The sequence below is a fragment of the Amblyomma mixtum genome, chromosome 4, assembly GCF_055824585.1.
Source record: "Amblyomma mixtum isolate Tamu chromosome 4, ASM5582458v1, whole genome shotgun sequence".
Classification (NCBI taxonomy): domain Eukaryota; kingdom Metazoa; phylum Arthropoda; class Arachnida; order Ixodida; family Ixodidae; genus Amblyomma; species Amblyomma mixtum.
Window position 1 is genome coordinate 57,647,623 of NC_143015.1, and position 144,179 is coordinate 57,791,801.

Genomic DNA, 144,179 nt, shown 5'->3' on the forward strand with positions numbered 1-144,179 from the left:
AAAAGGGGTCATTTACAACGCCTCCGCGGGAGACTCGCCCGAAGCGGTTCGCCAAGGCTTCGGAAATAGAAACGAAGGAATAGAAGTTGTGGATGCCCGAAGGATCGGGAAATCCAGAACAATACAAATCACCTTTTTTGGAAAGAAGCTACCCAGCCAAGTAATCTATCAGTGCGGCGTCTTTCGGGTCCACCCCTTCAGGGAGCAACATGAAGTATGCTACAACTGCAGGAGGGTAGGACACCGGGCCGATGTCTGCTACAAACCTACAAAGAACCTTTGCCGCCGCTGCGGAGAAAATCACTCGCCTCCACCTGAGGGAGAACAGCCAACCTGCCAACCCGTATGCATCGTCTGCAACGGGGGCCACAACACAGGCAGCCGGAACTGCAAATTCCGGCTGATCAACAAGAACAAACAAGGAACGCCCCATGGCAACCAGGCACCCAAGCAAGAGGACAACGACTCATCACTACACGGACACCAGTCTAGGCCCAGGAAGAAGGAACACGGTGCTACCGGAAAAGGAGGAAGCCACAGCCGGAACAACTCCAGCTCCTTCCCGCCCCTGGGGAACCCTGCAGGGAACGACAAGAGAAGCTCGAGCCGCGGACGCAGTGATAGCCGCTCCAATAAAAAGGTGAGCTGGCCAGCAGAGGCCTCCCAATCTATTGACGCTCGAGGGAAGGAGTGTCAGATCCAACTACAATCCCGAGACAGAGAAATTGCCAGCCTTAAAAAAGAGTTGGCTGACTTTAAACGCCTGTTACAAGCGCATCAGGTACAGAATGCCACTGCGGCTAGAATGCCACCCACCGCGTCCCAGGCTTCGACCAATAATGCGATGGAAACAGACGCTATTTGCCACACTCCCTCCACCGCGTTCCAGTCTTCGGCCCATAACGCGACGGACCCAGACGCCAGAATCGCAACTAAAAGACCGCTTCCTACAAAAGAAGGCGAGGAATCCAAAAGAAATGCCGAGGCTTCGGAAGCCGACACCCCGCAGCCGTCGAAAGCGCCTACCAAACTCAGGGCAGACATCAATACTCTGTCAGAGAGAGCTAGCGCTATATCAACAGAACAAGCGACCTTCCAAGGCCTCGTTACTACCAAATTTGCAGAGATAGATATTCGCTTTGCAACACTAGAGGGACAGGTATCCCAAATAGCCACCTGCATGCAGCAAATAATGGATAGGCTTACAACTATCGAGGCCCGCCTACCCCCCATCTTGGATCTGTCCACGGCGCCACAACCATCTATAACCCAACATGGCACCACGCCAAAAATTTGAAATTTGGCAATGGAACTGCAGAGGTTTCCGCCGCAAGCGGGCCCACTTGCAGCTCCACATCCAAAAAGCACCGTCTGTTCCAACCCCAGACGTGATTGCATTGCAAGAAGCTAGCGGCAGGGCTACACTGCCAGGCTATAAAGCATATCTGCCACCTCATTATGATACTAGTAACGCAGCCGGCTCCTTCACAGCCACTCTGGTGCATAGAAATATCACCGCAATTCAACATTTTATAAATGATTCGGAAGAAGATTACACCCTACTTGAAATAGTACCAAGGCAAAAAGGAGACTCAAATCTCTTCATCCCTAATGTATACAACCCGCCCAGAAACAAAGGCAATGGAATCCCACACTTGTTGATAAACACAGTAAAGCTGGCTGCTGGGGCTCAACTAATAATTGTGGGAGACTTGAACGCTCAACACCCAGCATGGGGATATACCAAAGCAACTCCAAAAGGGAACCTGCTCTGGCAAACCTTACAGTCACTAGGGCTCACAACGCTAAACAACCCGAGCGACCACACAGGCATGGGTAACAGTGTATGTGTGGACACATCTCCAGACTTATCCCTCTCTAAAAACGTCAAGGACGCAAAGTGGGTCAACACCGGGCAAAATCTTGGTAGTGATCACTTCATCCTTAGCATCACCTTCCCCACGACAAAACTTAAAAACAAAGCAAAAGAAATACGAACCACGGATTGGGACAAGTTCAGGCAACTTCGCGACAAAACAGCTCCAAAGGAGATCTCTAACCATAGCGACTGGGTTGTCTCCCTGATTGAGGATGTCAGCTCCACTAGCGTTGTGGTCCCAGTTGAGAAGGAGGAGCAGATTGCAGACTCAAAGCTGTTACACCTGTGGCAGGCACAAAATGGCCTCCAAAAACGCTGGAAGAAGCAAAAACACAACAAGCGACTACGCAAAAAGATCGCTGAAATCGAGAGGCGAATCGAGGAACATACACTTACTCTCCAAACACAACAATGGAACCAAATATATGAAAGCGTCAATGGACAGCTCGGAAATAAGAAGACATGGCATCTTCTAAGACACCTGCTCGACCCAGAACAAACACGTCCCGTGCAACAAAGTCAACTGTACAGACTCATAAATAAATATGAGGGTACAACTGAAGACCTAATCAAAGAGCTAGCAGAACGTTATCTAAACACGGATGATGGTACCACACAACCAGACTACCGGGGGACTCCTAATCCAAATTTAGACGCAGACATCACAGACGCAGAGCTCCGGTACGCAATTGGAAAACTGCGGACAACATCTGCGGCAGGACCAGACAAAGTAACAAATAAGACTCTCAGGAACTTAGACACAACGTCGATCGCGGCGGTTACAGACCTTATGAACAAATACTGGCATGCAGGCAACATACCACCAGAGTGGAAACACGCGAAAATCACTTTTATTCCTAAAGCGGGTAAGAAACTCAGCACTGAGAATCTACGCCCAATTTCATTAACATCATGCCTAGGCAAACTCATGGAGCATGTCATCCTCAATAGGCTCCAAAACTATGCGGAGGACATGAACCTCCTACCTGAAACAATGTTAGGATTCAGGGCCCAACTATCTACCCAGGACATACTCTTGCAGCTTAACAAGGACATAATTGAAGCTGACGAGAGAACAGGAACGAAAGCAATATTGGGTTTAGACCTTGTGAAAGCTTTCGACAACGTCACCCACAAAGCCATTTTGACAAACTTGTCAGAAATCAACCCCGGAGAAAGGACGTACAACTACATCCGATCCTTCCTCACTAACAGAACAGCAGTGATAACGGTCGGAACAATAGAGTCTGCCCCAATCACACTAGGAAGTAAAGGAACGCCACAGGGCTCCGTCCTGTCCCCTTTCCTTTTTAACCTCTCCCTCATCAAAATTCCCCCAAACTGGCACAAATACCAGACCTACATCACACGTTCTTTACAGATGACATCACACTTTGGGTAACCAAAGGATGCGAAGGCTACATAGAAGACACACTCCAAGCAGCAGTGGACATCATTGAGGCATGAGCATGGGAATCCGGCCTCACTTGTTCTGAGCAAAAATCTGAACTCTTCGTGATCCGTCGTAAACAAAGAGGTAGGCGTACCACGACATCCCCCCCCGCAAATAAACGTCTATGTTAATGGACGATCTGTCAAAGAGGTACAGACCATGAGAATACTGGGGTTGTATTTACAAACAAATGGAAAGAGAGAGAGAGAGAGAGAGGGAAAGGCAGGGATGTTAACCAGAAAGGATTCCGGTTGGCTACCCTGCACAGGGGAAGGGAATGAGGGGAATTAAAGAGGAAAGAGAGAAGTAACGGGAAATAATCACAGTCTGTCAATTAAGGCAGTCGCTCTCAAAAAGCGAAAGAGTGCCTTGTAAGCCTTGATGGCAGTTGACTGTTGTGGCCACGGACCGAGGATCTTGGCCTCTGTGAAAGGGCGAGGGTCCAAGCGGTCCAAAGCACATCGCAGCTTATGTCTTTCGGCTACAAAGGCAGGGCACTCACACAAGATATGGGTGATTGTCTCATCACAGGCGCAGTTCACACAAGAAGGGCTGTCGGCCATCGCGATCCGGAAAGCATACTTATTCGTGAAGGCAACACCGAGCCATAGACGACACAGTAGTGTTGCTTCACGACGCGCTACATTACACGGAAGACGGAGGCGCAGTCCAGGGTCCAAAGTCCTGAGGCGACGGTTGCACAACTCACCAGAGTTCCACGCTGAAAGTGTGAGCTCCAGCCTCAAAGAACGAAGCCCACACGCTGCGTCAGCTCTCGTTACGGGGATATTAACGGGAATTCCATCATTGTGGGCAGAACGGGCAGCTTCGTCAGCCTGGTGATTGCCATGAATGCCGCAGTGGCCCGGCAGCCACTGGAAAATTATGTTATGTCCTTTCAATGTGGCGTCATGGTAGAGCTTGCGGATTTCGGCAACGAGTTGTTCGTGTGACCCACGGCGTAGTGCAGTTTGCAGGCCTTGAAGGGCTGCTTTAGAGTCGGTGAAAACTGTCCAGTCATCTGCAGATTCCTGACTAATGAACTGAACTGCAGCCCGTAGGGCAGCTAGTTCTGCACCAGTTGAAGAGGTGAGATAGGTAGTCCTCACCTTCATTAAAATAGACCTGGCCGGTATCACCACAGACCCAGCAGAGCTTGTTGAAGTCACTGAGCCATCTGTGTAGACATGTATGCGGTGTTTATGGTTAAAATGCAAATGATGCAGTGTCAGTTGCTTGAGAGCAGGCAATGATAAATCAGATTTCTTATTAATTCCAGGAATAGATAGGTGCACCCGGGGTTCACGGAGACTCCATACGGGTGAGCATGATCTTGATGGGTGGGCGAACTGCGAAGGAAGATAGGCACGGTGAGCTTGAATTACATTTGCAAATGCAGTATGTGGTCTGAGTACGGGAAGAGCTGCAAGATGATGACTCGGAACTCGCGTGAGGTGCCGAATGTGTGTTCTCATGGTTTCAACAGCAATGTATGAAGTAACAGGATGCTCCCCAGCGACAAGAATAGTGGCTGCCGTTGAGGCACATTTAGGTAGCCCAAGGCCGATTCGTAGAGCTTGCGCTTGAACACTTTGAAGTGTCTGAAGGTTTGTCTTTCTGATATTGTTTAAAATCGGAAAGCTATACCGCATATATCCCAGGAACAGCGAACGGTACAGTTGAAGCATCGAGCGTACAGATGCACCCCAGGACTTTCCCCCGAGGAAGGAGAGAATATGAACAATCGCTGTCAGTTTCTTTCGCATGTCGTAAAGATGGGCACTCCACGAGAGGTTCCTATCGATAACAACGCCAAGGAAGCGATGGTTTTTCTCATAGGGAATGGCGTTGCCATTAATATATATGGGGTAACTTGTCATTTTTTTTCGCGTGAACGCCACGAGGGAACACTTCTCGGTTGAAATATTTAGGCCCTGCTGACGAAGGTATAACGTCAGTATCGTTGCCGCCTTTTGTAGTCTCGCACGAACTTGGGGACGGGTCACGCTTGATGCCCAAATACAGATATCATCGGCGTATATTGAGATCTGGACTGATTGTGGCAATGAGTCAACCAGGCCGACGAGAGCTATGTTGAAAAGTGTTGGGCTCAGCACTCCACCCTGCCGGACTCCGCGCGAATTTAGATGCGAAGAGGTTGGTCCGTCTTCAGTCTGGACAAAACACGACCTCCCTGACAAATAGCTGCGTATCCAGCTGAACATGCGGCCTCCAATCTGAGCAGCTTCTAATGCGTCCAAAATGGCCTGATGCGTTACGTTGTCGTAGGCGCCCTTGATGTCCAAGAATAGTGCCGCAGTCAATCTTTTCAAGTTTTTTTGGTGCTGGACGGACGATACAAGGTCAACCACATTGTCAATGGAAGAGCGGCCACGTCTAAACCCAGACATAAATGCAGGGTAAATTTGGTATCGCTCCAGGTACCATTCCACGCGTGTTAACAGCATTCTTTCCATGACTTTCCCGACACTGCTGGAGAGTGCAATTGGTCGGTATGCCAAGAGGCTCGACGGGTTCTTCTGGACACATACAACAAGTCATGGTGCGAGGGCATAGTTCCTAATGCATGGAAGACCAGTCGTCTCGTACCACTCCTTAAACCGGGAAAATCACCACTCAACAAATGGAAAGAATACTGACACACTCACTAAGCTAAAACGCACGGTAGAAGCGACGGCGCGATTAATCCGCCGCATAGCTAACCGCAGACAAGGAGTGAGGAAAAGAGATTTATGCCGCCTAGTGCAGGCCTTTGCGCTAAGCAGGATACTCTATGCCACCCCTTATCTCAAATTTTCGAAAGCAGAAAAGGACAAATTGGATAGCATCATACGGCAGGCCTATAAGGCTGCGTTAGGACTCCCACTAAATGCCTCAACCGAAAGGCTTATGAGGTTAGGAATACATAACACCTACAATGAACTGAAAGAAGCCCATTTAATTGCTCAAACAGCGCGATTAGGCAATTCCAGAACTGGCAGGAGTATTCTTACCAGGCTCGGAATTAACTTTCAACCTACGAATAACGATGCTAAAGTAGACTTACCCCGCGACTATAGGACGGCCCTACTAATCAAACCACTCCCCAAAAACATGCACCCCTTACACCATGAGGGTAGAAGACAAGCACGAGCCAAAGCCTTACATAAGAAATACAGACAGTGCGCTGCAACGCTTTATGTCGATGCGGCAGAATACAAAAATACCAATGACTTTGCAATTGTGGTTGTGTACAAGAATGGTGACCACATCGTCTCGGCGACAATCAAAACGAAATCCTCTGAAACGGCAGAAGAGGCGGCTATAGCCCTCGCCCTAGCACATACCCAAGGGAGCATCATCCTCAGCGATTCCAAAATGGGTATCAATAATTTCGCTAAAGGGCGAATTACAAACACCTCCCTTAGAATCCTTAACGCAACCAAATTCTCACCAAATTATTCCGAATTGTTATGGGTCCCAGCCCATTCGGGGAATCCGCGGAACGAGGCAGCCCACAATAAAGCCCGAGGTTTCGTCGACCGGGCAGTGGATGAGTCTGGCTCCCTGAATTTCACGAAGGACTCAATGATCACATATCATGATCTCACCAATCATTTTAAATTAGAGAGTAGAATTTTCCCCCTCCAGACAAAAGACTTACTAAAGAACAAGAGGTTACGTGGCGTCGTCTACAGACGAGATCGATACGCACCCCGTCACTCCTCGCGCACATTTATCCAGATCTTTACAACCCAAACTGCAAACACTGTGGCCAACGTGCTACCTACGATCACATCCTGTGGGACTGCAAAATAGAGCCACCTCCGGGTGATCTAGTTACAGCTCCTTCCCTCGAGCGGTGGGAGACCGTGCTGGCTAGCTCTGTCCCCAGAACGCAAGTTTTGGCGGTGAGTGGGCTGACAAAGTCGTCGAGGGCTATGTACTCTCGACCACTTAACGCGACCTCTTGCCAAGCTCTTCCCGGCGAATAAAATGTTTTACAATCAATCGCTCTCTCTGGTCGCAAATCTGGACGTCGCGAGACAAAAGTTAGGAGATGTAGTGGCCCGTACTATAAGCCATACTGTGGTCATCCTAAAACTGTGCAGCCTTGTCAAGGAATAGGGCAGACTTCTGGGGATCTTAGCTTCAAACACGCCTCAGCGCAACACTACTAGTTCAGCAAACTGAAATGCAGTTCAGCATTCTGAAACTCAATGATATGATGTGATGTATTGCGGCAAATTCCCATAAAGCTTCAGCAAAGTGCGTGGGCAAAGAAAAATTGGAAAAAAAAATGATGAGAAACCAAAGCCAGACTGGATATACCTGACTGCAAAGGATAGTCGCGAATTCTATAAAAAGAAGAAAAAACTGAAAGGCACCTCCACATACACTTCCCTTCCACCTCCCGCTGTAGGTGGGGCACTCACCGACGATCTCGAGCATTTTAAGAAAAAGTTGGATGCCTGCTTTTCTTGTTCATGACATGTGTACCCTTCGATTAGTAGTGCCACATGAACTCTGTGTTGCTGATTTGTAGTTTGCTTTTGTTGGTTTTTTTTTTCTCTTTTCTCGTTTTTTTTTCTTCTTCGTCTGGGTTTCTATGAATTGTTGAAATTTGGAATAACTCATTGCAGTGAACAATATGTGGTCCCGTAACCCGCGATTGCACTCATTTTTTGTTATCTTTGCTTGTTCCACTCCCGTGAATAATGTCCGCAGGGCCATGAGGGTATTTGAAATAACTAAATAAATAAATTTTGCTGCTCGAATTCAGCCAGAGATAACGACTCAACTGGGGCGGCGTGATGCCAGTTATTGAAGCAACAAAATAAAAGTTAATAGACAATGAAATGCGAATGCGACGGAATCGTTTTAATATACCGGCTTACAATGGGGAGCGCGATGGAACTCCCAAAAGCTTGGGAGATAACTTGGGGGAAAAACTGTATGAAAGAAACATCGTTTAGGAGTAACGAGAACAGCATTAGCCAGAAAAAAAAAGCAGGGCCAAAAACTCACATTAGGAACTTGCAATTGGTCGACCCGAGCTGAGAGACTTGGAAAACGAGGTCCCGTTGTTATATCATACCTAGCTGCAGTATCCAAACTCCAATCAGAGCGAATAAACGGTTCGTTCCTGGTACGCAATGCTGCTCGCTAAACTTGAGCGCTGAGTTTTTAACAAATCATTCCGCAGGAGTTGTCGTCATAAGAAATATTAACCCCATATTTATTGCTGAAGCAATGAAAAGTTGAGAAAAGATGCGGGGACACCAGTGTCCCAACCAATGATACGCAAAGCGCCAATCAGTAAACATGCCATTTCAAGGCGAGTATTGATAAACAGTGAACGAGGCACAGAAGCTTCTCAGAGCGGAATTAAATTTCAACAAGACAGCATGAACGTTATGCACAAGCATGAAGTACACATGAATGTGACGAAGTTTTAGCGCGCACAAACACATCAGATAGCAGGAGGCTAGAAACGGGGACATCCGTTGTCCACATTTCTCTCCCTCCAAACTTAACTTAATCTTGAAACAGGAAAACTACGAGGAAGGAATTTTCTGGTTTAGCGGGTTTATTTATTAAAAGATACTTTGAATGCGTTCAAATGCACGATGACATGGGCTGAAAAACTTTTAACGAAGTTCGGCGTGAGGTGAAAATTTAAAAAGAAAATGAGGTGTGAAGAGACAACGAATTGCGAGGATATGGCATGCCAAGCGTTGTATCCATTTGTTTCAGTTAGGACTAAATATAAATAACCATTTTTTGATCAGCTTACAGCTTTACGAAAATCTAGAACAGGGCGCAGAGAGGAAAATATGCGCAGCACCAATAAGCGGTAGAGGAAATGCAGCAAAATTTGTAATATTGTATTTGATACATATGGTCTTTGTTTTTAATTGCTGTACAGTAGTAATGCGCTGACGCGCTCTCGTTGCTATTTTGTAGAGACTAAACTGTCGGAGAAGCCTCTTCACTCAATTTCAATATTTGTCATTTCCAATTCGTGCAAGCCAATGATGTTTTCCGACTTTACTCTCTCACTGTCCCTTCTGGCATTTTCTGGAGCCTTTCAGGTTCTTTTTTCTATTCATTAGTGAACCACTGGCAATATATTTATTCTGGCTCTTCCATTGTCTTTAAGATCTTTTAGATGAACTTAAGTGAAGCTCGTAAGTCTAAAATATATAGTCTCTGAGCTATGGTAACTGCTAAAAGCCCTCTTTTTCGAATCGTTTCGCTCAAATCCTAGCTGCATACCATGCTAGCTGTTAGTTCACAGGTTGAAAGTGATTTTTTTAAATGAATTTCTAGGTTACTAGGAGTCCTACTAACTGAAAGCCGAATTGGGTCCTAAGCCCACTGACGACATGCTATCAAGATGATATTCCGCTTCCCGGTGAGACGATACTACAGTTCTCGAGAGAATATTGCGTTAGTAATAAAGTCCTATACAGTAAGTAGTATTCACCTAAAGATATTATAATAACTTCTAGAGATTATTTCAGCTACGATATATTGCGGCCATACCGTTGCCCGTCTCACACCGAAATAAGACGTCTCTCATACCGCCATTGATGGAAACGAACGACTTACGTCCACTGCAGAACAAAGACTTCTCCCATCTCTCTCTAATTAACGCTGACGTGTGGCCTTAGCTCACAAATGAGTCTAGCCTGCACCGCATTAGTTATCTAACTACTCTGAATTGCGCAGCAGGAATGGTGTTTACTGAGCACACGGCATCGTTGGGACTCGATGACGCGGAAATCTCGGAATAAGTAAACGGCACTGCTAACGAGTAAACCGCGCATCTGACCTCTCTTTTTCCACCGCAGATGACGTTATTTTCGCGACAACGACGCGACCCTAGGCGTTAGGCGCGCCTACGATCAGTGACCCTCATTAGACACGAGTCTGTGATGCCGAACAGGCGCTCGACGCGGCGTGTCCTAACACGTATCCGGCCCTCGTAGTCGGCCTCGGTGGACTGTGTACGAGTTAGTAATTGCGGAGCAGACTGGCGGAAAACACACTCTGGGAGCACTTGGACGCACGTGCGCGTTGCAGTAATTTGCAGCCGTAGAGCGTCTTGAGAACTGTTGTCAGCTTGTTTACCAGCTACAATTGCAAATCTCCAGCTTGTCAGCCATGGTATAGTACTTTGGTGTTGACGAAGTAATTTATCATAACAACTGAAAGTGCGCATTGGTTAATGAATTTGGAGTGGTTCAATAACATGATTCTGATGCGATTACAATAGATTTTTCTAACTCGAACTCTTTCTCATAGCGCCACCGCCATCGCTGGGCTTTCAGCCTACAGGACGTTTTAGCACAGCCCTTAACCATGTATTTATTTCATTTTATTTATTTAGAATGTACTGGACTCTCGGAAGGCAAAGCATGCGGGAAGACAGCAGTAGCACTTACATCGTGTTATTAGCGGTTTCGGAAACATACCTCAAACGGGCGCTTGTTTCAAAAGAAACAAACACTAACAAACAACATGGTACAAATTCTTACCAAACGCAGAAAAAGAACACATTCAACAAGACAACAATGCTGTAAAAATTATAGATCAGTAGACGAAATTTTACGGGGAAAAAAATAACGATAAAGAAAGCAAGTTCTCATTATGAGCCGGAGGGTTTCCACTCTAACTGAATACATGTACATGAAGCCCCTGCATGCTGCAGCAGGGAATCGACGCAATAAAACGAACCGATCAATGACACTTAAAATGCAGGTAACTTAAAAGAAACAAAAATAGAGATTTATTGACTCTCCTGAGCGTCAGTTAAAAGTTGGTAACTATAAAGAGAAGAAAATGAAAATACGGAACGCGTTCTTATAAATGGAGAAAAATATAAAATCAATATACGCACAGTACTCGCTCAGTAGAGGCCGCCATTTATATTGCAACAATTTTCGCAGTTGTGTTTTGGTGTGGCCCGTGGTATCTTTATGTGTATTTAGGATGCGGGCAAGTTGTAACCCAGCATTTCAAATTGACAATTAGTTATAAAACGTGGTATGCCCTATGTAACTATAATTATCGCGTTCATCTCAGTGCACTGCGCATCAAACAATTCCCCTGTGGGGGAAAAATGTATTGATGGAAGCCATAGAGTAATGCTTTGTTCATAGGAATGTATAAGTGTGCAAGTGATCGATGTAGACAACGTTCTATGCTGTCTTTTGAAGCAATCGCGTTATTAATATTGGCCTTGATTGGAGCAACTTTATACTATTGCAAAAAGCCTTGGCAAAATGTGCGAGTCACCGAAGGCCACGCTTGACTCCAGTAGTTAAAATGAAAAAAAAATTATTATGCTTGTATTTAGTGCGTAAAGGGCAGAAAACCACGGCATCAGGCAACAGTCCTGAAGGCAGAACTCAGTTATTTTGCAGAACTAGCCTGTGTGTGCAACCCAGTACAAATGACAAAGGAAATATGCTGCAGTAGTTTTGTTTGATTCTATAATATAAAGTGGAGGGAAGAGCATACAGATTAAGTCCTTGCACAACCGTTGCCTCAACACTGAAGACAGGGGACTCAGGGGAGAAACGACGAAGTAGGAAGCAAGCAGCCAAGTACACCTCGTGCGTTAATCCCCGCAATCACGGATGATCAGAAACATCAGAAGAACACAATGCGACTCGGTAAAGCATGAACCAGATGAACCCCTTGCAAGAATGCTGGCTATATGGGGTGGGTAGTGCCCCGGAAAATCATGAAGGGTTACACTATCTGCCCGACATACGGGTGGATTAAATTAAGGCCACCAGCGCTGAGTGGCGGGAAACGGTAACCGCGGTACATAGATTCAAAAGACGAATCCTATAAAAATTATGGCGAAAAGTCTGTTAAAACACTATATATAATGAAGATTTGTGCATTGTGAGATTATATGCGATCGCCGTGCCAAAAATGAGAGGAACCATGGTGGAAAAAATTCCGAGCATACCGCTGAAAAGTTAGCATCCGGTCTTTCCAGTAATATGTATTATGCTTATAGGTACTCAAAGGGACGTCAAGGTAGTTGGATAGCCTAGGTGCTCATTACATACCGGAACATTCAGCAGGTTTCGATCCCCAGACACCAATCCAGAGACCGCAACTATGAGAACGATTAATCCAAGCTCCTGACACCCAACCGGTCTTCCGTTAAACGCTTAATCTCATCGATGCTTGGCTTGTCACCACATAAAAACACGAGGTCCTCTGCATAAGATAATACCCTCCTTTCGTGACCCATAATACGAAATCAACTGCCGGCTCTACTGTTAACAACACTTATGCAAAGTGGCTCTAAGTATAGCTCTGCAGAGTTTTTACCAGAAAAAGGAGACGCATACACAGGACAAGGGCTGTTCTGTGGGGTTCTCTCTTGTGTATGCGTCTTCTTTGGCTGGTAAAAAAAATCTGCAATTTGCTATACCAACAGGCCCACCATTCAGCCTTGCAGGAAGTATAGTGCGAACAAGAGTACCGAAATTGGGCAATCCTGTTTCACAGAGGACTGAATGCGCGCAGGTTGTGAAAGGCAGCCATTCACAACAAGCGCGTGAAACAGTAATGTAAACATAGGAGTATGCCACTAGAAAAAACTGATCCAAGGTTGACGTGGTTTAGAAGACAGAAAGGAATGAATGGGACACTCGATTGAACGCCGTTGCTAGGTGTATTTGCTGCAGTGCCAATTGTTCATGGTATCTGGTAATCTGGTATTGCATCACCAGTATTTCACACAGAATGCAAAGATATCCCTTACAACCACTTCGAAAGGCCAGTGTTCTAAAAGAATTGCTTATTCAGCTTTGTTAAACAGGCTCTCGTTGCTTGTTGGCCTTTAATGAACATAAATCAAGCAAAACCGTACAGTTTAACAATCCATGTCCTTAGTTTCAATAACATATATCAATAGCACTTGCACTAAGAGGCAACATTTAACATCACCCAAGACGTCAAACAGGTAGTCGATCGATAACCTAATCCGGTTCCTTAATAAAATAGCACTACGGAATGCAGAGTGTTTCACCTAAGCGTTCTGCAATTAAAAAAAATCAGATTTTTGAGTTTGAAGAGCACTTTTTTTTTCAAAACATGCAGTGTGGCGCATCAGAATTCAGCTAAGACATGATAACTAGTAGGCTGGTAAACTAATATTGAATTGTAAACTTTTAACTACTAACATTAGTATTCTTATTTAATGAGACGCGTGCAGCTCGCCTTAAGTAACATCCATATAAAATTCTAGAATATTGAAAACGCAGTTACCCTTGGAACTGTGGCATAACAAAGCTCGCCAACATAGCGCCATAATTCATGCCCTTTCTAAAAGCTTGCAGGCAAAGGAACCCCTCCAGTGTACATAACTCGATTAAATAGACAAAATTTGTACGACCTCCGCACAGACGGTAACTGCATATTCAAAATTCTAAAATCTGATATGCATATTAGTTACTATAGCCTTCACGCCTCTCAAAAAAAAAAGAATAACAGCCATGTTTAAAAGTTGAACATTTATAATAATAAATTTGTAATAATAATAAAGTTAATAACAGCCTAAATCTTAGCACGTCATACCTTAATTCCTATGAGCTAAACCGTTAACAAAACTATGCTAAAATATGCTCTTCAACTTACAAAGCCAATTTTTTTTATTTTCACTTCGCAAGTGAAGCACCCAGTATATTGCTTCGATTTTGACATTAGGGCTGGTTCAGAGTTTTTGTTTATTTTTTTGAGAAGATATATGCCGTGCAATGATTTTCAGTATACGGATACTGATGAATATAACTAACTACTGAGCAAATTATATTGCTTTCAAACAAATCCCTTATACTACACCACGCCCAGCTTTCCTTGGTTACACCAACTTGGGTATCTTGTGGTAGCCTGTAGCGAAAACAACGTGATTCAAAGCGCACATATTTAACTGTTTATTTAACCTAGTTAGTGTGCTTAGACTCTACTAGGATGTGTTGATGATCATTGCGGACGTTTTCCTTTCGCTGCAAAATATGACCTGTGTAATGCTTCCTCTACTCATATCGACCAGTTATCATGCCCATTGAAAATCAATGCAATGTTCCGAGAAACGAATATTCTCGCATTTATTTTAAATGTTGAGCGCCGCGCAAACTAAACATATTTTTCAACGCAAACATCTAAACTAAACATCCGACGTTTTTCTGACCATTCTGTCACAGTTTTCACTATGCTGTGACGACTTCCGGTGGATTCGACGTCACACCGTTCCCGTGGCTATAACGACGTCCGCGCTATTTCGGCGGAATTTCGACATTTTTGCCTATAAATAATCAACTAATTAATCTACAGTCGTCGAACTTGGCTTCTAGGTTCATTTTTCCCCTTCTCTATCGGAAGCAATCATTATTGTTTTTTTATCTTTTTAGTTCCCGAGTTAAACGCGTGTGACACGCTTTGTTAACGGACGATAGTGTGAGCAATTAAAGGCTTTCGCCTTAATATTTTCTCAAAGCCTCCTTACTCCGTGGAAAAGTGCACCACAATGCAACTGGACGGCTAACATTTTCGAGCTCTTGTGAATGACGCGTCCTCGCATGACACAGCACTGGAGTCTTGCCTGCCAGCTACTGCAGTCCCTTGCAAATTTATCGCGGAACTCACGTTGATCTACGTACTGTACACGTAAATCTAACACGAGAGATACTCTTCGCTACACTACGTCTTTCTGTTTCAGAGCTGCTTGTATGAATTAGCAATTCTTTACGAGGATAATTGCAACGCGTCTTTTTATCCGGCATAAATCGTCGTCTCGAAACATTAGTCAGGAAGATATGGAAAATCAGTGGACGGTTTGCAGCGAACTCACTGAAGCGGAACTTGAAAAGTAATCCCGCGCTACGCTAAAGAAGAGCACAGAGAAACAGCTTGAGAAGACGGGAGAGCGGCATTCATGCGCTACATGCATGCAAACCGTGCATGACCAACTAGCCCCGCGAAGTGTTTTGCGAAGCGGAACTTCTCCTCCGGTCTACGCTCGAATGGTCTTGGCGTTCATTTGCCTCGCTGCTTTCATGAATCTCGCAGTCGTGGCTTATTCCTTGTTTTTCAAAACTTGGAAACATCGTTTGTAGCATTCGGCATGCTTCTAAGATGATTAGTCTTTGCTTCTACTCAGACGTGTAGCACGAAATAAAATGCCTGAACCAAAAAGGAAAAACAAGAAACTATTTGATGCGGCTTTGTAGGTTACTGAATATCAAATTTGTGCCGGGCTATCAAATTTTTCTTTCGGTTCTGACTGCAAATACACAGATTCTGTGGAAGCTGTAAAGATTTCCTTTGTATGGGTGGGGCTTCGGTGAATACTAACGAGTAAATGCTCTATTTATACAAGTTTACTCACCTTAGGGTATTCCCTTAAACATTTTGCCTAAACCGCTCTCACTTCTAGTTGTTGATCAGTTCAATCCAGGTCTGCCATATGCTAGCCGTTCTTATAGCGACTTTGTGGCGCCTTTATAGCGATTTTGTGGCGCTCGGAGAGATCCTATTGAATGATTTCTCTGGCATTTGTGTTCTAACTGAAAAGACGGTTAGAACTCTTCTGAGTACTTTGTTAAGAGATAAGTGTGCAGTGCAGTCGTCGGATGCTGGGGGCATATTTTTGGTTAATTATGGCCGAAAAAAAACTACAGAACTTTAAATAGCGCTCGCAAGCCACTTGAGTTCTGATCACCATTTTCTTGCTGTTTGGGCCCTCGGAAACCACCGCATTCATCATTCCTCCTCACAGCTTTTTACTTCCATAATTCGCGTGCAGTTAAAGAAGAAGAAAGATAAATTTTTCTGCTCAATATACACTGAAGGGGGTTGTTGGCCGTTTATAATACCGTCCTTAAAACTGAGACTCTTCTGTAATGTAACTTCAGTCAGGCACGTTGATACTGAAGTAGAGGAAGCCATGAGTTATCTCTGTGGCATGGCGTCTGCAATTGCCCACGTGATTTTGTAACTTTCTTTTTTTTTCTCGAAGCGTTGTTGTTTTTTTTTCTAGTAATGCCGGATACATTTACAATCACACTGCTCGACAGAATGTAGGGCCATTATGTGCCAGAAATTGGATGGCATTCTATGAGCAAGAAATAGTGGTTAACGTTGCTATGTCGTACGGTGTAGCTTGCAAGTGCTGTCCCTTGTTGTATCTATTTTCTTCTCCCATGCGGTGCAAGCTTTTGCTAAAAGACATTGTAGCTAACCTGTTATCCTTGAAACAGTTCCGAATAATAATGAAAGTATTTATTTGACCAGAAACTATAATTTTTAAGATTAGACCTGGAACTCTTTGAGAGTGTAAATGTGCGGCATGCGTGAAATATAATGTATTTTAGTCATTACTGGCATTTTCGTAAAACTATAGGACTTCCAAATGCACGCGCACAAATGTTAAAATTTTCTCAATACTGGATCTATTGAGTACCTTAGAGGATTATACATTACGACTGTTGCCACACTTCATGAATGACGAGGGACTGAGCTAGAATAAGCAGACATCGTTGTTCGTTTTCTTTTGAGCAGATTAAAGGGACGACGCCGTGCCGGCATATCATTCCATTTACATCAGGAAGCGAGGAAGTTATATTCGTTATGCACTGGGCGGAACGTTTGCTGTTTCTGTGGTGCATGGGCGTGCACAACTCCAGAGCAAGCCCACGATTCATCAGCTCTCCTCAAGCGCACAACTGCTGGAAAAAGAAGTATCCGGGAAAAAATCAGCTTCTTTCTTTCCCGTAACAATGTACTTCTTTTCGTCCATAAGCTTATTAGGCGGCGACGTGCAGGAGACACACGAAAGCAATTGCGATTGGTCTTTTTGCCCTCCATACAAACGTAGAAAAGGCAAGGAGCTCGTTGGTATGAGCGCCGAAATAGGACCTCTCCCTTATGAATGGGACCTGCACTAATGCCAATGGAATATGCTTGTGGGCAACTCTTATGTAAGCGCCGCTGACGGCGTTGCATAAAGGAAGCAATCGATAGGGCCTCGTGGTCATTAGGGGAAAGAGGGCATCCAATTTAGCGGACGGTGCAATGTAGGAGTAGGCACAGTGGGTTGTTATAGAAAGAAAAAAAACAGCCTTTTCACCTTTCATGAGGACGAAGACATGAAAAGGACGTCCGTGCCTTCTGACACTACTCTCCAGAGGTGCAGCATCTCCTAAGTCCACCAGCACTGCGTGATAAGCCATTAACAACACACTGCTTTAAAGCAGCATAACTTGCTTGTTGTTGAGAAGTACCATTTTTCAGTCGACAAATGAACGGCCTGCAGAATTGTTCGCTGCTGGAAACCACATATAGCCTACTTTTTTTTGCGTTTAGGCCGAGGTTTAGAAAAATGGGTTTTGGTTTTTGTTCGCTCTCATTTTTAAGCGGCCGGCTACATCTTCGCACCCATAATTGTTTTTGCGCTCAGGACGGCTTCACTGCAGTTTCTAGTTATTAGTGCCAATTACCACGCTATTTCAGACCCCCCCCACCCTCGTCCCGCTTTTTTGTTTTAGAATCATCGTCAAGTTGCAATTCTTTTCCACTACTGCAATGAGGCTAGCACCTAGAGAGGCGAGTGATGAATGTTGCCTACATTGATAACATGTCCCATCATTACTTATGCGGCACTAGGTGGAGCTCTCCCGTTCAATAAGTTCTTGTTTTTCTAGCAGCGTCGCCGAGAGTGGCTGCTAGTAATAATTGTTTAAGAAGCAGAAGCTACACCGGGGTGCATGCAGTTAAAGTTCAGCCTTTCGTTACCTTGGTCGTCCTGAATATTTTTTTTCAAGGCAGCTGATTGTCGTGCGACACACGATGCTCCAAGTGAGAAGTTAACTTCATTAAGAGAAAACATTACAACCGTCGTATAGTATTGGTATGTATAAAAAATGCCACACTTCATTTGCCGCCCAAACTCCGCGAGTGGGATTTCTGTAATTTCCTCTTCTCAGGAATAGCTTATACATAATGTGTTGAACGCTTATAATCACATCCGTGGCGTTGCTGCATGAAGGCGTTACGTAAAATTAGAGCCTGACGAGTTCTCAGCGTTGCTAACAAGCACATTTACAATCCAGTGTTCCTCCAAAATCATCCCTGTCCTGATAATCAAGGAAGTTTGTAAATATCGCGTCCTACAAGCTTGTGTTTTCCATTTTGTGTGCTTGATTTAGTCCTCCCATCATTGTGAGCCCCTTGCTGTAGTACAGCCGAGCTTTTTTCGGCACGCAAAGCAAAGTTCCGGTAGATTCACACCTGCGATGTGACACCTCGACAAATAGCGCACGCCGTAAAGAAATCTGTGATCGTGGACATCTGCGCGCTAATTCTATGTAACTGTGCGGATTTTTAGGAATAGCACTGCGAATTGTAATTGTTTGCGTCTAGGTTAGACCTAAGTAAGTAGTTCACCGCAGCCAAATTTTGGAAGAAATTGCTTCTACCATGCAACCGGACCTCGTTTAGACAAGTTTTGGCCTTTTTCATCCTTCTTCAAATTCTGGGCTCTCATTTCATCTGACTCGTAAGAAGGAAACCAAAAAAAAATTATTGTTCACAAACACTATACGCTTTAATTCTAATCACTTCACCTGCATGTTAGAATCGATTGCGAGACGCGTAGTTTCGAGACTACAGCAGGAGAAATAGAAATAAATACGATCAGCGAGGCAACTAAGTTCTAAGGCAACTAAGTTCCAGCGTCCTTTTATTACTAGGAAGGAATCAGCGCTACGAAACAAACGCCAGATGCGGAGTGCGTAAGGGCCCCACTGCTCACACTTCTCTGTATCGCGAAATTACAGTCTCGTAACTCAAGCTATTGCAACTGAAAGCTCTTGCTACACCATTTTTTATACATACCCTCGCAACAGCGAAGAGCGCGTGCAATTCCTGTAAAGTGGGGTGTACCTGCTGCAGCAAGTACAGGTAATAACGACTGCCCAAAACCAGAGCTGCAGACCTCTTTTGAGCGTATAAAGGTGTCGGCAACCGGCAACAAAGTAATGAAGCTGTTATTCACAGTCGGCTGGGCAATGCGTGCGCTGTCTGTTCCAAAACTCTTTTTCTTCCTCCAGAGACGACGGCGAGACGTTACTAGGTTGACAGGACATGTAAATTGGTTTCCTACTGGCGCATAAAAGGCCAGCTCAGAAAGGCCGGATCCTGTGCGTTGCAAAGGATAATGAGGTAGGCTTTTATTTTTTTGATATCTGCTCTATTTAGGCAGTTTTTTTTTTCAATGCCTGCAGGTGAGACGAGAGGAAGTCAGGCTTTTGCAGAAGTGAAACCAGCCGGATAAACGGATTTAAAGAACCTAACAGAAAAATAAAATCTAACACCCATAAAAGCCGCAGTTTTTTGCTACTCAGAAATAGGAGCCGGCAATTCTGCACTCTATACGGAAATATCGCGCGTTGCTGCAGCACATAAAAAGTTCTGGGATGTTCATTACGGCTCTTGGACATGTAGCGATGGAGAAGCTGTAATTTTTTTCCTCCTGCGCTTCCTTTACGTAATCGCAGACACACCGAGCAGCAAGATGAAGGATGCGAGATAAACGAAGGTTATACTCGCAACCCAGCCTAAAAAACTGTCAACTCCTATTACGTCTTTTTTCGAGTCATGAACAAACCAAAGCGCTTTGTCCGTTTTGCAGGCTCAAAGCGGGATGAAGCCTGACGAGCCCAGTTACTGCAGCTGCAGCTTTCACCGCAATATTTTCCCTCCAATCAAAATTTAAACAACTTAGCGCGAGGCAATGACTTGAGTGGAGATAATGCCGTTGACACCTGAGATTCAATTTGAATAAAAAATAGCATGCTTCAGTACGATGCATTCAGTTCGTGAAATGCTGTTTGGAAGAAGAGCCACAAGTCGAAGTAATTTTTTTTTCTCACAAATATCCACACAAGAAACCTTTTTTTCTTAATGTTTCATATACTCTCGTACGAAATTGATACCAGGTATTGTAGTCAGTTGCCTAAAACACGAGATTTCTCAGGCCATTCTTCTGCCTGATATAAATGGCTAATAGCTTTGCGTTTCGCGTAAGCATTATTCCTGTACTGATGTCGAGGGAACTGAAAAAATTTTCCCTGCGACACCTCTCTCTCTCTCTCTCTGTGATACTTTGTACCACTCAGATATAAGTTTACTCACCTTATACCTTCACATTTAATAAATGAGTTCTTTATTTCTTTTTGCATGGCTTGCACGACTCCTAATAGAACCTTACTGCCTGTGGTCACACTTGCAGGTAGCGAAAAAAAAAAGTTCCCCTCAACTCTGGACGAAACGAAAACAGCCCAGCTCATTATAATCTGCAGCGCGCAGGATCCGCTCTTTCAGGCTGAACCTGTTCTGCGTGAGTAGGAAGGCCATTTGCATGTTCTGTGAACCAGGTAACGGCTCGCAGACGTCTTTAGAAAAAGAAAAACATTTTGGAAACAGACTGCTTTAGAAGTGCTTAGTAGACAGTGAACAAAAATTCTGCTACCGGTTGCCGACATCACCTTTCAATGCTCGAAATAGTTCTGGGACTGAGTTTATGCAGTTATTATTAACTGCGCCTGCTGCGGCAGGAATGAACATTTTTAAAAGAACGGCATGCGTTCTTGGACGCTTCGAGGACTGCGTGCGTGGTACCTACGCGCTCAGCTGTTCGCTTTTCTTCTTATAGCGTTGGTGCCTTGCTCATAAAAAAACAAGACGGTTGACTGGAGAGTCTTTTTGTTACTACCCTGAGAAAAGTGAGACGAAAATAAATGCGAACAAAGAGCGTTGGCGCCCCGCTGTCGCGTTTCTTTGTGTTGCTCGTGTGCGTTTTTTCAAATAACGCTGCTCGTAGACTCCAAAACTGCAGTTAGCTTACTTATAAAGCTGAGAGTGTTTTTGAACCATGCTTTTTGTTTTTGCGCTAACGACTAGGAGGAAATTAGAAAGAATTTGAATCTAGATGAACAAGGCACAAACGTGCTTAAGTTAGGTACTTTGCATCTTTAGAGTGGTTTCGTCCAAATGTGCCCGAGATTAACTAGTCTTGGGGAAGACATCGGATGCGCACTACCAGTATTAGCAGTTTCCTGCCTGAGAAACTGCGCAGATATGAAAATGAGCGCGCAGATGTCTGCGATCATAAATATCTTGACGGCAGTCTGAGCATTTAGAGATGTTATTTAGAGATGTTATTAATCCAATGATTTCTGTTAATGCATTTTGACTACCACTTACAGCATTATTTTGCACTATAATGAACTGCTCTGTAAAACTGCTTGTTTGGTCGCTCCTTGCGGCGCAAGTTTTAACGTCAAGCGCATGCACCCCTGCGCACACTTCTGTTTTACGAAAAGAAAAGGAACTTTTTCAGAAAGACATTAAGGCCTAATACAAAGTAAGTAATAGAAGAGCATGGTATAAATTTAGCCTATTTCCTTGCCTGCCCTAACTTGACACCGGCCGTATTTCTGTGGCACAAATTTCGTGTTATTTAAGGACGACTCGCGAAAGAAGCATGGATAAAATAAGCCCGGAATTTTTAGCTGGTATGCTGAAAATACACGGCAGCTGTTCTACGTGCAGTAACCATTTCGGGGGTTAAATAGAGCTGGGTTCCTAAAAACAGTGCACCAGCAAACAGTTTTAAGCACTTTTGCAGCCCTCAGAGGAAACATGTTAAAAAAAAAAGGCGATTAGATATGGGGTTTCCGGGGAGGTGAAGTTCTGCAGCCCTTTCATTCATGAGCTTAGAAATCCAAACATGCAAGTGTCAAACGCCTTTTCTGCCTTCAATCCGCAAGTGGTTAGTGATTGATCATGCCGTGAGAGTGCCACTGAGCAAGGCTGCAGTGGCTTAGATGGGTGTTAAAGAACAGCTGCGCTCTTCATCTCTTCGCCACTGCGCAAGGTGGAAAGCCTGTATTTTTTTTTATCGCAGCAAACTATACCAAAGTTCCTTCTTAGAACGTCCACGAAATTGGACGCCATCGTTCTTCTTAAGGCCGGAAGGACGCTATCGATTTCTCTCTTGATGGAACGGTGTCAGCGGCGCTTATATAAGAGTTCCCCAGAAACGTATGTCATTGCTATCAATGCAAGTCCCATTCGTTACGAAGACGTCCTATTCCGGCACTCGCGCTGGCCAGCTGAAGGCCTTACCCCGAATCGTATGCATGGAAAAAAAGACTGATCAGATTTGCGTCCGGGTTTCTCCGGCACTTCGCTGGCTAACAAGTTTAGGCACGAAAAGAAGTTTGGTTAGAGCATTTTTCCCGAGGAATCTCTTCTTTCACCAGCGGTGCGCTTGTCGAGAGCTGGTAGATTGTGTGTTGAACTTTAGCATGCCTATGCGTGACAAAAAACAACCATATATTCGCCAAATGTAAAAGACAGCGATGTTTACTCCGATCTTTGCATTAATTCAATGCCGTCCTGATATGGCGTCGTTGTTTACACATCCTTAAAATAAGAAAAAAGAAATATTGAAGTCTGCTCATTCAAGCTCAAGAAATCGTCATTCAGGAAGTGCGACAGCCGTCATATTGTATGAAAGATCGCTTGCTTGCCTTCAGTTTCAACGTTACCTAATGAAATTATTAGGTGAGACTCGCAACGAAGGTATCCTGTATGGCAGAGTCTCGCCATATGTTTGGCACAGAAGTTTCGCTTTTTTTTTCTGTGGGCGGCAAGATATCTAACAAGAAAACAAACACACAGGAGAGAAATGTCGGGGTTTCCGAGCGCAAAAGCATCATAATAACGGAGCTTAGAACTAAAGCGGGGAGCCGAGCGTTGTCTCGGAATTTGTTTTTCCTTAATGCTATAATTAAAAAAATTGTGTCTCAACAACCGAAGAGCCTGCATTGCCTACTTAGTTTTCAAGAAGCACCTCACCACTATTGGAACGCACTTTTCACTTGGAACAGGAATAAGGGTGCAATCTACAGATACGCCGCCGCGTTGGCGCAGTGGTTATCGCCGTAAGACGCTGGTTCGATCTCAGCCGCGGCGGCCGAATTTTGATGGAGGTGAAATGGCAGATGCCAGTGTACGGTGCGATGTCAGTAAACACGCTAAAGAACCCGAGGTGGTCGAAATTATCCGAAGCCCTCCACCAGGGCGTCCCACATGGCCTGAGTGAGTTTGAGACGTTTAAGCTGCATAAACTAAACCAAATCACCAGATATGATCTACCCAAGCGCTGCTATTCAGCTAAAATGGAGGCCCGTACAGCTTGCATAGAAAATTCGTAGTGACAGAAAAATTATTTTTGGTCCGGGGATCCATCCGGGGCAACTGCCACACCGGGACAGCAACATACTAACTGAGCTAACCATGGCTGCTGAAATATTGTAGGGCGAGCGATAATTGGTCGACAGTTCGAAGTGGGAAATGCGTTGGTCCAATGTTTGAGGGAATCCGCTATTGTAGAGTTGATTTTTAATAAAGAAGTAATTAATGCTTAGCATCCACCCCAGCCTCTCTGTAAGGCTAGAATGAAAAGCTCGAGTGCTTCTCCAGGAACATTGTAGCAGGAACCGGTTTCAAACAACAGGAAAATAGTTAATCACCCTGGGAACCTGTGCCATACCGTAATCCAATAAAGTACATCGAATTATTTCTACTCTCAACTTCTTGTTTAAGGCAGATCAATTCCTGCCACGCATCTGATAGATTCCGAGACTCTCTTGAGAGTGTAAGGGAGAAATAAAACATCTTCAAAGCATCCCAAAGGAACATAAACGATGTTTCCAATGTTTTTTCTTAAGAAACAAAGAAAGAAATTGAACCACGACTGTCCTGCGCCCTTCACGAAAGCGGCGAGGCTAATAAACGCGAAGGCCCTTCATGCGTAATCGGAAGGAAAAGTTCCGCCTCAGTGAGTTCGGAACCGTCTATCGATTTTCGTGTTTCTTCAACACAAAAGTTTCGGAGCAAAGGCTTAGTCCGCATTAGAATAAGGGTCGCCGTTAGTCTCGTAAAGCATTTGTACTTGATACAAACAGCTTTGAGAGAGAAGGTCATTGCGTAGAGACAAACATCGTCTCGCGTTCGTGCTACGCGAACAGGCGGAAACGCTGAATTGCTGCGATAAATTGGCGAGGAACCGCGTTAGATGGCAGACAAGGCTGTAGTGCAGGGTCATGCGGGGATACGTGCTCCACAAAGCATTCTGAAATGCTCACCGCCCTGTCGATTTCTAAATAAAATGTGGCAAATGTGGGTTTAAAAAGTATTTAAGTGGGCCGAGGCAGTAGACCTGTGCACCACTTGTAAATAAACGCAGAACATCTCGTTGGGCGGATTGCATAGCCACGCACAAACTGAGTTGTGTGGCTATGCTATTCATACATGCATCTTTGTGTGTCTGTGTGTTCTCAGAAATTCTAGTTAAAGAGAAATAACGGAGCTTCGTGTTCACCATGTCCTTGCGGACGACGGGTATATACACGCCTTTCATGAAAATGCCGGCGCCAAAGAAGAATTGCACTTCGGTGTATGCAAACGGTACTTTGTAAGCACGGCAGATCATAAAATATTGGCTTGAAAACTTGTACAGCGCTCACCTTCGCTTGCTGTCTGTAACATAAACTGTTTTTTTATTGTAACAAATCGGAACCAGTAAACTTTGCACTCAAATATGTCTTACGAGTAAAGAGAGCACAAGAGCAAGTGCTGAGTTTAATACCATTGGCTTTAATGAATATATCTGCTATCATTTTTTCTCAAGGTGATACAACAGACCGCCGAAGAGATGATGCGTACTGATCCAATGGCAAAACACGAGCGGGAAACAAAGATCCTTTCCAGGAATGAATACAAGTATTTTAAACCTAATTTCCTCCGCGGGTCACAGCATTACAGGCAGGGCCGTCTTCGCCTTTCTGGCAGCGCTTTTTTGTCGAATGGGCAAATGCGATTAAAAATTCCACAGGCTCCGCTTTTGCGCACACCCAGTGAGCCACAAAAACGTGCGTGCTGCTTTAGAAATGGCGTTTGAGCAATTGCAGCCACCTGCCATTCTTTAACAAGCACTGACATCGCAGAGTACATCTTCGTCTTTTGTTTCGAATGCATCTAAACGCGGCAGCCGAGATTCCTAACCAAGTTGTCAACGCCGCACGATTTAGAAATGACTTCATTCGATTAAACCAAACGAGTTGCGCTCAATTTCGCGTACAAACTCAGCATGCGTGGTCCACAGCTGCGGGTGGGTGTGCGCCTGTTGCCGTTTGGGTTCCCTAAATATCCCTTCAACAGTGATCCTAGGTAAGTTCGTGTTGTAAGAAAGAATCACTATGCTCTAAATGCTCAGTGCATGAAAATGTGCATTGTTGGTGTTGTCCATTATTTCAAGTGTTGTATAACTTGTTTTATGTTATTTGTTATGACCCAAAGGGAACGGAATTTGCGACAACAAACAGGAAAGTTCCATGAGACAGTCATAAAAAACTTTTATCTTAGCTCACGCAACGCGGAATACTGCGTATCGATCGATGTTTATAGCTGTCCTCTCAAAAACAAGAAAATGTTTTTCCTTCCTTCCTTCCTTCCTTCCTTCCTTCCTTCGTTCCTTCCTTCGTTCCTTCCTTCCTTCCTTCCTTCCTTCCTTCCTTCCTTCCTTCCTTCCTTCCTTCCTTACTTCCTTCTACACTAGTTGCGTTTCTTCCTTTTTATTGTTTGTTGTTTCGAGCCATCCTGAAGAAAGGACAGCAATATTATTCGCAGGAATACAGAGAGCGATCAATAATTCACGAACTGTGTACGCATTCCCGTCGCGTTTCCCTAATCGATCATGCAACGCAATGTCAAGCGGACGATTATGTTTTGTTTGATTTTTTCATGCGCACTTTGCTAGGGGGCTTCCTATTCATTGTGTGGAGAAACCTTTCACTTGCTGCATATTGTGTACATATTTGGTACGCAAGCATGCTCGTCAACAACAAACATAGCCGGTTATTGCAACATACCGGAAACTGTCGCGTCAAAATATGCTACGTAAATTTCCTAGCTATCAGAAGGCTTTTCTATTTGACAGAGCAACAACAGGCAATGATTTGCTTTTTCTTTCGTACAGGACTATGCAAGTCTTTTTGTGCGCTGCTTTTTTTTTTTGTTCGTGCTAAGTGAGAATCTTGTTTTCTGCACAACCAATAGAATATACTGAATATAAATGCTTGCCGTGCTTGTAAATGAGGAGATAATATGAAAGAGAGGAAGGTTTTCTTGGTGAAATTAAAAGAGTTGTTGCCAACGTAAGACTCTCTTTTTTGCTCGTTACAAGCAACTCTGCAGCATAACTTCTTCGCGCGAATAACGTGCAGCACGCAATGAAATTTAATAATGAGGAAATTATAGTCGCTCTCAACCAGTTCTTTAAAAATTCAGTCGTAGTTTCTGAAAGCTGGTTTCATTGAAAGTCTCAGACATTCCTCGCTGCGGCGCCGAGTTGAGTTCTTTTTTTTGCAGTAATCGGCGATTAGATCCATAGTCTTCTAGACATTTAAGTGCCCTGACTTTTTCGTCGTTATCACCGACGCAAAAGTCAGGGCACTTAAATGTCGATCCCACAACAGTTCACCCCGGCAGCACTACCTCCCTCTCCTCTGTGGTGTACGCGGCTCCCATGTGTGCGCCTTGCTATTCCGGGGATAGCGAAGAAGTCAAATTTATCGACGCCAGCCATTAAGCAACTGACACTGTCCATGCTCCACTTCGAATACTGGGACCGTACTCACGTCTATACGGATGGATCAGTAACCTCTACTAGTTCTGCTTGCGCTGTGGTCGTTCCTGCGCGACAGACTCAAATTCACCAACAAATTTCGCATCGGACTACCTCTACTGGAGCAGAGTTGGCCGCACTTCTTGCGGCGGTACAGTATATCTCACAACAATCACCTCAAAAATGGGCTGTTTTCTGTGATTCAAAAGCTGCCCTACAATGTCTTCAATCTGCCTTGAGACATAGCGACCATGAGCAACTTATAGCGGAGATACGATATCTGCATCACCAGGCAATCGAACAAGACCATGAAATCATCTTCCAGTGGGTACCAGGCCATAGCGGCATTGTTGGTAACGCCTTAGCTGACGATGCTGCTCGATCGGCTCACGAGACAACCAACACTGTCCGCATACCACTGACAAGAGCTGACGCAGCAAGGCACCTTCAACTGCTCGCCCGAAACCTGACTGTAACATCGTGGTCTGCCCCTGGAGGTTGGACACCCCGCTCGCATCACTTCAACCTCTTGCTCCAACATCATATACCATTCGGCCTCCCCCGCAGTGATATTAGGCTGTTGTGCCGCCTGTGGCTGGGAGTGGCGTTCACAAACGCCTATTCCCATCTCATCTCAATGGCTGACTCTCCTGCGTGTGGCCAGTGTGGTTGTGACGAGACGATCAGCCACCTCCTCTGTGACTGCCCTCGTTTTGAGCGAGAGCGCGGTTGCCTAGTTACTTCTCTGCTCCGCTTGGACTCGCGTCCTTTAACAGAGTCTAACGTTCTGGGGCCTTGGACGCAACCTTCCAGACAACGGAAAGCGGTGAAAGCGCTCCTGAATTTCCTAAGGGACTCGGGGTTGCATTCCCGCCTATAATCTAAGTGTTCTGTGCGCGCCCTCTGTCCCTGTGACATAGTGGTCGATGGACACTTGACAGACTCATTTCTTTGCCGCTCTTTTTCCTTTTTTCCCCTTTGTTCCCCTCCCCAAGTGTAGGGTAGCCAACTGGGCATCGCCTGGTTAACCTCCCTGCCTTTCCGTCCTTTTCTCTCTCTCTCTCTCTAAGTGCCCTGAGCTAATAATCGAAGCGTTCACAACTTCACTCGACGTGGAAGAAGCAACTGTCTGGGATCAGCAGCGTCAGGAAGAAATTCAATAGAATACACTAGTGAGCAAAGTGGCCAGGCTGTGTTATGCAGACATTTCTACAAAGTATATGTAATATTATATCGGTCGCAGGTAGGCTACTCCTTGTTCCAAAATATTTAAATCGGTGGAAGGTTCACAGGGGCGCTGAAGGGGCTCCCAATAATGTTGCGGAATGCCTAGGATGTTAAAGGACGCGGCTTAACAAATATCTACCAGAAGAATTTTCTTAACGCGTTTTGTGGAAGCTGAGTTTTCTCCCGTCAAAATTAGAATGTACGCGTCTTCTCTCTCTCTCCTCTCGTCACTTTTTGCGCGCTGAAATGTCGGTGCTGCTCCGCCGGCCGCACCCACTCGGTCACTCCACCGGCTGCTGACGCGCGCGGGAGAAAAGGGGGAGGGGGCTGTGCTTGCGACCGCGACCATGGGAGCTGCGTGACATCAGAAAGAGGCGTCACGGCGAACCAATGTCAGCCCTTCGCTGGTGACGTAAAGAGCGCGTCAAGGCGCGTTGCGGGCGGATTTGGGCGAAAGGTTGCCACTGCAGGTCGCCGCGAGGCGTGGGATCGCGATTTTTTAAAATTATATTGTAGATGATCGGTTCGCTTTTGAGGTCCTGTACGCGGCATGAACACTCGGTGGTCTGTACTCTACATAATGCAGGCGTATTATAGGCAACCTCGAGCACCCTTTTCAGGGAGCGTATTTCTCCATGCGCCCTCATGGGACACGTCTTGGCTATTGGCTTGAGTTGTTAATAAAATAACTTATTGCCTTTTTATAATTTGGTTGTTATTATCCGGACCCCAAAAAAATCATAATGCTAGCCAAGCTGTCGTGACTTGAAGCGTTTTTCCGCGAACACATTGTTTACAAAACAAAGCTATTCCTTGTCTCTTTTCTTCGCGTAGCTAAATGACGACAATGGTAGATATTTTTTAAACCAAGTGACTGGACAACTCACTATAATTTCTGGCAAAGCGGCTTTCTTTCTTTTTGCAGTTTAATACTTATGCCTTAGTTATGCGGCTTTGTTTCCGTAGTAACATTATCTTTTAGTTAACCTGCTTTGCATGAAGGATGCACGGTTTGTGTAACTTTAGAATTATGTCAACTATGAATCTCTTCTTTATAGGCAAGAACAAACGTGTTATGCTTTACATAGATACCACTCCGCCCTGCATTTTCCGGATTTCGTGTGAGGCGCCTGAATGACCGCACGCAATGCATCCTTGACGAGAGTGTTGCGTATGCAGCTACGAGAGGGAAGAAACGACCTTTACAAAATTTTGTAGGCAGTCTATAGACTTCTGTCTATAAAGTCTATAGACTCTCTATAGACAAATCCTAGAGAACAGTCTATGCGCAATACAAATGCTATACATTGTCTTTACACAATCTATAGATTTGTGACAATACACTTTGATTAGACCTTTGTCTATAGACAGTGTATAGACTGCGAATTGAGAAAAATAAATATCTAATGGAAGGCAATATACTCTACAAGAAGTCCGTAGACTGCCTATAGACCATTTTTATACGGGGAGGATGGCCGTTCTCTCATAGCAGGTGACAGCCGTTGAATAATGCGCCCCCCTTCCCACCCTTTCACTCGATCTCCGCTTTGCCACCCTTTCCGCAACTGTATCTGTAAAAGCAAGCTTACTGGCCTCTGCACTGTACCGCTTTCACTCGCGTAAATGTCAATGGGTGTTTTTTTTCAAAACCCCTATTTGAAAGAGAGAAGTAACATGTTTAACATATTAACATTAATTTCAGTGCTATAATTTTCTAGACCTTCCTGATCATTGCAATTTAAAATATTCCACTGGGGTAGAAATACGACACTCGGTAGCGTGAGCCTAAGCATAAGCACAGGGGTGTTTTTTCTGGAAGCCTGGTAACAGTCTTTAAGTAACTCTTTGCACTGACTGCCTTCAGCGTATTAAGACAGCCACTTTTTACGTAAATGAGAGGATTGCTGAACAGCCTACATAAACCTCCCGGCAGTTAAGCGTGAAGGAGAGTGTATTTTAAAAAATTTCAAATTATAACATGATCTTTAATTTATTCTCTTTATTAGAGCAAACTGTTACTTAAAAAATTTGACGCTCATCGTCACCATCCATTTTAAAGGCCCGAACACGGAATTTTAAAATGCATTTAGCCGGACAGTAGAGCATTTATCAGAGACAAAACAGTATGTTAGAGCTAATAATGCATTCATAAATCTGGCATAACATTGAAATTCTCGTATCAAGTACGATTAGCACAATCTTATTTAAATGTTCATGCAGCGAAAACGTTCTGGAAATCTCAAGTTCTTTCCACAATCTTTCTAGAAGCTAGGGAACTGCATTCGTTCTGCAGACCGAAGCACCAGAAGTATTGGTGCAACGAAACCACAGCCTTTTGCTTCTCTTGACATTCATCCTGCCTTTTTCGTACTCTGCGAATGACAAATCTGCAAGCTGGTGAGTTGCGCGACATTTGCAAATGCGACAAGTTCCCAGCTAAACCCCCATATGTCAACTCTGGGAAGCTCTGAGCAGACCCGATTTCGCATGGAATGCATTACTCAGACAGCGTCCTCGCATGAATGTGGCTAAAAAAGCGCTAAGCCTAGCTGTGAATCTCTGAAGATGGGGTATGGAGCACTTTAGTCTAACAGGCCACGGCACTCTGCCGCCGCTCACTCGGCCACTGGGAAAGAAAAAAGGGACGAAAAGTACATGGCGCAGTGATGGAAAATTCTGATTCGGCCGCAAAGGGGAGGGCAGGGAATGTTGCGCTACGGTTCTCCATCACTTCACTTGAGTGCAGTCTCTCTGGGGCTTGCATTTGCGCCTGTTTTTTCGAACTGGAGGAAAATAAGAAAAATGATAAGGAAAGGTTAACGTACAGTCGTCTACAAAACGCTAGGGAACGCCGGTATGCAAAAAAAAAAATATTTTGACGCCCTAAAGACAGCCGGCTTAAAGTGCCTGCAAGTGTAAGGTACTTGAATGCTCAATTCGGTGGTACTAATCCCAGGGTACTGGGTGGCGATATAGTTGTGCAATAATTTTTTCGTCCAGCTCAAGCTTGCAATAAAAGTTTTCTGATTGCTGTACTTACAAAGAAAGCCTCGGAATCACTGAACTATGCAATTTTTGTCCAGCTTAAATTAAACGCGCATCGTTTGTGAATCGCCAATTAATTGGAGGATCAATGCTTAGGGTTTGTCACCCCACTTTCTTCGGACAAAAAACACTTACACCAAGGCGCCTTTTGTCAAGCATCCCTCATGACCACAAACGTCATCAATACCATCACAGTTGGCGAGTCTCCTACAGCCGAATGTCATGATATGATTGAAAATTCAGCGATGCTTTCTCTGCAGGGCGAGTGGAGACCGCGCTTATTTTGAACACTATTACTTGCATGAACCGTAGCGAGAGTAGGGAATAAATACATGACAAACGAAAAACGAAGCAAGGAAGGAACGAAGGAGCGAAGAAAGAGAGAAATGAAGGGAAAAAAAAGCACGCAAGAAGAGAGAAGAAAAAACGAGAAAGGACGGAAAAGAATAAAGAAAGAAAGAAAAAAGAAAGAAAGGAAGGAAGGAAGAAAGAAAGGAAGGAAGAAAGAAAGAAGGGAAGAGGGAAAGAAAGAAAGATGGAAAGAAAGGAAGGAAGGAAGAAAGAAGGAAAGAAAGTAGAAAAGGAAGAAGGAAAAGAGGAAAGAAAGAAGAAAATGAAGAAAGAAAGAGAGAAAGAAGAAAGGAAGAAAGAAGTAAAAAGAAAGAAATAAAAGAACAAAGGAAGAAGGGAAGAAAGAAATAAAAGAAGAAAGGAATAAAGGAAGAAAAAGAGCCAGAAATGAAGAGAATGAAAAATAGAAAGAACGAAAGCAAGAAAGAGAGAAATGAAGGCAGAAAAAAGAGAGAAACAAAAGAAATAGCCAAAGGAAGAAAGAGAGAAAGGAAGATATAAAGAAGAAAGACGTGGAAGGAAGCGAAGCAAAGAAAGAAAAAAAGAGAAAGAAGGAGGAAAGCAGGAAAAGGAAACGAACAAAGAAAAAAGGAATGAGGGAGAGGAAGAAATGGAGAGATAAACGAAATTCAGAGGCGAGGGATACAAGGAAGGAAAGAAGAAAGAAAAAAAACTGGCGCATGTGACACATAAGTAGCGATTGGCGGTTTCGCTAGAGCCCATGTCATCGCGCTAGACTGTAATTAGAAGCTTCTCTGTCGAGCTGGGATCCTGTGGTGCGGAAAGGAACGTGGCCCGGCGAGAGCGGCCTTTGTTTCTCGACGTCATTTATCACGCTGTCCGTTGGCCACAGATGCGGATATTGGGAGAAAAAAGAAAAATAGAGGTGCTACGGCCTCTGTTGCAAGCCTTCCTCTGTGGATCCTAAAACAGTGCACCTTTGTGGAAGGCTACGAAAGCAGAAGCCTATCAGCGTATTGGGCGGGCCGCTGCACAGCCTTTCTGAGCGGAGGTTTAATCCGTGATTTTGTCCTCTGCGTTTGAAACCGTGTTACCGTAGCATACATTAGTAGATAATGCTTATCAGGACTCTCATGATAGATTGGAAACTAAAAGAAGCTTAATGGATAACTGAAAGGCAAAAGCGTGTCGAGAATTTCACAAACATGTCGATATTCATGCGCACCGGATATATATGCAGTACACTTACTGCCAGAAATTTTATTCTCGCGCGCTCTGTTTAGCAGTCTTAAATGGCGCATCGTTCGCTTTGTCGTGAATTTGCGAAGGATTCAAATGTTTGTTTTCCAGGATATCATAAATATGCGAGCCACCTAACATGTCTTCGCCGGCTCAAGGTTAGGTTGACGCTTGCGCAATAAGTACACAATTTTCTATAAGGCTTGGCAAATTGGTTTTCGTTTAGGCGCTCAGCTGGCCTCCATGAGGTGTCCTGCACAGAGCAATTTTTCAGAAGAGTAGAACGGAGAAGGTTTCAGAAGTGTTCACGCTACGCATCGCGCTACATTTTTCTTATGATCCTCAGGTTGATAGGAACGGAAATTCCATCCTGCTGACCGGGAGGAAGGAGGGATTTAAATAGGTCTAATTACGTGGCCACTTTTTTCATTTTTGCAAAGTGGTCCTTTTAAAAATAAAAATGAGAGGGAGAAATAATAGCATCATTGATGTTAGATCCTAATACAAGAATAATATCAAGTAACAATTTTTGACGCAGTAAAAGAGCAAAAGATATAAAACCAAACGAAAAGAAACGGAAATGAAAAGGAAGGACGGAAGGAAGGAAGAAAGAAAGAAAGGAAGGAAGGAAGGAAGAAAGGAAGAAAGAAAGAAAGAAAGAAAGAAAGAAAGAAAGAAAGAAGGAAAGAAATAAAGAAAGAAAGACAGGAAGGAAGGAAGGAAGGAAGGAAGGAAGGAAGGAAGGAAGGAAGGAAGAATAAAAGAACGAAATGAAGAAACAAAGGGGGGAAGTATGGAAGAAATAAGAAGAACAAGGAGCCAGGAAGGAAAAAGAGAAAGAAGGTAGGAAAGATGAGAAGAATGAAAGACGATAGGCAAGAAAGAAAAAGAAGAGAAAATAAGGTACCAAGAGAGAGAGAATACCATTTCACGCAGCTCGAGTGCAGGCGTCAACAGTCCTGGAGCGGGCGAGCCTTCAAAGAACTCGACGCGTTGCACGCCGTCTTTGCTAGAATTTGTAACGTGATGGGAACAGCGTAGGAAAGGAATTAGGTTTCAAGGGCTTTCGTGTTGTCTGTGCGCGAACAGCGGTTCTGTAAACAGAGTTGTTTTTAAAGGAACACATATCTCCCATAGGTACACTCTGTCATTCACATGACCTTCTATTCGATTTAGGTGTTCACAGGGTTTCCATTTTCATTAAATTTCCTTCGGGAAATCTCAGTAATCATGGACGTACACCTTGCTTTCATCTGCTCGGGAAATAAGAACTGAAACAACGACACACGAGAAGTCGGTATTTCTTTTGCTTAGATATCTTTTAACTATCATTCATCTGCATTTTGCCTTCGTACTACATGTGTTTTCAGTGAAGAACAGCGTGTAGGGTATATATTTATTCCATTTCAGTGCTGACAGGAGATGTCCCTATTTTTCCTCCCAGGCGTTCTATAAATATATCCTTTGAATCGTTCTTGCGCAGCCGTTGTGGTTTCAATCTGGAGCCGCCTGCAGGCTCGTGTTGATTGTATGAATGTGTTAAAAGTTTCCAAAATATTCACAGTGAAGCAGAGGTTTGCTTTATGGGGTTTAACGTCCCAAAGCGACTCAGACTATGAGGGACGTCGTAGTGGAAGGCTATGGATAATCTGTTGGCCTCAGTTTTTTCACGTGCACTGACTTCGCAGAGTAGACGGGCCTCTAGGATTTCGCCTGCATCGAAATACGACAGCTGCTGCCGGAATGGAACCCGTGTCTTCCGGGTCAGCAGCTAAGCACCGTAACCACTAAGCCACCGCCGCAGCTAGAATGAAGTATATCTGAAAAAAGAAATAAAGAGAGGAATAGCTGATGAAAGGAGAAGTGCAGGAAAAAAAAGACAGAACAGCAAGACGGAAAGAGAAACTGAAGGAGGCCGAAAAATAAGAGAAAGAAAAAAAGAGAAGGAAGCAAAGCAAAAAAAAAAGAAAAATTTTTGAGAGTATTTGTACCGCGATGACAGAATGGTCCAATATTTTTGCCGCGCTCGAACAGAAAAGAGAAGTGGACTACGGTGGACTCCGAGCCATTTCGTCCTAGTTGCATTTGCTTGCTTGATTTTTTGTTTAGGGAAGAAAGAGATTGTCAGAGAAAGTTAAATGACTGCAATGAATGGTTCTTTTTTCATGCCTGCTCACTGACTGGGCTTTCTTCCTAATATTGTTCCTGGGCTTCAAGAGCAGTGCGTTGCCCACAATCAAAGTTCGCGAATATCCCTGGTCTACTAAACACCGTGCACTCTTGCTAAATACTTGAGCAAGATGTGAAATGCACTAACCGCAAAGTTTTGTAATTATGCAGTTAAAACTTGACTTACTGCGTCTAGTTTGTCCTGCTTGATATAAATTTTTTGCTTAAAAATGATATTTGCATCCCAACAACTACTCGTGAACTTGAGTGTCACATCAGGCAAAATACAACTCGTTAATTACCTTAAATTCGAACAGAACAGGACATCAGCCATCGAAAAAAACACAACTCATTGATATCACAAGTTCTTATACTCTGATACCAATTCAAATTCATTATTCAGGGTTTGGTTGCGCGAATCAACGCCACAGACAGCTGCCTTTCGTTCCCCGTCAACTTGCAGTGGTGTAGGAAATAACCAACTGACGAAGAGGCATCGCAGGCAAGGTGTCACTTCAGAAAGAGGGGGAAAAATGAAAACATTTAACAAAATGAACTGGAAATGAAGTGCAGTCTTTGCAAGTTAACATCTTAGGTGATCGTGAAAACGTGGCGAACAGCACACAAGATGTTTGAAAGCTAAACACGGCGAAAGAAAGGCTATTTCGGAATAACGAGAACATTAAGCTGCACGAAAGAGAGGAACGGCCGGAAATGCAAATAGCAACATGGCACTGGCAGAGCGAAGCAATGGAGAATGAAACTTGGCCACCTCCTCAGAAAATGACGTGATTTACTTTTGAATGCACTGTAGCAAGTCTTCGCCCTCCAACCCGAGCCACCAACCGCTACGTTCCCGTTACAAGTTATAGCTCGCTTATTTTTCTAGGACAAATACGGAGTTCTTACAGCGGTACGAAGCAGCAACCGTACCCGTTTACTAACGGGCTTACAATTCATATGTCGAAACATGCAGCCTGAAGGACTAAACGTACAGGAATTATTTACAGGCCACATTTTTTTTTTCGAAAGTGCTGCAAAAAATAGTTACTTAGTATTTTTGCTACCATCAGTCGGCAAAGCATAAAGAATCTTTTGGTCGAGTCGCATTCGCAGTTTACCGGACACGGAAGTGCACAAAACACAGGAAAAGCTGGACTCATCACGAGCCAGTAATGACAGTCGGCGAGTGACGAGCTTGACTTGTCTAAGTCCGCTGGTAAGTTAAGGGCTAAAAAAAGGACAGAGAAAAGGGGGAGACCGCAGTGACGTAGCCAGCGGCTGACAAATCACTAAGACTGGTCAAAGCCTACTATTCTTATTCTTTAGAATATGGTGGTACCCGTTACGCTATCCGGCAGTACATTAGTGGAAACCTGCAAAGCTTGAACGTAAATTGCGGGCAACGCAGACACCTGAGCAAAGAAAAATGGCAGAGCTAACGTTACATACGGAATGACCGAGGTAACGTTAATAGCGAATGACACCAAGATGGGTTACGAAGGAAACAGGACATAACGTCATCCTAGCTGAATCCAAAAAGAAAGGGACGTGGGTAGCATATACATCACGGACAAGAGGTAACCGATGGTCTATCAGAAAATGCGGTAGAAAGAAGAACTAAAGAACTTTGCAGCGTTAACATGGCCGCTGCTGTCGCAGCAGAGAATTATTAGCATAATTGGAGAGGTCTTTGTCTTGCAGCGGGTGTACTGAGCTTACAATGACGACAATGACTTACTGATCAAGAATTCGCCTTGTCTTCAGGTGGCGGCAGCAGTACGCTGTCTGCAATAACGGCGGCGATAAACGAATGAAAAGGTAATCCACACCGCCTACAACCATCGTCTCTATAGTCATTGAAATTCCAATTATTGAGATGGTGACTAAAAAGCTGGGAATCGCCGCATATAGAAATGCGGCGCTGTACCATAATGGTAGCTGTAGCGGCTATTACTCTGACTAACTATAGTGCACTGGAATAAAACGAAAAGCAAGTGGTCTCGCATGGGCAGCAACAGACAATTCAAGTCGAGCGCCGCCTAGAATTGACAAGTAGCAAGACGTCATGACTTCACTGCCGTCCATATTTTCTTATTAACATAGTGCAATTCATAAAGTCTTGGGTGTAGACAGATCTTACATATTTTATGTGGAGCCGTAGTCAAAATTTAATTTGAAGGTTTCTGCCTTTCACTGCTTTGGTTGATGTTCGGTTACAAGCTGCCATCTTTGGTTAATAAAACCCCCATATTACCCGATTCCATGTCGAAAATAAAGTGTTTGTTTATTTAATGTATCACTTAGGATAATATGATGCAGTGCATTTACATTATTCTCCCTTGGTTTCGCATTCATTTTCCTGGTTTCGCATTCATTTTCCATTCATTTTCCATCTTACTGTTTATCGGAGAATCGCTGCCGTACATTTTTTATTTATTTTCTTCTGTAAGAACCGTTTCGTAATCTCCATTGCAACTCGAGATTTAAAATCATCGGCAATCTGCGAGCAACGAAACTAATAAAATTACATTTATAAGCACGGTTCTTTAGCAGCCTCAGATATGCTTGCTTTGAATTCAGTCGCCACACCCGCATTTTTTCTAAAGTGAGTTTGTTTACCCCGCCTAAAGTGATGCCCCTCTACTGCCTCCGGCGCCAATGTTTTGATGACTAACGTCCAGCTTGCTGGAAGTGTGATGCCACTTGGGCTCGATCGAAGCCCGCGCCGTCAGCGTGCGCCGTTTGTTCCTTACCTCACCCTAGATGGCGCCACCATACAGCCTCCGGCGCCGAGGTTGTGCAACGAGAGTCGCTATTGGACAGGAGCGCGATGCCGGCCGGACCCCATTGGTTCAAAAAGTCACTCGCTCGCTAGGCGTCAGCGAGCTTTCTTCGGGAGCAAGCAGTGGCGCGCGCGCTTTGGCGCCAAAGTGCTTGTGCCGAGTGCTAGCCGACTCCGAGGCCAAGGGAGCAGCCCACCGCTTTGGTTTGGTCGATCCGTTGCGCCTACAGTCGTCGGTCGGGGGTGTCGGGGAAATCTTTCCGCGCTTCGATTTCAAATTGCGAGAGAAAAAAAAAATCTTCGCGTTTCTCATCGTTTTACTTCTCGTCCCTTCTTTCGGGTGTATTTTCCTGAGACACGTGGTAGCGTTTTTAGTACCACCTAACTTTTCAAGCGCACCGCCGTGGACTTCTGTTTTCGGGAGCTTCCGAAGCAACAAGTTGGTGCGCGGCGGACCTCTCGTCTTTTGGTTGTGGGACGGACGCAATGTGAGAAGTGCCCGTTCGTCTGACCTCCTGTTGTTTGTGAATTAGGTATTCTTCATCTGTGATTTGTGAGGCAGATCCTGTGGAATGCTTTCTTCACGCGCTTAGCGGTGGCCCATGTGTATTCTTTGTGTGATTCGTCAGCGAGGATGACTCCTGTGGTTAAAAGATCTTGAAAGGTGTTGAAGCTACCAAACAGCGGTTTCTAAAGTTCCTAACCTTCTTGGACTGCGCTCAGTGACAGAAATTGAAAACACGACTAGTGCTGGCAGTTGAACTTTTCAGTGACCGTAGTGGCAACTTCGTCATTTCAGTTTTCGCGACCAGGATCATAGCTATAATAAATCTATCGTGATCACCTTCACCTTCCTGCGAGACTCTTTAAATAGTGCGAGACGACTGCCTACACTATTTCCTGCATAACCTCGGAAGATACCTTTCCATAATTTACATTTCCCTTTTCGTGTGCTTCCAGAAGCCCTCAAAACTTTAGTGTGCTACTATATTGCAAAAAAAAAAATCCTCGCTCTTCTACAGTTACACCGCCTGCTGTAAAAACCTTCAGCCCCTTGTTCCCGAACAGCGTGTGAAGTTCTCCATTACGTCGAGACGTTAACGTTCTTGTCCGGAATTCCACCAATAGACAGGGAGAACTTTTTCCGTCAGTTCTATTTCCGTCGTCAGTGCTCAATTTCATCCCCGCCAAGCGTTCGAAACTTTTTTGTGCTCTGAGGCTTGAGCCACTCAGAGTTGTTTTTTTCTGATCGTTTCCGTACGGGATGCAAAGATGCCCGAGTCCGAGCGGCACCGCTTTGATCGCAACCCTATGCCGGAGTGTGAAAAAGTCTCGTGTGGCAGATGTTAGGTGCTAGTGAAATTACTTCTTTTTTTACATCTCGGTTAAACATTCGCCGAAACGTTTCTCTATTTCTGAAAAAGGCCAAATTTATTGCAAAGCGTCAGGAGCTAACTGACAACACAACGAGGCGACACGGGAAATTCCACAAGTGAACTTGGATTACCAGTTCTCCCGTGAGATAATTCCTTCATTAATCCCAGCAAGCCTTGGTGAAGTTGAGCTCTTTAATTTGGATTTAGAAGGTGTCACTGAAACCAAGAGGACTGGCATTAGTTCCAGTGATGTGAACGCTGACGGTTGCATTGAAGGAACGTTTTCAGCATTACAGAAAACGGTGAACTGAAGAGCTTTTCGGCGCCGTTTGCGAAGTTTTTCATGGGACTGTGACACTCTCTACACATCGGCCATCAAACCGTGGATTCAGTGGCTTAGGTTTCACGTGGCACGGAGTATCGATTTGTCCTGTTCCGCAAGCTTTCAAGTACCCAAGCCGTCCCAAAGAAAAGGATTACCACCTTTCCGAGGATGGATTCCTTCATATAGCGTTGACAGATAAAGGTGAGTGGCAATTCTTTGCACTTCTTTGAGTCTTCAAAAAATTGGCAAAGTTAAGGTGCTTATTTTAAGTGGAAAAATTTCTGCACCCCGCCTTCGAAAGCTAATGGAAAGCGATTCTGTGACAAAAATTAGAGTTCTTTCGATTTAAAGCATATTGCTTGAAATTCAACAGTGCACTATGCAAATTGCACAACCAGAATTAAGCTCGATATATAATTGCCAGAATGCGGAGAAAAGCGGCGACGAAACTAAATTTGTTTTGCTAATATTGTTAAGCTTACACCTTGTTGACTGCGGATCTAAAACACTGATACTAGCCAGGCTGTGCCTGTGTGTTTAATCTTGCTATTCTCAGAGTTCAAAATTGTCTCCAGGACACAGATACGAAAAATATGTACCACTCAATTGTTTTCATGATGTGATTTGACATTAAACCTTGGTGGGACAGCATATATTGTTGGCGAAATTAGTGAAAGATTTTCTGATTGCGCAAGCAGATGAGGTTGACAGAAACGGTTCTCAACAAACTTCACAATTTTAGTACATATAGTTAAATGTTAATAAGTAGGACTATTTGTACCGTTGGCGCTAAATAGAGGTAAAGAAATGACACGTATTTGTCCATTGACCTCCATAGGCTTCCTCCCTGATTTAGTTTCTACTAACCACTTCATCAACTTTTTCTCATTTCTTCGCTTGTTGTTGAACTTATTCGCACTACTTCTGCCTTAGTGGACCACCAACGCCATCTGCGTCTTTTATCTGAACTTTACCCGATACGCCAACTATTTTTTTCCTTTTTTTTCCTTGTTCATTCGGAAGGGTTTCTTGCCGCTGGTGGCTCTGAATGTTTGACTATTCATGATTTAGCGCCCAAGAACAAACTCCGCATGCGATGTTTGACAATTATCACTCAATATTCAGTCATCAAATGTCCAACTATCTTCAGCGTGGTAAAAAAATAGTGTTTTTCTTTTTTACTTTTCATGTGAAATCCTCGCAACAAGTGCACGTTGTGATCTTGGGGTTGTCCTCTCTGCGTAGAAAGAAACGAATCACTCATCGGGCATTGCAATTTTGTTTTTTCCGAGATCAAATATCGCCCAAAACTTGCAACGCACCCGAAAAAAAGAACGAAGGGTCATGGTCTCGCCCGGCTACCTTATCTAGTGGGCGCAGCTGAAACCATTTTTAAACAAATCATTGAAACTTTAAGACAGGTGGGAGCATTGCTCACATGGGACTGCTGCATCCCACTGCCTTTCACGAGACCTTTAGTATGGGGAACAAAGTTGGACGTATGCGTCCCATTGTCCCACAAAGTGTTAAGCTTGTGCTTCAGAATTTAGCACCTCATTCAGGGCATATATTCGTTTCTACGCTTTACTTGCTTATTTCTGAGGTGAAGTCCACAATTCCGCGTGCTAACTAAAAATTCCAAGTGCATTTACACTCTAGGAAGAAACGTCCATATTTAAAACCAAAATCTGCAACAGTGTTGCATTTTTGCCTACTACGCACCCTCCTATCTAGTATGATCTGTGGGGTCTATTCTTGTAGTTCTAAATCATTCGACCATCACTTTGGATCACAGCTCCAAATTTTATAACGGATATGTGATTCGAGGTTGGACATTTCAATTTAAACCGAAAAAAGCCGATGAAAGCTCGCCGAATTCAGTTTTCGAAATTCGATTGTAATCGAAAAAGTTCAGTATTCTTGGCATGCAAGACATAGATAAATAGCTGTTGAATGCGAGTTGCACTCTGTGAACACTAAAATTAAGCAGGAAGCCCGGGGCATAATGCGATGGTGGTGTTGCTGGATACGCAGCGCTGATGTGCGATTTAAGGTATTGTTCCGCTAGCTTACACACCTGTGCACACCCGGAAGTACCACCTCCTGGCCGCCTGCGACTTAAGCACTATTTTCACCTGCTTAGAGCCGTTAAATGGCTCACTAGGTTAATCAACTGCATGCAGAACGCTGACACGGAACTGTGCATGGGCATCACAAAATATTATTTTATGAATACTGCGACAATTGGGCAGTAGTTCCATCGCTCCCATCTACAGAGAGACCACGTGATGCCCTGCCCTCCCGCTCACCCCAGTGCGATAACCTAATATTAACATGTCAACCTACTCTTTACAAGTGAACTTCAACTTGCGCTTTTGCGTACCTGCTATTTTATTTAACTTGATCGAGTTACTCTTCTAAAAACGATAGCAATTTCTGTGACAAGCACAGCTCCAACTACTCACATTTGCACGCTAATTACTGATAAATAAATTGTTTGTGATGACAAAAACGCCGAGGCAGACTGCAGTTTTTCTTCTGACTACACGCAGGATTGCTGCACTAAATCACCGGAAAAAAGTGTGTCCTTCTTTTGTACAAAATAATGTTCGCCGAAAAACACCGAAACGTGATATCGGAAATAAGAGCCGAAAAAAGTCCGCCGAATTTTCAAGAAATAAAACCGGTAAGCCCAACCCCTATATATAATGTATAGACGTCGACGTCTTCATTCAGGCGCTTTATAAAAGAGGACTTCTATGTATGGCTTCTACTTGAAGAATCTTTGCATGATTTCTTTTAAAGGTGACGGGCTTAGCACTTTAGCTCAGTCATTTAATGGCTTATTGACCAATCATTCCCATACTGACTTACCAAAAGCGAGAACGAAATGGCAAGCCAGGACTGTGAACCATGAAGAAATACTATCGGCTCTCTTAGTCTCGTAGCCGCTCAATATTACTGTTTCTTTTTACGGGTATTAAATCTTTCAGCCAACAAAAATAAAATAGCAGCAAATATGCAACTTACTTTTAAGGAACTATTCGCCCGCATTCCACGACATTTAAACACTGTCTTAGTTGTAGTGGAACTGGAAACAAAAGGAAAGCAGTTGCTTCCAGGCAAAGCCTAAAAGCAAGAAAAAAAATAGTACTCCTTTTTCGCGTCGAACAGATACGCAAGTAAAAAAATTCCATACTGGATTAAACGACCTGATCCGCTTTGCTCCTTCCAACATCTCGATCTTGCCCTATCTGCAGTCGCCGACTTGCCTACAGAAAGAATATTAGAAGATTTTCACGAAACGACCTCTCTACGTAATCAATCTCTTGTCTCCCGCAATGACGACTTCCTGGTTCTTCGTTCAGGAACACTGGAATAGCTGAGGCTTTGATCTTGGCTGCTCAGAGACCTTCATACATGATAAGAGGTGCTGAGCGGGGCATAACAAAAAGCGGTCAGAGCTTCCATATCACTAAATGGCTTTAGATGTAGTACCCCCCTCCGAAAGACTGTCCTTTATTTCAACAAAAGGCTCTAAGGCTCCAGAACTTTTCCACTTCTGAGCCAGAAGGATTAAGTGCAATATGATGAAGCTTCTTTCTAGCCAAGTTCGGTAAGCTAATGCGAAAACGATGTACGAAGGCACGAGCACTCTCTGAGCGCGTACGGAAATAGCAATAATATTTTTTCTTTTTGTTCAGACGAGGAAAGTAGTTCATGAATACTTTATACTCTGCCGCCGCAAGGCTGACTGAATATACATTGCCCCTGCCCGTGTGACATCGTCATCATTTCTGTGCGGGCCACACACCCTAATTCCTGTCGTTACATCGATTCAAGGTCTGCACAATGAAAGAACGACGACGAAATTTCTAACTATAGCTTGTTGAAAAAAAAATGCATTTTTTCTCGAACGATCTCGTTGTTCAGGTACAAACTTCAAGATACCATTAAAAAAATGGATTTTGACGTTATTATCATGAGCTCAATCAATTATTATTTCCAACAGGTTAGGAAGAGAAGACTGGCTCAGTGGGGAGGTTCTGTAAGGACCTGTACCTGTCATGCAACAGTCGCTCACACAGGCGAAAAACAAGGCAATCTGCGCGTCACAGCAGGAATTTTCAACTTAAACTGCTTAAATGCGAAATTACACTTGATGAACTGGCACTTACATGTGACGGTGTACAAGTAAAGCAGCCGTTTAATAAATCTAATTTACTGAGTCTAATGAAGAGGGACAGATGGGATAGCTTTCCTGAAACACGAATCAGGACACCGGAAATGCGTTTCTTCTAACCGGACAACAGAGGACTGACCGGGCAGAGAAAACGCTGAATATTCCCCGTTTGCTTGAAAATTCTGTGACCCCATAACCTTTTGAAGCATTGAACTTGACCGCACGTTTACGCTTGCACTAATGCATAATTCATCGACAGCTGGAGTAGTGTCAAATGCCGACGCCTGCTTATTAGCACTGGGCAGCGACGTCTTTTCCCAAGTGTGTTGGAGTAACTGGGTGCTGTAACCAGTCATGGGGTGTTTATGCGGTAGGAAGGGTAATTGTGTGGTGCACGAGGTAGGCCTGCGTTACGCGTGCGAACTCGGGTCACACAATATCAATTATGCAAGTTGTTGGGTATCGCGCCCTGAAACGAGACAAAGGCTTATGAGAGTTGTGGTATAAGTGAGCACCGTGTTATATATCGACCAACTGGGGTTTTCAATTTCCATATGTGCACTTCCTTCGCAAAGCGCAGACATTTTTTCAATTTAGGCTTCGTAAAAATCTGGCTGCTATAACCACGAAGTACACTCTCGAAGATCTTCGCAAAAATGCTGAAAACATTTTCGGCTTGCACTTCCCAGTGAATCCTCAGCTCAACCTTTTAAGACTTGCGTCACTGGCATAACATTCCCATCATCTGGAAAAACACCGGAGGATTTCTAACCTGCGGTATATTCTAGCGCATTTCCTCGAAGACTTGCGTCACTGGCGTAACATTCCCATCATCTGGAAAAACACCGGAGGATTTCTAACCTGCGGTATATTATAGCGTATTTCCTCGAAACAAGACTTTTCACTTTAAACAAGTCCCGACTTTTGGATGCCGGCTGAGCTCTTTCTTCACGAATGACCGGCGGCAACTTTGCAACTTTGAGTGCTTGTTGGGGACCAGGGAAACGATTGAAAACGCAGATTGGCTTTGTGGAGGGCGCGAAAGCTTACACTCTGTTCTACGGTCCTGAGTCACGTTGTCGATATCCGAAGGCTATGCGCGCATCGCTGCTGTTGTATTTTCGTATTTTGCTTTCGGTCTCTGCGAACGCTGTCTAAAAAGGACATGCTCAAGAATGACATGTCCCAAACATGTGAAAAACGACATATTCGCTCTGATAACTTTCTGGTTTGCGGGGTCTAGCATCCCAAAGTGACTCAGGCTATGAGAGAAGCCGTAGTGAAGGGCTCCGGAAATTTCGACCACCTGGGGTCCATTAACGTGCACTGACATCACACAGTACACGGGCCTCTAAAATTTCGCCTCCATCAAAATTCGACCGCCGCGGTCGGGATTGAACCCGCGTTTTTTGGGTCAGCAGCATTGCGCCATAACCACTGAGCCACCGCGGCGGCTCGCTCTAGTGACTGATAGGAATTTTGCGCAACCAGCGGGATGCGTGATTTGAATATCATGTTTCACACTCGCAACGACGCCGCATACATGGCGATCCGCGGAGGTAACAAATGCCTCTGGAGAAACCAAGCTAAACGACAAGGTTTAAACAAGTTCGACCGTACTGTCGCTACGTATATCCTGCTCCAGCTCAAATAAGCCACTGTCAGTGAAATATACATGGTAATTCCCGCACCTGCAATAGTAATTCATGCACTTGCATCAGGAAACCTTCGATGATCTTACGAATGTTATTAGATCTCGGGCTTTTCGAAAATGCATGGCTGCATGAGGGAAGGTTCTTCTTTGTCGTTTTCATTGTTCTGCCTACTGAGCTTCAAAAATCTAGTGCGTGCCCGTGTTCATTTCTTGGTCCTAGTTTTCATAAAAACTTCGCTGCCCTTACAGTTGAAATAAAAGCAACCAACTGCAAGGTGCCAGCTACTCTAAGTATCTCTGAACGACAAGTGCTTCTAAAAAGCTTATATCTGGGAGCTGAGACGAAAAAAAAATATACTACTGAAGGATTCGTTTAAATCAAATTTGTTTACTCTGCCTTAAGTTCAAATCTGCCACTGGAAAAAATGTTCCTGAATTACGTAGATAGTTGACACTGCCTGAACGACTACGCGAAAGCTGTCCCATTTGTCTCTTCCGTGGTGACAATGTGGCCCTTTTACGCCTTTTATTTGTGTGTGGTTACATGCTGACATAACTGAAGTAGTGCGAATGAAGGTGCCCGAATGCGAAACGAAGTTGAGACAGGAAACAGCGCTGAACTGACAACTGATTTTTATTGAGCGAAACGTACACAATATATACAGGAAAGCAACGGCAGTTGAAATCACATGCAGTCAACGTCACATGCAAGGGTCCATCGATAAAAGAAGTAAGGATGAAGGTGACAAGGCTAAAAGGCGATGACATTTTAAAAAGGATCTGCGAAGAATAGACATGCCTGTGGTAGAAAAGAAGTTCCACCGGACAAACCTCAAGCCGAGTAAAACTAAATCGCCGGCAGCTGCTCTCTGCAAGGGCCTGGACATCGCACACTTGACAAATGCTATAAGAGCAATGAAAAGACTTTTAGCATTTTTTTCATTGCAGCCTCGTAATCCATTCCTTTCAAGAGATCATCGTGTTATAGCCTGACCACCGTTTTGATTTTTTATTCCTTTTATGGCCCTTTACAGGCCTTGACATTGACTGCATATGATTACCGCTGCCACTCCTTTTCTGTATGTTGTCTACGTTTCGTTCAATAAAAATCAGTTGTCAGTTGAGCGTTCGTTCCCGTCTCATCTTCGTTTCGCCTTCTGGACTCTTCGTTCGTGCTGCTTCACTTATGTCGGAATAGATCAACCAGCCCCGCAATACGTTCTACGAGTTACATTTGCTTCGATTCTATTTTTCCAGTTGAACCTTCTTAAATGTATATTAGCAAACTTGTATTGCTTATCGTCATACCGTAATGCAGAAAGTGCGTTTGTCGGCGCACCACATGAATCCTTATTGCATGCTGTACTGCAACAGTCTTGTGCGGCTGCCCTTTTCTGAACGTTAAAAATAGACCATTCTCTCGGCACTAGAGCCTTCGACCTTCTCCATAAACCGCACGCAGGCTCACATCTGAGCAAGATCCTCCTAAATCATTTATTCAGAACAGCGTCAGAAGACGTCGGCACGGGCTAAATGTGGGTCTGTGCTGAGTTGCTCTTCTTCTTACCACCAGAGATGTCGGAAACACTCACACAAATGTGGGTTCTGCGCTGCGATGACATTTGTCGGCCGTAATATATTAATCAGGACTTTGCCCTTTCTGTGCCTTGCTCACCAGATATAAAAAAAAGAGAACTTAAGCATAACGGCCTCCTGTGTAAGCGAACGGAATGCCGGTAGGGCCTCATAATACATTTACCGCTTTCGCTTGTGTTAAAATAAATACAAAGACATAGTATAGCCCCTGAAACTACCTTTGTGTGGTGGCCTTATTTGAATAATACAGTTGCCTTTCTTTGTCCGTCGTCGGAGCGGGAAGTGGATCGCGAACACAGCTTCCCGAAAGGAATGAATACGGTTTCAGCGTAGTTGACTTTAGAACTTTCAATATTTGAACACGGATCGCCTGATGCGGTTTACATAATAAAGCACGGAATCTCACCGGTAGACCGACATACGTCAAAGCAAATTAGATTGAGTTACTCTAACCGGACTAGTTGTAAATCCCCGATTATCCCATGCAAAAAACTCCGCACGGAAGGAGATATAGTAGGGTTAAATGATTACTGCTTTGCGGCTAAACATTTATCACTTTTACTTTATCTCATGTCACTGTTAGTTAACTTATCACCGTATATTCGTTCACTTTTGTTTTAATGTCATCATCATCGATTTAATCATCAGCTTGCGTCCACTCCTACAGAAAGGCCTCTCATCATATCTCCCAAATTTACTGTCTTCCGCCAGTTGCGATCATCTTATTCCGTATGATTTGCTAATCTCGTCAGAATTCCTGATCTTCGAATCCAACTTTCAGAAGTGTATCATAGGAAGTGAATATATGAGTGTTTTAAATATCGGTAATCAATTGCCGGAAGATGGTTGGCATATTGTTACTAAGGAATATAAACACAATGAAAACACTTTTATTTGCCTTTCATTCACCATCATCATCAGTCTCTGTACGAAAAGGGCTGCGGATAGGCTTCTCCCGTATTTAAACAATTAAGCCTACCCGGAGTCATCCTAAAGCATTAGCCCTATCAGTGCCAGTAACATTCTTCTGGGAGTCTTTATCCTTAAACCCTACTAAAATTTTTCTGACGCCAGGCTGCCGACACTCAAACGACCCTTGTTTAGTGGCAGCTTATGCTTCGCTTGACCGTGGCCTATATTTTACGCTTCGAAAGAGCAGCAGTTTCATTAACTAGGAGAGGAGAGCGATCACAAACTAGGAAGTAATGATTCAGTAATTGCGTTCTTCCTTTCGATGTTTCGCACCCAAGAACGCGACAAACAAATCAGGATTGACATCTTTCACGTGGGTTACTAACGCTACTGAATTGTCTTTATGCAGCCATTATCTATCACCGCAGTTTGCAGTTGGCAGCACATGATATATCTCCCATGAGGCTACGAAGCCGAAATATTGAGTATAAATCAGGCCTAGTGTCTTTTATTAATGTGTGTATAATTATGTGCAAGGCTAATTTGTATTCAAAGCAGACATTTGGGCTAGTTGGTGTGAATTCATGGTGGAAAAACAGCGCAAACTAAGACAGAAAACACAGAACAAGATGTTTTCTGTCTTAGTTTGCGCTGTTTTTTCCACCATAATTTGTATTCACCTTTTGCGTTGAATTGGACAATTCAAGGCGGAAAAGATCACGAAATGTGTAGTGCCTGGTCACCCCGAAACCTGTAATAGGCCCTTAGAGCCGCTCTACTTCCTTATGTATAACACTCAGGACTGCAAATCATCATCATCATCATCATCATCATCCTCAGCCTGACTACACCCACTGCAGGGCAAAGGCCTCTGCCATGTCTCTCCAATTAACCCGGTCCTTTGTCAGTTGCCGCCACTGTATCCCCGCAAACTTCTTTATCTCATCCGCCCACCTAACTTTCTGCCGTCCCCTGCTACGTTTATTTTCTCTTGGAATCCACTCCGTTACCCTTAACGACCAGCGGTTATCTTGCCTTCGCATTACATGCCCTGCCCAAGCCCATTTCTTCCTCTTGATTTTCAGGACTGCAAATGTGTTTCGTATTGGCGAGTGATGGTGTTTGCCATTGGGAGAGTGCTGCCTCTGCGTTCGGTCGTTTAAGGCTCATCTTGCATTTCTGGAGGAGGAAATACTTGTAAGCCATCCTTGAACTACTTCAGCTTTGCCTTTGTTTGAGTGTACCGTGTGTGCTTTTTATATATGATACCACTCCATGTATGATCAATGACACATGTAACGGTGTGTCAGGCGCACGGCTAAGTATATACCTCTCCGATAAATTCTAAATATTGCGTTCGCTTCTGCAGGATTAGCTTTGACGGCACCATGTATGACGCTATCACCATTCACCAGAGTACCATTTTCGTACTCTGGTGAGTAAAACTCGTATTGTTAGGAGGAAATTTTGTAAAATTCAAATTTCCCCGCTTTACATAGATCTTTAAAACGGCTAAGTTAAATACACAGTCGTTGTTTGTATATATACCGCTCACGTTATGTTTTGAAGGTGTTTTACTTTTTTTCGTTGCAAACGAAACAATCGAAATATTTTTTATTTATTTCACGAGTAACTGAATAGATATTGTATGTAAGGGGCATATGAATGTCCAATGTATAGATCGTATCGCAAAAAAAAAATAAAAACTCTTGTTGCGAACAGAAGGCGTGCCTCCGGATGTTAGAGAGAGAAACAAAAAAAAACTGAAAACAAGAGAAAAATGGTTGGTCTTCTCTGTCAGAGTTCTCCAGAGGAATCTCCGCAAACACAGCACTGGCAGTGCCAAAACCTAATGGCCTGTGAGAGGGCCAATAAGCCACGGTTTTAGTCTCTTGTCGATATCCGGCTTCCCAAAGACAATCAAGAGCGAAAAAATAAAGGCTGTATTGATCGAGCGAGAAGGGATGCACGAATAAAATGGCCTGTTCTCTGCGCACTATTCCTCTTCAGCTGGAGCGACGTCAAATAACGGGAAACAAAACACAAATAAAAAAGGAATGCGGTAAACGAACGCAAAAAGGACCGGAACGTTTAAGCACAGAGGAGTGGGCAAAGCAATGACGGAGGTGAACGAGAAAAAAAAATGTGTCAAAAATAGGGAACTGACGTTCGGCCCGGACGAGATAATAGTACGAATCGACTACGCTCCAGCCCTGCGGCGTAGGTATAGGAGCCCGGGTTGCCGATATCGACAAGAAGGTTTTCTTTCCTTAGGATTGGACCTAAGCCAACTTTGCTTTCTGTTGGTGACACCGCGTTCCTATTTTCTTACCAGTCTCCGCTCTGGCCTCATATCTTCGTTTACTACCGACGCCGAGGCATACTTCTGTCCCATTGCTTCAGCGCTTGCTGCTGCGCTATATTACCCTGCTGCTACCAATAACTCTGCTTCTTTATTGTCGTGCGTCTGTGTGAGTGCGGTCGGTTGGAGAAATGCCGAATAAGTAAGCGATCTTTAAGCAAATAACTTAATTATGGTGCACTTATCTTACGAAAACAAACAATTTATACGTTTTTTATTCTGAATTTGAACGCATATTGTGTTTATTATTAAGCATCCAAGGCTCCGCAACGCTCCATCTCACAGTTCTCCACATCCCTGTCTAGCAGTCTTTGAACATATCAAAGGAAGCATTTCACTTGACTTGAAGCTTTTTGTTGGCTTCGAGGGGTTGCTAAATCAGTTCAAAATTACACGGCTAGCAGAGGGTGAATTTTATACGTGGTAATGGCGTCCGGTCTTATCCTTTGACATGTTTGGTTTAAAACATTGCTTCATTCCAATGCAGGAATTTGGTTTCCAGCAGCAGACTGGAAGAGATGGAGTACCATACTCCAATTTAAAAGTACCTCCTGTCTGTTAATTATGGGTCATTGTCGCTTTAACTTATTTTATATATATTCACGATGTTGACTGTCTAATGATGGTCATCACAGAGAGAACAAACATATGCAAACACAGTTACTAATATAACACTCTCTGGAAAAGTACACTAAAAAAAAAGAGGTTTGTAAATTTCAAAAACGATTCCTGCATAAACATCTCTGCACAAACCACAAATTTCTCAACACCAGTCTGGTGATTAACATCACATGATAATTTATTCCATATCTCAATGACATTTAGAAAAAAAGGAGCACCGGTACACATAGGTACCTGTAATAATTGGCTGTATGAAGGTACTCTGTTTTTTTGTTTTTTTTGGCAGGCAACGCTTGAGAAGGGATCTCACATAGTATTCACTATTAATTTTTTACTTTCTTTGGTTCTATTTCAGTCAGTTCTTTTATGGAGATTAACTTAGATATTTAATATTCTAAAGTGGCGAAAAAAGTAAGTTGCCCATAGCTAGAACGAGAAAAATATAGTTAAAAATTCATTCGGCTTCGGGGCGGAAATTTGCTCAGCAAAGAGTTGCCCATTTGTAACAGTCTGCTTCGTTATGACTTGATGAAGTTATCTCGGCAAAGAAAAAGTCGTAATGACAGCTATGGCGCATTTTGCCACACCACACGAATTATATAGGAAGACACACGTGGAATGACATCTACCGCACAAGAAACGTACTGCGAGGCCACCCATCCTCCGGGCCACTTTGTCAGTGGAAGTAGCTACGGTACATGAACACTGTGCTTGCATCGCTGGCACGAACACGCTGGAAGCTTCGTGGAGAGCGCCCTATTTACGCTCTTTTATAACCTTCTTAATAGGCAGCATGACAGAGCCGATGCATCTGCCATATCATAAGACAGCGACGATAGAGGCCTCACCGACGGCGTTTATCACAAACGCAGCCCCCTGGGGCATCTTATGTTTACTGCGTGACAAAGACCTCCAAAATTTGGCTACAGTTACCCTTTACTGCATTAACTGAAGTCTCATTATCATCGCTACGCCTTTACTCTTATGCGTCAAACTGACGCCTGCTCCTGCCCCGTGTAGCATCTCATGGAATATATTGTCTTGATCAAAGGGACCATTAGAGCGTGGTCCGCTCTCAGTATTACGGGCCCTGCTTGAAGTACCTAGGCTGCCCTTACACGATGAGGTCCTTGTGTCAACCGTGGCCACCGGCCGCAGCTCGGGTGTTTGAGATATCAGATAGCAATTGCCGCGGCTGGCAACGTCTTTTGCTTTCTTTTTCTATTTTCCTTTAATAAACCACTACTATTGCTACTACGCTCTACCTGGCCATGTTGCCATACTCAATGATGACCTCTCCTACTGCACAAATTCTTTAAACCCTGGGGGCTTTCCATGTGAGGCAGTCGCCTTGGTCAGTGGTTCCGTTGCCGCTTTGAATTGAAGGGCTGGTCTCAATTAGTATATGCATGTAGGAGGAGGTTGCCATGTACTTGCCTCCCCACGGTGGCCTGCTACTGACTCTAGTAAACAACTCAGTCAGCGATAGATCCACCTACCGCGGCGGCATCAGAAGCAGTACTGTGGAACTCCATTACTTGTGTAGAAATATACCCAATGGTCTCGTGCACGCTCATTACCTTTGTGTGCTTCCTGCAAGCCACCAATGGACAAAGAACTTCGATTGTCCGAAAACTCGTGGGTAAACACCCACCCACTCTTCCTGTCGACGAAATAAAGCACATGCACAAAGGACGCTCATTTGCAGTTGTGCTGTTGTTAGTGAAGGCATGACTCTCATGGTACTATTTTGTTTGCACTTCGTATTAGTGAACATTGATTTTTTTCTTCGCTTTTTGAGTATCCAGTGTCAGACGTTTTGGGAAAATAAGCTTGCTGCTCTTTCGGGCTTTCAGCTATCTGCGGTGCTGATGTGCCCTAATGTAGTACAACTTAGAAAGCACAGCTTGGAAAGCTAGAAGTTACGTTCAGGCACATGCATAAGCTTGCGGGGCTTAAAGCTAAACGAAAACGTGTGTGTCTCAGTGAAAGGGTGTCTTAGACAAGTAATGAATTTAAGTCCGTGAATTTAGAGGCTGGGGAGCAAATCCCAATAGTAACGTTCCTTGCATGTCATCGCTGTTTTCACGAATGTAGTTCGAAATTTCAGTCACGCCTTCAAGCGTTTATATTATATCGTGGGTAAGTTTATATTGATAAACCTGCTTTACTGTGTGTATATCTTGCAGAAACCAGCTCAAAGCAAGGCAAATGCGCTCTATAATTTCGTATAGTCTATAAAGTATTACCAGGAATTTGTCATAGTGCCAGCCAGTACCGTTAAGCCTTGCGACCTATATAGTATTTTTTCATCGCCCACTCGGTCATGCTCTTCATTTTTACGTCACGGGTGATTGCAGCGCTCTAACCACGCGGTGGCAGTCAAGAGAACTAGAAGCGCTTGTGGCAAAATCCTCCTAATGATCTCGCAGCTCAGGTATCTTAATACAGGCGGGTAGGAGAGTGCGGGAGCTTCATAAAGCTGCTTTTTTTGTGGGGTACATATACTGCATTCGTCAGGAAAACTTCGCAAAATCAAAAAGAACGAGAAGGCTTAGCGGTAATACACTGCAACTAAGAAAGACTGCAAAAAAAGCACGCTTGACTGGACAGCGACTTAACGAAACAGCTGCGCAAGGCGCATATAAATCTCTTCATTAAATCACGTCGCAAGAACTAGCAAGTTTACACAGTGTGTTTTTCATGTCAAGAAGACCCTATCGCTCCTATAATATCCACATTCTTAGCGCCGCCCGAGGGTAAGTAATAAATGGAGTCTCCAGCAAGAGCTTACGGAGTTAGAATGAGGGCACTCTGCGCAGTAATAACAGCTCCGGAAGCGCCGACGTCTATCATCTTCCCCGGTCAGCGGCTAGAGTGCGGAGCCTGCCCTGGCCGCGGGCCTGTTGTATTATGAGGCCGACTATACACTACGCCGTTTCACTAATGGCAATTCTCTGAGTAAGCGGAACCACACTATCGCCAGAGCGCTTCAGAATGATGACCCTGGCTAATAACGAACGTCCTCTACGCTAGGCTCGAAAGTGACGAGCAGAACACAGAAATACGCAAGGAAAGCATGGGTTCAGCCGTTTCGCGATAACGCTTTGGATAATGTCGCTCTTGATGGCCTTTATGGATATGGAGCAGTGTTGGTCGGGGTCTTTCGGCAGCCAACGACGTAATTGAGGAAATACGCTGCAGGTTACACCGGAAGCAGCATTTTCGAGGTTGGTGCTTGTGATATGTTTCGTCGCCACAAAGTTCCTTAGATCACGCTTAAAGAAATAATTTGTTTAAGTTAAGGCACATTCGCGCTGATAATGCGCAGAGAGGGATCTTTATATTTCTCTGCACAAGATGCCGATTTGGCGTCGGATAATGCCAAATCGAGTATTTTTCCCATGAGGTTGGTTTGCTTTTGCTTACATTCTCTTCTGTTATGAAGCCACATTCGAGTAAATGCCTGCAACAACCAAAAGTGCGCTTGAAAGGCTGTATTTAAAGGGATATCATTAAGCATATTTCAAGCAATCCTATCCCACGTCATTCAAAGACCTAACTTGCCATCTAGGATACAGCTCCACCATAAAAATTTTCTTATCTACCCAGTGCGTGCATCGTTAAGCACCTTAGTTTGGTTCAGACGATCAAAGGGCAAAGTTCTGATGGTTATTCTGAGAACTATTTCGTCGTGGAATTTAGCTCACAGAAAATACGGACGCGTTCGCTGTTTTGATCGCATGCTTCGGTCAACAATAAACGACCTTATTATATAATATCTAGTGACAAAACATTAATACGTTTGCGTAATCGCCTTGGCAAAAGGTACACAGGTCATAGCGTCTGCTTCTTGTCCTTGTAGGGCCAGCCTTGAAGCTCAAAATCTCTGGAGGCTGAGAAGGATTCTGCTCCACTCCTTTCAAGGCCTTGGAGCCTTCAGAAACGTCCTAAGAAGCCCCAATTGCTTGGTCCGTGTTATCTCATTAGTTTTGAAAGAGGCTATGCGTGAGTGCATAAATACATGAGTATATGGGCACTGTGCACGCGTGAACAAATCTACTATCAGGTTCAACTGTGATGCGGAGAAAGAAACTAACACGCGTACAAAAGCAAGTTTATCTTGCTGGAGAATAAATGCAGGCGGGGTCTACTGACACTTTAATGCAAAGCCTTTCGCAATACCGAAGTAGAATAAGGTTAGCTAGTATTCGGTCTGTCTCACTTAAAATCTGTTTTGTTTTATTTGCAACTCACTTAAACGAAACAGGTGCAGATAAAGGAGGCGTTATGTAAATTAGGCGCCCAAGAAAAATGATTTGCCCCCGCTTTCCGAAAAAAGTTCTGTGTCTTTTGCGAACCGCCGCTTTGGCTCCCTTTGTCTCGCGCACAGATTCGTCGCTTCACACATAACTCGTAACTGATTATTTCACATAAATTATAAAATAATGATTGTAAAAGGTGAATAAAGGGCCTCTCATTAGCCTCTAAGCAAGTTTTGATGAAAGAAGGAAACAAACGGAATAACGACTGCATAAGCCTCTCTACGCTTGTTTGAGCAGTAATAGAAAGCTCGTTGAATGGTTCTCTTCAGAACATGCGAAATTACTTTTCTTATTACTACCATGGGTTCTCAGATAACTAGAACTGTCGGCTTTCGGCTCACGACGCCCTCAGTGAAGCTCACAACTAGTAGCAAACATGGGATGTCGTATGCCGTACCTACGCGCCGCTCCTTTGTCTCTATGATGCATTCTTTCTGTGTTTAATTGCCTTGGTTTATCCACTTCCATTTCCTTGCTTTCATTAAGTCTGCCTGAACTGTAAACAAAAGAGCGCGTGCGGATAACCGCAGGAGAAAAAATTAAAACACGGCCTGTGAAATATCGCCCCCTATAAACGCAATAGTCACACAACCAATATAAATTAAATATCTGCGATGTGTTGGCCAAGAGTTCTGTAGCTTTCATTTATTCTTTTGCTCTCAAACACACGGGAACCTTTGTCCCAGGAGCAATATGCTGCGTACGAACCTTTTCTTCCAGCGTTGGCCGAACGAAGGGGGAAATCTCCGAGGGACCGTGATTGTGCCGCAATGCAGAGAAAGCGACGTGCAGGGATCAATGGAGCACAAAATGACTTTTTATTCCGACCGAAAGAAAAGCACAATGTATAGCGGCACTACGCCACCTACCGAAGTGCGCTGCCCAAACTACGTTCTTCTTCTGCCGTGTTTTGGCGCCCTTGGGTGCCGTGCGGGGGCGCTAAAACGTTATTGGATTTCTAAATGACGCGTGTGCTGTCGGCTAAAGTCAATTAAGAAGGCAAAAAGAAAAACAGTGGCAACATTAGCTGCTTCCTGGCGTCCTTATTCCATAGCTGTTATTTTTTCGTAATACCAAGACGAGCAGGGAACGTCCATCGTGACGCTCTACGCGCTGAAACTCTCTTAGATTGCGTGTGACAGCAAATGAAGTCCAGTCTTCGCGACTCGTTGGTTACACGAGGGAACTCCTTGACGTCCACGAGCAGTTGCTGGAAACAGCGACTCAACTTTCATCTTCCTTCTTTTATTGGGCCAACTTGCTGTTTGCGTTCTGTGTTTGTCATTTTTGCTCGAATACTGCGTCCAGCACGTACCAAATACCAAACTGCAGTCCCGTAAAGATTATAAATTAAAAGAATAGTCGAACGCATCTAGAAAAAGATGCGCGATATTTACCGAATCATTCTTGGTCTTCGGCTCGCTGTTGTACTTGCCGCTTTATTTTATTTAAAAAGGACTGTGTTTCTTTTGCTGCGGAAACAAGCCCATTGCTTCCAATGAACTTCCGAAAGAGGATTTGTACGTTTGGCGTTCAACAACTTTAGCCAATTGTGGCTCGAGCAAGCGGTTTGCCAAACATTCTTTTTGTTTACCGCTCAACGTCTGGCAGTGGTGAGTGGCAGAAAAAAATCAGCATGAATAAATTTTTAAACTTAATCAGATTTTTTCCCTGAAAGTCTGGAAACGCCCGAACATGACTTTCGTGTTCATATCCTCTCTTAGGGTAACAAAAATGATTACATATCTGCACTGTTGGTCCACAATCAGCTCTCATCACGAGTTAATCTTGGGGGAGACAGCTTAGCTTTCTTGAAATTATGCTTTTTTAAACAGAGTTCTGACACATCGAGCACGCTAATTAATCTCCGTATAAAACGAGCGATACTCTGAAATGTTGCGCAAAAAAAAATGTGGTACAACCTGAAACATCGTTCGCACAACAACCTAAAGTCACGCATGGGAAGAGATCTCGGCGAGCAACGAGTTTTAAATAAAGGTCAGGCAATGCGTGAGCACTAAATTATTCTCATATAGAAGGTCACAATTAGATGGAGGCGAATTGCTTGAGGCCCATGTGATGTGCGGTGTCAGTGCACATTAAAGACTCACAGTTAGTCGAAATTATCCGCAGCGCCCAAATACAGCATCACTCGTAGCCTGTGTCGCTTTGGACGTTAAACCTAGTGAAACCAAAATAAAAAAATAATAAACTCAGAAGCTGGCTTTCCGAAAGCTATTAAAGCTAGAAAATTGCATCGTGAATTCTGTGGTTAAACAAGCATATGTCGAGAGTACTTTCGTGAACGTTCCATACTGTTCTGAGCCGAAATGCAGCTCTGCAAACGGCGATAAGCAGACGCGTGTGCGTGCGGGTTTCGCAGCTATTATGCTTTAGCGTTGTGGTTCAGGGTAGGTGCGCCGTTAGGCGCCTTGTAATCACGTGGGATGCGAGGTTATAACCGCTGCAAGTGCATAGGCTGATGACTGTCTAGGTAGAGGCCTTTTAATGATGCAAGCAGTCGCACAGCAGCGCCTCTAGTGCACACCCCGCAAATGGTCGAGCAAATTAACCTTGCCTCGTCATTGTGTTCTCTAAGAGGTCGCCTGGAAAAGATATGTATTGCAACGAGGCAACTACACTTCCTCTAACCATCTGGGGTAACTACAGATTTTTAAATCTATTTGAGCCGCACTTTGCATTTCCGGCCTTCAATATTGATAAACATGCACACCTTTCAGGTGTCCCCGACAGTTAGTTTCCAGAGTTGCATAATCAACATTCAGGAATTGGAGGCCTGTAGTTGTCTTAAAGAACCAGCGGCATAAGCCTTCAAAACTTATCGTCGACATGAAATGATATTTCACTTATGGTTGAAGAACTCTTCACTTAAGTCAGTCATATCTCTGGTCAGTATTCATAAAACATTTAGACTTTCATGGGAACCAATTTCTGCGAAGCCAGCAATGCAGATCAATTATACCATTCATCTTGATCTTTTAATCCTATTTTATTTTAAAGTATACTGTAATGTGGTGAGATTTGTGCACTATCCAATGGATTATCATCTGACTGACAGCAGTGGAGAAATCAACACTTGCCCCTAACCACATCCTGAGCACTTTTATCCATGACTTTCTTTGCACTATTTAGGTTGTACAGCTGACATTGCTCTAGGAACACGCTTCAAAAATGCGACAATTTGTGCACAGGAGAATATTTCCGGCACAATGCTATTTATCTCAAAGTAAAGTTATTTCAGAACCGTTTTATATGTCTATCCTAACCTGATATATATAAACTGTGGGTGATACATTGGCCAGTGGAAAAGAACTCAGAAGAGCGCGCGCTCAGGGCCATTACGTAATCCCTACTCTCAGTCTCATGGTAAGACAAGTATTTTGCTGGAAGTCTGCTGTGTATCCTTACCCTCACAGAGGCAATTTCACATCAGAAGTTTACAGTGGTAGGATTTCACCGAATTCCTAATATACAACGCGTCTGCTTTTCGAGCTTTACTTGCTTTCGTTGGAAACATTAATTAATCCTGTAAATATAGTCATGATGCTTCTGCTGCAAGAGAACCAGTCTGATGATAATAAAAAAAATTTCAAGAAGTTTTAGGATTCCTCTAAAAATTTATCTAATCTTTATGAACGAATCTTTTGTGCACAGGCAATGTCGACAACTCACAGTAGAGTATGCGATAAGGTCATTTTTGTCTCTGTAGTTCTGGAGCCTGGTTTGTATGATTCTTTCACGATTCTTTCATACATCTTTCTAAGGCTTGAGTTAAGACGATTTGACGGAGGGTCTGATGTGCAGGGGGCTTCCAGGCTTTGAAATCGTGATATCTGCATAGCGCCATTCTACTGGCACGTGACCTCTCATAATTTCTTGTTAATGTACTCTGTTATGGGCTTCAGATGGTCATTGCTCCTGCTTCTACTTATAGCATATGTAGTCTTGTCTCCGCCGCTGCCTGGGTTCCGCTGAGCAATTCTTGCTGCAGCGGAAGAGGAAGGGGGAAAACAGGCCTTCTTTATCCTAAATTTCCACATCCCTCCAAGCAATAAGAACTCAGACTTTCTGGCTATACGAAAAGAATCCGTCAGAATAGCCCAGGATAACCGCAGGTGGTTTTGGGAGATATGCTACTTAAGTGACCCTAAAATGTGAAAATCTACTAGAAGCTGTGAAAAGGCTAGGTTTGTAGGTGGTCATGGATACTACCACTCCTACCACAACAGGAAACAGTGTTAGCCGAAATACCTGCCCAGACCGCACCTTCGTTAAGGACATTAATCACGCAACCTGGACAAATTCAGATGAAGTCTTGGGACGCGATCATAACATCCTAAGCCTTCCTTTACGAAATTCCAGAATCAAAGCAGCTCTGGGAAAAGTGCCGATCACAAAATGGGAGAATTTCCGGGCGCAAAAGTGCTTTGACACCTCAAGGAAGACACACGTAAATCAACAGACATCCTTAAATAACCGTAAGGAGGCTTTCAACGATACGTTTTTTTTTTGTAGAATACTATCGAGATGCAGCCAATACATGGCCGCGGTGCTTGCATATTTTTCTGTGCTGCACTGAATGTGCTGTTGAGATAATTAGTGCTAAGTGCAAGCGGCATTTCTGAATGAACATTTTCTCTCCCACGCTCGTCCTCTATTCACGCAGTTTTACCCTTACCTCGATAACAAACTTATTTTATCATCACCCTTTCCACCTCCTAGTTAGATGCAGTGGCTGCCCTTGTTATTTCAGTTCACGTATGTGCTCGCTCGAAAACGTCATTTGGCTATAGCTTTGAAGCATTTCTCCGCTCTGGTGTGCTTACAAAATTCTTTGTTAGGAACTCTTGGGGGCGTGGCCTTATTGCAAGGTCGTCTAGATAAAGCGTTCCGGAGAGAACGTGCACCCGGGTGGCCAGTTTTGTTGCATCGTGCCTTGAAGTGATGATTCTCGAAGTACTTTATCATCGGAGACCCGTTTTTTTATAGATATTCACTTTGTTGCAACCGCGTCGACTGAAGAGCAGTGGCAGAGTTTGCGAACATAAATCCGACGATTCGTTTTATAGATCCGACATGCGCCAGTTACTGTATTTTGAGAAATATGCCTTAACCCTCGGTGTCATTTTCCAAATCAAATTGGCACCCAAAAAAGTTCCGTTTATAGCGTCATAAATTTCCGGCAAACGACTTTCACTGATAGGCCTCGCTGAAAGTCAGTCATATAGAGAAACGATTTTGCTCCTAATGGAAAGTGCGCCAGCAGCTTCGTCAGTTATTTAGTCTTCTTACGCTCGCACTACTATTCTGAATTCGCAAGCAACCGGCAGCTTCAGGGAAATGCGTTTCACAGTGTTTTTTATGTCTGCCAAAGATACGCGTAGCCGCAAATCCTAGAAAAAAGGTGAAACTTGGAGCGGAAAAGCGACTTTGTGCTGTCTTTCTAAAACGAAAGATGTCCTCAGGGCAATAAAGAGTAGTAGTGATGAATATACCTCAAAGGGTAGAGACCATGACAACACGCACCACGTGTTCTAAACATTTTTGAGCTGTTGTCCACTGATTTTTGACGATAGCTTTGCTGTAATTCAATGCTACATGTGACACACAGCCTAACCCTCAAATCTTTATAGATGAGCAGCATGTTTCTGTGAAAGTTGAGCGTTTTTACTTACCACAAAAGAGCAAAAAAAATAAATTGGGTGGACATTTAAGCTACGTCTTGAGAGTATGACGCGATAGCTTTAGTGGTTACCGTAAATATATGTGGAATCGGCCGTTCTGAATTTTACATTAACACGTCGCTGGGAGTCTTTATACCGCTCGCTGCGCAACGGCGCAGAGGTTAAGGGATGCGCCAGTGACCTATGATGGTAGGTGGTGCCAATGTCGGTCTTGTTGCTCTTCCCGAGCAACCTCTCGCGGTGAGTCATCAATTTAACTGCTACCTGCCGCGTCAGTCAGTTTTCTCGCAATCCGTTGGGCCGATTGGGATGACTCCACAAGGTCACGTGACCTCAAATGAGGAACATTGACACTAGAACAAATGATGTTCTTACGGGCTGTTGTGTTCATTACAGCACTCCTCATTTTCGTTTTTTGAATGAAAGTAGATTTACTGCATAGTACCTAGAGTTACGCGTTTGTTTTCCCTGCCCATCTCGCGGCTCTATCGGCTAAACGCGATAACATGTTTGAAAAGCATCCATGCATTGCTAAGAAACCAACTCCTTTGCATTGTTTAGGACTAGACCGCTGCTGCCAGTCCATTCGTGCACCTACTGTGCTCGTGCTTTGCGGCATTTTATTTTTCTCCGAGTGCGCAGGCAGACTGAAAATGATGTTTTCTTATTAATACGACTCAATTTATCAAAAGCGTTTGCCTGGCGTTAAAAAAAACTAATTTGTGATTTATGGCCTTTAGAACAGATGGCTCCAGCCATCCACCACGTGTCGAGTATTTGGTTTGTAACTGATTGAGATAGATCTTGATGGAGCCGAGCAATTTCTAGTAAGCTCTGTCATTCAGTGCAGCAGTAATCTGTCTAGATAAAAATGGTTTGGCTGCCAGAACCAAGCCGTTTGAGCCTGCACTCGCTCTAACCACTGCATCAAGTCCGCCTCCTGCATGCAAGAGTTGCGGCTTTCCTTCACAATTTTCATGCTTGGGGGAGCAATGTGGCGGAATAACGCGTAACTGTATGTACTGTACAGTTGTACAGTCACTTTAAGCGTATTGCGCCGCGCCGGAGCACGGAGAAGATGGTTTGGTTTGGTTTATAGGGTTTAACGTCCCAAAGCGACTCAGGCTATGAGGGACGCCGTAGTGGAGGGCTCCGGAAATTTCGACCACCCGGAAAAGACTGCGAGTGGTTAGGCGGTTTAAGCCGCAAGTGCAGCGGCGAGGTGAGAGGAATGTCACCCACACTTCGCGCACGTTTACGCGTGAAGTTCCCAGACACCCTTGGAGCGTGTGGGGGTAGCGGTCTGGGAGTCGAAGGAGATGCCCTCGACTCAGCGTGGCAAGCTCAGCGGAGACCAGCTATCAAGTGACAAGAGGTTTTTGGGCGTTCGGTGCCCAGCTTTCGCTGGTCGCAAGCCAGAGAATGGGTCGGAGCCAAAGGTTCACAAAAGAAAACAAGGTTTCTACAGCGATCAGACGAAACTTAGGATTTCACAATCACTAGTACAACACATACAAAGTGATTAATAAAGCAATGCAACTCGTGCAAAGTTAAACTAGAGAGAATACAAGAAAAAGCAATATTGCACCTAATGTGCACTAACACAAGACAGAGAGGTAAACAAAACAAAACACAATTTGTTCACCGGGCACTGCGGCAGTCCGACGACCAGAGTCCCACGACGATTGTCTTTGTCCTAGTTTTATGCGCTAGTCTTTTAATTAACTATGACAAACCAACTAGCCCAGCTTTCCGCCTTGATCCCACGACGATGCCGTCCGGCAGGCTGGCGAACGCTGGCTCGTTGGTCCGATGCTGGCCGACTGGTGTTTTCCCGGGAGTCGAACGGGCGCGCTTCGATGAAGCTTAAACGGCGGTCCGGACTGCCTTGACAGCGGTCAACGTCCTTCTTTTATAGGCTCGCTCTCACGTCTGTTTGTTCTAAGCGCCAAAGTAGGCGCGCACATACACTCAGCATCGGCAGTGCTGTCTCCCTCCTCTCTTCTCCCCGGCCGCGTGTCCCCATTGGTCAGAGGTCGAGGGTCGCATCTCGAAGATTCGAGCGTGTTCTGGCTTGACGCCGCCGCCGACGGGTGAGGGGGACGTGTCTTAGTGCACGCAACGCTACGTCCTTTTCCTCCAGTCAGCCGTAGAAGCGACTCGGATGTTCTAGAGAAATCTTCCGAATGGATTACTCATTCCCTCGGCGCACGCCGTGTCGGTGAGCGGTGGTGGAGGGGAGAGAGAGCCACGCGCTTAGCGGGGGTTTTCCTTCCCCCTCGTTCGGCTCGAGCCGGCGAGACGCCGTGCGCGCGCCGGGTTTTCTTTGTTTGTTTCAAAATTGCGCCGAATTTTGTGACAAAGAGTCTCGGCCTTTTCCCCCCTTTTCTCTCCAAATACGAAGGCCTGAGCAACCTTGTGAACAACCCTCTCCTCCTAACTGGACGGTCATGAGATTACGTTGGCGAGCCCTGTCGTTTGTAGCAGATGGCGCCATCAATCCGAGCGGCTGGTGCTTCCGCAATAATTCCTTTACTTATGCCCTTATGCAGATAGTGCACTACTGAGAAGCTGCCTCACACCACAACCGAAACTTTCTAAGTAAAAAGGCAGCCTCCAAGGCGGAAACTGAAAGCATTGAGCACGCAAGGACTTTCACTGTTTTTTTTTTTTGAATGGCTGCCTGTGCAACAGGGGTGGCCTTCTATGATATATTGGCTCTCTTTGAGAGCAGGATGACGGACCACATCGCCATTCCTCATGCATATTCACTCTTCTTGAAATTAACACTACAGAAATTTTGAGACTGTCGCATTCCTCTTCCTGGCGCCACCAGGGTTGAAAGTATAAGTTTCCCGAAGCTATACTGGACTAGAAAGGTATAGCTAACTGTTTTACTGTCCTAGAACAATATACCTTAGACCAATGATGCCAGAAAAAGCTATCACTAGCTTTTACTGGTAATTTGCCTGCAGCGGCGCTCTTCCGACGAGTGTGGGACCCGGGGCTTCCAAAATGGTCAAGGAGCTTTTTTAAACGAGTTAAAGAAATCACATATAAATGCCGTTTGACTCTGGATGGTGGAGAGTGTCGCGTTGCATGAAAAAAAAATTAAAGTTGCCTTTTTAAATAACGTGCTGTTTTAAAAATGTTTTTGTCCTAGTGTGATTGTAGGTTATTCTAAACTTTTTTCATAGTATGTTCTCAGCTATAATATTAGGATTTCTGCGCCGGTTCATGCAGTTTTCCTAGTCGACTTTTAACCCTCCTATACTCTACTATTATCCTGCTCGTCTTTACGTGTTATGTGTTATTCTGCTTTCATAATCCCTGAACCCCATAGCTTCTGGAAGATTACCAGTGTCCTTGTTCATATATCGATGCTGACATATACACTATTGGATTAACGGCTTACTATTTTCTTCACTGGCCGTGCAGGCTAGAAAAGTACTATCTCGCTTTAGACAGTTACACCTTTATTGACTTGTCCTATCCTCAATATGAGGGAATTATCCTACACTGTTTCCCCAGGATTTTGCCCTCTGCAGTTCTTAATTCAGTCAATGAATTGTTGCTTCTGGTTATTTGTCTCCAGTTAAATCTCTCCCTTTTGCTACCTTTTTTTATTTTCGTGGTAAGTTTCTTTTCCCTGTTGTTTCCTGTGTACACTACCATAAGCATTTAGTTCTTTTCCTCAACAGCTTGTTCAGTTTTTTATGGTATATGGGCCTGAACACCTTGGCTGGCGTCCTATTATGATTCATTTTTCTGAGCCTGCCCGAAAGCAATACTTTTCTTGGTGCTTACCGTGCTTCCACTGCAGAGCAACCCACTTCCCTTGTGCAGCTTCGTTTGTTCTCTCTCCATGGACACCTACAGGCAGTCTGCCCACTGTTTTCTGCGTGATTGCAAGTACTTGAAGTACATCTCACACATTATTGAGGCCCAATGGAGCTAACCTCGCTGCGTTCTCGGTGTCGACCGCCACTGGGGCGTTCAGTTGAGGGTAGCAGCCCTTTTCGACAAACAAACCCTTCTTCTTTCTCCTCTATTTTGATCTCGGCGCTTTGTTGGCGTGTTAGGCTTTCTAAATTGCCTCCGGAAGGTTTTGGCTTATAGGACCCTGCTCTGTTTCAGTGAGATAAGTTATAGATATTTGTTAGGTTAGGTGCGGATTGCGGCGAGAACGAAAATCCCAGGGAATAATACACTAGCACGGAGAGCTTGGAAAATACTACTCAACTTCCCGATTTTCCCTTTAATTTTACTTTGCTGTTTTGGGCTTCCTACATATCCTTAGAGTTCTTTTTACCGCCGCTGACCTAGCTTCCTTGTGTGCATGAAATAAGCTTCTTTATACTGGCAAGATAGAAACCGGAAAATAATCTACGACGGTACCTCAGAGTGTATTGCGTCTTCGCTAGATTTATTGGCTTCAGCCTTCTGGCGTGCAGTTTGTCAGAACTGCAGCAGCAGGTTAAACAAGAATTGTGTTTCCCTGTAGTCGTGGCAATTGAGGGTTCAGAAACTTTTCAGGAGCAAAGTTAATAATTTGCGTCTACATCACTACAGTTTGCTTTGAGTTAAACGAAAGCGCAAAGAAGCCCTCCTCCTATTCTAAGTACGGTAATTAACCTTGCCTTTAGCGAAGGTCGAGGCGCACATAAACAACATAAACATACTACAGTAGAATGCTCCACAGTGATAAGTGATGGATGAAGATCGAGTAAAAGAAGGAAAGTGCTGGAAACTAAACTAGAATACTGAGTGCCACATGCAGATTTAAGGCAATCGCTTTTAACGGTTTTATACAGAAATGTGGACACAAAAATATACTTCCGGCTACCAAATGTCGGGTGGCGCAGCACTGTTCGAACGGAAGGGAAATTGAGTTTATCCTATTCGCAAATTTCTTCGCAAACCGTCGTGGCAGGATCAAAAAGCGGTCTTGTTTTGTCCGCATCTCGATTTCTTTGAAACCGCACCTGTTTCTTTTCTCCGTCTTTTCTTTGGAGCCATTGATTATGACGAGCTTTTGCAACACGCCATCTCTGCAGTGGCAGCAATTTTTATGATCTGCGTGTCCCCTGATGTACCAGGTGTTTCACGTAAGACTTTCAAAAATTTTCAGACGGCTTTTTTGGGTAAAAGTATGGCGTTTATGGTATCGTATTACATGTTTTTGCGGACACCGGAAAACCGGTGAATTCTCTTAAGTAGTAACCTGGTTAAATAATTTCTAATAACTAGCTTTTTAACTACCACAGATAGGTTCGACAAAATTTGTCCGCATCATGCGAAAATACATGCGCTTTCGAAAGCATCCTGGCAAAGGAATCCCTCCAGTGCGCGTAATTAGTCGAAAAAGTCGAATTTGGTCGCGCCACAGCGCCACGGGTAATTCCATTTTCGAAATTCTGAGCCGCCGCTGTGGCTCAGTGGTTAAGGTGCTAGGGATGCAGAGACACATTTCTTGGCGCCGATTCCCGGAGCTAAACAACAATGCAATTCATTTCCGAACAGTGATCACAGAGCCCTTTCCAATATGGACGCCGCGAATTTCATTAAAATGGCAGCAAAAATTTTTAACCTAGTCTTTTCTACAATAAATGCGAACTTTTCGACTGGATGAGCGTCATAAGCCAATGTACGAGCCATATATTTAATTTTTTACTACGAACAGTTGCTGAAAACTATTGATGCTGTTACAGCTTTTACTTAGCCTACAGTATTGAAAATAAAACCATAATTTATCACTGTGGTTGTTTCAAAACATGGCCACCTATCTGGAAAGCGGTCTGTTTCAAAGGCCCTCTTATTTCTTTTTCCTATTCTAACTTGGATTTAAACACAGACTTTTCAATACGGCTCCTCCTGTTTTGAAGTCGGTTTTTTTTAACGGCCCTCTTATTTCTTTTTCCTATTCCAATTTCGATTTAAATGCGGGCTTCTCAATGTGGCACCCCCGGGTAATTTGTGATTCTTTTTCAGAGTCAAAAGTTTTCTCGTGCCCATTTTTAAATGTCGGCTTTTAATAATGAAAAGCGCTCGCTTCTCGCGCCGGGGAGAGCGTGGGTGTCAAGTTATTTCAGGATTTTCCGCCTCTGGGATTCAGAAGAAATTTGAGATGTCAGCGAAAGCTTTCGGTTGCTAATCTTTGCGGTTTAATTAGGAAGCGTGATTAAAATGCGATGGCGAAAGTGCAAACACGGGCGCATTTTCTTTTTTGCTGAGCTCTTCATTATACCTATCTTGCAATTACGGCACGGGCGTGTGTCAGTGCTGGCATGCATAGAGAAATTTCCGCCAACTTCGTTTCAAGCAAAGTGTGGCGAAAAATTCGTAAAGAGAGAGTATGTTGTTTAAGCAAAAATGAGAGAACTTACAGTGTTTAGTTCGTTCCCCGGTCACTCTGCGTAGGTGATATTAATTGTGGGGTGAAGGCCTGTTGAAAAGGCAGAGACTAATAAAACAAAATGACAAGAAAAAAAAACGCTACCCTAGTATGGGGATAGAGGTTGTGACAAAACGGATGAAAGGTTCTTTAATGGGTCAGTATTGTGGAAAAAGCTAAACAAAAAGAACGAAGCACGATGTTTCTGCGAAGGGCAGGGGAATAAGAACTAGTGGTGTTTTGAAGAGAAACAAAAAACATATAAAGATGATAGTAATTGTGATCTTGGAAACTTTATAAAGATAGTTCATTATGCGTGCCCATAGTATTAGCTCCTTTATAAAAACTGGTTACGTTCTAGGGTATACAGGGTGGTCAAAATTAAGCTTTGCATATTGCTTGCAATTAAAGGCTGAGATGTACGTGACATTATCCTCCGCACATCAGTTATGCAGACAGGGAGGTGATAACACAGAGTGAGGTGATAAATGGCACCTACAGTAACTTAATTAATTATAGAATAATTTTATTCTTAGTTGAAAGGTAGAGTGAGTGTTTACATTAGGAACATAGAGTCGTTCGGATTTCTACTGTACTACATTAAACAGAACTCTTCTAGAGCACGCACGCCACAAGTTATTCGCCCCAATGATTCAACTGACTTCGCGTATTTACGTGCGCAGGGCCGTGGTAGTCTTTGCGAAACTCATCACTAATTTGAACGCTGGATGAAGGTAGGGCGTTTATTGCACTTTAATTGCCAGCAGCGACATGGAGACAGTTTACTGTTCTTAGGCGAAACACCGCCTTACGTCGCCAGAAATTTCGCGCCGATCGCCACCCTCTGCATCTGAAATAGGTGAATCAAGCTGAAAAATTATCATTGGCTTAGCTGGGCTATGCCAGGATATACGAAGCGAAAGCTAAGACATAAGTTGGTTAGCCTTGGTTAATCTCCGACATGTTACGAGGCATGCGACACAGCTGGCGAAGCGCGCGGAGGCGAGCGCAACGATGAGGCAAGCAATGTGACGTCATACCAAACGGTGGCGGCGGCGAGGCGCGCGGTGTGACGTCATGCCAGATGGCGCGGTGAGCGCACGGCGTCCACCGGTTGCGGCGGTTTCTAATCAAGGGCTCAAGGTCTGTCTCTGTGCCTCTTCGGAGCAGAGCCGCAGCGAAATCGCAAGTTCGGTGCCAATGTAGGTTTCGCTACAAAATTTGGAAGTGAATATCTCGAAACCCAAGCGTGTTGGGAGAACTATACTAAATGGAAGTGTGTAGGAATACGGCTGCACTGAAGTTCCTGATTCGAAAGCCACGCATGCGCTCGCGGGCCACACACACGACACTGGCCAGCTGATTGACTAGAGCAACGCCTGTCTTTATTCCAAAGAAAATAACCTTGCGAATAGCCTGTCGATCAAGTCCCTATTAATCGAGACCGCCCAAAAAACTGTAAACAGTAACCGAGACCACATATTCGACCCGGCATCTATGACTCATCCTTACGCCATATCATAACCGAAAATTCCGCACAAAACCATTTTTGAATAGGAAACCGGTAATGAACGCGCTTTTTTCATATAATATAGGATTTCACTATAGAAATCACTATATCTGCAGATCACCCGACAGCAGTGATGTATTTTTTTATTTACGTCTTGGTTGTCGTCAAAAGCGTTCCCTCTTGGTTTTCTATGGCAATCTTAACTGTTCGATGCGATGAATCGAAACGATTTAAAATAAAGATTTTGCTTCGTATCAAAAGGACCGACCATTGCCTTTAATATTTATGTAATAATGTCCTATAAATTCCTAATTCTCAAAACTTTTGTCCCAGAATTCAAAACCAGTGCTGGTTTCGAATTGTCTTTGCTATTTTCGAATACGGTCAGTGACTGCTCTTTTATTTTACCGGAAGCAATGCTTATCATTTTGCTTTCCCTTATTATCATTAGGTTCTTTTTCCTTGCCTAATTTGCTTTCCGTACTGTGCTAACAAATGTGCGGTTCAGGCAATCAAAAAAGCAAATAAAGGCTACGCAAATCATGCCCTCGGTGAAGGGTACAACTGTGTCACAACAGTATAGTTTAAAGACTTCGAGAATAATACGAGGACGAGAAAAGTAACGAAAGCAACACAACGAGCGCGGTTTTAAAATTACTCTCCGGAAAACTCCATGCAAATATAATGTCGTGAAAAAATTGATAGTGATGGAAGAAATTGGTGGAAGAAAAATCAGGTGGTGGGTACTCACAAGAGGTTTTAACAATAAAGCTTGTTTTGGAGTTCGGGCGGCTCACACATTAATGTCAATTGCAGCTTCATTAGAGCTGCGGGATGGTGAGAGGCGAACTGCAGTACCAATACACGCGGTGAGTAAATATGTAGGTTTTGATATTGAGCCCGAATTCCGTTTAACCGCTTTGGTTAAGCGTCTATGTACAACTTGCTGCATGGTAATGAGGCCGGATGCGAAGTAATGAGCTTTACGTGCGCTTGGGCTGTCAGTAGCACGTGTAGATGGCTCTTAGTGACGTAAGCGATGAGTAGAAGCACCTCAGATGGGCAAGCTGCAAAGAGCTTTTCGGAGCCTCCATGTGCTGGCATTCACAGTCACTCGAGCAGACAAACTTTCGCAAATTTCCAGCTGCTGCCTAAACATATTTCTCGCGATGGTATCAGAGAAGTTGCGCTCCTTTCAAAGTAGGCCCTGAAATACAACTAAGAGTGGATGTGTTGCCCTTCTGAAGAATTAGAGGCTCTCCGTGAGTCTGGAAAAGGAACCCGACCGCGACTTTGACCTACACAAAACGAATCAGATGCTATCTATACATGTGGGGTAAAAGGATGATTTCGAAGGGATGAAAATGAAGATATGCCCCTATGCAAAGGAAGCATCAGTTTGGGTGAGCTAAAATAGTTTAGGAAAACACCTCGTTCTCATGGTCAATTTTAAAAGACAAACACAGTAAATGCCTGTTTGTGTGGGAAAGAGAGAGAAAGAAAATAAAGAGAATTGCGTTTTTTTTTATAAAAAACATACCAAGCACTTTCTTTCCTGATAGGTAACATGTTGTAACGGGCCATATTATTTTATCATTTTCTTCTAAGCTATTCTAGCAATGAAAATTCAAGACCGACGTGCCAGGGAAGAAACCCCATCTCGCAAGTATCTTGAGAGTGCCCTTAGAGGCTAATAGCTATTGACGCTTAGGGAAATATTGGTGGCTTGTTCTTATCAAGTATCAATAAATAAAATCCTTGTGGTGGGCTACGTAATATGTGAAGTTGTTTAATACGGTTAAGTGATGAGCTGTAGCCTAAAGTACGTTACGTATTTTAAGGTCATTGTTAACGCCAGCAATGCGCAGTATTGCTAGAAATATTAGGGTGTGCAGCATCACGCTGTTTTGAACCGTACATATGACTGAGAAAAACGGATGAGAATGCAGATTAAGAATACATTTGAAAGATGTCTCGGCGGGTGGTGCTTAGGGCGGCGTATCAAGGTGGCAGGGGGTGAATGGGCAAAAACTCACAATCGTACTCGAATGCCATTACACTGTTCGCCACCAAAATGTCCAAAATTTTAGAAGCCTAAACAATACGTCCCATCATGCTCTCTTTGCGCAGACTGAATGAGTGCATATACACCAGATTTTTGAGCCTCTCCTGGGCGCGGCCCTTTTGCACCGACTGGCGCGCTGCGGTGCGGTGCGGGCGTTTCTTTGGGGACTGCGGGGCTGCGGCAGTTTCGCGGCCGCGCCTGCATATAGCCGCGCTTCGGGCGCTAAAAAAACATTGTCGAGCATACTTCCGCTGCGTGGCTGTATTGCAGGAAGTATTTACGTTATCAAAGCGATAACATTGACCCGTTTTAATGACATTCAGTTTGACATTCAGGTTAATTGTGCCGGCGCTTAGAACGCGCTCGTGCTTAATCGAATTCCGTCTTGGTGCTCCACCGCAAAGAAACTTTTTATTCAATATCAAGAATTAGGTGTGCGGCTAGTATGCAGTTCCAATTCCCATGCACTCTTATTCCTTCCTGCCGGCCATAAAGCCCCCCCCCCCCCCCCCCCCCTTCCACAAACGGATTTCTTGTCGCCGCGCCAGTTTATCAACAAATTACCGCTGTGAGCTCAACTGAGTCGCAGCGCCAACAGAAAACAAATTTTGTCATGGTTTATGCAACCTGGTGCATAAAAACGTACTTTCGCTTAATTTATAAAAGCTTGAATAGATATGAGCAGCTAATCCAGCTTTCACTAATTCTGAGGTCCGAAGTCGCGTTATTTTATTCAGGAGCTCTCGCCGCGTGTGAGAGCGTTGCGTAGGCGTTTGGCTAAGTGTGGAAAATGTAATGAAATCGCGCATATTTTCCTATAAATATTGTAGATACCGCACCGCTGCGGTGGCTCAGTGGTTACGGCTCTCTGCTCTGGCCCAAAAGACGCGGGTTCGATCCCGGCCGCGGCGGCCGAATTTCGAAGGAGGCGAAATTCTAGAGGCCCGTGTACTGTGCGATGTCAGTGCACGTTAAAGAACCCCAGGTGGTCGAAATTTCCGGAGCCCTTCACTACGGCGTCCCTCATAGCCTGAGTCGCTTTGGGACGTAAAACCTTAATAAACCAAACCAAGCTAAGGTAGATACCAACAGCAGAAAGATACTATAGATAAACCTTTACTCCCCAGATACCTCTGACATGCGTGCGGAAAAAGCAGCTGAAATCGGTAGCGGTCGTGCTTACAATCCTGTGCATGAAATGTTCTTAATGGGAACAAGAGCAAGCTCAGCGCAAGGATGCTGAACACGTACTGGTGATCGAAAACACGCGCTCCGTCGGGACAACCTTCAGTCTGCAGCTCGCCTATCCAGTTACTACTCCACTGAGTCAAGTCAATAGATCTACATTCTGATGCATAATATTATCATAGATGATACCGCACGTAAAAGGCGACAACAAACGACACGACAGCGCAGAAATCTGCTTCGAAGTGCCGGTTTCCAGTCCGTACACTACCTGGTCGACTACCCTCGGATGTCACGTTAACCAGTAACTGCGCACAAGATAACCGCAGCACTGTCTGGAAGAGGGCAAATGTGAGTAGTGACGCACAGCACACACCCTCATACGTTAGCTGATGGTGCACAAAACGGCAGAAGCGAACACGTAAACATGCGTTCTATGCGCGGCGCCGGCGCGACCCGCAGTCCCATGGGCCGCGCGCGCCGACAGATGGCGACTGGCGTCGAGAGTAGGCGCGCGTCCGCAGCCTGCGTGCGAGGGTAAAAAAATCTGGTCTATACAGAAATTCTTGTGTTAACCTCAAATGAACTGAAACATTGTTTGCCGCTTCATTTGGTTGTGCTCGCCAGCTTTCTAGTGTCTGTGGCGTCATTGCTTTTCGACTACTATTGTAATCAACCTGGAATGAAAAATGAAACGTTAAATCCAGAGAGAAAATTATAAATGAACCAAAACGATATCTAAAATTTTAAGAACGCATCTTATGAACTTGAGGCTGTAAAATGTGTGAGTGTTGTAAAGAATACAGCAAAAAATGCTCTTTCCATACCTAATAAGGTATCCGATAAGCCCGCGACATGACAGTCATCTAAGAGGTGATCACGTCAGCCTAAATCTTCTTTCAAATGCAAACAAAAACGTTCGTGACGCAACGCGACACAAGACCTGTTTCAAGCCGTCGCGGCGTCTCGAGAGACCAGAGTGACAAGGTTTACACAAGTTACAAATTTCACTGCGCTCAATCGCTGCATTCACTTAGTCGCTTGCGCATGTACTGACCAATGGAATGGACAGCCACGGGCACACAACTTTACGTGCTGTGGGAACGTGTAAAGATGAGGTCTCCGATTTGCACAAGCCATCCATGGTTTAATTCAGTTCTCATTTCGAAGTCATAGAGCGCAAAAAACACTAAAGACCACATTCGGTGGCAATGCGCACACCCAGAGCTCTGCAAAGCCGTTACTGAATTATCCGGTACAATGGTTCCGGTCTGTAACCTGTCGTACTGGGTTCCCAAGCAAAAATAAAGAAAGTAATGAGGGGCTGTTGCTGAAACAGACGGGGAGGAGGCTTTGCAGTAGCTCAGTTTCTCACGGTGTCTAACGGACCGGTTTCTAACGAGTTAGACGGTGCATTCACTGAAAACGAAGTTTTTATTAATAGCAAAGGTAGGAAATAAAATACATGTCTCTTGATTAGCGGAAAATTACGCAAGGAAAGTGGATTTGTTGAGGTAGTTTTCTGAGTACGGTCCCATATGCTAGACAACCACTACAAAATAGGCATAAGTATGCTTTTTTGCTGTCGCTACCACTAGTCTGATACAGTGCCGGGAAAATTGTTAAATGCAGGTTTCAAAGAATAAATGCATCTTTTGCCGTCCAAAATCAAATAGTTTACTTATAAAGAGACAAAGAATCTATTTGTACTCTGAAAGAAATTTGCATAGACTTCTGCTCATTGTGTCTTTAACGTGCATGGATTAGACAAAATTTCCTCGCCTCTCTTGAATTTCTGCTCTGCGGCTGAAGTTATTCAGAAATGGGCGATAAATAATCACAAACAACAACACCAATAAGCAGCTTCGCAAGTTTACAACGCAAGTTCATGTCCAAATAGGTACTGCCAGACCGGTTGTTCAGACAGAAATAAAATTGTGCGCAGGTTCAGTAACTGCGGTTGTTCGGTCAAGAGCAACGCGGTTAAGAAGCCTATTGGTTACGTGCTCACCTCGTATTGTGCTTTGGAGCAGTTATTTCTAAATATTTCACTCGTAATGCTGTGCAGATTTTCTCGTACTGAAAAGGCAGGGTAAACTCCTTGTATCTTTTGTTAGTGGATTTAAACCTTCCAGTACACACCGCGCTATCAGTTCCGCGGCCACTAAGGGCAGTGGAACAAATAAATACTCATGTGCGACCTTATAAAGCGCTGCTCTCAGTGGCTCGTTCCCCAGCGCACATGATGGCGTGGCCATAGCCACAAATCACGTGACCTCTCAAACACTTCCGGTCAGTCGTCGAAATTAATGATGTCATCACGAATGCTCTACTAGATGGCGCTCGCCTCCGTGCCATCACTTTACTACCGCCTTTGTTATGATTCCTAAAAAAAAACCTATTGGATAAAGTAAAAACTCCATCGACAAGGAAACATGCGCAATGTAAATATATTTACTGGTTCATCAACAACTGTGAAATGTAATTAATTTATTCGCGGAAATCCCCTACAACACATACGCTCTATTAAAGTTTACCCTGTGTCGTAGTCTCCCTCTCAGGTTTTCTGTGCCGGCCGTCGCGTTTTTATATTATTCGAAGCCTTTGCAACAAAAGGATAGGTTTATTATTTACAACAACCACCGCTTTTGCGCTACTTTATTTTTACATCTCTTTTGTGAAGTACCGCAACATATAAAATAAATGAATGAATCTTTCGCGAAATGCCTCGCGTCCTCGGGGGAACCGCGACATTTGTAACTATATTTAAGAGTTTTAGAGTTTCACGCCTCTCGTCTCGCGCCGCCAAAAAGTGACCTTTAAATAAATGAAAAGCGCTCGCTTGCTGCGCGGCGAGAGTGCGCTGGCATCCACTTTTGAAAGAAGCTTTGGCTGCCTTCTGTCTGCAAATATAATCAGAAGTCAGCATACGTTTTGGCGTGGTGGTCGGGGAATTGAATTTCAGGTCGTGATAAAAATTTGAAATTTGAACGGCGAGATTGAATCCTGCGAAAGCTTCTGGTGCTTTGGATTCTTTTTCTACCTATGAAATTATGCGGCAGATGCCCTTGAATTCCCGATCGCTAACGTAATTTCCGACACAAATTGCGTGACAGCTGTACCCTGAGGGATATTGCATGCGACCGGTAGGAAGTAGCGAAGCACATGCGAAACGTTATGTAAAATTAAAGCGAAGATAGTGGTGTTGTAATTTATTGGTTGGCTGTTGGTGAGGTGTTGTATCGTGCACGCAGAATGAGCGCGGCTTTTGTATTTCACCCAGATCGATTGATATTGATTTCAGTATTCCAAGTTACTTTTGTAGCGAGAGCTACATTACCCGCAGTCTCGCCGTTTCGCTGTGGGCCTTCGACGCCACTTGTGCGCATGCGCGAGGAGCAGAGTGACGTCACAGCCGCGGCACTCGCCTCCTACCGAGAGAGAGACTGCGCATGCGCGACACGTAGCTGGCGCGCCGTGCTCTACTGAGCATGCGCGGCAAGGGGAGCAGGAGTGTCGCGGTGTATAAATGATGCTGATGCGGCGGTGTAAAAAACGCACTGTCATGGCGGCTAAAGATGGCGAGGCCGACGCTCTGCGGCGTAGGAGAAGGGAGAAACTCTAGTTGTCGGGCTCTGAGGTTGTAGCCTTACAGTTAAGCAAAACAACCAGACGTAACCAGGAATATACCGTACCTCTCGCTACTTATATCCTGGCAACAAGACCTAAACGCTATCTCACTTTGGTGTGAAACATGGCTCATGCCTTTAAACACGAACAGATGTAGTCATGACATTTTCCCGCCTTCGCATCCAGATTAAGACTACCTACTACCTCAACTTTACCCCCCTTGCCTACGCATCATTATGCACATATCTTGGCCTGTACACGACACCATCGCTATAATGGATTACACCTATTGAAACCATTTGCTCCAAAGCCTCACGCGTTCTGGGCTACATGCGGCGTAGTTTCTCCGACTCATCCTCAGACATTAAAAAACTAGCATATCTCACGTTCGTCAGACCAAAGCTTGAATACGCATCAGCCATCTCGCACCCGTCACAATCATACCTTTCCGCAAAGCTCGAAGCCATTCAAAACCGCTCAGCATGATTTAGCACCTCGAACTATTCAAGACATTCCAGCGTCACCTCAATGAAAAGAGACCTCGACTTGCCGGTCACGCATCACGCCGCATCATATCTCGTTTGTGCCTTCTTCACACATTTTGTCATCACCCACGATCCAGACATGAGCTACTAACAACACTACTAAGAAGATCTTCCCGTTTAAGCCACAGCCAGTCTCTAGCACGAATTTCCACCCGCACCCCTGCAATTAGTAGCTCATTTTCCCCTCATGCAATACTCATGAAATTCCTTACCCGAAAAGATAGCCGAATGCACAGACTGAAATCAGCTCCGTAATAAGCTAAAACTTCAGCCATCCTGAATAGACTGCCCCCTTTGTATTCTTTTCTTACTTCGTTTAGTTGCATTTCTGCGCTTTAGTGTAATTTTTGTTTCTCTTGCGCGTGCTTGCTTGCTGTTATTTCACTTAGATGTATTTCTGCATTTCTTAATATCTTTTTTCTTGTTTTTTTTTGCTTGCCTGCGTTGTATGTTATATCTTTCTCTACACTTTTTCCCACGTTCAAGAAATATACGTCATGTTAATTTGCCTCCCCCTTGTGTAATGCCCTTTAGCCCTTAAGGAGAAAATAAATGAAATGAAATGAAAAAAGGAGGGAAAAACTGAGTTTCATCATTTAGAGCATTTCTTTGAATACAATGCTCCCCTAGACCAGGCGAGATTTAAGGTTTTACGCTCTCGATACTAATTTTTAACTTCATGTTGAGGTTAGTTTGAAGTAGAAAATATTCCACTGCCCACTGTGTTTCGCCGAATGCTAATTTAGTTTACAACATGACGATTTCCCGTTTTTCGGTTGTCTCCTACCAGCAGTATTAAGTTTTACTGTATGGTACTCATTCCGATTGTGCAGTACATTTCGCGAAAGGCCGCCGCTGTGGCTCAGTGGTTATGGTGCACGGCTGCTGACCCGAAAGACGCGGGTTCGATCTCGGCCGCGGCGGTTGAATTTCTTTGTAGGAGAAATTCTACAGGCCTGTGTACTGTGCGATGTCAGTGCTCGTTAAAGAACCCCAGGTGGTCGAAATTTCCGGAGCCCTCCACTACGGCGTCTCTCATAGCCTTAGTCGCTTTGGGACGTTAAACCCCATAAACCAAACGAAACCATTTCGCGAAAGTACGGCCGCATACGCTTATACAGGGCGTGAACAAGCAGAGCAGTCCTTTTGAAACGTGAGGGTGCCAGCTCAGATTTCAGCGGACTTAGGCTACCATCATTTCTCACAGTTCAGTATCAAACTCTACCACAAGATCATATATAATTAATTTAAGCGCTCATGTTCAGCGTCTAGGTCACTACGGTTTACTACCGTTTGCTCTGAGCGAGGCAGAATGCGAAGTATGATCACACGACCCTGGCGCCACATTATTGCTTGTCATAATTTAGTCGGCTAATCGCACGAGTGCGTTATAGTGCCGCAAGCCACCTATTCGACATGACGCGTCGCTTCGTAGTCGCTGCTATGACGCAACAGTCTATACTCGCAGTATGGAAGCATTCTTTCCGCCCTAACCCAAGACGACACAGCTGTGGCTGTCATTTTCTCACGCGCCTAAGGCAAACAAACATATTCATTTTTTTTTTACCATCACATTGGGTCTTCTCGGCACGAATCACAAATAAGCGGCCAAAATGCGGCGCTCTATACGGCCTCTGTATGTTGTTATCGGTCTGGAAGCTGCCGGCACGAACCACCGATTTGCGCTAACCGCCGAATCGATGAGACTGGAATAAAAAAGACACGAAGATGAAAGGAAAAGAGACGTTCCAGAACCACGAAGAACAAGGCAGTAGCGCTTGCCGTCTTGCAGGGAGACTTAAGCTCGAATGTTGTTGGCTCAAATTCTCTGCACACGCCGCAAGAGCGGAGCCTTTTCGTTCTTTGCGTCTCGGATGAGCGGAGGAATCTTGCACGCGAAATGTATACAGCTACGTTGAGGAAAGCAGCAGCCGCTGCAAGGAATCAGGCGCCGAGCGTATGCGAAGAGTTCTACTCGCCGGTTGCCGTGTTTGTGATGCGCACGTAGCAAGTCTTGCCGTTGCAGCGCCCGCTCTGCCGGCCTTTGCACAGGACTTTCCGCACGTCGAAACGAGAATGTGCTACAGGCTTCTCTTAAGGCGCGCCGGAATAAGCCTCGCCTTATTTTCTAGGAGGCGCATTCGTGAGAAGGAGATTCAGAGGTGGGCGTGTACTTTGGAAGGCTGCGGAAAGTTTTTGCGGGCGCTTCTCTTTTGTGCTTGGGCATAGATTACAACAGCGCCTCTCGGCTGCTGGCTGAAGTCGGCTTTGGTGCGCGGCTGCTGCGAAAGATTTAAATTTTTACAGCCAACTTGTGCTGGAGACTTTTGTGCCGATCGAAGCCCGCACAAAGACGCAGCCTAGTGAGCAGAGGAGGAACCTCTGGTGAGACAGCACTGCCCGGTTTGACGCCGCAAACTTGCGGAGCGTATCTATAAGCCAGAAGGTCCGCTCTCTTGCCGAATACAAAAGTAGTCTTCCTCTGCGATCGTAGACCGTGTAGGGCAGGCCAAAACGGCGAAGACTATTACTGAAGCGCATATCTCTAAAAGTATAGAATATGTTGCCACCGATCCCCGTCTGTCATCGTCATCATCAGCCTGACTACTCCCACTGCAGGGCAAATGCCTCTCCCATGTCTCTGCAATTAACCCTGTCCTTCGCCAGTTGCGGCCACCGTATCCCCCATCTGCCCACCTAACTTTCTGCCGCCCCATGCTACGGTTGCCTTCCCTTGGAATCCCCTCCGTCACCCTTAAGGACAAGCGGTTATGTTGCCTTCGCAATATATAGCCTCTCTTCTTTTTAATTTCTTCGTTTCTTCTCTTGATTTCGACTAGGATGTCAATAACCCACGCTTGTTCCCTCACCCACCCCGCCCAATTCTGGTCTCTTAACGTTACACCTAATCATTTTTTCTTTTCATAGCTCCCTGCGTTGTCCTTAGGCTGAACCCTCTTTGTTAGCCTCCACGTTTCTGCCTCATAGGTGAGCACCGAACAGCTGTTGTATACATTTCTCTTGAGCGATATTGGTAAACTGCCATTCACGATTTTAGAGAACGTGACATATTCTGAACGTGACGCCATTCTTCTTCTCGTTATTACCCTCTCAAGATCCGGATCAACGGTCACTACCTACTACCGGTCTGTAGGTAGTCACATTTAATTTTTTTGCCCAGTGGAACAGTTGCTCTGCCGCCTTTTAAGTGCAGGCGCCCTGTAAGGCCTCACAAACTAGGAATAACGAGAAAAGGAAAAAGAAAGGCAGCCTCGGCAGGGGAATAAATTCACTCCAGATGAGACGTGTGATGCTTCAATATCGTCACGTAAATCATTCGCCGGAAGAATTCCGCGAGAAGTTAGTTGTGCTTGCGCAGATCAGTAGATCTAACGCCTTTATTGCGGCATAAAAAAAGCACTGCTTGAGTGCAGAATTATCAAGTCTGTGTAATGGGACGCGCACTGCTACAATTGATATTTGGCTGACGCGTTGATATGGGGGAAGCAGTAAAAAATCACAGAAGGGAAACCGGAATTAGGTGGCCAATTTTGTGCACTCATGAGACTAAAGTTTTGCGTCGGTAAATAAATTTTAGGCTATCATTAACTGTGCTGAAGTTGCTTGACAGTTCTTTTGAGACTGGCATTGGCATACTGACCTGGGAGCATTTCCTCTCTCCTAGGTGCAATGGTCCCTGAAAAGCTCATTAGGCCTCGACTGTGACTTCTTGCCTGCGCTCAATGGCGGACACTTTGCGTAGTTGCATCCACTAGCGTAGCGCCTGAGGAAAGTGGGAAATTGCGCAATGGTTCATAGGAAGCACGCTACAGTCGAGGCAGAATCGAAGAGTTAGGAATTTTTCATTCCCTGTCCCGATTATCCAATCACCGCGCACACATGTTAGCAATGCATGATGTTCTCTGAGCGCATGGACACAAGACTGAAAAGCAAACACACATAGAGAACGGAGCTGTAAAGAAAGACTGCGTCTTCGTTTATTGGGTTACAGAATCCTGACTCCGGCCTGCCCTGACTGTCTTGTGTTGTTCGGAGCTGTGTTGAGTGGATATTTTTTCGGTTACAGCGTTTCCATAGCGTGAGCTTGCCTGCAGTATAGAAATACCGCATGCAGAATTTTATGCGGAAATTCAATGATTTACTTTCTTATCTGTTTTTGCCGCTGCAGTTCTCATGCATGCTCATACAAAATTACGTCGCGACAAATGAAGAAAGCAGTGAAATTGCAGAGTACCTTGTTTTTATAAAACGAGATTCATATAACGTGCAATATTGCTTGAATATCATCTTTGTACGATTAGCGAAGGAAGGGGCACACTACGCTAGGAATTATGTGATTAAACTAGGTTTCGATATAGCTATGACAACCGCCCTCTCTTAGTACCGTCATAGTCCTTCAATGCTTTTTCTGGTCACGAAACTCCTCCGTAACTCTATGGGAGAGGTTCATATACCGCCCGCGCCTGCCGCGGCGCGGCGCCACGGGGCACTGAAGGGCATCATTCGGCGAGCTCAGCGCTGTCGCGACCGGTCAGAAAGCGTCGCCGCTCGTTATCAGAGTGCGAATTTCACCGCCTGCTGCTCTGTCTGTTCACCTGACTCTCTGCAGCACTCTGCTAAATGTTTCTTCATATCTACTCTGTTGCAAAACACGGGTTGTCTGCTCTCTCTATTACATGTTCATTTGCTCCTCTTGACTTAAGCTTCATTCCTCTGTTTGTGACTGCTGTGTGCGTAATATTCATTTTTGCTGTGTGCATCAAAAGGGTAATCCCCTATGTTCTTCGGCAAACGCACAAGACCATGTAGAACTTTCACATGCCTTGCTGCCGATGCAAGCTGTTATATCTGTTTATTGTTCATCACAGCTCGATGTATAGGTGTATCACACATGCGCATGTATGCATAAGCGCTTTGTACTTTGGCCACTGCTGCTTGAGCTGCTAAAAGGCGTCTGGCAGAATTGTAAAATAAAACATCAGATTGTGTTTGCTCTTCAGTTCATGCAACTCCTTGTTTTGTCTTGTAATTGCCGCTATCATCTTAATTTCCACTGCTAACTGAAATGTTCCGAATCTGCTAATTGAAATGTTCTTAATTTTATCTTAACATTTGTTAGCCTCAAAGTTTTCATCTCATAAGTGCTAGCACCAACTGTCCTCTTCGTTTTGGGGAATGAGTTCAAATGCAGACTGCTTGCTAATCATCCTGCACCTCATTCTTGTTTGGCTGCTTTTATTGCTATGGTCAGGGATTCCTGTCACAATACTGGCCTCGATAAAGGCATTAATGTTAGCATGAATTTCTTTTCTATGTAAGTGCATTGAACATTACTCTCATTCTCTATATTAATTGTACCACTATTTTATTTTTAATTTCATCTTTTATATTTGCATTGTCAATCAAGACATTCTATTTTTCTCTGCTCGCATACACGAGTCAGCTGGCAGAATTGACGATTGCTTTATTGTGCTTTGTATATATGAGGTTTACTACAAGACGATCGCTTCCCTGGATTGCCACGTGCTGTTGCAATACTACATGTCACTGATTTGTTACATATAAACACGGCTGTCTGTTAACACTGACTTGCTATTGCTTTTCATCAGTTATTCATATTTAGTTTTCTCATGCCTACTGTGTATAATTCCATTTTTTTTGCAGATTGGATGCGATGGCGCAAAAATATGTACGTTTGTAATTAATAATAGCTTTTTGATTGAGTGAGTATTGCAAATAAAATACAATTTTTGAACTGCATTACGAGGAGCATTAAAAATAGGTTTGGCCGGTGGTAAATTGACACCTACGAATTTGCTAATTAATTAGGCCAATGCGCCTACTGTGCCAGTCATATAGAATTTTCGGGTGGGAGAACTGCCAACAGTTCCTCTTAGCATGCAAGAAAAATTTGGTTGAGACACACAGGTCAGAGATATGGTCCACGACTGATGAGCCGCTGACCGTATGCATGAGGTGTACGGCAGTTAGTAAAACAGATGCCTGCTACAAACAATGCACTGTTACAACAGCTTAAAAATGAACCCAAGTCAAAGAAGATAGGGCACTAACGAATACACAACTGAACAAATACAGAAGAGTTAAACGTAAGGGTTCGAAGTATAAGACATCAGAATAATGCCTACAGAACTAGTGACAGCTACAATAAGGACTTGAAGACGTTAGCTCGTAAAACAATTGAAAGTGAGGTATGTAGGGAGGGGAAAAAAGGAGAGGTCAATATAGAGGGGAAACGAGTGCTTATCTGCAGGGATGGCAAGCTCCTATTCGAAGGAGGGTAGGTCGTTGCGGGGCTGATTCAGTGGCGAGGACGTTGGAGGACCAGAGCCTGATGTTGGCTTATCATGGGGCCTCGGGGTAACGAGGGTTGACGTGGTAGGTTCTGATCGTAGTCCCGATCGCTAGCCGATCACGTCCTTGCCTGATGCACGCTCCCGTCTGCACGCATCGACTAGCCCAAATGCTCTGTCCGGCCCTGCGCTTACACTGCCGCCGTATCTTTTACCCTCACGTGCACCGTCCACAAAATTACTTTCACATCGCCTTATAAGCCGCATGCGGTCATTCCCCGCGTGACTGCGTCCTTGGCATTTAGGAGACGCAAGCTCTGAAGGACGCGGTGAGGCCGTCCACCCATTCCGACGACCGGCGCCGGAAAAACAGAGGGGATACCGCGGGGGTCCCGAATTTAGTGACAGGAGCATATATTTTTAAGGCTGCAGTTCTCATGTTTCTCCTAATGACAAGGCTCCTAATGACAAGCTGACAACAGTGTCAGCTGTAATCGGTTCAAGAAGAATTAAGTTAAAAAAAATTGTCGTGAATTAAGAAACAAATGCGCTGAAAATCATTGCCTCGCATGTTTGCAACGACCACGAATGCTGATTTAGTGATTTAGATACACGACAGCCAAAAATGACAGAGCCCTTTCATATGCGGAAGCTGAATTAAAGCAAAAATCACACGATGAAACTTAGCGCGCGTTCCTTATGTGTCACATATATGCAGCCGTGAGCACGGAGTCTTTCGTTGATCAAGCCATCACGGTCATGCTTGCTACTCTTAAAACTGCGACAAAAAGGGGCAAAATAAGAAGCCCGTTGCGCAAGCCATCATATGCTTACTTTCGAGCCCGGACGGGCATCGCGTGGCCCCAGTTCCCACAAGAAAGCTGCCTTATAAATTCAAAAGCACCGGCTATGTATACGCTTCTTGAAAGCGGACTCACGCTTGAGCTGTCAGACCAGAGTTGGGAGGTGTTGAATGGGGACTGCGGTCATGTTTCTGCTCGTATTTCGCCAACTGCAAGCTAGCGGTTACGCGCTTCAAGATTTGAGATCGAAAACAGCGATGCGAAGGCAGGAGACAAGCAACTGTCTTTGTAGCGCGTATCGCTTTCTTCTGGCAATATCGTTAGCTTTTTATCGCGTCTACAGGGCGTTAGTGTGCTGCATCACGTTCAAAAATGTAACAGGGCCATATTGAGAATAAACAAGAAGCTGCGCAGTTCTACACAAATCGTCTGCTTCAGAGAAGTATCTGTATGTCGCTACGTCATCATTTCCTTCCCATTTCCCATTTCCTCCCTGATTAAAGTTCGTCATATTCTCGTTAGACTAGATTGGAAGGAAAGCTAAACCGACTGTCGCTGAAATTTTCGAGTAATCGGGTGAAAATACCTCGCGTGATGCAAAGCCGGCTGGGGCGGGCAGGCGGCTGCGCCGCTGCTCGGTGCCCTCCAGTGCCCAGCGGCGCCTCTAGCGGCCAGCGCCGACCCTATATGAAACTGAGGCGGGAGTTTCGTGACCAGAAAAAAGCATTGAAGGACTATGGTACCGTTAAGATTATTTGTTCGACTTCAAGATATTGAGAGACCGTGGTCTGGAATGGCATTACGAGACAAGAATTCAAGCTGCCGCTTTAGGAAGTACACTCCGCTCGTGCAGGCGAATCGCTGCTTTTCATCAAAGGAACTCGGAGTACTGCAGAGGCGCGAGTGATTACGGCAGCAGATTCCACCATTGCGAGCCAGCAGCGATGGGCGAGCCAAAGAGAAAGATCTCTAGAAGGAAGGAGATAGTGTTGTTCCCCCAGGCACCGAGAACAGAACCGCGTTCACATTCCTTATCGCATTCCTGACGTGATCCTAGACCCGTGCAGTAATGGCAGGAGGAGGTCGCACCGGTTGCTATGGCAAGCATGCGTGGAGCACTCCAGCCGATTGTCTGTGTAGTCGACTCCTGAGAAGTTGCGGTGATGATCGCAGTGCGGCCGAAATAGGCGACGGCTAAAAAAAAGAGAGCACTCAGGGCGACAAGAAAGGAAAACCACTCACGCAGTGTGTTCTTTTTTTATTTTGTCTGGCTGCAGAGAGAGGAAGCATGACCATTAGGCGCAGCTGAAAAAGAACGAAAAGCGTTTCATTTTACTTACTTGCTTTCGCGAGAAGCTTTCTGGCAAGTTTTTTTTCCGACTCAGGTAGGCTTGTCTAGACCCGAGTTCCCCTACGTGAGCTGCTTCCAGAAGCGCACAGTGCGAGAGAGGTTGGTTAAGGCCAATGGTTCGCACAAGGTCTCAGTATTAACTTCAGAGGGACCAGGTACAATGCGCCGTAATCTTGGAGGACGTCGATATGCGATGTATTCTTGTATACAGGTATGGGTGATCTCCTGTGCAAATTCATGTTATAAGCACCTATCCGCTATTTTGTAGCAGTAAGATCTGAGATGTTAGGAGTACCACACAGCGCAACTTAAGGCAAGGACAAAGAAAAGACGGGACTGCTTCTTTGATAATGTGAAGAATGTGTCTTGAAAATAACGGTTTGTAAAAGGAAGCGTTACTAGGTTTTTGAGAAGATGAAATACTTGGCCATAGAGTTCTTTCTCACAAGTGAAGTCATACCACCGCTATCTCACTCAAGATTTGCAGTCATATCTGGTTAACGATTCAAAACAAACACCGCGGTCATTGCATAATCACGCTTGTTATTTTGTAATTATAGACACCACGATGAACAATACCAACCAACACAGTTTAGTTTAATGCAGGTTGATAGTCAACGCGACTAGACTCCGCGCAAACGGATTTCGTTTGTATTAGGACTTTTTCGATGTGTAACAAATTGAACAAGATCGTTAAGATAGTTACAAGGGCCTTGAGCGGCTGTATCTAACATTTCTTTGCCGATAAACACAAAAAATACTGTGACGTCATTCTATGGTCATCGACGTTCACAGGACACAGTGCAAGAGACATGTCTGTGTCTTTTGAAGTGTTGGTTAAGAATGAAGTTTAAACGGGTCCAAATAATAGAAACCCATGCTTTCTCCCCTAAGGGTGGAATCCGTCGTTCGGAACACTGGAGCTGTCTCTATAAAGAATGAAAAAGGTACGAGAGAACATGCCGAAAGGATATCTTTGATCGTGAAGTATTCAGAGGTAGTAATTTAATCAAACTGCAGAAAAATTCAAAAAATAAGGCAGTTGAAAGAGACAGGAAGCAAAGAAAATAGAACAACAAATAAAGCAGAAAGAAAAAAGAACAGAATCCAATACTGAGGCCAATGTTTATGTCGGCTGAGTGCTGTGTCTTTGTGCGGCTTAATAAAAACCTAAGTACCACGGTAGAAGAGTCGCTCTATAAATCTGGGGTGAACAGCTTGGGCTGTCACAATATTTTGCGGTCATGAAAAAGCCGATCACTTCCACGTCTACAAGAAATTCCAAACTACTAAATCACGACCGAGATGTAACAACTATTACACATGTGAGGCGAAATAATGATGACAGCCTCCATAACACACGCATCTTGACGTAAACAATAGAAATAACTTTCTTCCTCCCTCCTGAAGAAAAAAAGTCGGCGTGTGCAATAAAAACACAAACTAATTTTACGCGACTTTCCAATCTCTGGGGGAGCGCTGAGGTGTACTCTATGCGAGGCCGTGGCTCCTACGTTTCTCTCAAACACAAAGAAAAAAAGGGAACAGAACTGACGGTTCTGGCTTTAGGAATATAAACGTCTTTCTCTTGTTGCTCTTGCGCGGAAAACTTCTGGTCTAACAAAAAGCAAGCGGAACAAGTTTTAGGCGCCTGGATAGAGAGAACTTTGGTAATATGGCCAGACGGTGAGGTCGCGTGGCCTGGGGAAAGTTGGAACGGTGTGAGCGAAAAAACGGGGGTGTCCAACGTCCTCTCGCTGGACAACAGTTTCGCCGAACCAACGGGGAGCAATACAGACGGCCGGGCTCATGCAGCGCCATTCCGGCTCCGTACCGAGAAGGAGTTTTCGTTGATTTTCGCTGCTCCTAGCACATACCGGAAGACAGACGTTCTTGACAGGTTTAAAAGTGTAATTTGTTTTTATTTTCACTCCCGATGAATAACGGCACCGAAAGAGAGCTAAAAAAAGAAGGATATGCTGCTCTGTTCTCAGGGAAGTCTAATGTAATAAAGAAATAAAAAAATCTCCGCTTGTTGGGAGCCCTTTGTTTATCCCTGGCCGTTAAATTTCTCTTCTATATGCAAAACATACTCTGGGCGATGGTTTTCCGCCCCTCCTCATACTCTTAACTATGCGTTCACTGATAATAGCTTTTTTTTTATGGTGTGCTTGAGGGCGCCGTTGATGCCTCTTTTTTTTTTTTTGCTTCAGAGGTATGGCGTGCTTCCGTGCTATAAATAATCTGTACACTATTGTATAAGATTCCGTTCTGGCCTGGTGGGGTCTTTCAGAGTGATTCATATTTCGCGGTACTTCAACTGTTCATTTAAATTATTGTTTTCTGAGCTTTGCACTTAATAAAGCTTTAAGCAGACTGCAACTGGAAGAGTTGCCACTGTCACATTAAAGTTTATATTATTCACTTCGTTAAGACTGTTTTTTCAGCGTCGTACAAAACTCTTTCTGATGTTACACTTCACAAATAATAACAACAAATGCATATAACGAAGCAATGATGGAGATTTCTGAAGGAGGTTATGCTCTTCATTCTTGAAGATTTCACGGCTTGTTGTTTAATTTGTGTGTTTTAGTTTTTCCGCTCAATCCTTTAATCCGGGGTGCTTCTTGAAAACGCTGATTTCACCTGTTCACTTCTGGAAGTACTAATTCTATATTGATTTGCTTTATCACAATACTTGCTTTTGCTAATAGCAACCAAAAAAGTGAACTTAACAGATTATATTACAAGTGAAGAATTAACTTGGTTCGCCTCTTTTGCGTTGCCCACTTCCAAAAATCCTATTTTCCTTCGTTGTATTGGATGCTCACTGTCGCGGGTGTAAAAATGCTGAACTGCATTCTATTGAATTCCCGTATTTGTGTATGCAGGAAAGTTTCCCTCGGCGTATAGGCCGATGGAGAATTCCGCCCAAAGCTCCACTTTCCTTCCTCATACTGTGCGTTCCCTTCGAATGCAAACTGCTCTGACGAGTGCCACAAAGTACAATGAAGTTTCTATTCGGTGCTTCCACTGTCCTTTTGTTTTACTGAATATGGAGAGTAAATACCGTGTGGTGATGTTTCTTATATTCTTTGCTTTAGATTCTGAAAGAAAACGTTCGAGTGCGTCCATCTTCCTTTTAATCCTCAACGGCTGGTATGCACTTGTGCCATTCACAGAATTGCTTATTACTGATCTTATTACTTTTTGCGTCTTCTTAGGAGTCACCTTTGTTATAAATGCGAACAAAACGCCTGTTCGACAGCCAACCTAAGGATTCCATGCAGCTGCTTCCAGAATTTTCTGTCCTTATTAGTGTGGTGATAACAGTGGCTGGTTTTCATAAATTGAAAGCAAAATAAATGCCAGCTCCTCTGCTAGAAGGTATTCAAGCTTTCTGAAATTTTTTTCGCTTCGAAATTTGCGCAGCCACGGTAAAGGAGCACATGGCATTGGTGTACGTGACCTAACGTTAAGCATGTTCCTGTTTGTTTATGGGGGTTCAACGTCCCAAAGCGACTCAGCATTTGAAGGATGGTGTAGTGAAGGGCTCCGAAAATTTCGACCAGCTGGTGTTTTTTAACGTGCACTTACATCACGCAGTACACGGGCCTCTAGAATTTCGCTTCTATTGAAATTCGAACGCCGCAGCCGGGATCGAACCCACGTCTTTCAGGTCAGCAGCCGAGTGCCATAACCGCTGAGCCACTGCGGCGGCTAAGCATGTTCCTCCTAGATCAAAATAAAAAGATTCCTTTATCTAATGTATTTTTACAAAGCACGTGGGCGTATTGTCACATTTCATGAATTTTATTTCATTAGGACTTGTTAAGAAGCAACGAAGCACAGAACGAGTGTGCTCCGACAGCGTGTTTGAGCAGAATCATCTTGCTGCGTGACAACTAGTAATATGAGCATTATAATGTGAGTATTAGGCTAAGAATAATAAATATTTTATCAATGCTTGGAATAGTTATACACTGTTTATGATAGCGAAGCAAGAACCGTAACGTTCTTTCGCGTACAAGTCACATGGGGTGAAATAGTTATGAAATATAAAACTCAGCGCCTTAGGGGACACATTTGTTCAAAGAGAACGTATTGCTAACAGTTCGCATATATCAAACACTGTTTTCCTCACTCTTTTGTGCATTGGTATTAGGTTAGACACTTTTACTTGTGATGGAAAGCGATCTGTGTTGCACTTGTCTGTTATATGCGCGACGGACTTACAAACACTAACAAATAAAATAAATAATATTGTGCCTGGGAGACAATATTTTTAATAACAGAATAATATCTGTACTTTCTGGGGCCCAATGGGTGTTAGAAGAATTGTGTTATTGATCCTGATACCTTGGTATTCAAACGGTATATCGCTTGCCTTAGCTTGCCTTTGCGTGATGCAGACAAGAAAAGCAGCCGTTAAATACCTCGCAAATGTACAGTCGGAGACAAATCTCTCTGGATCGCGTGCTACGTAAGCGAAATCGATAGCTCTGATATTAACCGGCAGCTCAAGTGCAACTTTCGAGGGGAAAGCAAAATCCTGTTCTTTCATCTCCACAGGTGAAGCCAGGGGCTAATACGAGCGATCGCCCTCCTTTATAATACTCGTGTTCCAGAGACTTGTGACCCCGACGGTACCTGTTATTTCTGGTGCTGCACTGCTGGCAGAGATTCTTGGCATTGATTTATTATTGCTGCTGCAACAGAGAGCACAGTTAAAAAGTTTTCTTGTCGCACTGGGATTACTGATTGCGCCTACGCTTTGTTTCGAAGTAGCAATGGGTAGAGAAATATCTTAAGCTACTTATTGTACGGTTTCATTTATTGTTTAGACCAGACATCTGAGTTCGCATTAAAATGGCGTTGCATTAATTTTATACATATGCTGCTCTTGGCATTCATATATTGCAAACTTCCCGTTGTTAGCCAGGTTTTAAGTAACTTTGTTCAGATGTATGTAAAAGAAATTCCTCTGCTGCTTCGTTAGATGTGCATTTTAGCCTGTGTTAATGTGGCTGTATACACATTGCCATTCTTTCTTGACATAGAGAGAAATTATCCCGCAATCATAAAAGGCAGAAATGCCCAGTGAATTCGCAGTTCGCTTACATGTAGTCACTGTTGCAAAAATGGGTAAATGATTATCAATATCACTTGCGATTGTTTTGACAGCCATTAGAAAGGTTTAGCTAAATGTAAAATGATCAAGTAAGCTTTCTTTTGTTGCAGAAGTATTTGGTGCGGAGGAGGCGGTTACTGTTTTCTTCAGTTTCCGATGACTGAGTAAATCGGGGCTCCCGGGTCTCTTGATGTGCCTTATTTAATATTTTCTCCAATATTGTTAATTTCGGTTTTAGCTTTGCCGTGCTTTTCCAGTAGATGCGCGGATTGGGCTAAGGCAAAATGTTTATTCTTTTTAGGCAGCTGCATATTACGCCTATTTAAGTGCTGTTGGTTTTATGGGGGACTATCGCTGCGGTTTGCGGCTCAAGTGGATTTCAGTAAAACATTTTTCGCACTATTTCACCGACAGTTTGATGTCCGCTCTAAGCCTGTACTCCGGCGATCTTCTGATGCAGAGTGCTACGCCTGCATGCGCCGTCGTATGAACTGTAAATTTTGAAGGCGCGTGGGATCAGTTTATGAATTCGAGTTTGTGCTGTGTTGCGTGATGAAAACTTTTGCTTTGGGTTCCTAAGCCATGCTTTGGATAAGGCAATAAATTGTAAGTCATGGTTAAGAGTTCCGCATAATATATAGAACGCGTTGTATTATTTTCTCAACTTCTTATATTAAGTTACAGAAATGATACACCGGATGGTAAATTCCAAAAATTTCTTTATCAGCTTTTTAACAACACTTTTAAGATCGACTCATCAAAGTACATTTCACTGTCACAAAAAAGTGCATTAAGAAACGAGCACGCGTATACGCTAACCGAATATTCTTATCACAGTAACACTTTCAGAGATTCTTCCCGCTTTCGACAAGAAAATGGAACCGTGTAGACGCATCTATAACTAACGGTGATTCATTTTCAAATTTTTGTTCTGAACTATAAGGCGCGTTTTAAAACTAGAGTTGTGGTTTGAAAGGTATTTTTTTGTCAACTTCAAGGAGTATACGATGTGTTATGCCAATGTTTATATTATGTTTATGTTTCTGAACTAGCATGCCTTTTTTCTGTGGATTGCTTTGTGGAAATCTGTCAAACTTCTTGTCAGCTATGAATTGCCTAGATTACTGTTGTCCTTTGCACAGCCGCTTTTAAAAATGTTTATCCTTTACTCTGTGTTATACATGTAATGCCCACCTGCTAAGGTCTCAACCAGAGACTGGCAGTATTTCAAATAAATAAATAAATAAAATTAGCATTTGAAAACTGAATTGGATGGTCTCACTAAGCTAAAACATTGCGACTTCAGGTAATGGATTGAAGTGCGGGTTACTCGAGGATGCGTAGATAATCAAGGGTTGTGATTGTGCGAAAAAGCGTTGCTGCAGTTTTGCTAATATTGATGCTCTGCGACTTTTTTTCACTGCAGATGGTGCTTTGAAGCGGTTCGGAATCTGGCAGAAAAGGTGAAAAGCTGTGACCTGCGATGACCTTGACGCCTGCGAGTTTGCTGTCGACGGTTGCTGCTGCTGCTCCCAACAAAAGCGGTGCCATGTTAGCATCGCATGCATTCACAAGCCCCACACCACACCCCGTAGCGGCCTTCACTACAATCCTAACAATGCTCACACAAACGACATTCGTTCCCACCGTAGCCCCCTGTAACGGCACTGGACAGGAGTGCGAGAACGATGGATCTGCAAATGCTTCCAGAGCGTCATCTCTAGAACAAGACAGAAGCGAATACGATGACTACGGGGAAACGAAGATGGTCGAAGAAGTGCTGGCCATCACAGTGCCAATCCTGTTCGGAGCCATCGCTGTCATAGGATTCTTCGGGAATGCCCTCGTCGTTGTTGTCGTGCTCTGCAATCCACAAATGCGCTCCACCACCAACATCCTCATCATCAACCTCGCCATGGCCGACCTTCTGTTCATCGTCTTCTGTGTGCCCTTCACAGGCTGGGACTACACGCTGAACTACTGGCCCTTCGGGGATACGTGGTGTCGGATTGTGCAGTATCTCGTGATTGTGTGTGCTTACGCTAGCATCTACACCTTGGTCCTGATGTCCCTGGACCGATTCCTGGCAGTCGTCCACCCCATCACATCCATGTCCATCAGGACGGAGAGGAACGCCTACCTAGCGATCCTTTTCACGTGGATAATCATCTTGGTAGCCTGCATCCCAGCGCTCTTTTCTCACGGTATGGTCTTCGTCGAAGACACTTACTCCTCCTGCACTTTCCGTGTCGACTTGGGCTACAACATAGCCGCCTTCCAGATATCCTTCTTCATGTCTTCATTCGTCGTACCACTGGCGCTCATCTTTGTGCTCTACGTCCTCATGCTGAAGCGGCTGTGGCTAGGAGTCACTCCCGGTGGCAGGGTGAGTGCCGAAAGTGTGCGCTCCAAGAAGCGCGTCACCCGACTCGTCGTCGTTGTCGTCCTTGTCTTTGCCGTCTGCTGGTGTCCCGTGCACGTCGTGCTGGTTCTCAAGAGTGTCGACCTCTACGGCAGGCCTATGAACCCTCCCCGCATAGTTGTGCAGATTGCATCGCAGATCCTCGCCTACACCAACTCGTGCGTGAACCCTTTCCTCTATGCTTTCCTGTCGGACAACTTCCGGAAGAGCTTCCGTAAGGTCATCTTCTGCTACCGGACGGGTGCTGGTGGCGTCGGCGGCGGCGGTGGCTCGTGCCTGGCCCGCACGCGGACGTTCGACGACGCGGAGCGGACGGAGCGCGAGACCACGGGCACGTGCATCACGAGGGCGTCCAATATATCGAACGATATCCTGTAGGCGTCCTGTCGCTTCCTGCCCGCCAAAGACCGCCGCTTTGAGGCACAGCCCACACCTTCTCGGCAAGACCGAGATCACTCGCGCAGAGGTAGCCGTTACAAGAATGGCTATGGTATTTAAATTAAGAGAATACCGAATTTGAAAAACGAAGTGTAATGAACACCGGTTAATTTCACGTAACAATTTTACACTGCGTTGAAATTAAATTTGAATTTAGTGAATTGAATAAATGTTGGTGCAATACTTTACCAAAAAGATATGAAATTACTTGTTGGAGTAAAGATTGATGAAATAAATGTTGTCAGCTTTCGGAAACATCAAGCATACGCTCCAAACAGCCGTGAAACACTAAGTTGGCGGAACATTCGCTGTACTGTTCAAAATACAATTTGTTGCCATAACCACCGTAAAAAAGATGAAACACCTTGCGCCAGTAGACTTGGAGGAGTACATAGCAAGGTTGTGTAAACGTCATTTTAACGCATAATAAATAGGCTACATCCATATAGCCACCTGGCTCTGGCCTCCATGCTCATGCTTATATAATCGTTAATGGCTATGAAGGGTGTACCAATACTATTAGCGGTGAGTTCTTAATAAGCACAGACTGTGGAAAGAGTTTTGGCGCATTGGACGCAACCGGTATTTTCAACACGAGAATAGCTTAAAGTGGATTGTTCTGTTGTTTTAAGTCAGTCCTCACTAAAAGAACAATCAGAAAGAGAGCATATTTTTTTTCTAAACCTGAGCTTGATATAAACTTCTCCTTTTCTGGATTGTTTTTTTTTTTCTCGCGTTGCGGCAATATTTTAATACCTGAAAGCAGTGTTTCAGAAATAGTGCACGAACTGTCTATGTCTTACGCAAAGAAACAAAGATTTATTAGGAAACCCGACAGATTTAATCTAAAGAAGAATTACTGCCCAGCGATATGTATTGAGGTTCTATTTAGTTGTAGGAATCAACTTCCGGCTGGCTTGCATCAGTAGGGAATATTTTTACATCTCTATCCAAGAGCTCAATAAATTTTGACGTTCGAACAGTTGTAGACTCGACAAGAAGTCAGTAAGCGATGAACTGAAATTCAATGTGCATCTTTGCACTTGGTGGTGCAGTTGTTTTCGGTGCACTTATTCGGCTGACGAGCACTTCAAGGGAGAACGAGGTGACTGTTCTTTGGTTGTTGCTCACAATAGAAAAGTGCCATTGTGCTAGGCGCTTCTGAAACGTAATCATTCTTAGCGAGAAAATACTTTCATGCATTTACTTTGCAGAATCCGCTGTGGGGAATCACTGGCTTAAAGGGCATATAAATACACATTTAATAACTAATCCACTGTCTAGAACTCTCTAGCCACATTTCAGTCAACTTTCAGTCAGATGACATTTCAGTCGTCATTGAAAAAAAAAACGAAATTTAGAGAATGCTACGAAAAAATTTTGGAATCGATCTCATTCCGCTACATAAAACTGCGTAGAGAAGCGCGCTCTATGTCGGCAAACTGGAAAGAGCTTACCAAGTAGCACGGAATTTCAAGCATGGTGAGCTTCTCTGGGCGCTCTGAAGAGAGACATTATTTTTTCTAAAGCAGCTGAATCGCTGGCAGTGTCGAGCAATCCGCTGCGCGCCTCAAAAAATCATGGTACAAAATCAAGTACTGAGCAGAATATTGAGCTACTATTTTCAGCACCGTAGATTTTGCTCCTCTCCCATTGTAACTCTTAGTACCCCTAAGGTTCTCGCAGAGCATCAATTCTCTGTTTCTTCTAGAAGGCTATGCGAGGCCCTGGAACAGTGCTTTCAGAACGGAACTTCGCGTACTACTCTGTAGACTGAGCCCTCCGTTGCAGTATATTTCACTCACTACCTCCTTTAAGTCCTGACAGAGTGTAACCAGCGGTCAAACATTTACGGCGCGTACTTCCGGACGTGCCTGCTTAAAACATCTTCCTCCCTCTACTTCCATGCTACCGGAAGTTCATCATGTGTGAGCACGCTCGCTTGTGCGACTGTGTGTGCTGTGTGTGCGTGTTTTTGAATGTGCATCTGTGTTCGACTAAGTCACACTTTCGACACTGCGAAGCCAGCGAGAAGAGGAACGGTGTAGCCTCTGGACCCGGCAGCTCTGCCTTGGATTGGAGTGTGTTAAGAAAGTGTGATTTCGTGCACACGTCTACCGTCTAGCTGTTCGTCGCGCACCACGTGACCTGCATTTAAATTGAAGATATATATATTTCTTATTCTTGTTCGGCGCCAAGAGTTCTCACGTCGCGCTGTGAAAAAAAAAAATCACGCCCTGTTGCTACATTCTTCGTTGTGCACACAGAGACAACACTTACACGGGCTCTTGCCCTTGTTAAAGTTTCCCTTCCTTTTAACCTCTCTTATCGCTTTAGAACATGAACCTGCGGAAATAAGCACTTTTCCCATTGCACGGAAAACTTTGGTGCGGGATTAAGTACAGCTTAATGGACTGAATCGATGTATGTCTGCTTACGGAGGAATAGCTCAGTTTAAAAGAGTGCATTCACATTAGCATTTGCCTGAGTGCTTTCATGAGAGCACAGAGGAAGCTGGGATGCGCAGGAATTTTTATTCCACGGTTAATATTATAGCAAAGTAAAATAGTTTTCCTTTGTAACAGTACGGCTGCCTTACGTCAATGTCGAGAAGGAGCATATCCCTCAAATAAAATGCAGCTAGACTAGCCTTTATGATAAGCAGTCCAATGGAGACAGTACCATTTCAAAAACAAATCGCTTACCTCACCCGGCTATCGGTGAGATTTAAATTGACTCTCTAAATAAATATTTTCTTGTTGCAGCTGTACAACTGTTTAGAATAAAACAAGAAGGAGGCCTTTTGAACAAGTGTTCATCCAAGTGTATTTTTTGTGTTGTGCTGATACTTATATTTATTCCTTTGTTGACTTCCTTGAGTGTGATTCTTTCAAGTGGGCAATGTTTTGCTCTGTTCATGAAATTATTTTCATGTTATGTTGTGCTGCACTTTCATGAATTTTGAAGAGAGGAGTTATCCGCAACTATATAACGTTCGCTCTGTAAATATGTCCATACTGTTGGCCCAGTACAACACCGTTATTTGTCCAGTTCATGATCCACGTTGTCTGGAAACATTCATATGTATCTGCTCGTTTTGCTGGTGTTATCTGAATAATGAAGGATATACGTCTGAATGCTGTTATTGTAAGAATGTAATGAAAATATTATGTCCACTTTTGTCTTTACCGTGCTCGCTCCCCGTGTTTAATCCTGATCAAAAGATGTCAATAAATCTGTTGCCTCCTTTGGCTGAACCAGCGAAGTGTTGTTTTGCAGCTACTGCTGCAGTTTCACGACAAGACAGTTGGCTTTTTTTTTCAGATCTTTATTCGTGCAAGTTTTTTCCCGGAATTGATTTCTCCATCTCTTTACATAAAGCTCAGGACGTGTCGACTATTCAATACGTATTTTGTTTAACTACACATTTCCCATTGCTTGCTTCTCTCCATATGTACTTGCTTCAATGCTACGACGCAATCTGTGGCCGGAACTCACTGCTCACAAACTGCTTGCATCTGTAGAAAAACGAAGAAAGTACAATCCCATTAGCATTATATAAGATGTTTTATTGAAGCTCTGCACCAATGTTTAAAAACAGGCTTCTTGAGTTATGATGAAGGCTTCTGCGGCAGAATGATACCAGCGTCTACGGACGCCAGAAAACAGGTGAATAAGGTTAACAAATAAACTGTACATAATTATTTTTATAATTAACTTTTTAACTGTCACAATTAGATAACTAGCTTGAATTAGTGATTGTTAGCAGGTCGTTAGTAATATCTCTATTAGTTTTGGAATTTATGAAGCGCGATTTCCCTCGCCACTGTGGCCGAACAGTATTTCGGCTACAACGTGCCACAATACATGCGCTTTCCAAAAGCATGCAGGCAAAGGAAACTCTTCAGTGGACGTAACCATTCGAAATAGCCAATTTTTGTCGACCACAGCACCGAGGGTACCCATGTTTTTGAAATTGCAAACACACATGGAGCTATTACTCAGTACTACCGACTACAAATAACTAGTTGCTATCAGCTGCGTTGCTGTGATAGATAAAAAAGTCAATGATCAGAAATAATTTAAACATCTCTCTGGTTAAATTTATTCGCCTCTTTTTCGATGTCTGTCAATGCTGGTATTTTTCTGACTCAGAAGCCTTCATCATAATTCAAAAAGCGTATTTTAAAAATTAGTTGAGGCCTCCTCTGAAACGCCTTCTATATTCTTCGGCTCATGGAGAGACGTCGATAAATTTTGTCACGCAACAAAGATAGCATGAAATGCTTGCACAAAGAAGCGCCACTGCTAATAAATTTTTGGGCTGATGAACTATCTTAGGTAGTTACTAAAAACATGTGTCATTAGTAGAGTCGACTGGCAGGTCATGAAAACATGGTGTCAGCGAGCGCTTAGAGACGCAAGGTCAATAAAAAATTGGTTTCTTATTGAACCTTTAGTGCTACCTTTTGTGAACGCTTCTCAGATTAATAAACTAAACTGTTAACCTATAAAAAACTGATAGACTCGTAAGTCATAAAAGATTCTCGCTTGTGTACACTTCATAGATAATTCATTTTAGATATTAAACACCTCTAGTCGTTCAAAACTTTGAAATTAATCCTCGTACAAGGCCATCACCTGAGGCCCCACGGTGAGTAGTTTCGGGCTTTATAACGCCAAGCAAACTTGCAGTGACCGCATGAGAACCCTAGGCGGCATTCAGCGAAGAGTTCCATGCCAACTTCAGGCAGTACATAGCGATCTTACTCTGTAATTACACGCGGAAGTTTATCATGCAAATTGAGTTAGCCAGCTGGCTCGCGCAATTAGTTGCGCTCCAGAGCGAGGCCACACAACCACAAAATGAGTTGCAGGGTGTCCACGCTGCCTGCCCGTTTGAAAGGAGGAATCGCTGAGACCGTGCGATGAGAGCCCGTCACAAGGCCAGCGTTGCCCGAACTCGGGCTTGGATGCAAAATTTACGAAAGCATTCACCGTGACGAAATGAAATCGACACCGCAGGTTAGGCAGGCATCGTCGCATGTACGAGAGTAATCCCAAAAGTAAGGTCTCTAAAGGGCTGCGGCCGCAGGGAAACTATTTGCGTGGCTGCTCACCATACTGCGGTGTTCATTGTTCCTCGTCTTCCAGACATGCCATGACTCAGCGCGAAAGGCACTGTCAGTTTCGCCACTGCAGCCATTTCAAATGGAGCTCCCGTTTGTTGCTACCGCCACGTGCGAAGTTCGCGCAGTTATTCGATTTTTGAACGAAAAAGGCGTTCAACCAATCGAAATTCATCGGCAGTTGACGGAAGTATACGGAGAGTCGTGCATGGATATTAAAAACGTCCCCAAGTGGTGTAGGAAGTTCACCCCTGGTTGCACTGAAATTCACGGTGAAGGAAGAAGCGGGAGCACGTCAATTTCTGATGAGACAGTCGCGAAGGTCGAAGAAATGATGCTGCAAGATCGGAGGATCACACTCCATGAACACTCTGCATTTTGGTTCCTGGCGTTTATAGAAGACGTTTATAGAAGAATCCTATATTCATAGGATTTGGACAGCAAATATGAAATTTCGAAAGGTGTGCGCAAGATGGTTTCCGCGAATGCTCACAGACGACCATCAACGGCAACGCGTTGAATCCTCCCGCCAATTTCTTCGACGTTATGGAGATGAAAAATAGACCTTTTTGGATTCCATTGTTACGGGTGACGGAACCTGGGCATTCCACTTCACACCTCGGACCAAACAAGAATCACGTGAGTGGCGGCACTTCTCATCGCCCAAGCCGCGAAAATTCAAGCGAACACAGTCTGCCGACAAATTCATGGAAACTGTGTTTTGTGATCGAAAAGGGGTATCTTTCGTAGACTTCATGGCTCATGACACCACCGTAAACGCGGTCAGATATTGCGAGACCGTTAAGACACTCAGACGGGCGATTCAAAATCGCAGAAGTTAAATGCTGAGCAAGGGCGTGAGTCTACTCCACGACAACGCTCGCCCCCACGTTGCCTGCCAAGCCGTCGCTCTCCTGCAACAGTTTGAATGGGACGTCATCAGCTACCCGCCCTACAGTCCGGACTTAGCACCAAGTGACTACCACTTATTTCCAAAGCTAAAAGAACATCTTGCTAGAAGGCTCTTCACCGGTGATGCCGAATTGAAAGATGCGGTCAAACGCTTCCTCAACGGCAAGGCGGCGAGTTGGTATGACATGGGCATACAAAAACTGCCCCAGCGTCTGCAAAAATGCATAGACCACAACTACGATTATGAAGAAAAGTGGAAGAATGGTCTGCCTTTCAAGTGATTTGTAAATTGCTTGAGATAATCATTTCTTTCGATTTATAAAAGAACTAATTTTGGGATGACCCTCGTACATTTGCATTGTTGTTCTCTTCGTTTCTTGCGCACTGAGAAGGGAGGGCGCAGGTTAGGCGAATTTCGAGCAAAGTATGCATAAACGTCCGCAGCAGTCAGGGTAGTTAGCTAGAATCCGCTTTTTATGAATTAAACGTGTGCTTTTGAATGTGTGCTTAAAGTCTCCTCTTTCAGCCCTCGTAAAAATGGTCTCTAGTATGTCTATGGACTTTTTGCGGACTCTATTCCCTTCCTATAGATATTTCTCTGTTTCGAAATGACCAGCGCGAAAACAGACGGAGACAAGAAAAGAAACACAGGCAACAGGACAGGCGCAAACTAACAACTGTTTATTTTCGAGAAATGCCCAGCGCACTATATACCAAAAACCACGTGACAGTCAGGGGACCAAAGGTTACAACCTAAAGAACAGTCATCACAGGCCGGCCGGCACAAGAATGAAACGGAAAAAGACAAATGTGAAAAAATGGGGGCGTAAACCTTTATATAATGATACATCAAAGAGCGCTATAGGTTTAGGTTTATTAGGGTTTGGTTTATTGGTTTGTTTATTGGGGTTTAATGTCCCAAAGCGACTGTGGCTATGAGGGACGCCGTAGTGAAGGGCTCCGGAAATTTCGACCAGCTGGGGTTCTTTAACCTGCACTGACATCGCACAGCACACGGGCCTCTGGAATTTCGCCTTCAAGAAATTCAGCCACCGCGGCCGGGTTCGAACCCGCGTCTTTCGGGCCAGCAGCCGAGCGCCGTAACCACTGAGCCACCGCGGCGGGGCTCAAAGAGCACTATATCCAACATAAAAAACACAAGGAAACAACGCGCGCCAACAACACCGTGGAACAGGGGGTATCAAGAACGCTTAAACAGCAACAACGAGCGCCCTAGAAGGAGGCCCAAGCAAGCGAAGCCAAAACAGAGTCTGAAACTAAAATCAGAAAAAACGACATAAAATCTTACAGCTGCCACAAAAGTGGCTAAAAACATCTGTAAAAATATTGTGGCATATGTAAGATTTTATGTCGTTTTATCTGATTTTAGTTTCTGACTCTGCTTTTGCTTCGCTTACTTGGGCCCCCTTTTAGGCTCGCTCGTTTTTGCTGTTTAGGGGTTCTTGACACCGCCCTTTGGCCATGATGTTGTTTGCGCGCGTTTTTTCCTTGTGGTTGTTATGCTGGTTGTAGTGCTTTTTGGTGTATCATTACATAAAGGTTTCCGCCCCCATTTTTCCAAATTTGTCGTTTTCCGTTTCGTGCTTGTGTCAGCCGCCCTATGATGACTGTTCTTTAGGTTGTATTCTTTGGCCCCCTGACTGTCACGTGGTTTTTGGCGTATAGTGCGGCGGGCTTTCTTCGAAAATAAACAGTTTTTAGTCAGCGCCCGTCCTGTCGTCTGTGTTTCTTCTCTTGTCTCCGTCTGTTTTCGCGCTGGTCATTTCGAATAATGTCCTATCAGCTCATCCAATCAATTTTGATATTTCTTTGTGCCTATTGATAGTTCAGAAAATTTGTTTAGACAAAATGCACTAAAAGTGTATGGCCATAAATATATAGATTGTCTACAGACTGTCTAAAGTGTTGTTCTCTAGGATTTGTCTGCAGACAGAAGTCTAGAGACTGCCTAAAAAAAATTTATGAAGAAGCGTGGTGAGAAAGTGTAGTCCGGTGTGCTCTTCATTAGAAGAGATGGTAATGTTGAATAGAAAGCTACTGTATGCCGTTTGTTATGGTGACAAAAGCCAGCTGGAAGGACAGATTAACTCAAAACTTAGAGAATATTTTTGAAAAATAGGCTCCCGTCCGGACCTATCTTGTAATCAGCTCAACTGCCTACACTGGCGTTGCGGCACACCACCCAGAAGTTGAGCGCGTCGCTCTATACTGGGCGAAAAAATTTACAGAACAATTTCGAAAGCATGGTGTTTATACAAGTAAAAGCCTAGCACATCGAGAAAAAAACTCAGCCTGCATGACACCCTGGACCAAAGGCTGAGAAAGGCGAAAGCTGACAACCTCTGCGCGGTGTGTGCAGTTCGTAGCAGTGGACCGCAGTGGCATGAAGTGAATCGCGTTTGTTAAATACTCCTGTGACACTTAAAAAAAAATTGTATGGGTGTACTTTACGTCCTACGATGGTGTCCTTTTGAAACAATTTATGAACACAGAATTTGCATTACAGAGCAGAAATTATTAATGAAAAAAAAAAACTTTGTTCCTCACGCACCTTCTAGTGTAATATTCCCGGAGTGCGGAACTTACTGCCCGCAGTTTTTAACTTGACTGCAGTAAACCCTCCTACCCTAAGGCTCCCTTCATTCGCGAAGGTACCGTCCTTGCCAAAAGTAACCAGGCTGGCGCTCACGACCCGGGAGCGGGAGTGTGGTCCCGAGGAGATGTAGCGCTCGCCGCCGCTTTCAATTCGACTCTTTATCTCCACCTACGGAAACAAGAGGAGGACGCCCTTGAGGTCATCCTTCGCAAAATTGTTAAACGCGCCCTTGACCTCCCCATCACTACTTCAAACAGCCGGCTTATGGCCCTTGGGGTGGTGAATACTTTCCGGGAGCTCCAGGAGGCGCACCTTACAAACCAGTACACGCGCTTGTCGCTAACAGAGTCGGGTCGCCGCCTTCTTGCTCGACTCCATATCCAACACTCCACTCCCATGGAAGACAGGTTTCACATCCCAGAACTGTGGAGATGTGCCCTCCGCGTGCGGCCTCTTCCAGCAAACATGTCACATGAAGACCATAATGGTCGGCGCCTGGCACGAGCAAAAGCGCAAGCCCGATATTATGGCATCAAAACAAGTGCATACTACGTGGACGGCTCCGGCCCTCAGCACGGGGGATGGTACATGGCCGCGGTAGTTCACAACAGCAACACAGTTAACGGCCTCACGTTCAGAGCCCGCAGTGCAACACAAGCAGAAGTGGTCGCGATTGCTCTCGCGGCCTCACATTCCGATTGAAAATACATAATCACCGACTCGCGAGGGGCCTGTCCGAACGTCGAACGAGGCTGTACTCCTTTCCTAGCCTATCGAATTTACCGAAATTGCATACGGGATACGGACCGCGCACACCGTTACCTTATATGGGCCCCTGCTCATCAGGGGTTGGCATGAAACGAGGCAGCAGACGCAGCCGCCCGCGCGCTCTCACCGGGCTGTTTTCTTCTCGCCGCCGAGATCAGGATCCCGATTTTAATCCGTCTATACGTTCAAAGATATCACAACCTACTATCAAGGTACCCATCGCCTTTACCCTAGCCCATGTAAAGGGCTCAAGAAGGCGGATGAGCGGCTCCTTCTCCGCCTCTTCACCAATTTATTGCTGTGCGCGGCAGCGCTAAAACATTTTGACCCCTCCTTTAGCGGCAGTTGCCCGCACTGTAGTGCGGTGTCTTCGGACACCTATCACATGGTGTGGGCCTTCCCCTCCAACCCGGCCATTCTCCCTATTCCCAACCCAACCCGGGAGGACTGGGAGGCGACCCTGCTCGGCTGCCACGACTTACAGGCCCAACAAGCCTTAGTCGGGCGCGCCCCGGCGGCGGCCACCTCCACTAGGGTTCCAAACTGAGGACCTCCAACTAGTGTTTGTAAGGATCGGTTCCTTACGGGCTGATCCAAACATACCTCCTGTCCCTTATGTATACATGTTTTCACCACCACCGCCGCTTGCTGTCGAGCGCCTGCTCCGAGATTAGAGCTGATGACGTTGCTCTGCGCCTTCATGCGCGCGTGTATGTCATCCACGCAGACAGTGTAAGAACGTAAAGCAACGTCATTAGGGGCAATCTCGAAGCAGGCGGTCGACAGCAAGTTCCGGTCCATAGCCGCCTTGTCATAAAACCAATCCCCAAGAGCATGCTACTTGGCCGCCATGATACGCGCCGTCAGCTGAAAGACCAAGCACTAGATGCCACATACCTTGCCGACGAGCACGCATTATACGTGGACGCTGCACGGCAAGGTGCAAACACATCCGTGGCTTGTGCAGTGACGCCACAATCCACTGTCGTCAGCACCGCCACAGTACGAGTCCACTCTCCCACAGCGGCAGAAGAAACCGCCATCGCGCTGGCCATCGCTGACCCACGTACGCGCACAGTCCTAATCGACTCCAAAAGAGCGATAGAAAATTACTCGGCAGGTTTTATCTGCCACCCACTGCACGCATCCTTCGCGGCTGCACTCTATAACCATAAGATCAACCTCGCCTGGGCCCCCGTCCACGCGGGAAACTCTGGAAACGAAGGGGTCGACCGTCTAAGGCGAGGACTAACCAACTGGGCGGCAGACCCCACGGACTCAGACGCTCTTGCCTAGGCTCTCCAGACCTTTGCCGAAATCGCCAACCAACGCAGAGAAACGAGACGTTAATTTCCGCCTCCCCACCCCGACTTCAATCGAGTGCAAGCCACCTTGCTCCGCAGGTTGCAAACACACTCTATCCTTACCCATTCTAGACTTTCACTCTTCATAGACTGGGAATACGACCCCGTCTAGTTATTTTATAGGCTGCAGATGGGAGCCTGAGTTTTCTATTTTTTTTTACGTGTATGCTTTCTCTGCTCCGATCGTGTCTCAATTGCTCAAACGTGAACTGCATGACTCGCAACTATCTATGCAGAGTAGAGATCTCAACACCTCCGCATCGTTTAGCACTAGACTGCTTCTTGAAGTCTATTAGTCAATCTATCCTCCTCGTGTTTTGCGGCATTCATTTCGTTCAAGGGCCCATGTTTATTGAACAGACGCTATTGTATCAAATACACGTGACTTATAACGAATGTCGTGGAAAAACTGATATCATCGTTGCCATCGGCGCGATAAAATAATTAGGTCAATCCGACAATGTTGTGGCGCCAAGAACACATCAAACTCGCCACTGCGATCATGCTCTTCCGGTATATATGTATATGCTACTTCGCCAACACGCGGAACTGGCACGCTGAAAAAGACATAAATTAGTGCTAGCGTGCTGGAATTGGTCGCAGAAGTCTGGAGGACGTTTGTATGGAATGTAAAGTGACTGATGTGAAAAGTAAATTGGAAAGGATTTGGTGGGATTCGAAATAAGGCCGTTGAATTGCGAAGCGGGCGCGCTACCCATAGGCCTCAATCACCCTCTTTTTTTCTTCTTTATGGCATGAAAATATCGCCTTAAAGAAAAATCTGAGTACGCTTATGGCTCAAACTACCAGGCTGCCTAATGCGAGCCCACCATACCCGTGCATGATCCCACCTTCCCGAACATCAAAGTTCTTGGAGGCGCACACATGCATTTATATACGGAAGCCAGCTAGGCAGCTCTTCCAGGGCAGCATATACTCCCCGCACAAGAGCGCACTGCTCACGGGACAATGATTTCTATGACCGCGGGGATTTTGTGTGGCGGGTCATTAAATCATCCCATTAACACGAATCAACCTCATGGCACAACACAGTTTTCTCAACTGCCGGAAAACGGTACTGTAAGGTGTGATTCCATTGTCCTTTAATAGGTCTCAAGAACAAGGCATGGCTGCAAAGAATAAAACACATGTCATTTGTTCCGCTTATTGCACAAACGGCAATTCAACGTAATTGGCACAAACATCTCCTTAGCATGAAGCCATGTCTTGACAGTCAGCGTCGATGTGTGCAGTTTAAAGAAAAATGTTTTTGCAAAAGATTAAAGGCAAGTCAGCTTAACGCATTTTAAAACACCTGGGTGAGGAAACTGCAGAAAAGGTTGTCGATACAACTGTATACGCAAAAAATACTCAGTAAGTACCCCAGTCATCTGCCTTCTGGAAAGCCTATGCCGGTATTGTAATGAAAAGCACACAATGATGAAATTGATGGTGTCCGCAACATCCTTAAGAAATCCGCAATAATGGTCTCTCACGAGTCTGTCCAGTCGGAGCGAATAGGAAAGGCACATGAGCACCAAGGCGCCTAATAAGCACAGGTACTAAAAATAGGTGGTTTTCTGATTTGAAAAAGAAAAAAAAAGGCGACACAAGCTGATGCACGAATAAAAGAACAAGGTCTATTCCTTCAGAATCAATACAAAGAAACAGGTTGCCGCAAGTATGGGCTCCCATTGGGAGCGCCATACGGAGGAGGCGGATACTCTGTGCACCTCATGTACTACTTTCTTCGTTGCAGAATGTAGAACATGCAAGGGCATAGGCAAGTATAGGAAATAAAAACAAAATTGGCTGAGGCTTAGCTTCGTTAAGTGCGGTAGGTCGCGAAAGCAAAGGAGGCCTTGATCGAAATACCTTATATATACAGATCCACACGTAATCTTCCCTCAAAGAGAGGAAGGGAAGGAGAGAGAGCGAAGCGGCGGCGTGGTTACCTTGGAACTGCGGCGACGAGCCGAGCTGGTCTCCAGTTTTCTCTCCGCTTGGTGCGACGTCACCACAGCGAGTGCCTCTTCGCGGCTGCGGCGCGCAGCACAGGTGCGCGGCGCGGCGTGGTTACCCTGGGACCGCGCCGACGAGCCGAGGTGGTCTCCAGTTTTCTCTCCGCTTGGTGTGACGTCACCACAGCGAGTGCCTCTTCGCGGCTGCGGCGCAGCACAGGTGCGCGGCGCGGCGTTGTTACCCTGGGACCGCGCCGACGAGCCGAGGTGGTCTCCAGTTTTCTCTCCGCTTGGTGTGACGTCACCACAGCGAGTGCCTCTTCGCGGCTGCGGCGCGCAGCACAGGTGCGCGGCGCGTCGTGGTTACCCTGGGACCGCGCCGACGAGCCGAGGTGGTCTCCAGTTTTCTCTCCGCTTGGTGTGACGTCACCACAGCGATGCCTCTTCGCATCTGCGGCGCGCAGCACAGGTGCGCGGCGCGGCGTGGTTACCCTGGGACCGCGCCGACGAGCCGAGGTGGTCTCCAGTTTTCTCTCTGCTTGGTGTGACGTCAGCACAGCGAGTGCCTCTTCGCGGCTGCGGCGCGCAGCACAGGTGCGCGGCGCGGCGTGGTTACCCTGGGACCGCGCCGACGAGCCGAGCTGGTCTGCAGTTTTCTCTCCGCTTGGTGTGATGGACGGATGGACGGATGGATGGATGGATGGATGGATGGATGGATGGATGGATGGATGGATGGATGGATGGATGGATGGATGGATGGATGGATGGATGGGTGAATGGGTGGATGGGTGAGTGGGTGGGTGGGTGGGTGGGTGGATGGATGGATGGATGGGTGGGTGGGAGGGTGGGTGGGTGAGTGGATGGATGGTTGGATAGTTGGATGAGTGGGTGGGTGGGTGGGTGGGTGGGTGGAAGGATGGATGGATGGATGGGTGGTTGGGGGGGTGGGTGGGTGGGTGGGTGGATGGATGGATGGATGGATGGATGGATTGGATTGGATTGGATTGGATGTATGGATGGATGGATGGATGGATGGATGGATGGATGGATGGATGGATGGATGGATGGATGGATGGATGGATGGATGGATGGATGGATGGATGGATGGATGGATGGATGGATGGATGGGAGCGCCCCCTTTGAAACGGGGTGGTGGCAATTGCCACCATGCTCAGCTTTTCTTTCTTTACTATTTTTTTGTTTACTGTGTTGGCAATTCTCATTAAGTTTCGCCATCATCTTTACCTACGGTTTCCTACAATTCTAACCTTATGCCACATCTCTGCTTTTCAGCCACCAATCCTCCAATCGCTTTTTGCTAACTTCCACTGCAGATCTATTTACATGACCATTGTTATCTTTACACCCTAGTGCCTCAGGAAGAGTGATTGTGCCTGCATCGACATCCGGATGGATACCATTACATTTTAGTATGAGGTGTTCAATTGTTTCCACATATCTACCACACACTGCACATGTGTCATCTTCTTCGTTAAATTTCTTTTTGTAGCTGCGCGTTCTAAGACACCCTGAGCTAGCTTCAAAAAGTAGGGCACTGCCTCTTGAGTTATCATAGAAAAATTCTTTCCTGATCTGCATTTTCCAGTATCGATATAGTTCTACACTATGTTTCTTTTCCATTGAATTCATCCAACTTTTAACTTCCTCGTTTTTAACCTGTCGTTTAATGCTCTTTCTTTCTCCGTCCTCATGACCGGAGTACTTACTGGTTAGTTTTCTAGTTCTTTTCCGCCACTGTGAGTCAACGCTCTTTCTGTATAAATATTTAAATACCTTAGCTGCCTACCTGTTATCGTCCAATTTGCTCAGGCGTTCTTCATATAGTATATTACTCTTAGCTTCTCATGCTTCGAACGATGCCCGGCCCATATTCCCTTGTACTGCCTCGTTTGTGGTTTTGCCGTTTGCACCTAGTGCTAATCTTCCAACAGCTCTCTGATTTACGTCTAATCTCGACTGAACTTCTGCCCTTAAGCACCGAACCGCATTGCCGAAAGTAAGTCCCGGCAACATTATTCCTTTCCAAATACCTCTTAGTATTCATATTTGTTGCACCCCCATAATGCCCTATGTTTCATTATCCCGGCGTCTCTTCGTCCTTTTGCCCTAAGAGCCTGTTCATGCTTTTCCGTGTATATCTGCCCTTCGTTTAGCCATATCCCGAGGTATTTGTATTCGGCCACTTTGGGTATTTCGTGGCCTTGTATTGTAAGCACCTGATCAGTTGTATCGTTAAAAATCATCACAGCTGACTTAGTTGCACAAAAACTGAATCCTAGAGCGTCTTCTTCGTCTCCACAGCAATTAACCAAAGTTTGTAAATCTTCCTGGCTATCTGCTAACAGTACAATATCGTCCGCATACATTAAACCCGGGAGTCGCTGCTCAACTACATTTCCGCCTAATCTGTACGACAGATTATAACCTAGATTACTTTCTTCTAGCCTTCTTTCCATATTTATGAAGTAGAGCATGAACAGCAGCGGTGATAGACGACAACCTTGCCTTAATCATTTGTGCACCCCCACAGTGACGTGACGTCACCACAGCGAGCGCCTCCTCGCGGCTGCAGCGCGCAGCAGGTGCGCAGCGCGGCGTGGTTACCCTGGGACCGCGCCGACGAGCTAAGCTGGTCTCCAGTTTTCTCTCCGCTTGGTGTGACATCACCACAGCGAGCGCCTCCTCGCGGCTACGGCGCACAGCAGATGCGCGACGCGCCGTGGTTAATCTGGGACCGCGCCGACGAGCCGAGCTGGTCTCCAGTTTTTCCTCCGCTCGGTGGGACGTCACTACGGGGGTCGTCTAAAGGTCAAACGTGGTTACCGCCGGGACCACGCTGACGGCTCAAAAGCTAGCGTAGTATTGCTTTCGCAATAAAATATTTCCGACTTGAGCCCGAGCACACACTGACAGTTCTTTACCCATCCAAGACCCGTTTTCCCCCCTCACGGACATTATACTGGAACCGCAGTAAGTGCCATTGTTGAGAATTTCGTGCAGGGAAACCCTTAGGTATTCAGGGGTGTCGCTGTCCCAGCTTATGCCACCAAACTGACTTGGCCTCACATCCCAATGACTAAACCCGAATCATTATGATGAGCAGCTGATACCTCACAAGATTGTTCAGTCAAATGTAATGCCTCAAGTCTTCTTGTCACAACAAAAGAGGGCGATATCATCATCAGAGGCTAAAACATAATTTCGCATTGTGTCAGGCAGAAACCACGGGAAGTTTCGCTGTTAATAACACGAGCGCCACAAACTCTCCTTCGTTCAAGCGGTATAGAGGTGGACCTGGCGAATGCGTTTTGGTCTTTGACTTGGTGTGGTGTCGCATGGGCATGTACTGATGTTTGCATTGTTAACTTTGAGTTCGCTAATTAGTATTTAGATAACTATACGAGATTCTTCCGATTCCTGAGATGGTAGCATATAGCATTAGAATGGTTTGATGGGTGTATATATATATATATATATATATATATATATATATATATATATATATATATATATATATATATATATATATATTTATATATATATATATGAAATATCCATCTGTAAGTTTTGGTTCGGGCATCACTAATTGTGAAAGAGAGCGGTACCTTCTGAATGCGCCATCACGTGGTGATGAGACGGTACTTCGACATTAGGTCTCGTCTTCCTGGCGGAAAGTTACCATCTATTGCTGCAGATCAGTGGCGGCGGCCTGATAAGCCTATCGTGTTCTACTCTTAAACGTAAAGCTTAAGCGTGCTGCAAATTTTCTGACCAGTTTCCTGAAAGTGTTACAAAAAAAGCGCTTCTGACTTTTGGCCTTTTCAAGAGATGGCGCCACCTATCCACGTGGCAAATATATTTTTTGTTATTCGCTGACAAACATCTCGGTGAAGCCGCAACATTAATAAAAACTGTGTCATTTACTGGAATACTATTTTGGCTACATTAAAGCAGATGCAGAAGCCAAAAATAAGCAGGTTGAGCCTGAACCCGGTCTAACTCCACCAAACAATTACACCTCTTGCATGCAAGGACTGGCGCTTTCCATCATCCCTTGGATGCTTGGGTGTGCAATGATGAATCTCTGCCTCTCGTAGAGATCCTATACAGAAATTCCCATTTGGCCTAGCGGCAGTCCAGTCGTCAAAGAAAATAAAAAAACATTAGGGCCAATTATCCCTCACAGTTTCTGTTGTAAACTAGATACGACTAATCGAAAGCCTTACGTGCCGTTTAAAGGCCATGGCCGTCCAAAAAACGCAGGAAAAGGTCAAATTCACTCCAAAGTGAGGGCCCCGCTTAAGAGTGTGTTGCCATTTTGGCAACGCCCTTTTTTTCGCCGCGTGGGATGCAGCGCGGAAAGGCTGCGCCTCATGTGGGTTGTTCTTTCATGCGGGTCTCATGTGGGCCGTTCGTTGCAGCGGCAAAAACAGGAACGTTTGCTCTGCCTCGCCTAAAGAGGATGATTTGCTATAATGAAAAACTTTTGCATTGCCTATGTAAAGGTCCCGACGATAGACGCAGAGTCTTTGAAGAAAATTATCTGGAGGGAAAGGAGACACCGTTGACCACCTAGGTGAGATTTACAAAACTCGCCGGCAATTCAGTGCTTTATAGAATTACGGAAAATGAAAAACTTCATTGTTGCCTTGGCTAGCGTGGTGTGGAAAACGTGGATTGTGCCGCGGAATCGTAGCGGCGGTACGATGTTCTCAGCTCTGTGCAGGTTAAATTTTTCAGCTCTGTGTTTTCGCTGCTCCAGAAATTTTAGGCAATTAACCTTTCTTTTCACATTGACATGAAAATTAACAACTCGGTTATTTCAGGTGTTCCTCAGATAAGTATTGCATTTACGACTGAATACCGCCTTCTCTACCACCGCACTTGCCGAGCCAAATCCGGACTGTCCATTTCCCGACATTTCTCCGGTGCATCAAATGGTGCGTTGGCAGTTTTCCACGTAGATAAGTGTAAGAATGATTCAACAGGCCCAAGTTGCTGATCGAAGTGCGATACGAATTTGTATTGAATGAGTTATATTTTTCATGAAAAAATAACAAAATTAATCGAAAACGAATCAAGTTAGTAGAACTTAATGAAGACAAGCACACAACAGTGATCTCAACACGGTGCGTAAGTACTTTTGAACACGCTATATTTTTACAGCATATTAAGCGTAAAGCTCTTGATGGGAGAATCATGGGTTTGAGGGTGAGAAGAAAGCGCTATTCAGGCAACCAATAAAAAAAAAATAAGAAACATCCGTCAATCTGTTTACCAGCCTTTACTTCCGATACTATTCGCATTATGCAGCTTCTTTCAAAACCACCTCTCCACCTGTCGCCAAACGCTAATTGCCCGAGATCAAAACGGGCGTAAGTGACACGTGAACATACATATAAGTTGGCGCATCGACTCCTGCCTGTGCATGGATGAACGGTGCCTCACGACCCAATGACGCCGAGGTCCAAAAGCGCAAGCAATAGCTTGTCTACGTCTGCTACACTAAACGAAAAAAAGACTTTTTTTACTTCTAGCTGTAGCGCGTTGCTATTGGTTAATCGTTCGTAAAATTACCTCGGGTTAGCCCAAAGCAAGAGCACCGCCAGCCTTCCCTTCCCGCTCTTGATTAGGGTCATTGCCTGACGTGCCGTGTGCACTAGCTGTATCAGCGAGAGAAGCTTTCACGCGGAAACGGGCTCAGGTCAGCAGTTTCACAACATGGTGCGGTTTTGCGGCAAAAATTAATAGCGCGCTGCACGTTTTCTTTACAGAGCGTTTTAGACATGTGGGCGTGCTTTCCAAGCTGCTCGGCTAAAGCGCGGTGAACCGTTAATTTTCACTTTTCCTTCTGAACTTCCATGTTGTCATAGATTATTTTCCATTATGACCTTGAGGAGCCCTTTGCTTGAGCATGTATTGCAATCTTTACGACATATAATTTCTTGGGGAAACCATTATACAAACACTTTGAATACCGCCAGTCATTAAATGCGCTGTCTTTGCGAAGATAGGGAGCAGTGTTAAGCCTTGCGAAACATAATACTACTAGTATCCACATATGTTCGACTATTCTGACAGTTTTAAAAAAGGGCTTTGAATGGTCGATACAATTTAATTTTTAATTGCTCAAAGGAACTAGATGTCATTTCAGTAATGCTTTATGAGTGCTGCGGAAGCGGCAGTAAAACAGCATTTGTGAAAAGCTAAGAGCGAAAAGGGCTAGCTTCTGGTTTATGGTTGATGGTTTATTGGGGTTTAACGTCCCAAAGCGACTCATGCTATGAGGGACGCCGTAGTGGAGGGCTCCGGAAATTTCGACCACCTGGGGTTCTTTAACATACACTGACATCGCACAGTACACGGGCCTCTAGAATTTCCCCTCGAACGAATTTCGACCGCCTCAGCCCGGATCGAACCCGCGTCTTTCGGGTCAGCCGTCGAGCGCCACAACCACTGAGCCACCACGGCGGCTTGGTTTGCTTCAAAGCAGTGCAGTTGGACCGTCGGAGCAGCATACTTGCAGAGATGTCAGTATGAAAGTGCCTCTCACCTTCAGGAGATTTAGAAGGCGTACCATGCATTACGACCTACAAATTATGCCCTAGAAGCAAACTCTTTGGACTTCATACTTCGTGGAAATGCTGTAGATGTTATATCGTGAGCTTTATGTAGTGTAAAAACTAACCTTAACATTCTCTTTTATCCTCATCGGTCACATTGTCGCACTTGTGTACACAATTTGTTGGCTGTTGTTTTCGGTGACAGCTTAGACGCAATGGGAAGCGAATGGCTCCGATTACATTTCGAACCCTATTCTACATATCATTTACTACATCTTTCTCAAGCCGGGCATGTAAAATAGAAGAAAACTGGTGTCATGATTAATGCCTCTTGATTCTACATAAGCACCCGCGTGGCTCCGGAGAGCATGCGTTTTCGTTTCCTTGCTTTGCACGCATGAACTCTTTGAAAACTTCTAAGAATGCTTGTTTGTTTATATGATGACTTCTGGTAGAAATTAGCGTAAGTAAGTGTTATCTATATCCTGGAAAACCGAGCGTAGTCAGGACATGCACATATCTATGAAGATCTTACTGCATTTTCATTTTCGGTCATCATAGACTCTTGAGATTTTTCCTGTGATTTGTATATATTTCGTATAAGAACTTCAAGATTTCAAGAAAGTATTCTGTGTTCAGTGGGTAATAATTAATGACTGGAAGCGACTAAGCTGAAGTAGACCTTCTTACTTCATCCGGGATTTCAGTGATGATCAGCCCATGTTCATCGATTGCGTCAAGCCTGTAAAAAACTTCCTCATCAAGGCTATATTGAATGAAATGAAGTATATCCACTCGCTCCTTTTTTTTCTCTTACGAGCTACTTACTGTAATGAATGAGATGTCAATAAATTTACACTAAAATATTATCGCCTTTCTCGACTAGTGGCTCTTTCATTGGCTTGCCTCCCTTTTCGCGTTGCTTCCAATCCGGGCTCCTGATGCTGGGGAGTAGCCGCTCTTCTCTTTTGTAAATACCTTTCGATACATTTCTCAACAGTTTACTTCATTCTTAGCTTTCGGAGAAAATATATGGGATTTTTTGCGTGATAAAAATTGAAAAACTCACACAACCACAGTCATGTGCTTCTTTTCTTTATAAGTATGTGTTTCCGTAGACGTCACAAACAGCGCCGTTTGACAACGGCTTCTTATCAGCCACAGTGGCAATGCACAAAAACATTAGGAAGATATAATCAAGCCTTGTGGTAGACAGCGGGTTCGCAATATACCACCTTAGGAGGGTGACGCGGGATCTTTAGCAACTATCCTGGATGGGGTAACAAAAGGCTGTCGCTCTTCACTCTCGTGGATCTTGATTACATGGGGTTGGTTCGGCGCCTTCTCCACGTGGTGTACTTAATTGGACTCCGCTGTCTTGTTTCGGCTCACTTAGACTGAATGACCGTCGGAACTTTCAGGGTCCCTGGCTGATTGAGGAGATTCCGCAGGGGCCATTCACAGCAGGTTTGACAATATTGGAAGGAGCTAGCTCTGCAGAAAGCCACTTCGGTCCAGACTTCCAAGGCTATCATTTAATTTCCATTATCTGGCAGTCATCTGACAGGTGTACAGTCTTTGTGAAAAGTTAAGCGTCCCTGGGGTTTGGTCGAGGAAAAGTCCGTGGGGCTCGTTATACGTCGCCAGCATTTCAGGACTCTGCTCCTGGGTTCCCTGAAAGCGTTGACGTCCAAGGATGGTACAATAGCTACATTAAAAGACTTAATAGAAAAGCCATTTGATCTGTTCACTTTTACAAAGCGTCTGGTGCGTATACACTTTACCTTTGTAGTATTCAAGTCAGAGGTATATCGCCATATTCGCCCCTGTGTGCGATAACGGCTTTTGATAGAACTTATCAAAAAATGAACCGGCATTTCGAAAAGACTTCTTGGGGCCTCTGGTTAGGTGTTTTTGTACACTTCACTCCTTATTTATATAGTCTGTTTCTTTTAATTTAAAACAACGCTTCTCGATCTGCTGCCCAATTCTGACTTCATTTTTCTCCTGGTGTTTACAATGTCGCACGAAGTTCGATTACGCAGAACAATTCCACGATTCCGCGAAAAAGCGCTTATGGATGACGAAAGACGTTGCGCTGAGGCGGAGAGTTCATCATGCTCCGGGAGAACAAGATAACTTTTATATTTATTTTTAAAAGGCATAGCCGACTGAAATCGCGGAAGCAAAAAGCAGTTATCAGGCACACAAATTGCTCTAGCGCGCGTAGTTACACATAACTAATACAGTCGCACCTATTGATAGCGCAGTCATAACGCTCGGTAATAAGTATTTACCTAATTTATTTTTTGGTTGCTTTCCACTGTACCATTATAGGCGGCACCTGAGACGTAAATGTCTAAAGCATCGGGCAAGCATCAACTTCTATGCTGTGCACCGTTCCCGAGAACATTTTATAAGGCTCAGAGGCGCGTAGATGTAGGCGTCACGTCGCATCCTTTTATCGCGGATTTGTCTGCGTTTTCAAGAAAAACAAAATGAACTTCACCGTGAATTCAAACTTCAGTATTTTTCTTAGTAGTCAAGGTGGAGGTTAAACAATTCTTGACACACAAAAATGAATTACTTAATCACGATATGAAGGGTGATTAATAAGCTTACATCCTTGATTGTGACTCATATTTTGTCCGATTTGAAGCATGTGCATCTAAATGAGCGCACAGAATCTGATTCCCCTGAAGACACCTTTTCTCTTCGTTTTTCTCGAGTGAGTTTGATCCAGCGGTTAATGGAATGATGCAGTTCTATGGAAATATTTTCTCCTTGTTCTTTCTTCTTCGCTCAGCCCCCCCCCCCCCACACACGCACGCGCGCACGCACACGCACACGCACACGCACGCGCACGCGCACGCGCACGCGCACGCACACGCACACACGCACACACGCGCGCGCACACGCGCGCACACGCGCGCACGCACGCGCACACACACACACACACACACACACACACACACACACACACACACACACACACACACACACACACACACACACGCACGCACGCACGCACGCACACACACACACACACACACATCAAGGCATCTAGGCCATCTAGGTAACCATTAATGGCACGCTGGTGTCAATGACAAAACGCTGAAGTTCTGCCTTCGGAATTTTTGTGGCGAGAGCTATATTGACCACAGGTTCGCCGTTTCGCGCACCTGCAACAGGTGCAGTTGTGCGCATGCGCGAGGAGTCGAGTGACCTCACTACGTGCGCCGCCGCCTCGCCAGCTGTACGCATGCACGGTGCGCTGCTGCGTATGCTCAAGGAGGCTGCGTCGCCATATAAATGCAGGGCGATACAGCCGCGGTGTATAGCCACTTGCCATGGAGAAGGAAAATCGAGCCGCTGCCGATGGAGACTGGAGAATCTCAACTCGTCCGTCCCCAAGGTAGCGGCCTCGACGAAGCAGGGGGGGGGGGGGGGGGGGGGGAGAAACTAAAGCTAAACAATTACTCGTAACCAAGTTAAACCTGTATCTCTCGCTACGTTTATCTTGGCATAGCTGAGCTAATAAGCCACTGCCATTTTTTGAGTGTCACTGCGCATGCTTGTAATTATGGCTGTTTTCTGACAGAAAACATCTCAAGGTAGCGCGCTTCTTGTCCTGAGAAGGTGTCACCACTTCTTTCGCAATTCTCATCATCAGCAGCCGAGTTCATTCTTTTCCGAATGGAAAGTAGAGAGCCGACCCAGATAGGAAGAGAGCGTGAACTTTAAGAGAGGGAAGGTAGAGCTGTCGCCCGGTGGAATGTCGTCCTGACCTGCTAACTAACCAAACGGGAAAAAGGGAAGGAATAGATAGGTAGAGAGAGAGTTCAAATGCAAGGTGATGAGATGTGAACGCTTTGAGGTGTGCTAACACTACTTTTCAGCGCCTAATCGAATACGAATAATGTAGCTAAAACCGAACCAAGTTTGAACCGAATACATATAAAAGGATTTGAATGCGATATCGAATAATTTTACAAATATTCGCTACTTCTGTCAACCTTCGTACATAACGACTAATTGTCCGAAATTAGCGCAGCCATCCCCACTACAACACTGTGTCATATCGTATGGTAGAATAAGAATAGGTTTTCGATGGCACAATACTGATCTCCACTAGCAGTGTGTAACACATGTTAGTATATTAACCATATCGCTGTCATGTCGTACGCATTACCTTTTGCTACCGATGACGATAAACTTCAGTAAATTGGAGGGGGGAGAGCTACGCATGAACGGTCACCTTTGACATTGTTCATCAAGGCAGGGTTTTGTTGAACTTGCCTGAGCCCTGCCATGCCCACCAATATTGCAAGTTATGTATGAACCTTATCCACGCCACCAGACAGATGCAGCGCGTCGTGGCACTGAACCTTCCATCTCGCGCAGACCGATAGCGGCATCATACTTAGTGGCGTCGGAGTGCGCCCTGCATTTTAAACAGTTCCAGAACACGGTGTACCATATTCTAACCTTGAGCGGTTTATTCCTAAGCTGTACGGAACATGCGTATTCAATTGATTTCTAGTAATTTTGGACATACGATAATCAGGAAAGAAGATATTCGGCTTGCTAAACGAAAATTACCGAAAGTATACAGTGATCCTGGCCTACTACCGCACTCGAGGGAAAGGGGAAGGGAAGTTAGTGATGTTGTCAGTGCTAATTGTCGTGCTCGTGGACAAAGTGACGCAAGGCTGCCCCACCGGCCCTTGCCTCCTCCGCGCATACAGGCCGGCCGGCCGCTTCCAAGAAACAAGCGCGGGCCGGCCGCTCCCACAAAACCTAGCAGGCCTCTCCTCCGACGACACCCGACCCCTACATCTCCGTCGACTGACGCATTCCCCATTCCCTCACCGTGACCGCCTGCACTCCCACTGCACAGGAAGTGCTTTCTTTCACACTCGCCCTCTCTCTCTCCCCCTACTGCAATAAACCTTTTTTAGTCTCTCCCCAGCGACTGTATTGAGAAGTTCCTCGCATGCGGGGCTCCCACGGATCGCATCAACGCCACTTTTAACATTAATAGTAGATTTTCGCTACGCGCCGTAGCAGCATGACAGGCAGGTCTTTTGCAAAGAAAACTAAATACAAAAATGTAAATGTTCTCTGCGCTCTCATTGTTTTATATCAGACCAGATAAGGAGTTCACTTGACAGTGTGCTCTTCTACTTTATCATTAATGTCTCCAAATAAAGTTCGCTATGAAGTCGAGCGTACTTTAGCGGCAGCAGTTATATCAAACGCTCGCTTGGTGTGAGCTACGATAGCGCTAACGTCCAACTAAATATGAAGGGAATGGCACTGCGTCTGAGATACAACCAAGAAGCATGGGCGCACCACTCGCTTACGGCAAACGAGGAGGTGCCATAAGCTCCTCCTCATAGCCCGAAACTCTCGATCACTGCAAGAGCGGGGACAGAATAACGTCTCTCTCGCCTAGTTACTCCCCAACCCCGAAATAGCGGGGTCATCTTGAGAATGCAATAAAAAATAAAAAAGTTGGCTGTGGTTTAGCTCTGGTTAAACCAGGAGTGACGCGAGACTACTTGTGCCTGCGGGGGGGGGGAGTCACTCGCTCTTCTGCCACCCTCTGAATGGGGGCACTGCTTGGAGCGGGGAAGGATTTGGAGATGGAGGGGGATCCGCAGGCGCATATCTGGCTGCAGCATGGAAAGTCCACGTACTACGAACCTCGCATGCCACGAACTCAACCCTCGCGACCACGAAGTTCGTTTTAAGTGGGCTGGGCTGTAATTTCACTTGGCACTGAGATGGAAGTTTGCATTAGCCGACTTAGCTGTTATACCTCTAGTTTATTTCACAAGAAATGTAGCGGTAGATAATATCCACTTATTTAAAAGGTAAAACCAGACGCACAGTCGTCAGTCGACATTTTAAACTTTTCTCTTAGAGTGAATAAGCCACAGTGAGGGAGAGTGCATAAGGATGCAAACAACTTTCCAACACTCATGGCCGGAACTTGGCTCTAAAAAAAGGGCTCTTTAATCGATGTTCTTTAAACACAACACTTTACTCTATATTGTTTTTGAGAGCATTTATAGTTGAAAAGGACGAGAGGGAAAAGTTGCGATGAGCTATTCTGCAGCAATATACTCGTATGTCTGAATAATAATTTTTACGGCCTTCATGCAGCGATTTATATTGTTTCATAGTGTGTTCAAGGAGTGCCGTAATAATGTGTAATAACTGACTGTGGCAGATATTTCGACTCACAAAGAGTTCTGAAATTTAAGGTTGCTGCCGTCTGTCATCGTAGAAGTAATATACGGATCACAGTAACATTCGTAATATACGGATGACGGATCACAGAGAAGGCTTTTGGAAAAGCGAAGAGGCAAGACATTTGAGAGAATGCAGAGCGCAGAGCGCCTCGACTTCCACTTAACTACGTCGTCACTGTGCAGAAATGCTGCAGCCTACTTTATCGCTATTTACTTTTATTCACAAGTTGCTGTACGGCTCAATTCTTGCACCTTGAAGCTAATAAGCCTCGTCTTTTCCTTTTGCTTCTGCATAGAGACTCCTCGAAAAACATTTAGAATTATTTGGAACCATAGCACCGAAGTAAAAATACTTTTAAACATACGCCGTCTCTAAAAGACCGGCTCGTTTGGTAAAAAGACAAACTTCTGGCGTAACTTTCCATTTTTCTTCGTTCGATAGTGAAGAGATGTCAAGCGGCAAGTGCGTGGTCGCAGAGGGGGATGAATCTGTAAGAGTTGAAAAAGGAAATTAAAAAAAAAACATGTGAAATATCCCAGTTCCATTTTCACGCTGTACCGGTTGCGGGCTCCCAAGAGACAGAAGGAAAATAAAGTACGGCCAATCGTTTCTCTAATGACTTCGTTGTCAGCGGCTGCTCCTTTTCTTTGTTTGTCAAATGAATGCCAAGGTTGTCCTCGAAGAAGGTCGTCGCCGTTTACTTTTTTACGCATCACGACATTTCAGACTTAAGAAGATTCATCTACATTTGTGAGGTAAAAACCGCGAGAACCACTCCCAGTGGCAGGCTTGCAATTATTTTCGAGAATTGTCTTATTTTACCTTCGAGTTTCTAGCCACGTGCTTTCCCACATGTACGCAGCGATCGATCTTCCAGCTGAAGATGATCACAAGAAAAAATACAGTAAGCGAAGGCTAAAACTCGTGTTTCCTGAAACGTTATTTCGACAGTGCGCAAAACTTGCGTGTTTGCTCGTGCTTCTGTTTGAAAAGCTCTGTTTTTTCTGGCCGCAAGTTCGTTTTCGTTACCAGACAGCGGGCCCTTAAATCAAAAGTGAAGTGTTTAAGCACTTTGAGGGGAATACAGTGCTGCAAGTATGTGCCGCACTATTTGTCTTCGTTCTCCCATGGCCAACGAGAACACTGAAGTCGGAAACGGAGAATTGGTAAAGAAGTTCGAACACATTTCAGGAGACGCTGCATGCTAATTGAATTTCTTAATTCAAGAAGATAACATGAACTACCAACCGCTCGCACACCAACACTGTTACTGGTGTAAAAAACTTAACAGAAACAAAAGATACTACTGCAGACTATGTTCCACGCACAAACAGCTAAAGACTACACCATGATGATGCGCATTTCGTGTCAGTGCTTTTCGTGGCTACTTCTGAGTTGAGCTGAGAAATTATGGACCTATATCGACTTAATACAGAGCAATGGGCATGGGCTAGAATCCTTAGGAAACATGTTCTGCCCAGAGTGGGAATGTGAATACGAAGAATACATTTTGCTCTTAACAGGCGTTAACCTCTACGCCTTCGTCTTCATTATTCTTCGAAAAGTCTGCTCCGAAGAGGAAGGAGCATAGTTGAAGCGGTCGCTCAAGAGAGCGCATATTGTCTGATGGGCTTTTTTTCTCTAAACAAAACGTATTTTTTGTCATATCTCCTTCCAGGCTTAGTGGGCGTTTACCAAAAAAGTGAAAACTTAGTCATGCACACGACAACGCCCTCGCCCTTGTCTGAGCTCTGGAAAACACGCGGAGGATCTGCCGTAATAGGAGTACAAAATTTTAGAGCACGATGACAGTAATATTGATCGTTCTTGAGGATCCATCCATCACCATCTCACCTCTGCGTCAACTCGGGAGCACCTCATCGCTCTAAGAGTAGAACCCGTCAGCGACGGGAAGCTGCTCAGGCTGAAGCTATGCTGAGCCCCATCACCGCGCTTCGCTCTTGCCTGCAAAGATATCGGTTCTCTTTCTTTTTACTTTTTAAAGAGGCGCACCCTCTGCTAGAGCCACGCTTTTGCCGAAAGGAGGTTCGCTGTGTCTTGTACTTCCAACTTTGTAGTCAAAAAGGGGTCGTACTGTGCATACATCGCCACACATTTTGAAATGTCATCACGAAGCGGCAACGTTATCAGACCAGTCACCCCTGAGTGTTGCAGCCGATAAAAGAACGTCACCAACGATGTGCATGAAGAGCCCGCTAATCCCAAACTAAGCTTGCTGACTAATCATCAGGAAGGGTTGCTTGGATATCGCCTCCAGTCAAGTAATCTTTTGTGTTAGTGCGGAATATACTTAAACTTTTTTCCTAAATTATTATCGGCGTAATTATCCTCATAATCAGCGATGGTACTCCTCCTGCAAAAAAAGTGCCCTTCTTATTGATCTGCAGCTAAGCCTTGTAGTGCATTGGCAGCGGCCTCTTTCTCGAAGCAAACTTTCGAACAGCTTCTCCTTACGCCTCAACTTGCTGCGATTAGGAACGCTACCGTTTCTTTCAAATCCACTGTGTAACCCCAGTATACCATAGTTCACCAGTCTGCGAAGATGTGACGCGGCCAAAGGCAGGACATATATTAGAGCACGGTGGCAAAAGATCTGGAGAGAGATATAAGAGATATGAAAAAAAAACCTCTAGCTATATGCGAACATGACGCTGTATGAGGGTAGAAGTCTCGGTTCAAGCTTTATTTTTTGCTTTTTCAGTCCTCCGATTTTATTGCTGAATCTTTGCGGTTGCTTTTTTTTTCAATTTTGAGTAAATAACGTTAAGCGAGCACCGCGAGCAACGCAATCAATTTAGTGTGCTCAGGAGAAATAGATTATCTGGACGTTTCTGGATGTGTCCACATCAGTTCGGCAGCGCAGGACGCATTGACAGCTTAAAAAATTGAATCTGTAAATTTCCCCGCAAATCGATCCAAATTCCTGACGTCTACACCTAGAAGGGCTGGTTGCCGCCATATTAGAGCTTATGGTGGTTCAGCGTAGCGACTGGGATGCGTGCACAAATTTAACCTCACCACATGCAGTTCACTAGCGACATGTCCAACATTCTCGAACAAAATATTGAAAATTTGAAAATGTTAAGGTAAGGTTATGAAAATATTGAAGATACTGGCCAATTCTTATGATATGTAGCAAAATCTTTCTTTTAAACTGCTTCCACCGATCGCGTGGAAGTTAAGACTGCCCTAGTAACCATTGGGGAATGCGCTTTACGATCCCAAAAACCGTAATAGAAAAAAATTCGACACTGCCGTCGGGTGATCAGCGGATACATTGATTGCGATAGTGAAATGTTACTTTATATGAAAAATGCTTTGTTTATAAAGGGTTTCCCACTCAAAAATGCTTTTGTCCAGAGTTGCTGGGTATGAATCGGCCAGATGGGATGATTTCGATCATCTGTTTCCAACAGGAGATCCGATTTCAATGAGTCTGGTCCGTTCTTCTTTATAATGCCGTAGTCTGTCTATAGAGGCGAACTTTTAATGCCCCTCAATGTTACCTTAACCTGCGAATGTGTGCAGAAATTTATTCTCTTCAATTATAGTTTCCATTAATACGTTTCAAAAGTGGAGAATTTATATTTGTTGCCTTGTCGTGGCACCCGCTGCAGCCGATCGACATTTTTAAACCTGTTCTAATACTTCTTTCTTGCTTCAGTACGGCCAGCTTGGGTGCACACTACTTGCAGCAGTGAGCTACGAAAAGTAGACGCGTAATCTACAAGATTGGAAAGTTCTCGGACCAACCCGTTGCTCCCGTTTCACCTAATGAACCTCTTTTCCTACTCTTGGTCGTGGTTTTCTTCCTCCTATTCTGTCTTCTTTTTCAGAGCTCTTTGATTCTTTCCAGCCCTCCTCCATTTTTCTTTCCTCCTCACCCTGTTACAGGTAACGACTACACCGTCTCGAAACACAGGCAGTGGATACACAAAAGCTGAGCTTTAATCTATTCGGGCCATGCTTCGTGTTATTTGTTTCTTTATGTTTAGAGCCCCCATCACGCTGCCTTATCACTTATGGTTGCGACGCCAGAGGGAGCCAGGTTTTTCTCGCAACATTGTATACACAAGCCGCTACACCTACGATGTTTGACATTGTCTTCAGTGCAGTGCGTCCCGCGCATCCTCTCGAAAATTCGTCAGGTTTAAATTGAGCGCCATGGAGAGCAGCGGGGATTCTTTTCTTCGACCACTGAGCGAATTTGGTATAATGGCCGTCAGCGAGCCGCTCAGTTCTCTTTGCGTGCATGTCTGCAAAAATAATCAGTTTTAATTATATGAGTCTTTCGTCTCTGTCTGTACTATCATCTGCGACACGCGAAAATAGGCATGCGCAAATGCCAGCAAGCATGATTTTTCGCGTCGCTTGTACAAGGGCTACCCTTTAGCAAGATTGCACTGAAATATTACGGCGCCTGCTTCTTATTATACATAGGTTGCAGTGACATCACGAGCGCCGTCGTGGAGCACTGTGATCACAGCTCGTACAACGTAGGCCTGTGCTGGTCGCAACAAGTGCATCAGAGAAACGCGGAGTTCTTTCCGAGCTGCGTTTTTAAAATATGGCACCTGCTATGACATAAGTGGGACATATTTATCGATCGTTTGAAGACGGAAGCTAGAGAGTAAAGGTATGTGTACGGAGATAGCGCCACCCAGCGGCGTTCGTGAGGAGAAGAAGACAAAGCACGACGAGCGCGTGCGGAGGGGAACGCGGGGCAGGTCGAAGAGGATTACGGGGCAGAGAAGAGAAGAGCGCGGTGGGCGACGGACGTGGACGAGTTGTGCTGGCTCCCCGAGTTCCGGGCTTGGGCCTTAGCCGCAGACGTCCGGGCCACCAGACCTGGACTTCCATCGTCGAGAGCCCCAACCACCAGGCCCAGTCGCCACTCTTCTCCGTCCATCCGTCAGCTGCTCCACACAGGCCGCCTCTGGTGCCTACGTGACTTTTCCGGGATACCAGACCTGGGAACCGTGCTGGGAGCCCACAGACGCCGACGCTGCGGTAGCGTTGCATCGACATTGGAACACCCTGAGACTCCCTGACTGCCCGACACCCAGCCAGTCCTCCCCGCTCGTTGCTCGAATAAGACTAGTGTGACTTTCCTCTTTGACTCTTTTTTCTGCATTTTTCGTAAGCACTTTGTTCTGTTCCCCCGTGTGTTTTTCCCGTGTGTTGTTGCGTTGCTCTCTTGTTCCTTTCCTTTTTTCTCGCTCATATTGAAATTGGTTTCCTTTCCGATAAAAGCCGCCTCGTTTATTGTTTGTACTTTTGTGTCTGTTTAAAATAAGACCTGCAATCACACAGATCCTCACAAATTTGGCGTCCACTACGACAGGACGAGGTCGGTTTTTATTTATTTGCCTGTTGTGTTAATTTAGGAACAATATGAGCGCTTCGGATTTGGTTGCTTTAGGCGAGCGCATGGGCTTGTGCGGCGCGGAGTTACGAGCGTGGGTGGAGGACGAGCTTCGCAAGGCACGGGAAGAGAGAGCCGCTGAGCGTGAAGCTGCGAAGCAGAAACTGGAGTTAGAGGCACGGAATTTGGAGTTAGAGTCACGGAATTTGGAGACGGGGCGTGAAGCTGCGAAGGAACGTTTGGAGTTAGAGGCGCAGAACTTGCAACTACAAATAAGGCTCAAGGAGGGTGGCGCAAATCCTCCGAGTGACCGTGGAGAGCGTAGCGTCGCACCAGCTAGCTCCATTAACCCGCACAGCCTCATACCACAGTTCAATGAAGCGCGAGATGACCTCGATGCCTACTTAAAGAGGTTTGAGCATGTGGCCACGGGGCAGGGTTGGCCAAAAGAGAAGTGGGCAACGGCGTTGAGCTTGTGCCTTGGCGGCGAAGCACTTAGGGTCTTCGGTCGGCTCTCGCCGGAGGATTCCGTGGATTATGACAAAGCGAAGCTTGCCTTGCTTCAGAGGTTTAGGTTTACAGCGGAAGGGTACCGAGAGAAGTTTCGCCAGAGCAAGCCCCAGGATGGAGAAACGGCCTCGCAATATGCTGCCAGGTTGTTTAGCTTCTTTGACCGTTGGGTCGAGATGCGGGGAGAAGGCCGCACTTTTGAGGTGGTTCGCGAGATGGTCGTGAGCGAGCAATTTCTGAACAACTGTCATTCTCGTTTAGCCCTTTTCTTACGTGAGCGGGAGGGCAAGACAGTTTCCAAGCTGGCGGAGGCTGCCGATCATTTTCTCGAAGCACAGCGGCAAAATAACTTGTTGTTCTTCAAAGAACAGGGGGAGCATACGATGAATAAAGCCAAGGACGAGGTTTCAGTTTCACAATCTCGCCTGCGGTGTTTTCTTTGCGAGAAGACTGGGCACAAGGCGGCGGATTGTCGGACGAAGCCGAAGCAATCGTATTGCACCTGGTGCCGCGAGATAGGACATGATGCCCAGTCGTGCAAAGCTAAGAGGCCAGGAGACCGTGAGGAGTCCGCCTGTTGCATGACACCTCAATATTCACATCCCGATAGCACTGCAGTGGTAACGCGCGTAGAGGGCCAGTTGAGGGAGATGGTCTGTCCTTCCAACCCGGTGGAAACTGCTATGCCCGTGGCGCACGGTGAGGTGTTCGGCCAGCCTGGTTCGGTATTACGGGATACGGGCAGCACCGGCATTGTTGTGCGTGAGTCCCTTGTACCGGCAGCGGCGCTTACAGGGAAACAGGCTACATTATTCTTGGCCAATGGGACCCTTGTAGAAGTTCCGGAAGCGGAGGTGGTGATTTCCTCACCATACTTTTCGGGTAAGGCCATCGCGCGGTGCTTGTCTACACCCCTGTACGACATCATAATAGGCAATGTCCCTGGCGCGAAACCTCCATTCTCGGTTGACCCGCGAGTTCTCACTGATCAGGCAGTTTCCCTTGCCATGACGGGTGCGGTCGATGTTCCTTCCCTTACGGTGACAGCAAAGGTTTCAGAGAGTAGTAAAAGCCCCACTCTGAACACACTCCGCTTGTCACGGCCGGAGTTTCGCCTCAAACAGGAAGAAGACCAGACCTTAGAGGTGTGTCGCAGGAAGTTGGGGCAAATATTTCGTGGCAAGGGACAGACCGCCCACTCTTTTGACACAGATGACGGTGTTCTTTTCCGAACGTACCAAGTGTGTCCCGGCCAAGTCGTTGAGCAAGCGGTGGTACCGAAGGGCTTACGCACACAAGTTCTTAAGTTGGCGCATAAGAGTGCAGTATCCGGCCATCATGGAATACGGCAAACAATAGCTAGGGTGCTCAGTGAATTTTACTGGCCCGGTGTACAGGCTGACATTAAGAGTTATGTCAGATCGTGTGCTAAGTGTCAACGGACTGTGTCGAAGGAAAGGGAGAACAAATTAAATGACGCCGTTGTTCCATCGGTGCCGGCGGACAACGGCCGGCACAGAATGTATAACATCGTAGGACGGGGACATTTAAAACCATGGTGGAGACCGAGGTCGGTTTGGAGAAACCGGTTTCACAAAGGAAAACGGAAGTACTAGTTGAAAGAGTTCTCGCGACGGTGAAGTGATTTGATGTGAAGAATAGAATACGGAAGAATGTAGCCCACACCTGTTCTTGTGGGCATTGTCTGTGTTTGTTCATGTTTGTTTTTGGGTGTCGGCTACTTACTTTTTATGCTTTCCGTGTTTCTTCGCCCTCTATGGACGCTTCACGTTCACTTTCCATGTGCTCTCTGTGCTGTGTGTGCGAATGTCTGTGAACGCTTCGAACATATACGACCGTCGTATTGTGTGTGGTGTGTAGTGTGCGCGCTGTGGTGCGGTGTTCTGTGTTGCGATCGTCGAACGCGTCTGGTGTCGCTCTCCTGAAGTTGAGTTCTTTCCCTTGGAAAAAACTTCCGAAGAGGAGGCCTTCTGTAAGGAGATAGCGCCACCCAGCGGCGTTCGTGAGGAGAAGAAGACAAAGCACGGGGAGCGCGTGCGGAGGGGAACGCGGGGCAGGTCGAAGAGGATTACGGGACAGAGAAGAGAAGAGCGCGGTGGGCGACGGACGTGGACGAGTTCTGCTGGCCCCCCGAGTTCCGGGCTTGGGCCTTAGCCGCAGACGTCCGGGCCACCAGACCTGGACTTCCATCGTCGAGAGCCCCAACCACCAGGCCCAGTCGCCACTCTTCTCCGTCCATCCGTCAGCTGCTCCACACAGGCCGCCTCTGGTGCCTACGTGACTTTTCCGGGATACCAGACCTGGGAACCGTGCTGGGAGCCCACAGACGCCGACGCTGCGGTAGCGTTGCATCGACATTGGAACACCCAGAGACTCCCTGACTGCCCGACACCCAGCCAGTCCTCCCCGCTCGTTGCTCGAATAAGACAAGTAGTGTGACTTTCCTCTTTGACTCTTTTTTCTGCATTTTTCGTAAGCACTTTGTTCTGTTCCCCCGTGTGTTTTTCCCGTGTGTTGTTGCGTTGCTCTCTTGTTCCTTTCCTTTTTTCTCGCTCATATTGAAATTGGTTTCCTTTCCGATAAAAGCCGCCTCGTTTATAGTTTGTACTTTTGTGTCTGTTTAAAATAAGACCTGCAATCACACAGATCCTCACAGTATGGTCCACAGCTTGTGTAAAGTGTACGAATTTCAGCACGGCATTGGTACGGAGTTTTTTTTTGCAGCACTGCATTAGTACGGAAGAGAGCGGCACTTTTTAAGTAATGCGCAAGGTTGTAGAGCTGATGTTTCTGTGGTTGATTGACAGCAAAAGTAATTACACTGTTTGCATATGCGACACACCTTGGTGCTGATCGCCGTTTCTCGGGAACAGCCTGGCAAGTTGATGCTGGTTTCACTGAGCAGACAATGTCTATGTCGCTATAAGAAGAAAATGAAAATATACCATAAACCAAAGCGCCAGCTTATACAAGTTCCGGCAGTAGCTACAAGCTTGCGCGAAAGAGGTGGTACTGTTCACAGCAGTAGTAAAATCCACCATTGTATTGCGGATTCACTGCAGCCTTAGTCTTTCAAAAAATGAAAAATACCGCTGTGGCTATCAGCGCCAACGGTTCCACAACGAAGTAGCCATCCGGCAACGAGTGGCCAACGTTTGCATGCCTGTAACCTTGCTCTCTTTCAACAACTGTGATTCAATACAGGAAACAATCCACGGTTTTAGTGATACGGATTGCCACAAAAGGGTGCTGAAATTTAGGGTTTCAGGATTTCGCATGATTTAGCTGAATCCAAGTGACTACATCCGTGGGTCCGAAATTTCAGTACTGCTTTCAATTTTCGTTTTGACCAAAGCGTTTCTAAAACTGCTCAGCTCTGGAACCATCCTTTGAGCGAGGTGAATGATATTACCTCTGGAGCACGGAGCTTTTGGGGAAGAGAAAGTGATATCTGGGCCATAATCGGGCGACCACAGTCGGGCGTACGCTGTGTTGGAAACCGTGTATATATTGCTAAACAGTTAACGTTCTTCATAAGTCTGCGGACATACTACTCCTTCCAGCCCTCGCTTACACATCATACGGTTTTTGGGGAAGATGGCGTTTAGGCTTCGTGCTTTTGTTGACGGTGGTCTATGCGCAACCGCTTCACCGTAGCTACTAGAGTGAAGCCTTCGCGAAAGAACTTAAGATGAGCGAAGGAGATTCACTGAATCACTGCAACCGTAGTACAGATTTTCTTCGTCTTAAAACATAACTCAAATACAAAAAGAGGCCTTTTTCATGAGCATGTACTCGTCGTCCAAGCATGAGCTGCATATTTCAATCATGTACTTCAGAAGAGTAAGATGCTGTCTACAACGATGAACTATTATCCCCCTTCGACTGCTGTCCAGATTTTGGGAATGAAAAGTCTTTGAGAGTCCTTATTCTGCAGAAGCAACATGGTGCGCGCGCGTGTGCCTAAATGTCAAGTAGGTACATGGAAGGGCGTGTTAGCAGTACTCCACAGAGTTGACTCCGGGATCATACTTTGAAAAAAGGAATTGACGAAGGTTTAGAGGGTTTAGGTTTGAAAATTACAAGAGCTCTTAGGACTGCTCACGTACCGTCTTTGTCAAAAGTAACCAGGCTGCATGGTTTGCTTCAAGCTTGTAAAGTGGAGCCCTTGCGACTTTCCTAAAGATCAAAAGTTGTTGGAAGGTAAGAAGGCCCCCAGTCCTTACCTTTAAAGACCATTTCAACTTCAGGGAAGCGGTAAGGGCTCCACTGTACAACCTAGAAGCAAACCATGCAGCCTGGTTACTTTTGACAAAGACTGTACAATGAATGTGAAAGCATTTTCTTATCGCGAGCTCTGTTGAAAGGTTCATTGCAGATTGTTCCTTTCCAATGACACACATATTTCTTAGGATACCGCTGTAAGGAAATGTACACACTATCTACACAATGTACATGGATTACACAAGTGTTTACACACAAATGTACACAATTTCTAGGAGCTGTCCTACCTCTCCACGTGTAGAAGCATTCCCGGAGACAATGGGTTCGATGAGCTTACGTAAGTACCTTTCCGCTTTCACATGTAGAGGCAATCCCGTACACAGATCGGTCCAATGGGCTTACGTAAACACCTTTCCGCTTACTTCGATACTGGCCCGTTTGATTGCACTTGCGCGCGCGCGCACGCACGCACACACACACACACACACACACACACACGTACACACGCACAAACGCACACGCACACGCACACACACACACACACGCACACGCACTCACACACACACGCACACACACACACACACACAAACACACAAACACACACACAATCACACACACACAAACACACACACACGCACACACGCACACACGCACACACGCACACACGCACACACGCACACACACACACACACACACACGCACGCGCGCACACACGCGCACGCACGCACACACACACGCACACACACACACACACACGCACGCGCACGCGCACACACACACGCACACACACACGCACACAAGCACGCACGAACGCGCACACACAAGCGCACGCACACGCACACACACACACACACGCACACACAACACACACACAAGACTGACGAGGGTGGTGGGGGGTGATCGTACATGTGCAATTCGTTTCTTGAGCCCACACCCTGAAAGAAACACGGGGGCTGGGGCACAACAGTCTTTGTATGCAACGTTTGTTCCTGAGTAAAGAGGTCAACACTGAGGCTATCCTCCTCTGTATCTTTTAATTAACCCATGGTTTGCAACGATCACTGAATACCCAGTCAACTTCGCTGGAGCTGGAACTTTATACAGTAGAAAAGCAATGCGATTACCGATTTTTGCTCTTGTTACACTGCAATTTTGTACAAGCCTTGAAGGCTGTGAAAGCATATTTCGGGGGAGAATTAAATTCGAGCTTTATTTAGCTTTAGCACATATAGAAATGCTATCACTAATTACTAAACTTTTTGGCAGTTTCGACTGCGTCTTTCACATCTCTTTTAAATAAAACTTTCTCTCTTATTTGGGTTGCCATCGCTAACGAATTTAAGAGATTTATGTGCCGACTATGGGTTCATGACTCGGCAACATTTAGGCCCAAATTCTGAAAGCTTCCTTTCCATCGAAGTCTTCCTAACCTTACGTGAGGCCGCCTTTCCGAGAATGTTCGATGGAGGAAGCCAGCTTACTCTGAAAGCTCTCCTCGCCTCTCCTCAAGTAAGGAACGCATGCCGCATGTCTGGGTTTGAGAGTTCCTTCACATCGGCTAATAGAACGCCGAGTAGGAAGTTGCATTCCCGCGGCGACAAACATGGCGGCGCCCTTCGGAGCTGGGCCTCTCGATTCGGTCTGAATTCGTCGTCGTTACCAACGTTTTTAGATCCCTTTCAGTTTGAAAGCTGCGGTGCGCGGATTGTCGCCTTTCTGTTTCCTTCCGTGCGGTGGCGCTCGCCACGCTGTTTGCCCGACCAGCGTGGCCCTTCGCGTCTACGCCATGGTCACCGCCGCCTGATTTGGAGCAGCCAGCAGATATCAGCATGGAAGATATCAGCTGTCCTGTGCCAGTTGTTGGCAGTGACGCTTATCTTACAGTATACAAAAGCTTCAAGCAAGGGTGCTTAAAGCATCCCACCGAAAAGATGCTAGAGTTTACCAACATTCTAAACAAAGCAATCCCGATTGGGGTGGGGGGAGAGAGCTGAGTTGCGCTGGCAAGCCCAAACCATGTGGTAGGTGTCAGCCACCTCGCCACAGTGTTTGCACCTGCCAGTGAACGCGGGATCGAGGTGTTTTAATACTGCCGGGCACAGCATTGTATTAGTGAATAGTCTAAGTAGAACGCGTTCGTTTGCTTTCCCCAGTCCCTTTGCAGGGGCTGGGTACACGCGGTGCCTATCCTTATAATAAGATGTTATGTCTTTGAACGAGAGTGAAGAGCCACCTTCAGGTTTCAGGTGCTCAGGAGCCAATGGGAACGCCCGGTGAATGAGTGCTCGGGCCGCCGCGTCTGCAGCTTCGTTTCTTGCTAGGCCCTGATGGCCCGGAGTCCAAACTATGCAGCGGGGAGTAGGATCGGTGTCTCGGCTGCAGTTCCTTAGTATTCGTTGGCAGCCGTGTCGACAGACGCGTCGGCAGCCGGACGCCATTTATCACTACAGGCAATTGCATCGAGAGTAGAGGAAGGCAGCAAGCAGGGTAATAAATCTACGCAGCACAAAAACATGGTGCCGATGAAAGGCTATCTGTTTTGCTGTCCGGGTGAGAAATCATCCCTTTGTCGTTAACATCTACAAAATATCAGATGCAGGCAATCAGCCGTACAGGAACTCGAATAACCATGGACTTTATTACGCAGTATCTTTTTCGGCACGGATGCTGGCGATGAAAGGCTGACGTAGATGATTCTGGAAGGAGAAAAAGGTATTTATGAGAAACACTAACAAAGGATTCATATATTGTAGTTGTCCAAACAAGAGCCCTGGGACAACATAACTGCTAACTGTATGCAGGAGGAAGGGTCGGCAAGAGGCCGACCAAAATAGACACAAAACCGGGCCTTCTACGCCAAGTAAGTGACAGTGAAAGATTTACATTGCTGTCGGTGTTGATGTCATACTGCCGCTTTTGACGACGCGCTTTCTATAGGTTTCTCCACTTGTTTATCTGATAATTTTTTAGTTTCAAGTCTCAGTGCCCAGGACCAAGGCTATTTTTTCTTTAAGGGCTCTGAGTCGATCTCAGTAGTTAATTTTTTGTATGCCGCCTCTACTTGCACTGCTTTGAAAGGAAAATATCATTCTCAGTACAGTGGCAGAATGGAGTATTGCTGTGGTCTGAAAAATGAACATATATTGTAGTGCATATATGGCGCGCATTTAAACATGAAATCACAGCAGAGAGAACATTGAAGATCCTCTTGAGTGAGTTTCACAACACCCTACGGCTCAGCATACCCCGCACTCATCTGAACTAGACCACCTTGTGTCAGACATTAACTAAGGCGCTCACACCAAGCTTTCGGCATCCCCCCCGCCTCCCCCCCCCCCCCCCTCTGCAGAATTGGGCTACAGCTGTGCATTGTTCACTTTGGGCAGCAGGTACAACGTATTACCACAGCGAAGCCGCCTATCTCCTAGTATCTTCCTCAATGAGTTATGGTCCTAAAGCTTCCAGTCCTTTTGTTATCTGTAGTGAAGTGGCAATGAAAACTGCGTTGCACATTCTACGAATGATACGACTCTAAAGGTCATCTTCACGAAATAATCATGGTACATTCTGCGCAGCGTGCACTCTCGGTCTATATGATCCTATGGGCCAGGCATAGTTGTGTACCATTATATCCGATGCCCGTGGATGGACGCTTGCTAAGAATGTTCCCTTTGCAACAAAGTGATCACGCGTGACACAGGGCTTGGTAGTTGCCTTTTTACTTTTTCTTGTCATTTACTTCATTCATAAAGGGACCAATATCACCAAATTCGGTATGTTTGAATCGATAGCATACTAGCATACTTAACATTTGTCCGTCCCCAACTAGAATATGCATCAGCCATCTGGTCACCACATCAGGCTTATTTAATTCATTCACTCGAAGCAATTCAGAACCGTGCAGCGCGTTTTATTTCTCACGACTACAACCGCCATTCAAGCGTAACAAGCATCAAGTTATCTTTGTCGCTAACAAGTTTACAGACACGTAGGGATATCGCACTTCTTTGCTTACTACAGAAACTAATATACAGTCGTCACGCGTCCACACTGCCACTTACACGCCCAATGCGCACTTCACGTCGCCTACATAATAATCTTAGCTTCCAACGTCTATTCGGCCGAACACTCGCGTTTAATTCTTCTGCTTTGCCACGTGCTATCAAGTGTTGGAATGGCCTTCCGGATTGCATTGCTACCATACGTGACCCATTAATCTTCAAAAACGAATTGACCACCTTCATGCATCCATGATATTGTACATAAATTGTGTTCGTATGTGTTGTCAAATCCATGCAGTGCCGCTATTTGTTTGCTGTTTTTTTCCTCTGTGTCAATATATTACGTTTTTGTTTAAGTACGGTGTAATAATTGTTTGCAGTCCAATGTATTTAATATTGTTTACTTTTGTTCTTTCCACCTTGTACCATCTTTTGTCTGCTAAATATTGTAACCCCTCCCCTCACACAATGTTCCAAGTGTGGAACCTGTGAGGTATTTGTATAAATAAATAAATAAATAAATAGAACACACCTTTGCAGTTTCAAAAGCCTTACTCTCTCAAAAAATTCTTTATACTAAAGAAAGTAAAAAAAAAATGGATCTGTCACCCTATCCTTCCTTCAAGCAAACGGCCATGACGAGGAGAGACTTTATCGCACGGATGCCTGAAACTCCCATGCCCTGGCATTCACAACGCCAGCAAAGAACAAGGAGCCGTTTTCATTCTTGATGCCACAAGGGCGAGTCAGTCAAGAAAAAAACAATTTAATCCAATTTTTTCACCAATCAATTCTTCTTTTCTTGCCACTGGAATATACCATATACCCAGACGGCCTCAAGGGGTTTTAGTTCTTTATTAATACCCTCAACAATTACAGAAACCATTATAAAGGAGAGAGGGTGTAAAACATTGCTAAATGAAAATACAAACATGAGTCCAGAACATAAATACATAACGATTAAAACGCAAATAAAAGCAAAAGATGCTGGTAAGCGAACATGTACGCACCTCGGGCGTACTAACTGGAACAAATCAACAGCAAAGATAACTGAAACAAGTAAAAACCAACCCAGAGATAAAAGCTGGGACTGGCAGATGCTTTTTAACGCTTCCTTGCTCTGATCTCCGAGGTATCGAAATGAAAATCGCGCGCTGATATTTTTTCTCTTAGGGCTAGCATTCTCAATTTGCTGTTCCAGTTCTTATAATCTTGATTGCGTTTCAATTGTCACTGATTACGTAGGCGTGGTTCACTACACAGGAAAATACATGAAAAGGAATGCCGCAGGCAACCAATCAAGCAAGCCGTGTTATCTGTGTATGTTTTTTTTTGTTTATTTGGGTTTAACGACCCGAAGCGACTCAGGCTATGAGGGACGCCGTAGTGAAGCGCTTCGGAAATTTCGACCACCTGGGGTTCTTTAACGTGCACTGACATCGCACAATACACGGGCCTCTAGAATTTCACCTCCATCGAAATGAAGCCGCCGCGGCAGGGATCGAACCTGCGTCTTTCGGGCCAGCAGCCGGGTGCCGTAATTACTGAACCACAGCGGCGGGTTTGTGTTAAACTGTGCTCTCAAATTTACGACATTGCACGGCTTTGTTTCTGAGAAAGAGCACGCCGTATTTCAAATCGAGACCCAGGTAGCAGAACGCCACCATATCGGATAGAAACAAATGCTGTCCATAAATCAAAAAGACGATGTCCGAAAACTCGCTCCGGCAAGCCCAAGGCAGCTAGCTAAAAAGAAAATGCAATCGCCTCAAAACCACATCGACCTGTGGCCTTTGGCAAGAAATGGTTGCTCTGTGTCCATGGCGGGCCAACAAATTCAATTTCGGTGGGTTCCCGAGTTTCGGGGCACCGCACGTCTTGGCCGAGTTCACCAAATTGTATAATTTTTGTATGAACGTTTCCTCCTATTCGTGCGCTTATTTTCAATATTGTTTTTTTCTTGCTTTCAGGCTTTTGTCAGTGTCTTAAATTCTAGATAACAGCGTTTTCTTTGTAGCCTTTATAAAGGAAACTCGATTTTTTATTTCGGTCTCTTATACGCGAAACTTCTGCTCTCTTTTGATTACTTCGCGTTCTTTCATGAGTACTGCATATTCTAGGAGTTGCAAGTTTCTTAGCCGTTCATGATGAAAGTGCAGAATAATCCTAGACTATCTGTCAATGTTATAGCCGGGTTTCCTAAATTATAAAGCTAAAGATTGCACTTCTGTTCCTGTTGTCTTCACGAGCCTGTTTAACTTCCGCTTGCATGCGGAATTGTACGTGTTTGTGTGAAATGGAAAATTTGTGAGGTGGCTCAGCAGTAGCAAGAAATATAATTTTTTTCTCTGCAACAAATTCCTACTGAACCATCCAGTTGGCGCCATTCATATTTAATTATGTAGCTACAATGACCATAAAAAGCCGAAAACAAACTATGGGGAATTTCTACACCACTATAGATTCTATTTATCTGATACCAGAAACATGGAAATTTCAGAATCATGATGTCGAATATTTTTAAAACAATATGTCATGTGTGCGAGTAATTAGGTAACGAAATCAGGGGTCGTAAAAAGTGCATTGAATGGAGAAGTATTTGTTGAACTAAATGAAAATAAACAAAAACGAACTTCCAGCACGAATCAGTTTTTTCAATAAAGAAAGTTGTGTGATGGGCAGAGTACATGAGGGGCAGGTGCTTACTTTGAAAAGTTACCGAGAATTGAGCTCATTTTGTTCCACCAAACCCTTTTCTGTGCTTTTATTGTTTTAGGGCTCGTTTCGGGAAACCGTGCATGGTAACTCAATGCTAGCGGGAATATCAGTGTTCAAGTATCGCACCAATGCAAGCAGTTCGTTAGAAGAAAATGCATTTATAAGTAAATGGTTAAGCTACTTCTGCGATACATGGATCGTCCTGCAGTTTTGAAAGTTCAAAACTGTATTGCAGGATACTACATTGTTGGTGCATGATGAACAAGAGCGTGGATTATGGCGTTAATTAGTATACCTCAGACATGAATCGCAGCTGGTGGCATTCTCGATTTAAAAACAAAACTTTATTTATGTAAAGTACTTCCACACGATTGCCAATATCAGTCCATATGTTGCCATGTTCCTCTAAAACGAGCGCCTTTTTTGCACGCAGCAGAGCTTCTCACACTAGATAATATGTGGGCGTTTTGCTTTCCTGCAAAATAATTTTCCTGAACGACAGCTATTTATGGTGCCACTTCTTCCCACCAGTGCACGTCAGTCAACCAGGCCTGTGCTCGTTTCTGTTGCTTAGACTGCGGGCTCACACACGCTTCATTTTTGACTACAAGAGATTTTCATGCATTAACGCCCCCCTTGTCGATCTTTGTGATTACTCTGGGAAATTTTTGAGGCTGCTCTTTGGCTGATGTGAAGAAAGCGAAAGAAAAAAATCGACGCAAGTTGGACTACGGTGGCAATGGTAGTGAAAGTTTGTCGCTTACGCATTTCTAGAGAGGAAAAGATGCCGTAAACGATGCTGTGAAGCTACATATATCAGCGGAGGTTGACAACCTCCGCTGTTGTTTACGAGCCAAGGCGTCTCATCCCAGCGCTCCATCCATTTACACGTACTACACACGACTGCATTTGTATTCACTCATACTCTGATTTATTTTGGAATAAGAACGCCGCTTTTTAAGGGCCTATAAATTCCTACACCAAGATTTGACCGAGAGCAAAAGGTCACACTCCCTTCGGGTAACTGCTGTCGCAAGAGTCTAGCGAACTTCTCTTGAGGCCATTGCAAGCTGTTTCGAAAATTGGCAGGCTCAACGGATACAGAAGGATAAAAATACATAACCTGTGCAAAACTGCGACTACTACTCTATGGCCTGTGCTTAAAATCTTTATTCTTGTTAGAAAAGTGTGCACAAGTTTCTCTTGTTTATTGCACTTTGGCCTTTTCAACACCTTAGGATCATTTGACAAGTATTTGTTTTTAAACCCCGCTGAGAATTTTGTATGGTTTTAGCACTTGCGTTAAAAAAAAGCCCTTACTTGTCGAGAACGTTATTAGCGCGTGTATGACCTTGTTAAAAATATTAGAAGGATGATTACGATACTCCCTAAAGAGAAATTTGAGCGTATCACTTTCTGCTTGGTCGGCGCGAACGGCAGGGAACTCTGGGCGGCGGCTCCTGGCTATAGCTTCGGCGGCGCGCAATTCTGGATCCTGGCGTCACCGGCGCAGACCCTGGGCCCAGGCAGCTCCTTTAGCAGCACCGGTATACGAAGCAATTCACTGGTCGCATCGGTGATTCTTCAGAAAGAACGAACTTAGATTACTAACGCGAAAGCCTTACTTGCCCCATACAGCGAAAGCAGGTGAGTATTAGTGATAACACGCGATGGCACCAGTAAAGATGTGTGGCCTCTTTATACTTCCTTCGACGAAGCCTCACCAAGAACCGCATAACAACATGCAACACGCTGACGGGCTCTTAAATAGGTAACTCTGAAACATCTAGAAGTAGGTGGTGGCGCTGACAGAGCGAGGAAGCGCTGCTGCGCGCGTTACGCTGCGACTCCGTCCCCCTGTGTCCTCGACCTTCTCGAACATCTGTCCATGCGCACCGCCTTGCCAAGGTCGTGAAGAAACGAGGGCCGGTACTCTGCGCTCAGACGCGCCAGGGGGAGAGAGCGCCTCCCGCCCTCCCTTTGCACTCCTTCCATCCTTCCCCTCACGCTCGGTTACGCCTCTAACGGCGACGCGGCTAAACCCCCGAATGGGAGCCTAAGAGTTGCTCTCTAAAATAGGATTCATAATTAAAAGCAGACCTCAGGCAGATTCACGATGACTGTATGTATCCGCATATAACCATGCTGCCCAGAAGAAAGCGCGCCGTTCGCTTCTTGGTGTAAAGGAGCATAAAATAGAGGATACTGGACATGGTGAGGAACACTGTTTGAGGTTCGCAGCAAATAAATATAGCTGGAGAAAGTCGGAGTCAGTCACGACAACAGGAGATGTTGCAGACTGCGTTCTGGAGAGTCCTGAATAGGGAACGATTTTCATAAACGGAATCTAATGTAAACAACTCTCCTCAACAGCACTGCGTGTGCCCAATTTGACGTAACACAATATTCTGAAATCCCAATCCAAATTTACGAGATGTTTCTTCTGTGCACGGAGCACGAAGAAAGGTTTGCCTTCTTTAGGGAATTTTTCTCTTAGCAGAAGGAGTAAGGTGATTCGAGCACAAGTAGAAGAAGAAAGTGTGGAATCGAAACATTACATGCTTTGTAACCAATTTGCACATAAAGCCATTGCCCCGTCTTCGATATCCCAGTTAACAAGTCCCCTGCCGTTGCGTCGTCCAATCTGTCAGCCTAGACCCTATTATTACTCCTTTTCTCCCGTTAAACACTCCTGTATCCAGCAATTCACCACCTGTCTCTTTTCCACTCCCCTGTAGTAGGTAAAGTATGTGCCATCTTTATTTGAGACCAACCAACCAACCAACAAACAAATAAAGGCGAAGTTTTCTATTCCGGGTGGTGTCCTTATTTCATCACTCGAAAGGCATGGCTGTTCCTTGCCCGGGACATCTGGTTACGCTGGATCGTGAGGTCAGAGCTGAACAGAGCGGCCTCCCACTGCTCCTTCATGTAGTGTGTTTGTAGGTTGTCGGGTTTTTCGCCCTTGCATCTCTACGTGACGTGGCATGCTGTGGGTCAGTCGTCGCACCACGGGCTTGCGCCTTTGTTGTGTTCAGGGAATATTATGCTGCATTTATGTACATTTGGCAAAGTGTTGGCACAAAGTCGCAGACGTAGCGCTGTGACGGAGACTGACGCCAATTATTTTATTTAATTTACAGCCGCATGGACGCACTTGATCAAAACCAATATTGTGTATTTTGCGCTCTCCCACACGCAGGTATCACCGAATCATGCTTGTAGTGAGAATATTCAAAGACAAGGAAGTGGAGGTTAAGAAGCTCCATGACCTCTGCAAGGAACGTCTGCGTGTCTGATGCTACCCAACATGATCTACACATTGAAGAGCGCATAACAACCAGTTACACACTGTAGTAAGTCACAGCGGCAGGTTATGCGGTTGACTTTCGCGAAGATGCTTGTATTGCGAGAAAATACCTCTACGCGTTACTTCACAACCATGCTAGTTTCAAGCACATTATTAGCACTGCGCGTCCGAACACTCGAAAAGACAGGAGAAGAGGAAGGCACTGCGACGAGCGGTGTCTCATGTTAGCCGGTCATGTGTGTTGCATGTGGTACTTTTACTAGAAACTAGGTCCTTTGGTAGCTGCTGCTCGTGTTGAAAAAAAAATTTGTGACTGAAAGAAAATCCGCGGTATTAGTCTAAGTTGTTAGACACGTGCAGAAAAGCTGTTAGTCTGGAAGAGTTGGTCTCGCATTCCCCGCATCAACGAGATAAGAGGGACTTATTCCGGATTATGCGTCGAACGCTTGTTTTAGATGCGTCGCTCTTTGCGTTTCGTAGAACATTTTCTTCTTAACGCGCAGGCACAGCGCTAGCTCAGAGAGACCTCACCGCGCAGCTTAAAGCAAATCCCTGTAAGTAGATGTCGTAACGCTACATATTTCTTCAGCAAAACAACATCAGTGAGGTGGGTCACGTGGGGATGGCTACCTTTCATAATACCTCTATCCAGAGAGCAACTACATGTATCCGCAATGCTCGAATTCCGAAATGCTTAAGTCCTCTCCTAAGTTATGAACTGTTCGAACAAAGTCGAAGTAAAAATCTGTTTAAATTAGAAATGTATCAAACCTAAGTGTCACAATGAGGAGCTTGATTTGGCAATTTAACGCTTCCTTCGCTGTGCGCACGAGAAACAGACATTGTTTTTAGCGTTCAAGCATGAGCGCACACGTGACGCTGGCATGCATATGTCTAATTAACGCTGAAATATTCCAGGCTAACTAGGTGAGGTTCACCGCCGAAGCATGCCTTGTGCTATTGTAGTCGGCACTGTACGTACCATCCACTTTTTCGTTCTTCATTTGCGTTTTGAATTCAGTTTGCACATTTTTCCTTGAAGGGTATTGTGCTAGTCGGGAGAGTTCTCCTGGTGAATTGAGAACAAAATGAATAGATCTCACTTCCGTTTTTGCCACTTTGCAGCTGATTGTTTGTGTTTGTTTTTCGTACTACTTTCTCGTCAACTATATTTCTGGGAAAAAGTGATTACGCTGATAATTTTCCTTTATAAACACCTAAAATTTCAAAAAATTGTAAAAGCACTCCTCTATGCCTTCCTCGATTTCACTGGCTGTGTCTTTTCTGTATTTGTAATTGTCGCTAGTTAACTGAGGCTACTGCAACATGCACAGCCACACAAAAACCAGCTCCTCTTAAACGTCTTCGTCATGTGGTTCCCAGCGTTTGGGGAACGCACGGAGCTTTACAACACGAACATAGAAGTATGAAGGTGCGGCAAGCAGCGTACTCTCACAGAGTTCACAGCTATAAGCGCCAACGGATTTTTCCACCCAACAGGCTCTAAACACAGACAACGCGACCTTTCAGAGATTCGCGCACGGAGGCATCTTTCAGAAAACCTGGCAAATACACACGAGCCCGTACTCCAATCGGGTGACCGTCACCTGTATGCCCTAACACAGGGAGCTCATGTAGGGATTCCATCGCCACACAGGGTAAACACAAAAGCGCAAATGGGGTCCCGTAGTCCTGCGTCTACTCTTTGGTTCCCTAACTGAATCACACTTCGTGCACCCGTTTAGGCGGAACCTGCCGCGGCCTGATTATGCCTCCCTGGAACATAGCTTTATCGCCGCCACGGCACGCTGCTTACGAGCGCGCGGTAAGGACCACACTTTGCAGTGCTTGTCGTGTGGCGGCACGGGTATTGCGAACTTGATGGCGCACACCTCGGTTCATGAACGTTGCTGGAAGTGTCGAAAGCATGTGTGTGGTCGCGTGCTCTCATTTTGTTGTGGAGAGTAGGATATTTTTCGTCATGGCACATCAACTTCAAAAGTGCTAATGAAAAAGAACAAAATGTCTCAAAGAATCTTCCAGTCATTATTTTCCACTGGGATAGCAAACTTGGCGAGTTTACGCAAACTGATTCGGACCACTGCCCAACAACACAGCAACAAAAGAGGAAGAACACACCGCTGTTTTAGGTCATCTTTGCGTGTTTCTTGCTTGTGCATAATTGCGTGCTGTGATGATTTAGCTATGATATGTGGTGTTGTTTCATTTGACTAATTTATTTTCTCTGTGTTGAGGAAACAGACTTTGCGTCAGGTCACATTACCAAAATCGCTGCACAAGCTGACAACGCAGCCTAAGTGTGAGGGCCAGTCCTCTTCGGCAGAGCAGATTTGAAATAAGGGATAATTACAAACTATTATTAACCCAAAGAAAGCCACTTTTAGCCGTATATCGAGCTTGCATAGATGGTCAAGAAAAATTTCGCCCCTATTTCAGGCAATCAGTGCAAGTTAATCAATTCAAATTTGCTCTGCCGTCTACTAGCCCCCATGGTTACCTTAGCGGCCGACCGACTTCTACTGACATGCAGTGATCACGTGTTAGATACCCGGAACGGGGTACCTTCCTCACGACGAACTATGGACTACGAAGTATAGACGGAAATGTACAGATTTATTTTCCAGCCAGACGGTTGTGCTAGGGTTCGTGCTTCTAAATTCATTCTTTCCTTATTCAGATCTTGATCTTTTCTGGGGAGGAAGCATGGCAATAACTTGAGGTTAAAAAACTGAGGGCCTTCTAGTCATAGAAATTACTGCTTACAACAAAGTCTGATTCTTTCTGGTCAAATGTTATTTCAGGGATTCCCCAAGGTGGAGTAACTTTGTAGTAGGGGAGCAAATTCTTTAACTGCGAAGTTTCTGTGGGAGCTGTATAACTTTCCTTCGTAGCCGTATGGCTGCGCTTGGGTGGATGCCAATGAGTAACTTGATGCGATTATTTCGAAAAAAAACATCTATGCAATCTTCACTGCTATCTGCGTTCAATAAGTGTCCAGGTGGTGGAAGATATGTAACCTTAAAGGGAGTGCTGACGAAGAGACCAGAGTTTAGGTAACGAAAAATCAGATTCGAGTTTAATAGTAGGCTGCAGTCAGTCACTGAGCACATTTGCTTTTTTTTTGTTGTTGTATTCCATACTTTGCTACCAGGAACTTTTCTTTTATTTATGCTCACTTTTTTGTAGTCGTTTTTTTACGCCTCTCAGATGAAGCCTGCTATTTGTCATGCAGCGCTCCAGAATTTGTGTCGTAGTGGCCCGCGAGAACGGAGTGAAATAATCAGGCTTAAGTGTGGAGGATGAGGAGGAGGAGGAAGAAGAGGAAAGGCAAGGAGGTTAACCGGAAGAATAACCGGTTTGCTACTCTATACGGGGAGAAGGGGGTGAGGGGATAAAAAAAATGAAACACAAAGGAGAGTAATAGAAAATTGAAGTCACATGAAAGTTAGCATTCGTGAAGTCAAAGCCTATCACACAGGCCAGAAGTCCGCAAGAAGCGGAGCAGTGCCTTTGAGGCCTTCACCGCCAACGATCGCCGCGGCTAGTGGCCGAGAATCTTCATTTCCCTCAGTGGGCGTGGATCTAGACGTTCCAGCGCACGGCTGAGAGACTGCCTTTCGACGCTGTAGAGGCTTAAATGTGGAATATAGAAGAACCCTCCTCCTGGTTTTGGGGGCTGGGCTCGCTCTCTGTATTGTTTTTCGATACTCAAAATTTCTTTACCCTATAGCCTCCAATACTACGAGCATTTCGCTGTAGCTGTGTGTATTATCTTTTCGTTCTAAATTTAGCTGACGTTAGCTGAACACACTTCGGAGGGAAGCAGCGTTTGTGGGGACAATTCTGGGCTGATATGATATAGTACATTCATATATAGCTCATTTGGCTTTCGTGAAATAGGCGAAAAAAATAATGTTTTTAGATGTGGCCCGTTGCAGGCCGTCGTCGGGGCCAGTTCACACTTTCCTTTCTCTCAGTGATTGATGCAGTAGCCACCAACCACCACTACCAGCAGTTATTGTTATTCTAAATGCTACAGCGTTTGGTGTAACACCGCAGATTCATGCCTATATTCTTTTCGCTACTCGCAGGTTTTCATTTCCATCCGTTAGGTCAGATTGCATCTAACTGAGACTCGGCCAAAGTTCTCAATGCTTTGAGAGACGTATTACACGCGTCTCTTTGTGAGACGTATTATACGCGTATTATAATCGTCAGGGTGTGAGACGTATTATACGTGTCACATCAGAGCATTTATTCAGTACAGTGTACATGAAAGGATACCATAGCAAAGCGGTTGTGTAACTATTCAGCTCTCGTCGTCTCTATTCATAGCTTGTTACAGGGAGCTCTCTGGGGTTCCATAACGCACAATGTATAAGGCAAACAACAGACAGAGATACCTTAAAGTGAAGGCCAATCTTAGTTTTCAGTTCACTGGCTTAGCTATATCTTCGCGGAGACGTCTCAGTTCTGATGCGATATATAAACCTACTGTGCGATGTCAGTGCACGTTAAAGAACCCCAGGTTGTCGAAATTTCCGGAGCCCTCCACTACGGCGTCCCTCATAGCCTGAGTCGCTTTGGGACATTAAACCCCATAAACCAACCAACCAAACCTAAATTTGACGGATAAGATACAAATATCCATATATCTTCTCTTTCTCTTTGAGGGTATTTCATCATTTTCATCTTTTGTTCTATAGAATCATTCCAAAAAATTAAATACTTCTCGGATCAATAGCCAAAAGCTGGTGAGAGATCCGAGAAAATGTTGAATGCAGTGCACAAGTATAAATTTTGGAAAGGCAGGACAGTAAGTGAAATTCAACGAAAAGGAGTGGTGGGTTTTTTGAAGCACGAAACTAAAGTCTACGGAAGTGCACAACATTAAAAATTAAATAGGCAAAGCGCTTTTTTGTTACAAAGAAACCACATGAAACACCAAACTTGCACTAAATTTTCATAGACCCAGATATACTGTAAATATGCCCTTAAGTTCACTAAGAATGGAGAAACGATAGGAATGTTTGAAACAGGAACAAGAGCGAATCACCTCAACTCATATATTGCTTTGACCTCAAGTTGTGAATATCACAACTATACCTATATCCTCTCATATTCACAGCCTGTGGTTGCAAAATTTAAAAAAACAATTCACAGGCATCGGCAACATTTCCCGTCATAACACATATGAAGTGCCCAGCCGAAGCTATTGCGCTTTTGAATCATAAAACTAACATGACAACTGGCAGCTCACAAGCGCCCGGCAACTGGGCCCCTGCATTACGAGCAACATAGGCGTGGAAACAGGGTTCTGACACTAGCCAATGTTTTTAGCTTAATAAACGAAATAAACCCGTCCTCCATTGCCCTTATTCTCCACGCGACTTTCGATTCCACTGCCAGTTACGTAGCTCCCTGCTTACTTCTGTGATTAGTTCAGTGCTTTCTAATGATTTGTTTTTCTCGACCTCCTTCATATTCGCACGAAGACTACGTCCCCACTGCCAATACAGATGCGGCCTATATTTGCTAAGCATTCCGATGGATTCTGCCGTTATATAGCAACCAAAGGAGCCACTGGTGACTCTCGGACGATGAACGGAGTTGCTAAGGCATTAAGGGCG

The 144,179-nt window shown here is 45.0% G+C and overlaps 1 pseudogene across 1 annotated transcript; it reads left to right on the top strand.

The window, feature by feature from the left end:
* The first annotated feature begins 39,582 nt into the window (after positions 1-39,582).
* On the top strand, positions 39,583-95,585 carry LOC149346552 (allatostatin-A receptor pseudogene; annotated as a pseudogene). Its single transcript, XR_016292093.1, has 2 exons — positions 39,583-39,799; positions 91,329-95,585. The product of XR_016292093.1 is annotated as an allatostatin-A receptor pseudogene (transcript).
* The last annotated feature ends 48,594 nt before the right edge of the window (positions 95,586-144,179 follow it).